The sequence below is a fragment of the Acanthochromis polyacanthus genome, chromosome 7, assembly GCF_021347895.1.
Source record: "Acanthochromis polyacanthus isolate Apoly-LR-REF ecotype Palm Island chromosome 7, KAUST_Apoly_ChrSc, whole genome shotgun sequence".
Lineage (NCBI taxonomy): Eukaryota > Metazoa > Chordata > Actinopteri > Pomacentridae > Acanthochromis > Acanthochromis polyacanthus.
Genome location: NC_067119.1, coordinates 23,322,629 through 23,424,518, shown reverse-complemented (window position 1 = coordinate 23,424,518; position 101,890 = coordinate 23,322,629). Strand labels below are relative to the sequence as shown.

General features: G+C 39.8%; 8 protein-coding genes across 12 annotated transcripts; 5 read left to right on the top strand and 3 right to left on the bottom strand.

Annotated features, from left to right (window-relative positions):
• Positions 1-6,656: 6,656 nt before the first annotated feature.
• On the top strand, positions 6,657-14,196 carry LOC110950213 (arrestin domain-containing protein 3-like). Of its 3 annotated transcripts, XM_022192680.2 has the most exons (6): positions 6,657-7,167; positions 8,212-8,269; positions 8,418-8,565; positions 11,322-11,418; positions 12,024-12,280; positions 12,496-14,196. In XM_022192680.2, exons 1-6 carry the CDS (start codon positions 6,912-6,914, stop codon positions 13,108-13,110), a joined length of 1,431 nt encoding a protein of 476 aa, XP_022048372.1. In that variant the 5' UTR covers positions 6,657-6,911; the 3' UTR covers positions 13,111-14,196. The 3 variants fall into 3 exon arrangements, with proteins under 3 accessions (XP_022048372.1, XP_051806378.1, XP_051806379.1); XM_051950418.1 differs by lacking the exon at positions 6,657-7,167 and having other exon boundaries at positions 7,175-8,269; XM_051950419.1 differs by lacking the exons at positions 6,657-7,167; positions 8,212-8,269 and having other exon boundaries at positions 8,422-8,537.
• Positions 14,197-16,547: 2,351 nt separating this feature from the next.
• Positions 16,548-22,163, top strand: LOC110950219 (arrestin domain-containing protein 3-like). Of its 2 annotated transcripts, XM_022192692.2 has the most exons (6): positions 16,548-16,881; positions 19,380-19,437; positions 19,531-19,678; positions 19,950-20,046; positions 20,287-20,543; positions 20,862-22,163. In XM_022192692.2, exons 1-6 carry the CDS (start codon positions 16,626-16,628, stop codon positions 21,336-21,338), a joined length of 1,293 nt encoding a protein of 430 aa, XP_022048384.2. In that variant the 5' UTR covers positions 16,548-16,625; the 3' UTR covers positions 21,339-22,163. The 2 variants fall into 2 exon arrangements, with proteins under 2 accessions (XP_022048384.2, XP_051806381.1); XM_051950421.1 differs by having other exon boundaries at positions 16,758-19,437.
• A 649-nt stretch (positions 22,164-22,812) lies between these two features.
• On the top strand, positions 22,813-27,635 carry si:dkey-245n4.2 (uncharacterized). 2 transcript variants are annotated; one of them, XM_022192445.2, is made up of 6 exons: positions 22,813-22,967; positions 23,723-24,111; positions 24,264-24,420; positions 25,294-25,398; positions 25,766-25,856; positions 26,252-27,635. In XM_022192445.2, exons 1-6 carry the CDS (start codon positions 22,916-22,918, stop codon positions 26,448-26,450), a joined length of 993 nt encoding a protein of 330 aa, XP_022048137.1. In that variant the 5' UTR covers positions 22,813-22,915; the 3' UTR covers positions 26,451-27,635. The 2 variants fall into 2 exon arrangements, with proteins under 2 accessions (XP_022048137.1, XP_022048146.1); XM_022192454.2 differs by having other exon boundaries at positions 22,815-22,967; positions 24,267-24,420.
• Positions 27,636-33,741: 6,106 nt separating this feature from the next.
• Positions 33,742-39,816, bottom strand: LOC110950069 (aquaporin-3-like). The gene is made up of 6 exons (XM_022192466.2): positions 39,625-39,816; positions 36,077-36,203; positions 35,696-35,833; positions 35,445-35,560; positions 35,123-35,340; positions 33,742-34,997 (listed from the first exon to the last, which is right to left on the bottom strand). The coding sequence occupies exons 1-6, from the start codon at positions 39,730-39,732 to the stop codon at positions 34,793-34,795; spliced, it is 912 nt and encodes a 303-aa protein (XP_022048158.1). The 5' UTR covers positions 39,733-39,816; the 3' UTR covers positions 33,742-34,792.
• A 13,683-nt stretch (positions 39,817-53,499) lies between these two features.
• nol6 (nucleolar protein 6 (RNA-associated)) lies at positions 53,500-76,244 on the bottom strand. The gene is given in 39 exon segments (XM_051950428.1): positions 53,500-53,894; positions 54,052-54,153; positions 54,899-55,099; positions 55,243-55,332; positions 60,410-60,534; positions 60,701-60,798; positions 60,901-61,053; positions 61,266-61,429; positions 62,482-62,636; positions 62,925-63,042; positions 63,268-63,408; positions 65,260-65,335; positions 68,108-68,228; positions 68,231-68,255; positions 70,616-70,641; positions 70,644-70,688; positions 70,691-70,736; positions 71,210-71,313; positions 71,316-71,386; positions 71,698-71,737; positions 71,740-71,799; positions 71,896-71,926; positions 71,928-71,998; positions 72,100-72,163; positions 72,278-72,367; positions 72,369-72,412; positions 72,501-72,596; positions 72,599-72,664; positions 72,825-72,875; positions 72,878-72,967; positions 73,066-73,225; positions 73,388-73,413; positions 73,416-73,442; positions 73,445-73,480; positions 73,483-73,527; positions 73,530-73,563; positions 73,689-73,802; positions 74,873-75,085; positions 76,097-76,244. Coding segments are annotated over 39 exon segments (3,408 nt in total). The 5' UTR covers positions 76,136-76,244; the 3' UTR covers positions 53,500-53,744.
• LOC110950237 (E3 SUMO-protein ligase ZBED1-like) lies at positions 65,298-68,114 on the top strand. The gene is made up of 2 exons (XM_022192708.2): positions 65,298-67,050; positions 67,135-68,114. The coding sequence occupies exons 1-2, from the start codon at positions 65,548-65,550 to the stop codon at positions 67,702-67,704; spliced, it is 2,073 nt and encodes a 690-aa protein (XP_022048400.2). The 5' UTR covers positions 65,298-65,547; the 3' UTR covers positions 67,705-68,114.
• A 1,122-nt stretch (positions 76,245-77,366) lies between the features above and the next one.
• On the bottom strand, positions 77,367-79,770 carry LOC110950589 (uncharacterized protein C2orf81; the record flags this gene model as incomplete). The annotated part of the gene is given in 4 exon segments (XM_022193265.2): positions 77,367-79,102; positions 79,212-79,418; positions 79,593-79,625; positions 79,627-79,770. Coding segments are annotated over 4 exon segments (780 nt in total), but the record flags the coding sequence as incomplete, so codon positions are not given.
• A 5,634-nt stretch (positions 79,771-85,404) lies between these two features.
• Positions 85,405-87,444, top strand: wdr54 (WD repeat domain 54). Its single transcript, XM_051950427.1, has 5 exons — positions 85,405-85,545; positions 85,878-85,978; positions 86,267-86,429; positions 86,681-86,755; positions 86,889-87,444. Exons 1-5 carry the CDS (start codon positions 85,519-85,521, stop codon positions 87,018-87,020), a joined length of 498 nt encoding a protein of 165 aa, XP_051806387.1. The 5' UTR covers positions 85,405-85,518; the 3' UTR covers positions 87,021-87,444.
• Positions 87,445-101,890: the final 14,446 nt, after the last annotated feature.

Below are 101,890 nucleotides of genomic sequence, written 5' to 3'. Positions count from 1 at the left end.
ATAAAAGCTTAAACGCAGATATTACATCAGCTTCAGTATATAACTCTGCATGACAAGCAGCACCAAAGAAACAAAAAGGAAGAAACAAGTTTAGCAGCAGACAGCCACCAAGAACTAACCTGTGCCAGTTCTATGTCGAAATCTGCATGTCTTTATCCTCTTAGGTCACACTTCTTTTTCAACCTTTTTCCTTTTTTTGTTGGTTCCTTGGCTTTCCCACATTGTTCTGATTGTCTTGTTACTCTGAGTTCATGTCCCACTCCACCCTTCAGTGCACTCACAACATTGGCAGGGTAACGGTCTCCATAGCACATTCTGTTGACACCATGGAGTTGATCAACATTAGCTTATTATCATCTAAAAAGGAGTAAACTTTCAAAGTAACAAAGTATATAATACAGGCACTAGCACACACAATATTGTGGTGGCAATTTGATTATTACTGAAAGGCATACCAACCAGAAATTAGGCAATACGTGCAACATCTTACATCCATTTAACTGGGACCTTGCAATCTGCGAGTTCAACTTCACAAATAGCCGCTGTCTGACCAACATCCACATTAACTTTGTGTATTGCATTGTAATAGCTATCCATCAACAGCACAATTAAAAATTGACTTTATGCTTTTTGTCTGGGTTGAGTAGACTTATTTTTGTTACATTTTCCTCTAGATATATTAAAAAACCAAAAAATGTAATATAGACTTGGAACATGCCATAAATAGGCTTGTCCAAGAAAAACTAGACCTCGCTCGTAATGCAAACAAAAGCAGACAGTAGTAGGAACGAGAAGGGGCAAAAAGCTGCAGTTATGTTAAGTTTTCAACTCCTACTCATGTTAAAATACACACAAAAAATAAATACATTTGATGGGCTTTCATTCAAAGCACACCATCATATCAGTTTGCCACTGTATATATTTTAGCTGCCATGACTTGATTGCTGGTCCTTCCCTTTAGAAATGTAAAACATGAATGAGTGGGGAAAAAAGAAAAAGAAAAATGGAGAGAAGAAAGTTGAACATCAGGACAGTTACATACTCCTGATCTGTCCGATATTTAAACTGGCAGTGTTTAGTAACATATGTCTTTCTTTTTTTTTTAAACTCCACGTCCCCCTTGTTCACCAACATACAATGTCACTTCATGACATTTAATACTGATACTATAAACACAATCAAAAACAGACTGTATTAAGCATACAGACTGTCAGGTGTGTCTACTTAATTTAACCACTTTCCCAGCTTGAACACACATTACACTAAATATACACTCTCTTATGACCTGGACATACCGTACTTTTAAACAGCATAGCTTTTCACACAAAGATCAGTACATTCAAATGTACTCATCAGATGCAGGACAGTTCCTGAAGAGGACATTCATCTGCAACAATTTTATCCACAGAGTTCAACTTTAATGAATTTTTACTTGTAAACTTACCACAAGTCGTCTTCCCAGTGCTCAACATTGAGAGGATGGAGCTAGTGCAGCCTCAGTTGCACGATTTACTTATGTTTGACATCCCACGTTGCAGTAAAAGGAGTTCTACAAAGCAGCAAGCAGCCCTGGCTCCAGCACAAAATGGCGTAACTGCAGACAACTAAAAGTGATTAAACACCAAAGAAACATAACTTAATGTCCACCAATGAAAATAGCAAAGACATGTCTTTGAAAAACTTTCTTGGAACTGAATGGTTAATGGGAGCCAAAGACGTGTTTGCAGTTCACAGCATTCAGGTTATTATAGGTAATATATGACTGGTTTCAAATGTTTACATGCGTTTTGTAAGTCTGGGATCATTGTTCGGGCTATATTTGGAAACTGGGCTGTAATTAATATGATTTCAAGATGGCTTAAACATAAAATAACGGCAATGAAAAATAGTTTATTGCATTGAACAAATTATGTTGGAAGACTGCTATAAAAGCTTTGCAGTAAGATGTAATTAGAGCTTACTTTTCAGCAAAAGATTGCTTTATGAATCAGAGACACGGGTACCCTAAAAGTCTAGTACCCATTCAATTCACAGCAAAAGGAAGACCAGAGTCATCTACGCATTTCTGTACATCTGAGTTACTCAGTTCTTTACCATATTAAAAACAAGCCATTGTTGCTGTTCAAAATGCTGAAAACATAACATTTTTGTACTCATAAACTTATCATCATGGCATTTCCATCATGCAAATGATCTTCAGAACTAAGGTGTCAATGGCAAAGTGCTGTCAACAAGTAGAACAGGGACGACAGCCACTGGAGTCAAGAGAAATGCATAGTTCTTTGCGGGGGAGCATTTTCTGACAGATACAGCGATGTCTTGAATAGAGCTTCACAGTAAGTTCTTCATTTTACTGATCCATAAATTTGCACATTATTATTTAATATGACTGCAGTGTTGCTAGTTACTGTGCAACATTCTAGCATAATTTATGTAGTTATTCAGAGTCATGTTTGCAATAGATCTGACACTTAACAGCTCTAGCTATAACATTTTAACCAAACATTTTCACTTTGGACTTGTCAAATGCCTTTTGTGATTGCTGTAAAACACTCAAATTTAATGCAAATGTTGTTGCAAAAAGATCAGGTTTGACCTGTTGACAGAGGACAGTTTCACATCACCATTATAACAAGATGATTCAGTTTCCTAGATCTCCATTTCTAGCAGCATATCAAAACATAGCATCAATTTCATGAGCTACAAACCGAACGCCTTACTACACTTCAAATATGGGTATATTTTAGACACATTTGCACAAGCGCTTCCATACTAGGGTTTGCTGAAGTTGGCATAGGCGTGGGGTCAGGGGTCAGTGAGTAAGCTGGTGGCAATGGACGCTACAGTTGAGACAGCTAGGCTAACTTTGGTTTGGAGTCTTTGTTACAACTTTGCTGCAAGAAGTGTTAGTGCTGTCTGCAGCTGTGCATGGTGCGTCCTTCAATATCTCCAGCTATTTAAAATAACCATAAAGTGATAGACAAGTGGCAGACACGAGTAGATTTAAATTGTCCGGCCTTTGTTAGAGGCAATCAAGCGCAGCTGTGCAGAGTGGCATTAGGAGGCAAACCTGTGCATTAACAAATCCTGTAATTACTCACAATTTAACAGACATACATTTTATATACATTTTAGCAACTGAGCTAAGCTAACGAGCATGCTAGCTAACATCAGCACGCTCATTAGGGAGCTTTGTTTCATGACCCTCACCCAGATATAGCCACACACCTACAATTTGTTTTTAAATTCTTAAGAAAGCACTAGATGTAAAGCATTCAGAAGTAGCTACATGTTGAGGATCAGCTCCATGTCACCCCAACACTGTCCACTGTAAACACAAACTTCACAAACCTAAACTTTTTTTGCTAACCACACTCACTCACACAACCGTATATAGGTTGGCATGTTGTGGTTGCGTAATTGCAAACAAACAACTCAAATTATATCATTCCTGAAAACAAAACAGTTAATTAGTTTGACTTTACAAAAGTCTGGACGTAACCTGATGAGGAAACACAAATCACCTGCGTAGCCCCACCGGTGCGCGCCGAAAAAAGTCATGACTGTTACGCGCATAGCGACCGGAACCCAAGCAACCCAATCAGAGAGCAGCACCAGGTGACCTGCTTGCCAAAAGAAGAATTACTTTATGCCTTTTAAAAGATGTTATTATTATTGTCTTTTAATTTTAATTGTTTTTGTTGTTGTTGTTGTTGTTGGAGAAGAAATGTTTAACGTGCAAATTTCCTTAATTATGTTAATAATACTGAAGAATTTTCCAAAAAAAAATCTGTTATTGTTATTATTTTTAATACAGCTGTTTGTTAGCTGTTATTTCCCAAAATAGTGAGCAGATTAATGAAATGTTGTTCATTATTCGAGAAATTACAAATCATGTTTTTTTTAAAAAAGATTTTACCAAAATAAGCAGTGACACATGTTGACACTAAATGAGGACAGTTTTCTTGTCGCTCTACCATACAATTACAAAAAGAATATTTGTCTTTATGTCTATGTCTGTATTATAAATATATTTACAAATAATAGAATTTAAAGGCTAATATCTAGGTGAAATATTAAATAGACATTTAAACAGTTATTTGTGGGGCTGAGAATGTGAGAGTGATTGTTTGTCTGTATATGTAGCCCTGTGACAGACTGGTGACCTGTCCAGGCTGTCCCCTGCCTTCGCCCGAGTCAGCTGGGATAGGCTCCAGCACCCCACGACCCTAGTGAGGATAAAGCGGTCTATCGAGAATGGATGGATGGATGTTTGTAGTGGAGAGTAAATACATAATTTCATAACATTATGGGCTCAATCTCAATAGTATTGTTTTTGAAGTAACTGTTTCTGATTCTGTTTCTGACATATTTAAGCTGCAACCTCTTCAGCATGTAAATGTCAACTGACAATGCATTTACTGCAGTTCTTTATGAGACAGGAAAGTTTCTCTATAAAATCTCCATATGAATACGTAAAGAAATAGAATAGAATAGAATAGAATAGAATAGAATAGAATAGAATAGAATAGAATAGAGGGCTGCACATTGGAGTAGTGGTTAGCACTTTCGCCTTGCAGCAAGAAGATCCCAGTTTGAATTCCGATCTCTTGCTTTGGTCAGGACTGACAGTTGGGATAATGTGTAAATCAGGAGGAAAGAAATTTTAACATTTTGTCTTTTCTCTATAATTTTTTTAAAAATGAGTTTTGATATTGTGTGTGAGGTGACTTTTATTAAATTTTCACATAAATGTGCAAACTGAAGCACTCTACGACAGCACAGCTAATATCTTGATTCAGATATGAGGTGTTTTGTGTGCTTTCAGGAGTGTTTTAAAGACTAGCTTATGACTTTTTAAATGATTTTTGTTTTCTGCTATATTTTGGAAGTCCGTGGTTCACATGATTCTTTCTTCAGTGAGTGAAGTGAACACTAAAATTGTTCTCTCAGTCTTCGATCGGTGCCTGGAACATACAGAAACAAAGACAGACCTGTTGCAATCAGTTTTGCAACCTTCAAACATCCACATCATGATTTTACTGTGACTGACCTCCAGGGGGCTCTCAAATCCATTTGACACAGTTTTTGTTGTTTTACTTTATTAACAAATGAATATCACCAGGAGTCTGTTTAAATTGAACATTAAAACCTGCAGGTGATTCAGGATAAATCAGTGTTTCCTCCCTCTGTACTGGATTAACATCAATCCAAAGTGCTTAGTAATGTAGTATAGTTACAAAACAAACAACGTTTGGTGGAAAAACTCAAATCAATTAATGAAAAAACATAATATAAAAGATAAGTGTGATATATGATACACACATCAGGAGGGAAAATGTAATTAAATTAAACATAACTTTAAAAAATATTAGGTTATTATCACAGCAACTTAAACCATCTAGCAATGTTGTACACAAGACTTTTAAAAAAAGATTAGATGAAATCTTTCTGTTTGTTGTTGTTGTTTTTTTAATCTACAGAGAGAACTATGAAAAAGGAACTAAAGGTATCTAACCTTATGATGTTCTTGCCCAAAAGACAGCAACTTTATCAACTTTTCAACTTCATTGTTAGTTGACTCTTATTTCAAAAGCTAGACCACACTTTCTGTAAAGTAGGCCAAGACCTTTCGAGTCTTCCAGATTACGGTACTGAGAAAATCTTAATCCAATTGCTGTTTCAATGAGCATAGGCATAAAATAAATTAAAAAAGGACTCAACCTCGTATTTGGGGAAGGAATATAAAGGGAGACACATTCTAAATTAATCTATTAGGCAATAAAAAAATTCAAGTAAGAATTTCCTGTACTTTGTTGGGGACAAAAACATTTGTAACTGTAGTTTAAGCACTCCAGCTAATGTTAGGAAGCATCTTTCAAACATGAAAAAAGTTGGGACATTGGCTTTGAGTAAAAGTAAGAATGTTTCCCACAGCACTTCTGAAACACCTTAGTCACTGGAGTCCTTTAAAAAAATATTTTTGTTCCTTGTTTAGATATGGGTGTCTGTGTGGGGAAACAGCTGTGCTTAAAAGCAAATTTCCATGCGTCAGAGCCATACAGTATATGATCAAAGGCTTATTTACATAAACAGGAAATTTAGCTGATCTTAAAGAAAACTGCACGCAAATAAGAACCTCAAACTACCGCACTGATCAAACACAAATTTGTGAATAAATAACCAATGTAAATTATAATGAACTGAACAATATTTCAGCCCATCCTCCCTCTGTGTATTCCTCTTATACTTCCAAACTAAATTGAATAAGAGTGAGACAGTGGCTGCACAGCTTGTTTACTGATTAACATATAAAGATAAAGCTGAACACATCAGTCTGGATAAACCTTCCAGAAAGAGCCTTTGCTTACATTTAGGCAATATCCTCAACTGAAAGAACATCAGAATCAAGACTACAGTCTTTGTTTTACACATATTTCTTATTAAAAGTAAGACGAAGTGTGAGTCTAAGTACTTATTTCACATTTAAATTAAGTTGTATTTAAACAACACCAATTAATGACAAGTGATTTCAATGCACTTTGCATAGTGAGGGGAAAACTTCACAAAACTATACAGGAAACCCAACTAATCCAAACTTTTCTTTGGATTCCCTTCGTGCAAGCAATTGGCAACAGGTTTAATAATAACTTCACTACAGGCAGCCTGCTTAAAGCTCTTTTTGAAGGAAGGAGGACCCGTTCCTCCCTGCAGCCCCCCATGTCTCCTCTCCACAGAGGAGGGCAGTAGAGGTCTTCAAGTGGACTTTCTCAGGGCGTGTCCTACACAGCAAGCGGTCCTGCATGTGCCACCGTCAACACGCCAAGAAGGATCTGTGGAGGAACAACAAATAGCGGAAACGGACGAGTGAATCAGTTGTTGTTTTTTCTAATTACAGTTTCTGAGCTACAATGCCTTCAATCAGAGCCTTCACGATCACTTACGACGCGTTGAATGAGTACGGGACGTTTTCCGAGGGTGACACGATAACTGGAAGTGTAACACTGGCCTTACTGAAGGAAACCAAAGTAGAAAGCTTGTTTGTCAAAGCCAAAGGAGACGCAGACGTACGCTGGACGCAAAAAAGCGGCGATCGCACCCATACGTACTCTGCGCACAGGAGATACTTCAAACTAAAGCAGTTTCTAATTCCAGAGGGCCCCAAGGGTAGGCAGTAGACTTCCAGTTAGTTACGCATGCTTGGATCGTTTCAGTCCTGCATGGTGTAGGCTTTCTTTTTCACCTCTGCATTGTCTGTTTTTGCTGTTTTCTCTTCTTTTTATGAGTCGTTGCTCGTAGAAGTACCATTACCACAATTTAAAAACAAGCCAAACCCCACATTCAGTAAAAAGTAATAAGTTGTATGTTTTAAGGTGTTGTAGCGTCATCACTGAGAAATTACCCAAACATCAATAAAGTTATTTTGATGATCTGACTGGATTTAATTTTGAACACTTTTAAGCATATAATTTAACATGTCACATTAATATAGAATATACACAACTGAAATGTAGTGCATTAGAAGCATTGCTTAGTAATACTTAAAGTATATATATCTCAAAAATGTGCTGCATTGTACTTGAATTAAAGCACTTTGTTACTTTATTTTGCAGCCTAATAGTAGCAAGTAAGTGTCAGTATTATTTAGAAACTCATTTGTCCCTGCTGCCACTTTGTGGTTTTATTAATTTAACTCTTATTTTATTTCATTTTATCGTCACGTTTCTTTTGTCTTAAATTCATAATGATTTTGTTCTTTTTTAATCGATTTTATTTTATTATTATCATATTTTTGGTCTGTTGTGTGGTTTTAAAGTGACAAATTTTCAAGACAAATTGCCCCTCAAGGATAATAGAATAGAATGGTTTTATTGTCATCTTACATGGCATGACAAAAATACAACTAGCTTCCGCTGGACGGTGCACGACAACAAGCAATGAGAAATAAAATATCAACATTAAATAATAAATCAAATGTACCTGAAAAATAAAAGAATATTAAAAATGACAGCAACTGCAGAGGAGGCCAGATATATACAATATGAGAGGTAAATGAGATGAAATAAGAACCAGTAAATAGAATAAATATGTCAGCAAATTGCACATATAGGAAATTGCACGAAAGCAGCGAAAAGTGACATTGTGCATTCAGGTAGAACAAAGGCTACTTTGAACATTGAACCTATTAACACCAAAATCCTTTCTTTTCAGACACTGTTCTACCACAAGGCAACCATGTATATAGATTCAGCCTTAACATACCTCCAGGGTAAGTGCAGTCAGACCCTTGACAAAGCATTTATGTCCACACCTTCATGATTTCCCAACATACAGGAACTTCCTCCTACATGTGCTGGAAACTGGTGTGAAATCAATTCCCATTGCAAAGCATTCATTGCACTGTTTCACAATTACAGAAGCATGCCATCATCCTTCAAGGGCCATCATGGAAAGATCGTCTACATGCTGGTAGCGAAACTGTCCAGGAGCTGGAAGATTGACAATACAGCAGAAAAGGAGCTCAACTTTGTGTCCAAGTGTGTTCCAAATCTTCATTCTCTGAGGGTGTGTAAAACATTTAGCCATGTGTGTACACATTTCTGATGTGTCACTTGATATCCACTTAGTCTACAGTTTTGCATGTGGAGATGAAACTTTGTAATATGATGTGACACTGGAGGCCAACACTCCTTGTAGTGGATGCAACTTTTTTCATGGTCGACTGTTTGACCATAACATAAGAGAAAGACTCAATCAAAACACTTTCTATTTCTATCTGTCCCCACAGATAGAGGTGAATGGAGGTGACAGACTTTCCTCACAGCAGCCATTTTAATATTTTGTAACAGGAAAGCTCTGTTGTGTAATTACACTAATGATGAGTGGATTCCATTAAGAGCTGACATCTCCTGGGTCCAGCTATTAGGATTTCTGGTCTTGCTAACCGGAATACATAAAGATCAACCAGACACCATTATGGGTGTGGCTTCATGTGAGCTTTTCCTGTTATGACAATTCAAAACGTTTACAAAGAAAAAGGCCTAGTAGAATCTGGAATTCAACTTCTTTTGTTCAATTAAAAGAAATCCATTAAATATTTGACAGCAATAGGCCTTATTGTTAACAGTTTTTATAGATATTATGTATTCTGTGGAAAGTAGAAACTGTCTTTTTGTCCAGTATTAACTCTTTGTTAGCTCTGTTTCTGGGATGTCTTAACTTTTGAGGGAAATACCTGTCACTGTCTTTACCAGAGTCATCCAGAACAGTACATCTTTATACCGGACCGCTAAACAAAAATGAAACTCACTACAAGGGTCCAAAAAGTACGGAAGAGTATTAGGGCCACCCATGAGAAAAAAAAATGAGAGGGGGTAGAATTTTTTTTTCAGCATGAATTTTGAGAAAAAAGTCGAAATGTCGAGAATAAAGTCAAAATATAATGTCGAGAATAAAGTTGAAATATAATGTCGAGAATAAAGTTGAAATGTCGAGAATAAAGTTGAAATGTCGAGAATAAAGTGGAAATATAATGTCGAGAATAAAGTTGAAATAGGATGTTGAGAATAAAGTGGAAATATAATGTTGAGAATAAAGTTGAAATAGGATGTCGAGAATAAAGTCGAAATGTCGAGAAAAAAATCAACATACAATGTCGAGAATAAAGTCGAAATATAATGTCGAGAATAAAGTTGAATTAGGATGTCGAGAATAAAGTTGAATTAGGATGTCGAGAATAAAGTCAACCTTTTGGAGGTCTGCAGCCAACTGCTCTCGCCTTTTGAGACTAACAACCAGCGCACTGCTTCTACAAAATGCCGTTCAGTCAGTTAGATGAACTAGTGAAATTATACTTCAGACTCGGCTTTAGTAATAAAGAAATACTTTCTCTTTTAGCCCACAGACATACTGTTGTGATAAGTGTTAGAACTTTGAAGAAATTGATGTGATGAAGTAATTGGCTATCACTTTGGGGTCATTGTTTGTTCTGTATGCCTCCATCCATACGACATAGCGACTAAAACCGTCAATACAGCCATTAATGGCAATTCCATATGGCTTCAATTTATCATAGGAGTCCATGTTCCACAGCACATTGGGGCCTTTGTTGCAATAATGCCTGTGTCTCTCATAGCTCAGCGCATTGAGCTGTCGCTTGTGGCGCGGGTGGCGTGGGTTTGAAACCCAGTTGTAACATTTTGTGAATTTCTCTTTGGAGATTAATAAAGTATCTATCTATCTATCTATCTATCTATCAAACGGCGCGCCCGCCTGAGCTCCACACCTTCAGGATCAAAGAACTTGATTAGCTGTCTTATTGTATCTTGTGATACAACATATCCCCTCTGAACTGCGCACAGATGCAGCCATCGGTAGCCTTGCATTTGTCCATTACCCGCTATTTCAGCGTGCACGAATGAGGCCACCTCTTCCAACCGTGTGTGGTTTATCCTTCGGAACAGTCGCAGTTTTCGGAAAAGTCTCTTCAAAGTTCTAACACTTATCACCACAGTATGTCTGTGGGCTAAAAGAGAAAGTATTTCTTTATTACTAAAGCCGAGTCTGAAGTATAATTTCACTAGTTCATCTAACTGACTGAACGGCATTTTGTAGAAGCAGTGCGCTGGTTGTTAGTCTCAAAAGGCGAGAGCAGTTGGCTGCAGACCTCCAAAAGGTTGACTTTATTCTCGACATCCTAATTCAACTTTATTCTCGACATTATATTTTGACTTTATTCTCGACATTTTGACTTTATTCTCGACATCCTATTTCAACTTTATTCTCGACATTATATTTTGACTTTATTCTCGACATTTTGACTTTATTCTCGACATCCTATTTCAACTTTATTCTCAACATTATATTTCCACTTTATTCTCAACATCCTATTTCAACTTTATTCTCGACATTATATTTCCACTTTATTCTCGACATTTCAACTTTATTCTCGACATTTCAACTTTATTCTCGACATTATATTTCAACTTTATTCTCGACATTATATTTTGACTTTATTCTCGACATTTTGACTTTTTTCTCAAAATTCATGCTGAAAAAAAAAATTCTACCCCCTCTCATTTTTTTTTCTCACGGGTGGCCCTAATACTCTTCCGTAAAAAAGTCAAAGGGAACTGTAGATGCAAATGATAGCTCTGTGTATGCCAATGACATGACTATATGCAAACCGTCTTACATTGTAACACTGTTTTCACATTGTTTTCTGTAAAATATAAATTATAGCCACTTCAAACCACGCACAGTATTGTTTCAATAATTGATGAGGATCAAAGTAACCGTTTTCCATGTTTATTGCGTTGTAGTTGCAACAAGTTGGTTCAACAAAGAAAGAGATGGGGATTTTCTCCAGAGGACAGGTACACATGGATGCCACTGTTGACAAGACAGCTTATGCTGCAGGTAGTAAAATTCCTCTTCAAATGTGGTAGGTTCAACTAGTAGAAGGAAAACTTCAGCTAAAGCCAGATGTTATGTCTGTCTGTCTGTCTGTCTATCTATCTATTGTATGAGCTTTTACATCTGTTTTTCATGACAGGCATTTTGATATGTCAGCACAGGTATATCAGACATGATTGAACCATATTAATTAAACAGATGTATTTTAATTAGATTTTTCCTTTTCAGTGCCCTAGTTTTGTGCCATGCTAACATACTGGGACAGTCAGTTCCACTCCACTATTAATGTTACCATTTACACCTGTACTCTTGTCAGCTTAAAAGACCTGTCATAAAATGTTCTGTTGTCAGTGACAGTTTTAACAAAGCACAGAAAATGAGTGGGTATGGTGTTAGTAAGTCTTTAAAAGAAAAAGATCATATTTAAACATCATAATCACAGTGGTTTTTCTACACATGGTTCAGATATTACTTTTAAATAATATAATATAGAGTAAAAAAGAGTATAGCATTTCATATAATGTTAATATGTTGTGTCTTTATTCAGTGCATATTCCACTTGAATATACATAAATGTAATCATTTATAATCTGTTGTTTTCCTCACAGGTGAGACAATGGTGATCACTGCAAAAATCAATAACTCTACATCCAGTGACATGATACCCAAAATTAGTCTAGTCCGGGACGTTGTGTACCGGGCCAGTAGCAGCAACAAATATGAGAGCCAAACTGTCCACAAAGTAGTCGAAAACTGTGTTAGGTCTCAGACACAGAGGGAGATCCGGTGTGGAATAAAGATTCCTTGTGATTACCTGCTGACAATCCAGAATTGTGAGATTATCACAGTGGATTACCATTTAAAGGTATGCAACATTGCAACAGCATAACATATTGTACTGGTAGCGTAAAATGTCGTGAGCTGAGTACGTTGAAAGAACAATTTTTTAAAACTGATTTTGTAAAAATTCATAAACAAGACATGGTTTTTCAAAATTTGTTGCAACTATCCAAATGTTCTCTTGTTGCTGTTCTATTTTAAAAGTAAATCATTATATACTAATGATGTATTTTCTCTCAGGTGTATCTGGACATAAGCTTTGCTTTCGATCCAAAGATCAAGTTCCCGGTGGTTATCTTACCTCCCGACATGGTTTCTGGCTTTCAGAGTGGTGTAGCCATGGGCCCCTCTCCAGGTGGCGCTGCTGGGGGCCCAAGCCACAGCAACTTCCCTCCCCCTCAGATGTCTATGGGCCCCTACCCTGCATCGCCACATTCAGGCGGTTATAGATACTCAGCAGTCCAAAGTTATTCAGCACCACCACCTGCGTACCCGGCTAACCCACCAATGTACACTGGTCCACCACGTGCCTACCCAAGTCAGCCGGCACACATGTCGGGGGGCTATAATAACCCAGTGCCACAGCAGCCTTCTCCATACGGGTCTCCATTTTCATCCTCCTCCTCATCTTTGGTGCTTCATCCTCCACCCGCTGTCCCAAGATTTCACTCCCCTCCATCTGCCCCAGAGATCCAGCCATTTCCTCCCTCTATATCCCCCTCAGCTCCAACATACAACCCGCTGCCTTCTGCACCAATGATGCATACAGATTTCCTCTCTCAATCAGATGAAGGTCCTCCAGCATATGCCTTACTTTTCCCATCTTCCACAACTGAAACGTCTGATGGAAAATAATTAACTGAACACATCAGTCAGTTACTAGAGAACTACACCACTAATAGTTAAAAATGTTCGCCAAATCATCACCTATATTGTGTCTTTAACAAGTGTGAATTTTATGTGATGAAGTGTGTGTAATATTTACTAGTGGCACTTAGCTAGGTACAGGATATACAATAATTAGTTTTTTGCACTGTATGCAATTTGGTTTTCTGGTCAGTTCAGGTCACCAGTTGGCTTTGTCCAGCTGTTAATGGAATACTGCAACCTCAGTCATCAAGATACACTCCAGGGTTCTCGCCAGCGCATTTCAGCATAACGGGCCGTTACGCTGTCAGTTTAAAAGATTACACTGTGATTAGGGCCGCTACGCTGCCTTTCAAGTTGTGGTATTGTGTTTTGAGCACATTTGCTTGCATAATATTTCCATATTTATGTGAGAAAACTTCTTTATTGGGGCAGTTGGCGCTGTGAAAGAGAGTTATTTTGACAGATAACGCCATGTGCGTTTGTTTTTATCGACTGGGTGCCTATCTAGGTTCTCTATGGAGCAAAAGCTTTTTGGAGCTTTTTAATGAAGGCTATTGCGCATGCGCATAGTGTCGGGCCGTCCAGACCTGCCGTTACGCTTTTAAAAAATCCTGGTGAGAACCCTGCACTCTGCTTTATATGCCTTGTTCAAAGTGTCATTATTCTTGGTATTGGTTTACGTACTTACTCATACTACCTCAGTGTTCTGTTATTGGCTGCCTTAAAAAAACTGGAAACATTCTGTGGACATCCATCCATCCATTATCTATACACCACTTTATCTTCTGTAGAGTCACAGGGTGGCTGGAGCCTATCCCTGCTGACTTAAGGCAATGGCATTCTGTAAACATGCAAAAGAATAAATCTTTTCATTATTTTTTTTAACTAAAGTGTATTACTAAAAGGTCAAACACACACACACACACACACACACATATATATATTTCCCTATACTTGCCAGTCTGTCGAGTTTAGTGAAAGACAATTGTCAGTTTTGTTACATTTTGCACCTGAATTATTAATATATTTTGAAACTGCTCTTGTAGATTTTAATAAAAGCTTCTTTGTCAATCTTTCAGTCTGAGTGTCTCAATAATGCATTTGGAGGCTGCACTCTCAGGACCATGAACACACCGATAGGACTGCACAATTTAAAACTTTACTCAAGGAATGTAACACCCAAAGTACTGCTTTGTGTCCACATACCTTTAATTTTAAAGGTTTATTTCATCCAAATAGTGATTTTTGAACTAACATAAGGTTTGAAAGGTTTATTCCACTCAAAATACTGCTTATTACAATAATAATAATATCTTAGTTGGTAAGACTTGCATTTGGAAAAATTGTGTAATTAGCATACTTAAGTCATTATCAGGTAAGATAATGATGAATCACATGCCATGGACTTTGTGGTCTCTAGATCACAAACAGCTCTACTCTGTAGACAGACTGGGTTAGGGCTTTAAACATATTAGCTAAAATGTGACCCTTCACTGCTTTATGACGAGTAAAAACAGAGTTTGGCAGGTTAACAACAGCTTTGTTGCGCACATGAAGACATCAGAAATGTATATCTTCTTCTTCTTCTTCTTCTTCTTCTTTTCCTTTCGGCTTTTCCCTTCAGGGGTCGCCACAGCGAATCAATTGCCTCCACCTAACCCTGTCTTCTGCATCCTCTTCTCTCACACCAACTACCTTCATGTCCTCTTTAACCACATCCAAAAAACTCCTCTTTGGTTTTTCTCTAGGCCTCCCGCCGGGCAGTGGGAAACTCAGCATCCTTCTACCAATATATTCACTCTCTCTCCTCTGGACATGTCCGAACCATCTCAGTCTGGCCTCTCTGACTTTATCTCCAAAGCCTCTAACATGTGCTGTCCCTCTGATGTACTCATTCCTGATCCTATCCATCCTGGTCACTCCCAAAGAGAACCTCAGCATCTTCAGTTCTGCTACCTCCAGCTCTGCCTCCTGTCTTTTCCTCAGGGACACTGTCTCCAGACCAAACAATATGGCTGGTCTCACCACAGTTTTGTAAACCTTTCTTTTCATTTTAGCTGAAACTCTTCTATCACACATCACACCTGACACTTTTCTCCAGCCATTCCAGCCTGCCTGTACACGCTTCTTCACCTCTTTTCCACACTCTCCATTGCTCTGGACTGTTGACGCTAAGTACTTAAAGGGGAACTTCGTTTTTTTTCAACCTGGGGTCTGTTTCCATATGTAATTTCATACATGTGAGTGATGGAGAAATGAATTTTCGACATAGCTCCAGTATTTAGCCAGGCAGGCAGCTTAGCAGCTCAGCTAGCAGCTCAGCTAGCGAAAAGTATGGGACAACTTGCCCCTCCCCCCAGTCAAAGTCCGCCCTAACGTGCTTTTTTCCCCACACTGACCGGCTCGGATAGTCTCAACGAGTGTCCCACAACATACTAGAGATGAGAAGTGAACGAAAATCTCCACATTACTTGGCGATCGCTATTTGTTGTGGTCTGTATCCAAATCTCAGGACGCTAGAAAGCAAATCTCGTTCCGAAATCGCGCTATAGCTCGCGAAATCACGCCAGAGCTCGCGCCTTGGCGCCTTGGCGCGAGCTCTGGCGTGATTTCGCGAGCTATAGCGCGATTTCGGAACGAGATTTGCTTTCTAGCATCCTGAGATTTGCATACAGACCACAACAAAGAGCGATCGCCATGTAATGTGGGGGTTTTCGTTCACTTCTCATCTCTAGTATGTTGTGGGACACTCGTTGAGACTATCCGAGCCGGTCAGTGTGGGGAAAAAAGCACGTTAGGGCGGACTTTGATGTGGGGGGGCAAGTTGCCCCATACTTTTCGCTAGCTGAGCTGCAAGCTGAGCTGCTAAGCTGCCTGCCTGGCTAAATACTGGAGCTATGTCGAAAATTCATTTCTCCATCACTCACATGTATGAAATGACATATGAAAACAGACCCCAGGTTGAAAAAAAACGAAGTTCCCCTTTAAAATCCTCCACCTTCTTGATCTCTTCTCTCTGTAACCTCACTCTTCCACTTGGGTCCCTCTCATTCACACACAGATACTCCGTCTTACTGCAGCTAACCTTCATTCCTCTCCTTTCCAGGTCAAACCTCCATGTATATAATGTTAGACAAATAAAACGATTCACAATCCCTACTAATTTTATAACAGCATTTATTGCCATGATGGACTTTGACTCCTTGAAGTGCGGTTCTGAAATTGCAGCCTCCCAATCTGCAGACACAACCACCTCTGAGTCTGAACATTTGTTTAAAGTACTTAATTTTTGGTAAATAGCTCTTGATAAACAATCAGATTCGTGTGGTCTTTTCATTTTATATGACCCTTTAAACCCAACCGTATTAACAGTGTAACTCTGAACAGCCACATTTGTGACGTCATCATTCAGGCGGAGCCGGATGTAATCGGAAGGGTTCGGGGATTGTTGACAGAACTATCGAGGAAATTGAAACGACCTGTTTGTCCACGGATTCAAAATGTCTCCGATAAAAGATTTGAATCTTACTTACCAAGCGCTCAACGAACAGGGCACTTTCTCTGCAGGAGACACGATCTCTGGCACCGTTAGTTTCATCTTGATAAAAGACACCAAAGTCAAGAGTGTTGCTGTCAAAGCCAAAGGGGACGCTCACGTACATTGGACAGAGGGTACTGGAGATGACAAGAAGACGTACACTGCACACAGGAGGTACTTCAAAGAAAAAAAATACTGCGTCCCAGAAAAGGATTCAGGTATGCTGAATAAATGTTCGGTCCTTAAATACGTCCTACTCGTGGCACTTAAGAAAAGTTTGTTGTGTTCAGAAATTGTGTACGTCACTTTCAGAAGCTAACAAGACATCTCCGTAGACACGTTAGCTGAGCTATATTGTGCCCAAACTGCTTTTAATGTTGCTTACTTAGCGACTTTCCACATCGCTGACGGCTTCTATCGTCAAAACAATCTCCTTTTGTGTTGTAAAGTGTTGTCATGCACATTATTTGTAAGGTGTTGTTTCTAAAATCTAGCTGTTGGCTACGAATGTAATTAAGTAGCAGTAAACACATCTATCAACCGACTTACAGGAGCGTCGTGCACATTGAACTTAAAGGGAACACGCCTCTACTTTTTTTATTTTCAAGTTAGCTGAGTAAAGAGAAACGCTATATTCTCTATTGACGTCCAGTGTTTGAATTAACATCAATAGGAACATTTACAAAACCCCCCTCTCTTAAGGTTTTTGGTGCTTTCCAATTAAGGATAGCTTTCATTGCCAAACATGTTTTCACAGACAGTGTTTGCTACTGTGCTGCAGTATAGAAAGTCAAGTATAAAAAGGCAACTATTGCAAGTCAATAGACAGTAAGTGTTTCTGAACAAATAAACAAACTACAGACTGGAACATCCATGTAGAGAAACTGAGAGAAAGTTGGAGGAAGCTAAAACATGTCTCAGTTCACACCCTGTAAACACAGATAAATTAGTAAATTCCTGAGACCTTCAGGATTTCCATATTTAAAAATAATCTACAATCAGTGGTTGAACCAGTGTTTACTGGTAGTCATTGGCTATAGTTTGTAAAAAAAATAAAAAAATAAAAACCATTGAAATTAATCATACTAAACAGAAGGTAGCTTTTACATGCAGGAACTTAGGGTAGACACGAGGTCATGCAGACATTTACAGGAACTGCCACATAATGAGCCATTTCAGCCTTTGCGTTTCCATTGTGGGGAAGGATCCATTAGCAGAGTGAAATAGAGCAAAAGTGAAACAATGGAGGGTTTATCATGTCAGCCCATGCAGTGAATTCTACATTGAAGATGGCAATGAAGACTGCTACTTGATAGGGACATGAAGAGGGCAAAAATGACACTTGTTGCCCAATCACAGTTGAGACCCACACAATATTTTTCACAGCCGCTCAAAAGTATCTACCATGGAATTAGTGCTTTTTTTCTCCCCCTGAAATGGCTGTAAATAGGTTCTGAAAGGGAGATTCTTCAAGTCGAAGCACACGCAAATGTTCCTGCAGTGGAAAACAGCATACAGATGGACAAAGGGCAAAGTGGAGAGTTAAATACTGCAATAAAAGTAAACTTTATTATGTTGAGAATAAGAACTAACTTGTCTTCAATCATAGTATTCCCCCAGAGAAGAAAGCCCTTTTCATCAACATTTCTTGTTCAAAATTGCTATTAAATTCAGTAGTGACCTGACATGACAATCAGGGAACTCAAATGTAAACATGAATCCAAACAGAGGCACTTTAAATCAAGGATATGAGTGGAGTAAAAGCAGGTGGATGCTAGGCCGAAACCACAATTAACAAATGGAGCAGCCTGAAGTAGTTGCATTATTCTGAGATGAAGTACAAGCAAAAGCAAACCAGACGAGTCAAAAGCTGAAATGCAGAGTTCAGAATTAAATAATTTTAGCAGTTGCTAAATACGCAAGGATTAAATAGCTATAGACAAAAGTCTACAGACAGAGCAGCAACCCAGACTAGTGCTGAAAGCAAACAAACTGCAGGAGTATTGCTTAACAGGTAGCCGTTATGGCCTGAGTGGTCACAACTGGTTAAGAGATAGGAGTTGGATCTGGAGCTGAGCTAGGCTGAGAAGGAGGTTGCAGTGATAGTTTTGTCTAGAGTTACAGGAGGAAGTCGGGGCAGATCAGGTAACCAGCGGCAGAGCAAACAAGAGTCAACAGAGAGTCAGCAGCATACAGGCAAATCTGAGTCTACATTTTGGGGTGGAAATCTGAACTGGGTCTATAGATTGATATATAGGTATTTTATTGATCCCAAGGGAAATTTACATTTGTAGCAGAAGGAGATGAATAGCGTCAGGTGACCAAGTCTTCCTTGCCGCTGTATCCACTCTTGTATTTAGCCCTTATCAACCACAGCCACACCTAGAGGGAAAAAGAGAACGTAAGAGAACAAGTGGGTGTGGTTTAAGGTCGAAATCATAGGGAATGACATTGAAAAGTAAATTATTGATAGTGTTGATAGCATGTGTATGCCTTTGTTGTGTGACATGAAGCTGCTGTGAGTTGCAAGTAAACTTGTATGATGAATTTAAATGTTTCATGGTAAAAATATGGAGCTGTGTCACTGTGCCCCTTTGAAGTTTATTTGCCAGTGTGAGCTTCCCATAATATAAAATACTTTATTCTAGCTCTGTGAAAACCCTGACATTTGTAAAGTTGATAAAGAAGGTGTTAACCATTGTCACTTCTTGAGCAGGCACTGTACTTTCCAAAGGGCCCCATCAGTTCCAATTCAGCTTTAGAATCCCACAAGAGTAAGTGGAAGTTTTTTGCTTTTAACATTTGTAGTGTCATTGTTCGCTTTCACAAATAAGTGCAATCCTGTTCTGGTCTGTTCTGTCTTACAGGGACATTCCGTCATCATTTATGGGGTCTAGTGGAAGAATTGTTTACCTGCTTGAAGCAAGCGTATCAAGGAGCTGGCGATTTCCTTCTTCCATACAAAAAGAGCTCAGATTTGTTTCAAAGTCCTTTCCACACATCGGTCAAGCCCTGGTAAGTAGGACAGTAAAGGTAGCAATAGTAACTTGTGTGAAAACTATTTAATTTTTTTGTATGTGTCCTTCAAAGTCATCAAGAACATTCTAAAATTACAGTGGCCCATACTTAAATATACCAGAGAGTAAATGTTGAAAAGTGTATGGTGTTCACTTGGACAAGGACTACTTTGTTTAATAGCAACATGACAGTATTTTCTCCCAGACTTAGAATTTGAGCCATATGAGGCATTAAGAGGATTTTTCACATTATGATTTTCTTTTTACAGTGTCCACAGTCTGGTTCAGTGAGTAAAGAAGTGGGGACTTTCTCCAAAGGACAGGTCAATCTGTCTGCCACTGTTAACAAAAAGGCTTGCTATCCAGGTAAAGTGACTGCAACTCACAGCTAAATACTAATGAAGTTAAAAAATTGCAGTGTATTGTCAGGTAACATCAGATGTTTACAGCTTTTACCTAAATTCATTACAACGGCTGATGGAGGATGTTCCAGCATTACTTATATATGCAGCGTAATTAAAAATTTATACTGTTATTCATAATATGTGATGACATCGTTTTGGACAAATTAGTGCTTACACAGATGTTATGAATTGTTTTCAATAGGTGACACTTTATCTGCTTTTGCCAACATCTCCAACAACTCTTCCAAAGACGTGGCGTCCAAATTCAATTTACTGCAGAAAACAGTGTACCGCGCTGGTGGCAACACTAATGTTGTTGAGAAAAGTCTTTTCAAATCAGTCGGGGACATTATCCGTCCAAACACAGAGGCAACAGCCTCTTGCCAAGTGAAGATTCCTGATGATACGATCTACACTGTCCATAACTGTGAAATCATCTCTGTTGAATATTACCTGAAGGTATGTAGCAATGTAATTGTGATGTTACATGAACTCAGAAATGAAAACATTACCCTTGTTAGCAAACACTGGCAATTAAATAATACACGCAGGCAGTTGTTGTCCCAGCTAAAAAACTTGAACAATCAATACAAATTATACAAAACAACATAACAGCACAGCAGCTTATGAAATTACAGCATGAGTTGCAGCATAAACATTTTCAGTTTAACAGCACATACTATGCATGTTTGTATGTCAGCTCAGTTAGCTGAATTAATAGGTGTATATATTGTTGAGTGTAGACCAATTTCATTTCTCATTTTCTCTCTTTCCCAGGCATATGTGGATATCAGTTTTTCCTTTGACCCAGAAGTGGTATTTCCACTGGTTCTTGTTCCTTCGAGTGTTCTTGCATTTTACGCTGCTGAGCCTATGGGGCCGTACCAACCTGCCGCTGTCGGAGGACAAAGTCACAGCGATTTCCCTCCTCCTGCCTTCCCTATGGGACCAAATCCTGTACCCATAGCCGCAGGTGCTTGTCAGTACCCACCACATCCCACTCAGCAAGTGAACATGGCAAGTGGCTATAATAACCAGTGGCCACAACAAACCACTCCGTATGGTTTTCCACCTGCTGCTTTCCCACCGGCAGCTTACCCGCAGTCTTCAGTGCAGCCTGCAGTTCCTACAGCTCCTACAGCTCCTACAGCTCCACCTCAGTTTCCACAGGGAGAAAACCCTCCACCCTATATGGCCCTTTTCCCTCCTGCTCATGATTTTCTTGGCAGGAGTGGGCCAGATCAAAAAAGTTGAGCTCCTGACATAACTTAACACATAAGATAATGATAAAATGCTGAAAGAGGATGAAGACATTTGCACTATTTATAATTCAGCCTATCAAGTTATTACTGTTTTCAATTGTGCTTGAAATAATCTCTGCATGTCTGTCATGTTGAATGATGTACAGATTATACAACTACCTATAACTCTGTGTATTCTTGAGCTGTGAATTGTCAACATATTATAAAGGAATCTTTCTTTTGCAAATTTTTATAAATAGGTCTGAATTAATGTTATTGATAAGACTAACTTATGGTATATGCATTGGTTCTGCAGTTTTTACTAAGTCCAGAGTGTCTTTTGTACTCTGTAAATTACCATTACTACTTTTTCATTTGATTTTTTTTATATATAGAATGGATTTTATTCACTTTTATAATGGTAAAGATGTAAGATATTTGAAAATATCCTTTATTCTATTTGACCTTAAGATTTTTTTTAAAGATTTTTTATTTGGATGTTGAGATTTATAGTTGTCATTATGTTTTTGTAATTTTGTATCTTGATAAGGCTATTTTGACTGTTGATGTACAGGCATTAAGTAAGTTTAAGTTGATCATCAGACTAACTGATCCAAGTAGTCCTCTGACTGGATGGTTGAGATGCCTCTCGTATGTGTGGGGAGGAAATGTTGACTTGTTGCCCATATACCTTATGATGACGATATAACAGACCAAAGAAATATTTCAGCAGTAAGTTTGTGGGAATTCTTGTCATTATTTTTAAATGTATATGTTTATCGGTGCTGTGTATGTGTCTCTCATTAAGGGCAATTACAAAATAAAACGTGAACACTCATTTCTACTTGATTGCTTGCTTTTAATTCAGATCTTCAAGCATGGCAATACACAACAAATTGTTTTTTTCACCCTTCATTTTTAACTGCAAGTGTAAAGGGGACCAAAGGGGAAAGCAACAGATAGAATTCTGAGTGGTAAACTAACCTCAAATATTTCACAGACAACATTTTGTAAGAGATGTAGGCTAAAGGTCAACTTAGGTATGTTTTTGTTGTTAACTTTTTTTTTTTAATCACATTCTTGGTGGTGCATAACTACAGAGAAAAGCATCATGTGACCATGCATGCCCCAGCAGTTGTCCCATTCCTCACAGTAACAGAGGCAATCCTATTCAACTGGCTGTACACTATTTTCTCCTTATAACAGATTTATGCTCTTTAAAACTAATTAGTAGTCCATGGAGTTGTGGAACAGTGGTTGTAAACACCTTTTCTAGCCTGCTATAGTAGTAAACAAGGAGTGCGTGTGAGTTGTGTACAGTAGAAAACTACTCAAAGTAGTCTTTAGGTCATTTGTACAACTTTGCTGCCTGGACAGTCACATAGATTTTGCAAAAACACAGTTACAACACCATGCATTCCCCCTTTAAGAGCTTTTGGACGGAATACATGGACCCTATTCATCCATCAATGTGACGGATGCTCAGACGGAGGCTGCACGAAGTTTTGTTCCTCCCACTTGCTGCTGTTGCTAAATAGATAGAAAGCACACTGACACCAAGAAACCAAACTAACTGAGCCTGCCATCGCCATGGACAGACCTCTGTTGTGTGTTTGTTTGCTCGTCTTCGTCATTTTCAAAGGTAAAAACTGTAACCCCTTGCTAATCTGCTAATTCGGCAAGCAAACACGTAGTTTTAATTCGGTTAGCTGTTTAACATCGCGACAGCTAAAACTATGGACGCGGCGAGCAGCAACGGCCATAAACGTTATTAATTTGTCAAAGTGTACATAATGTTTGGATGCTTCATGACTTAAAGACTTTTTTTCCGCTCACAGTTTGTGAAAGTTCAACAATATTCAGAGGCATTTCCTCCACATCGCTCCAAGTAGCTAAATAACAAACTTCACCTGTGCAGTCCAACCTATGTCTCGTGAATGCTTCTGTAGCTAGCTGTTAGCTACTTAAAACAGCGTAAGCAAGTAAAAAGTTGAACAAAGATGCTTGCCATTTATTGACCTAGTTGTATACCGACTATAGAACTGACTTTACAAAATTTTGAAGTCCAATTAGGTGGGATAATTGTTCTCAGGTGCTCCAATGCAATACAACTAGCATATTAACAATACTGAGAACACACCAGTGTATTAACTTAGTGTTTTTATATCTAAATGTCGCGATATTATGTTAGAAAAGAAAACTCAGTCTCTTGAGTTACACGAATTTGTTCTAAATATGAGTCAAAAATTACCTTTATTTAAAACCAAAAATAATCTTTATTCATAAAGCACTTCAAAATCTGTATACAAGTGCTTACAGTCTACATAGCTCCATTTGACAACAATTGCTTGGCTGAGTGTTTTGTTAATAAATGCATGTTTTCTGTTTGCTTCACAGAGGGGTCTGGATTACACATTCGGAACAAGCTGCTGGGTAAATGTCTGCAGGTGCACGAGTCAGCTTTTGGAGGGAGGGTGTCACTGGAGGAATGCAGCCCACATTCGTCTTTGCAGGAATGGCGCTGGCTGCAGGAGAGCCAGTCTCTCAGAAGCCACCACACTGGGGAGTGTCTGACTGCACCGAGAGAGGAGTATGAAGGCGTCCACTTGCAGCCCTGTGTCTTCAGCGCTGGCGTGGGAGTGGCAGCAGTGGAAATGGACAGAGAGGCAAGCAGCCAGGCATGGGCTTGCTCCAAGAAAGGCCACCTCACCTTGATGGGGAAGGGGCTGCACCTCAGTGCTACACACAAATCCATTTTGGTTTTCCTTTCAAGGGAACACAAGCAGGTAACAATGTTTCAGTGCCTTACTCATGGTATTTTAACTGTATCTAAAACTGCAAAGGAAATGTACATTGTAGACCAATTTTACCTAATAAGTGGAAGCATAAAAAACCTTGTGCTAGATTAATGTTCTTTTGGCTCCCTCTTTTTTACAAGCAGGGCAGCAGGTGGCGGACACTCAATAACCAGACATTGTGCAGTGGTAGAGACAGCAAACATAACCCACAACAACATCCCCACCATCTGGAAGAGTCTTTGGAACCACGGATTTTTCCAAGTGATCTGTCTGATTACCACAGACAAGCTGAAACATGTAAGCACATAAAAATATCTCACATAGAGTAGTTTACTCAGTGTTGTCTTCTAATAAAATTAGCCTACCTTTTCCTAAAAGTCCAGCCTGTGTTTTTTTTTAAATAATGTAATCCCCCTTAGTTACAAATTTCATACTTGATATTATTTGTAACCATTTCTCAGCTCATATAATATGAGTTTTAGACTGATTTATGGTATGTGGTCTTGCCAGAGAACTGGGACTAGCTTTAGATGAAATCTGTCAAAAGCACTTTGAATCACCTCGTTTTTGAAATGTGCTATATAAATAAATTTGCCTTTGCCTTACATAAAAGGGGATCGTTGTCAAAAATCTGTTTTCACTGCACAGTTAAGTAAACATGAACATGGTTAAAATGATGGTAAATTAATGCATCAGAAAGGCTGCCATTTAGGCATTGGCATTGAAATTACATGTGTGCCAGCTGTAGTTTGAGCAAAAATACACAAAGCCATCCATATGTCTACATAATGTATTCTGCTGTGGCCTGCAGATTAGATCATAGCATGCCTGCTTTTAGCCCGAGTATCTAATTGAGTTAAGTGCACTTTTGATCAATATTTTCCTGATCTCGGAAAACTGCCAGCCACTCCATGAAACATGCTGATTCATGTTGTGTCTTTACATGAGGCTCTGCTGCATGAACTGATGTCCCTAAATTTCCTTCAGAATTTATAAAGTATAACTTGAATTTTACCTTATGTTATTTCTCACTCAGTACTGAAGACATGCGAGCACAACTGCTGCTTTTATTTCCCCATAAATATTTGCACAGGCTTAGAGGTCAAAGCCGTAATGTTAAATTTTGCTCCTGTGTTTGAATGACCTGTTTCTTTTTTTGTTCACTTTCAGTTGTAGGTGTGATGGCCACTAATGTCACGGAACCATATTCCATGATAAATACGACTCATTCATCCCATATAGATCCCACTATGATTTTCTTCAGTATGGACTATGGTGAGTTTGGCAAACTGTAATCAGTAACATTTTGACTATATGTAGAATTGTATTCATTGAAATGTTTGATTTCACATTGTTGCATGTGGAGTGACATAAAAGCTTTGATAGTTGTCCCAATTCAGTACAAATGTAGTTGCATTTCCACCACTAGATGGAGATAGTTGCATGTGAAATGGAGCAAAAAAGGTGCCATGTTTGTGAGCTATGTTCAATAGGCTTTTGTTTACAGGCTCAGAGTGTTGACAAAGCCTAATACAATGTGTGAACAAGATTAATAGTTTAGAAAGAGGTAAATATGAGCTGAAATGTGAGTTGTGTAAAATGCATGATATACTTCTTGGTCTGTATATGTACATATATATAGGGATGGGCTGGAAGATAACCATGCTGGTGCTAAGCTCGCTTGCTCTGGTCTTGGGTGCTGTGATTCTTATCCTCAATGTTTACTCTAATAGGTGAGTCCATAAACACACACACACAATGCACATTATTTATATAGATTTACTGTTGAAAACATAAGTGTCATCAGTTAGCCCGCTTATGAACTAATAATTTAACTGGTAAAATTGCCAAGTTTTTCAAGTGTTTGGATTGAAGAAGTATGCAATTTTACCACATGTTGCATTGGACATTCAACCACATTTATGAGATTTCAGAGTCATGAGGTTGTTGAAACACAAGACTGAAACAAAATTAGAAGACAGACAATGACTGTGGCTACAAGCTTATATCAGAAAACCTTGGGGAAGAATATAGAAGAAAGCTGTGATCAGAAATCTCAAAGAACTGTGGTACAAAGTAAAATATTGTATCCCCCACCAATTTTTTTCTCTTCTTTTCTGCTATGCAGAAGGAAGAAGGTGGTATGCGTTTTGAAGTCGTACACTCCAAGGCCAGAGATGAGTGTTCCTGGGTCACCAGTGCCCAGTGAAAAGGCCCCGCTGACCGAGCATGCCATGCAACTCCCACACTCCTCCCCAACTTTACAGCGAGGAGAAATCCTGATTGAGTGGAAGGATGGCACCGTTACTCCACTGTATGAAGCCTAAAGGTTGTACTGCAGATCATAATGGGTTTAAAAGTGGTTATGGTTGTGAAAGTGCACTGGTTTCTTCAAGAGAATGTATGTTTTCTTCTGAATGTGTGTCAAGGGAAGTTTATTGTGAAGAGAAAAACAGATGTCAAAATAAGTTTTTCTGATGTTGGGAACGGCGATTTGTTGATTTGGTACTCTAGTTTTGTGAAAGCTCATGGATCAGCATCAGTCTGCTTCTTCTCAGAGGAAGATAAGTGAATATAGAGCTGAAGAGTAGACAAAGTTGAGTATGAATGGGTCTATAGGTTTTCTAAGATGCTGAATCTGGACTTCTGATGTTGGATGAAAGGACTATAAAATTAATGCTTCAGCATTCAGCCGTAGTTTGTAGACTTGCTAGAAGTACCATTCAATCGCTCAACAAAGCAACCATAGCTTAAGCCTGTAGTTAGACAAACGCCTAATAAAACTAATATTTGTTTGCCAAGGTCTGGACTGTTATTAATATGATGATTCAAGAGGTTTTTTTTAATGTAGGCCCAGTTTGATATTGAACAGTGTTGTGTTCAGTCAGGAGTCTCTTTACATATTTTTGCTTAATTTTAAAGAATTTAAAGGTTTACAGATCATTTTTGACAGTGTCTGTTGTCAATTTTTTTTTCCATAACAGCATCTCAAAACATGGCTTGGCTCCTGAGACTCACACCATATGACAATAGGTTTATTGGATGTTTTAGCAAAATATAACTACATTAGCATTGCAGCTTTGTTTCGTTGCAAGAAACACAACTGGTAGGAGATGCTTGGTTAAAGTTCAGTATCATTTAGCTTTTGGTCTGTGTCATAATATAGTCGTAAGGATGTTTCAGATGAAAATCTTAACTTAGTTTACGTACAAAGTAATCATAGTTGGTATTTGGTAAGTTTGTAACTGTCAATTTTTCTGTTCATTTTACTTTGACACTGATACTGTGTAACTTTTAATTAACCAGTAAATGGTGTTCTGAGAGTGCTTTCACTACTACAACTAAATTATATTACTGAAACATCCAGAACCAGCTTAGAAATTGTTTTGTCAACTGTCAGTGACTTTTTACATTTATATGTGGAATACTGGTGAGATCACTATTTTGTGGTGTTAGTTTTCTAACTTATTTTTGTAACTGTGAACTTGCTAATAAATGACATGCATACTTGACTTGCATATATTTTATTTAGGAATACGAAGAAGAGTGACATGGTGTATTATGTAAAGCTTCAGTTTCTCAATATTTGTGTTACATTAACATATTCCCCGTGGTTTAATGTTGTCCTCAATGAGGAGAAAATGATTATTGACTTAACTATCATTTATCGTAATTGCATCAGAACGTCTGTGGGGATACAGTTATTGCAGATATGGTAAGTAGATGATGATTATGGTGTAGGTTACAGAAAACATGGTTTTTCCCTGTGGCACGGAAACTTCTCAGCAGGAGGAGTCTGTTTACAAGAGAAAACCAAAGGCTGTTTTTGGGGAGAGGCCTGGGTGTTGCTGGGCAGGTTAATTTGATCTCTCCCTCTTTTTACCAATAATGAGCAAAGCCTTGTTTTGACAGTATACAGACAGAAGACTCCAGAGCTTTACATTTAGAACTTTTGCTCTGTCAAAGTGCATTGAAAATCAATTATTCTCTTCTATGTAGCTCTAATAAACTGTTTAGTTGTTTTGCCTGAAAAAAGTAACGCCAATGCCTGAGCTCACAGCCCGTTTCTCCTGCTGGTAGCGTTTACACTAATGAGAGGGCAGAACGTTTACTGAACAGCGCACCGCAACCTGAAAATGGCATGGTGTCCCACACCCTTTCAGACCACATCCACATGCTGGATTAAAAAATGCATTTTATTTCCTGTGTTTATTGTTTCAGCAAAGGAAGCTTCTTTAATAATTGTGTTTGATTGGCCTTCAATCTAAGTTATGCTTCACTTACTTTTTTATTTACTGTTTCTAGTAGAGCTGCCACACAGAACAATGCAGTCCGTGTTGTGAAGTGACACACCTCTACTCCAGCACATTGGATCTTGAATATAACAATAGTATAATTTAGGATTTTTTACATACATATGGGATGAATCATAACCCTATAGAGCATCCATTCATTACGGATCATGTCCACAACTTAAAAAGCCTGTACGTGACTTTGACCAGAATGTCATTGTGTCATGTCAAGTCCAGGTTGCTGTATAAATACAGGCTACACTGTATGTGCACCAACGTGTCTCTTTGCTGGTGAGACAGAGGGTGGGAGTGACATCTGTATGAATAAGGGGTGTGTGAGTGAACTGACTCAGCACTTTTAGTACCTGGCAGATCACATATTCAGTTTCACAGTCTCTCGTCAATAGACTCCTCAGATCAGTCCATTTGCCAACCACTGAATTTATATTGTTGATGTTTCTACTTGTTCTTGCCTTTATGGGGTTTTTTTTTCACATCGTTAGAATAGAACACAGCTCTATTGCACTTTGGTTGGAAAAAAAAAACACCTCCATTAAATAAAATTGGCACATAAAAATGTAAGTCATCAATCTGAAAACTTGTGCGATCAGTTTCCCCCGATTGCTTCACTTCATATCCATGGTGTACGAAGGCAAAATTATGAAATTTGTCTTACTATGCAAATACTCAAGGACATGGCTGTACCTGCTGTGTTTTTTGTTTGGAGAATTTGTCATACCTGAGAGACGTGTGCAATCACTGGTGTATTGTTGGGAAAACAATAGTTTCTTAGACTGAAGACCACAAACTAACCACATGCACATCCACCTCATCCTTTGTCACGAATATGTCATTTGAGAGAGAGATGAAGAAGAACTTATGAGGCTACTTTGACCTTCGTATGATCTTGCAGAGAGGTAGATTTTATAAACAGTCATCAGTCAGCACGAAACAGCAAGAAATCTCACTCGACTGTGAAGTGGTCTCAGTAGTCTTTTAGTATTTGAAGCTTGGATGAAAAGGAGGAGAAGCAACAGCTGTTAGCTGTTAGCAGCCATGGCAGAAGCAACAGAAGCATTCCTAGTAATACACAATGGCCACCCCTCACTACATTTCAAGACAGAAACATGCTAACATTTTGTATGTGTTTGTCATGTTCATGACAGTCATTGACATTCGCAGCAAAAATGGCTTCACTGTGGATGTGCAACTAAATTCTTTTGCAGATTCTTACTTTTCTTCTGTTGTAAAACACAAACTATATCAACTTTGTGTGCTCGCAAAGACTTGGTTGTTTAAAGTTGCAGACAAATACTGATCATTTGCACATTAGCAGTGAAGTTCAACAGACTTAACACAGAAGTCATGTTTTTCGGATTTCTTTTTCTTGGTAAAAATTTGATGTGAGCGGGGACAAGTTTGCTTTTTTCCTTTTTCATTTTTTTGGCAGTTTGGATTGCAATAATTCAAGCATTTTAGAGGCCCAATTAAACCTAAAAGCAGTCGAAGAATGCATTCCTCCTTGCCGCATATAAAAGAATGAAATGCGGTCACATTTTTTAGGATTGCTTGGGGTTGAAATGCCTCTCCAGTCTTATTTTGGCTACCCATACAAAATGTTTTCAACAATGGTGTAAATTATGGGTGTAATATTGAGATTTGGCTCATCCAAGTGGATACACTAACTACAGATAAAAGTTAATTTTGGGACATGTTAGGTGTGCTTTACTTGGAAAAAAAAAAAAAAGACAGCATTGCACAAATGTTGATAAGACCATTGATAGAATCCTTGTTACTTGTGCTTGTGTGTGTTGTGTTAACTTACGAGGATCTGAGTTGTGCATTCTCCATGTGATGCACAGCATGGATCCATTTGTTGTGCCTGTTGTGTATGTGCAGCAGTCGGTGCAAATGGCTCCACAACTCAGCAACATGTTCAGAAGATGTTTACATATTGAACATGTGTTTTACAGTGATGTGTGTGTCAAGGTTTGTGTGTATAGTTTTGCTGTTTGTGTTCCATTTACTGCACCGCAGGTTGTAGCTTTCTCATGTAAATTTGACTGTTAGAGCTGCTGTGTGAACATTAATAAGAATTATTGTAACTGGATGGCAATCCTCAAATTCCTCCAAAGTATTGAAGTTGTTGAAGTTGCTGTCTCTTATTTGGATTCACCGGAGCTTTAAAGTAAATACTATGTGATCACACATGGCCTGCACATGGCACCAGCTCTTCCCTTAAGTGTTTCATACTATATGTACAACAACAACACAGGTCATTAGCCTCCCAGTCTGTCCATATAGTTGTATGAGAAGCATTTTATTGCTCTGTAAAACATGGGGTGAAAGTTGTTTGAACTTACCGGGGCAATTCACCTCTTTGTCTTTCTTTCTTTCTTTCTTTCTTTCTTTCTTTCTTTCTTTCTTTCTTTCTTTCTTTCTTTCTTTCTTTCTTTCTTTCTTCTAACTCTATAATATTAAATAAAGAATGCTGGTGTTTATCCGCATATCCATCAGCTTGTTTTTCCTGTAAAGGTGTGTTATACAACACTGAAATGTGGCCAAGTGCAAATGCTTCGATGAGACTGGCATGAGGAGCCTGGCCTAGGGGATATAATGGAGATTTTACAGGTATACTGAGTACCAACTCCTGTAAAAACGAATATACTTGGTATGTGAGATGCTATATTGAAGGTATTATATCGTTTTAGCATGGAAGCTTTCCGTGTTGGGAAGAAGGGGTGCTTCTTTTTTTTCTTTTTTTTTTTACATCAATCCTTCATGGGATCTAGACATGGCCCCTGCTACAAGATGTAATGTTAGAAGCTTATGTGCCTTACCTCTGGGATTAATCTAAACTTTCACATCTTTGTTTTCCTCATAAAGTGGAGGGCCTGCTGAAACAAGCAGAATTTTTTCGTGTGTGTTGTTTCACGACTTGAGCCACCTGGTCGGCTTGTCTTTGCATCTTTTCAGCCACACAGCAAACGATGTCAACAAAGATTTAACGCAAAATTTGATCCCTACAGCAGACATAATGTGCATGTGTGTCTGCCTATGATTCACACCGACCAAAATACCACTAATTTATGAAGATAAAAGGGGAAAATTTGCTGAAACAATAGCATTAGATCAGATTTATGTATTAGAGTTCCAGTCAAGCCTCGGGCAGTAAGCCGTACCCAGCAAGACGGCTCATGATAGAAAACACGTCTACAGCCATAACGTTGGTGAGTGCTGTTTGAATCAGCTCTTTAAAAGACCGTACTGGTGGGTTTACTTTGTTTAGTCAATTAACTGCACATTGTCTATATCTTACATTACTGCCAACAATCGTCAAGAGCATATCTAGATTGTTTTACAAGAATGTCCTTCATTCGAGGAAGCCATTACAAAGTGTTTTTTGTTGCACTGCAGTCACCTTGCATAAACCTTTACATTATTGCCTGTGTTCATTAGCTTAGCTGAGCATAAAGGCTTAAAGCAGGAAATAAACCTGAGTTCAAAAAAACACCTTCCAGTTTATACTGTTTTTGGTCTCCACCCTCTCCTGAGGGATATTTGAGGCTCTTGAGCTGCTAAGTGTTACACGATGTTCACCCACTAGTTTAAATCTTTGGCTGTCTGCCATTTTCGTGTTCAGCAGGTAGAGAACACTCAGTTTCGAGAGCGTTCCAATAAAAGCAGCTGCTTACCATGGGTGAAAATTTAGGGATACACAGTATTTTTGATCATATCCGATATGCCTGTTTTCCTATCTCGTTTAGACCGGCTGCTGATGTTGATGCCAGTGTACTCATTTTGTTTTTTCACAATTAATTGCAAATAACATAAAGTCTCTCTTCTAGCAGAGTTAACTTATTATTAAGCCTTCTCTTATTGTGAGGGCCCACAATGCTTCGCAAATGTACAAATTTACTAGATAAAACAGGGAAATTTCTTCAGTTTACATATAAACATATTTACTGTTATGTAAGTTTTTCAGACAAAACTGTAAACTTTTAGCCTTACAGGTATTGTCTCCCTGCCAGTACATATATGATACGAATATTTCATTTCAGAGCCTTTATGAGCTGATGTTGATTTTGATGCGAATGTCAGCCTATTAAAAACTGACACTGATGGGGAATCGTACAGCCGAGTGACATTTCTCTGATTATTTATTGTTTATGGTATCGCAAAAGTTGCCATATTGACTCAGTGTAATATGCTAAGTTGTTTCCTTTAAAAGAAAGCACTCTTGACTGGTATATTTTGACTGCGTGGCCATGTGTGTGAGATTCCAAACATGGAGGGTGACCTGTTACAACCTGTTAGAAATGATTATGTAAAACCACTGATTCATACTGACTGGCCAGAACAGAAACTCTTGAAGAATCAATTTGCCCTTTGTTTGATTATCCTGAAATTCGTGAGTCAAAAGTCTAACATGAGTAGGCATATACTGCATTGGATACAGACCAACCACGTGTAAACGTCTCCATATTCTATTGATAAATGGCACATAGGCAAGAATGAGTGTTTGGCCTGGACAGCCTGGGCTGGTTCGGTATGATTTATGTGCTGAAGGACAGTGGCCCAGTTCTGCTCTGTGGATACTGAAGTATGCTTGGAAATAAAGTGTAGTCTGGAAATAGCAGCCTAAAATACTGCTGCTCACTCCATAATGATGGAGAAAGTCTCCTTTTGGGAGCATAAAATCATTATTAAAGAGCACAGCTGAATGAATGGAGAGATCACTGTGTGTACTCGTTTCTTTCTTAGCTCTTAACTTTTGAACTTTGGATGCTGATACAATCCTAATGTTTGAGAATCCCAAAACAGACACAAAAGATTACTGATTTTTTTTTTCTTTTTTTTAGCTGCTATTCCAAGTACTTTAACCTGACCTGATCTGGGATTTATATCATACAAATGTTACATTATGTGGTCTTGTATTTCTCACATTTTCCCAACCTAATGGGAGTCTTAGTTTGCTTTTGTTTCATTTCTGCTAATTGTCTTGTAAAAGCACAAGCTTCTATTTAACAATGTTGTGCCCCCATTTTTTTTTAATATGAATGATTTTGTAAATTAAATTTGATCAAAATATTTATTCAGCCTGCCGAGACCAGAACCAGCACCGCCTGCTTGACCTGACCCAGTTCTGTCCCACCACAAGCAGTGAGCTGTTCCTCTGGAAACAAGGGTCATGTACAGTGTGACTCACTAGCATGTCCAGTTGTCCCCCCCCCAATGTAATATGATTACAGTCTCCCCCCGAAATGAGAAGTATTTGTGACAAACAAGGAAAAAAAACAGTGACAAGAGAGTAACATGAGCCACATTCATGCAACAATAAAAAACAGAACTTTATTGTATCGGTACAAAAGCATTTCCTCTCAACCTACATACAAAATACAAACACTCACAGTCCAGTCTCACACCCAACTGTGGATACACATCAGACAACACATCAGCAGGTATAGATGAACGTAGGATTAATAGTTAATATGTTTCTGTACGCAGAAGCAAACAGCTGTGGTTTAACATAAATTTCAAGCATTAGATTAGAAGGATATAATAGCTTCTGATTTAACTCATACAAAGGGTAAATGGTCAATTTGGAATTATTGGTTCAAACATTTTTCCAGAAGTAGCGGCTGTCTATAAAAAGACAGCAGCTTTAATACAGCTGGTCTAAGACAGCAGTGGTGAAGTGAAGAATGCTGTGGGAAGGTTATAGTCTAACCACTGTCTGTCAGACAGTTGATGTAGTCTACACAAAATGATGTCACTTGCTGCGAAAAAGTGAAATACACAGTAATCCTGTTAGATAGATATGTACTGACAGATATTTGAACATTTAAGTTAATGTTTGAAATTTGAATTTCCCAACTTCTTGACAATTTCCCTGAATTAAGATATTAACATTGAAAAGATCTGGACTGAGAAAATGCACAGTAATGTGTTGGCAAACACCCACATCTGTCTAAATACAGCTACTGTTTATAAAGTGTGCCAAACTTTATATATATTTTTAAAAAAAACAAAGGTACATAAAACTACACTGGTATGAAGTATACAATACTGTTAAATCTAGAGTGCTATAGACACTAAGATCCAAATGTTCATCTCTTAAAAGAATTAATGTAATTCTGTGTTTCTGAAGTTGTGTTTCTACTCACACACAATCATTCCTCTACAGTATAATACAATCACATGATAATATAAAGGAAGTGGCCTGATTTCACAAACACACAACTATCTTGGGAGATATGCCAACAGCCGTGACAATGCTTTAAAAAACATAGCTGTGGCAGGAAGGGAAAAAGGCCGGTGTGACAATATTTACAAGTGCATGTTTCAGAGTGACTAGCTGCATATCTCTGACAGGCTCAGTGCATTTCTTTGCTGGCCTCTTTTGAGTCATTGTTGGAGTGGACATTGGTCAGTCGGACGTTCTCCTGCTCTGTGCCCTCTTTCTGGTCGCGTACTTCTCCCTCCACATGGAAACCAACCATCAATTGGTAGACCATCACGCCAATGATGGTACCGAGGAACGGGGCAAAAATAGGCACGAGGAACCAGCCATTTCTAACCCTGAGGAGTGACAAAAAAGAAAGAATGTGGATCAGTAAATAGAGGGCTGGGTGCGAGAATGCTGTGAGAGACATTCACATTGAAATAAATGATGGGGGAAAAATGCTTGAAATCTGCGCACTTACGTAAAAACGTCAACACCCCATCCAGCCATGGCAGTGAAAATACGTGGTCCGAGGTCTCTGGCAGGATTGACAGCATAGCCAGAATTAAATCCCATAGACAGCCCAATGACCAGAACCACAAACCCCACAGTGAAAGCCTCCAGTCCCTGGGGGATGGGGTTGTTGTATGGATCCACAATAGCCAGAATACAAACTATCAGGGCTGCTGTGCCAATAATCTGCAATGGAGAGAGGTACATGTATGATGAAATCAGGATTTGTATGCTTGTAAAATGTAAATTTGGTGTATGATACAGTAGCTGTTCTCACGTCAATAAAGTACCTGATCAAAGAAGCCATTGACAATAGTGAGATGCTTTCCAGGGTAGGTAGCAAAGATGCCAGCTGTTGCCTTAGGACCAGTCACGTTGAAATTCCCAGGATGGTCCCACAGGGCATCTGAGGAGATACAACAAGATATATCATGCTTAGTTTGGACCCGTGTGCTTAGATTTTATTGAAGCTAAAACATAAATCTGTTTGTCTATAGTTATGGCAAGATCATTCTGGCTCGTTCCTGGAGTTCTGCCTTACCGTAGTACATGCCAAAAATGATGGCAGCACCGAAAAAAGCGCCAATGGTCTGAAAGAGGAAGTACATGGGGAACTTCCTCCAGCGCTCTCTTCCAAGCAGACAAAGGGCAAAGGTCACTGCAGGGTTCAGATGGCCACCTTCAAGTGCACATGTTGACAGTATGTTAGTATGTGTAATAGACAATGAACATACAGTGTCACAGCTTTTCCTAAATACAATAAAATATACCTTAAATACAGATTTAAACTATATATTCTTTTATGTAAAGTACAAAACAGATTAAAGTGTTGTGCTATGAATCAAACATGAGAAATCTAACATTCCAAAAGTACTGCTTCATATTAAAAATAAAATAAGTTCCAGCAGATGAGTTTGATTACCTGATACCTGGCCACACACCAGGATCCCTAAGGTGGCTGCAAAGCCAAAGGCAAAGTTGACAGTGAGGAACATGCCATGGGAACCGCCGCTCAGTACCAGCTGGGCCACAGCACCACAGCCAAACATCTGCAGAGAGAAATGAAAAGCAAGTTTAGACTAGGTCCCAGTTACTTATTGTGCACACGAAAGCTCTTCAGTTGTCTGTGTTTTAAAGACGGCAAGTAGTGACACATTTATGTGCCATTTTAAGATGCATTTTTGTTCATATGGTCCCCGTTAAATTTAACTTGATGTTTTCTGGCAATGTTGCTCTATAAAAGTTTGCATTCCGCAAACTAACTGTAGTCAGTATCTCGGTGTTGTAAAAGAAAAATAGAACATACATACAGTAGATTCAGTGCTTCATGAGCCAATCAAGGTCAAGCTAAGGGGTGAACTAAGGCAATGTGATCATTATCAGTGAAACTAGTGAAACAAAAACCCACTGAATGAGCTGTACTCAGTATTAAATGAGCTCTATTGTGTTCCTAATGGCACACAAGATACCGTATGTACAGAAAGGTCACTATGTTGACCTTGACAGGAGAGGGAACTGTCACTGCTGTTTCCTGACTGATTTATCTAGGAAGGGGGAACAACAGTGAAACTTCAGTTTCTAGACAGAAAATGAGAAAATAGGGGCTATTGACTAATTCTGTCACAAAGTGAGGAGCTTGCAGAATGTGTTCTCTTTTGCAACAGTACTGCCTAGCAGGTGTTCGGCATACATTGTGATTATGTGCTCTTGCATATCCTTATGTGCTCTTTATATGTGCTCAGGAAAAGAAGAATGTGTGGTCCATGCTTAGGCTGCTGCTCTAAGCCCCCTGATGAGGATGCTTTTCATTCAGACCACACAACTCAGATGTTGAGGTTAGCTGGAGGGAACCACACTCAGAAGGACTGGCGCCTGAGGGGCGGTCATCAGCACTGGGCTTGGTCTAAATTCTTTTCCACCCATGATGAGACTGGCCATTACTGGAAAAATTGTGCTCAAATCAGCCCCAGTGTTTGAACTGTGCTTAGCTGTTCTGTTTGTGGAATGTGGAGCCTCCTCAATGTTTCGCCATGATAAAAATAAGAAAATAAAAATTCAAAAACTCAGGACTTTCTGCATAGTTCTTCTTAATGTCAGAGTCATTGAATTACACGTAATGGGCCATTAGCTTACAAGTGCCAACTTCCTTACTTATGTTACATTCCATCAGAAAGGTCTCATTTAAATTGCACTGAAAGTATCACTATAAGCATTCCTCCTGACTCTGAGGTGCTTCAGTGACTGCATGTTAACCGTTGATGGATTCTCACAGCTTGCTATGTCATACTGTTGTCGTTAGCAAACTGCACCCCAGCAGCCAACGTTCAATTGACTGATTCAGCTTGGTCATGCTTCCATGCAGCTAATCCCAACTTTTAGCACAGTCGGGGAGGTTATAAACCCCCTCCAACAGCAGTCAGCCTACTGAAACACACATTTGGAAATTGTCCGGGAGCTGCAGGCAAAAAAAAATAATCTGCTGGCATGGAACCAGTTTCTAAACTCTACCTGTGTGATCTTTTCAAATTTGGGATGAAGAGCACCAGAGGCCCTCCTACAGCTACCCTCTGGATCAAAGTAGGGAACCCTGGGCTGAAGCGGAAAATGCAGTCCACCTTTAGAGGGGTTAACAAACCAGTTACAGTGGGATGGCCAGAGATGTTATCTGCCCATAGCTGACCTCCAAGGTCATGTTTTCAAAGCTAGGTTGAGACTCAGTGCTGAGACAGCTAAACACACTATACTGAAATCAGGAATTTAATGTGGAATAGTTTTTATATGTTTTCTGCGAGAACTGAATGAAGAAACATAATTTGAAATGATTCTTGCATGGATCTATTGATAATCTGCCAAGAATGTAACAGTCATTACATACAGACACACACCCGCATGCACCTTCACACACCCTTAATAATACCCATCCCTTCAAATATGGTCCACTGATTTGTATTATTTAATAAACTTTGGCACAAGTGAAAAATGTATATGTCAAAAAAAGTTAAGAAGTAAACACTTTTTTCTGGAAAGAGAACATGGTAAACAAAACAGAGTAAGTGTGAGACTTCCGTCATCTCGGAAGTAAAATTATGTCAGATATGTGCACTATGTGACACCTATTGTTCTGTACCTAAGCTCACCAGCGCTGCCATCAACATGTGTCATCTATTAAATAACTACGCCACACCTTTAAGTCAGTAGTAACAATGCTAAATACTCTAACAATTAGCAAGTATTTTTAAGCCTAACCATGTACATGGAATTTTCCATCTCAAGTCTGTGCTTATACAATTTGCTTTTTTCTATATTACATGTAAGCTACATGAACTGTAAAGTTTCTTTGTTAGAGAGAAATGTGATTGATCTTAAATTATTTTTGCTCTGAAGTAGATTATATCAGAATATGCTTTTCATTTCAGTTAAAGGTAGCATGCTTTATGAGATCACATTTTATAAATCAATGAGTGGATATTAAATAAAGTGATTCATAAAGCGAGTCACTGTTGCACAGCTACAAAGTGGATATTAAATCATTAGAAGAGTCTTTAAGTTGCCCACTAAGCTGGCTGTTGTACTTGTATTTGAAGTATTAACTGGAAAACCCATTTTTTCCTGAGTGCCAATTAAAAAAAACAAAGAACCTCTAACAGAACAGTATTGTCTGACTGACCGAACTACGAGCCTGCTTTTGGAGGGGTCTGGATACATTTTCCTTGGTGAACAGAAAACAGAAGTGCACATTTTTCCCGATAATAAATGTGACGCTTATTTTGACCTACGACACCTTAATGACAGAGGAGAAGTTGGACAAAACATCAGTTTGTCACTGGACCAAATAAGTCTTTGTTATAGAGTGCTAAAATAAGAAGTTGCTGATGGTTAATAGGGCAAATGTGCAGCTCATTGCCTGATGCTGAGTTATTATGATGCATGTCCTAATACACACTTAGTGCCTTGTCTTGTGATGAAAGGGTATTACGAGGTCTTGGCTCCGGGATCCTGGATGTCAACTCCTTGCAAATATTGTTGTGTGATTGCAAATATGGTTTGGTCCACATCACATGCATTCCTGAACAACCTGTTATCTGACTGTTTGTATTAAGTTCTCCAGGGTAAGTGACACTTCATTTACACACCCAGAGAGCACTGGCATCATCTAGCACACAGGGAATGACTTTTCCTCCTTTGAAGTCTATACATGTCATATAAATTACATGCAGTTTCGATAACAAACATTTATCACTCTTCAAACATGACAATGCAAAGATGATAGAATTCAATGCTGTCATATGGGGAGTAATTGAGTAAACCTTCAACACTTGAAATGTGAGGGTACTTAGAGAAAAGAAAACACTCAGAGGGAGCAGAGTTCATCTCTTATCAGCACACAGAACATTTTGAAGTATGAGATGATGCATGTGGTCCATGCACACGCACACGCATCCATGCATGCAAACACACACATGCACTTACCACAAGGATGAGAGTACCAAGACACTCTGCCAGGGCCTGACGAAGCAGCAGGTTACGGATCTGGAAGAACCGGGCCAGTTTGTCCAAATACACCTTCTGTCTACCCATGTTTTCTTCTCAGACGCTGATGAGAGTGAGACGACACACACACACACAGGGTTTTCTGAGTTCCTGTGGAGCTGGGACAACTGGGCACCCTCTTATATAGGCAGCATGGGTTTGGGCTGGGTTGGTGCCAAGCCCGGGTTTGGACCCACCCTCTGCACCACGCCTCCCTGCACGTCAGTGTGTGATTCACAGACTGGTTTTCTCACTGAGCCTTTCTCTCTCACTCTCTCTCGTGCTCACTCTCTCTCTCCCCCCATCTCACACACACACATAGACCTTTAACTTCGCTGTACATGAGCTCCCTCGTTGCCCTCATTTACCACATACCTGCAACTAGATACTTCATTTTCCTCATTACATGCCTTTAGATAACCACAGCTGAGCAAAATACTATCTGTCATAACTTCAGGTTTTTTTATGCATGTGGAAGTTTGAATTTAGTAGTGTGTTTGTCTCTTAGTAGTTCCACAGTAAAGAGCTTACTGATAATGCTTCATCTCTGGCTCCCAGAAGTGAGCTTAGAAAGGCCCACTTTATAATAGGTGTGATAATCGTAGTTTTCTACATTTAGAGATATGCACATACCTTGACTTTTTCATTCTCCTTAGTTCCGATGTTTCATATTTTTGTCCTCGTAAAACCAGCAATACAATGCACACATAACTGTAATGCATACTTGCTGGTACTGGATCATTCCCACCCATTCACTCACATCTTTCTCTTTTCCCTCTCTGTGTCTCACCTCATTTTCTCTGACCTGTTCTTTTGTCCATCATGTGAAACTTCATCACCACGCATTATACCTCCTTTGTCTGCTTTCAATAGAGGTGTGAGAACATTTCCACTTTTAAAAGTCCTCAGTACGGCCTGTATCAGTGGGAATCAGTGTACCGTTGCTTTATCCGTTGTGTTTTTGGGTTATGCCTACTTTCTAGCGATTTTCAACAAGTTTGTGCATTTAGATTACACACTCTATAGAACTTTGCACAATCAAAGCATCACATTTCACTGCTTATATAAAACTAATTTCTGCATCAAAATAAATGTGCCCCTTCTGTGAAAATTTTCCACTTCAGTGCACCGTATGTTAACGAGCGCATGTCCAGAACTATGTTTCAGCAAATTATATGTACGTGACATGTTTCATCACTAAAGGAGCCAAAGGCAGTCTGAGTCATGCCAGTCACAGACGTCAACAATACCTGCGTCAGGAATGTTGCGCAACTCTTTGCAAGGAAGTGTTTTAGTGGTGCCTCCACAGGGAAAGGAGGGACCGAAGATGACAGGTTGTAGAAAAATGAGTGTGCTGTCTCCCATGTGTGTTTGAGGATGTTTTGGGTGAAAGGGCTTTTATGTGATCCAAGTTTGAACAAGTAAGGTGAATCTAAAGTATTTTCCAGAGAAATTGGATGGAGCTGTATGGAAGATGCTTGCATGGGGAAAAGCAAGTTAGTACAGCTACCCAAACTTTCTACAAAAGTACAATTTTGAGTTTAGTTTAGTTTTTTTGTCCTTTATTTGAGTTTTACCATTTTATGTTACTTTATTCTTCCACTATAGTATATTTCAGTGAGAAATATTACTCTTTCTCCTCCACCACCATTTTCTGACAGCTTCTTTTACTTTTAAAATGATTATTTTATACAGTGGACGTTATAGCAAGCTTTCAAAGTCCAATACATTTTGCATATCAAATCGGTGACTGTCAACCTTTTTGACTGTTCTGACAGCTTCCAAAAATCAGCATGTAGCCAGGTCACATTTCAGATGTTTATGAGTTGTTAACAACTCTGCAAAACTTAGTTGATCTTCCCTCCAAATGTCTCACATGGTTTCATTTCAAGAAATGTTCAAATTCATTCTCTCTCTCTCTGTCTCTCTCTCTGTCTCTCTCTCTCTCTCTCACACACACACACACACACACACACAAAACAAAGATTAGACAAAACGGTTTGTGTATCAGAACTTTCTTTTTACTTTTTTCCTCTCCCATCAATCATCTAATGTTTCCTGAGATTTATTAGGTGTCCCTGCAAATACAGTAAAACTGTACACAATCTAGTTGAAACAAGGTCCACCACCTGCAGCTGCAACAGTAACATAATGCTGACACACTGATGCTTCAGTATTCACAATCTAATGATGCCATATAAAGTACAGTTTCAGTCAAATGGACCAAACCAGTACTTCATTACTTTATTACTTTCACTACATTTTGCTGCCAATGCTTACATACTTTTACATGCGTATGATGTTTTTATGCAGGTATTTCACTTGCAATAGATGTTTTATACATTGTTTTATTAATACCTTTACTTAAGTGGAGATCTGAACACTTCTTCCCACACTGGTGGAGCAGATATGATCTCTGGCCCTCCTGGGGGTCCACCCACTTTTATATCATTTAATTTCCCACAGGTATGAATGGGAATGCACAGCATTGTCTGTTGGTGTTTGACCCCCTCTCTATGTTCTTTTCTCATTTTCAACCCACTGAAGACCTGGATAGATTTCAGTGAACAGTTATAGACAATAGGCTTGATTTTTTTGTAACACTTTATGAAAACATCACTTTTTGTACAGGTGCACTCCCATCCTATTATTACAAGGCTTTAACTTATCAGTTTCATTGCACACGAATGATTTTGACAAGGTTGTGCTAATGTTTTTCCTCAACGCTTTCCCCTGATTAATACCATCTTCTACAAAAGAAGATGTATGCTTGTCGCCACGCCCCCCAAACTTATACTTTGTCTGTTTTAATTTATCTCTTTAGACTTCCAGAAGAAATCCCATCTAAAATGCCAGAGGAGCTGCATTTTTTAGCCACATGTTTTAAAACAACTGTTCCTGGAATAGCTTGGCTCAGAAACAGGACAGTAAATAGTAACGTGAAAAAAAAGTGGTACCCACAAGAATTTGTGTTGACTTTCTTGAACAACCAATCCTAGCAATTAAACATTGCAATAGATAATGGGTTTTTTTGTGTACTTTTGTTGATTTTAAGGATCCTGAGGTTTTCAGGAAATGACACTGATCATAGTTTTTCACGTTGGTGATTGATGAGCAGATGTACAATGTGTTTACCAGATGTGTTTGTCTCCAGTAGGAGTGTCAGTTGTTTTCCATCAGGTGCTGGAAGACAGGACAGGTGCAGACAGGTGTAGACAGATTGATTTCCCTCAGACAGCACAGGTTGGCAAACTGCCTCTGGCCAGATGAAGATGATGTTAGCAACAACTACACACTGAATTGTTTCCAGATCTTCAATCATTTCCAGTCGTCTAAGAGACACACCAGTCCTCTGTAAGTCCACTTAATCGCTTGATGTTTAGACTTTTTAATAGCATGATATGCCACAAAAAGTGCATTTGCAAAGTTTTCAAATCCTGAAGATTTCCACATTTTGTATTTTTCATGCTCATCTAATTATGGGTTCAGTTATTTTCTTCTAATCTGTCCAGGGCCGGAGTGGGACTCATTTTCAGCCCCGGACTTTCATGCCTCAGACCGGCCCACTTTAGATCACGACCTATTACTATTAAAATCATGTAATTCTAGCCTTGTCTTGTAATACAGAGATATCCTGGAGGAAAACCTCTTCCAGAGTGCTCAGGACCTCAGACTGGGCCGAAGGTTCACCTTTCAACAGGACAATGACCCTAAGCACACAGCTAAAATAACAAAGGAGTGGCTTCAGAACAACTCTGTGACCGTTCTTGACTGGCCCAGCCAGAGCCCTGACCTAAACCCAATTGAGCATCTCTGGAGACACCTCAAAATGGCTGTCCACCAACGTTCACCATCCAACCTGACAGAACTGGAGAGGATCTGCAAGGAAGAATGGCAGAGGATCCCCAAATCCAGGTGTGAAAAACTTGCTGCGTCATTCCCAAGAAGACTCATGGCTGTACTAGCTGAAAAGGGTGCTTCTACTCAATACTGAGCACAGGGTCTGAATACTTATGACCATGTGATACTTCAATTTTTCTTTTTTAATAAATTTGCAGCTCAGATTTAACTGTCTGCAATTCTGTTTTGATGGATGTTAAATTTTCACTCAAAGCTGCCAGGAGCTGGGTCTTTAAAATAACCGCCGTCTCATTACAGAGTGAAAGTAGCAGTTCCTCCTTAAGGTCAGAGATTGCAGCATCTGAGGGCCTCTTCAAAAGAAGACGGAGTTGATGAAGGTGTTCTGGAGTAGGACTAGAAAGACCACGACCAAGCAGCCTGGAGATCTTAGGCAGTGTCTCCCTCAGGTGGGTGTCAACGGTGTTCACGGTCAGGTCTGTGGTAACCCCGTCAAAAAAACAAAACAGAAAAAAATCTAGAATATAAATCAACATGTAACCAAAGCACTCTGTGTATAACGCCATAGTAGTTCAGAAAATGTAAAAGTATAGTACACTTTTCAAGAATAAAATAGTATGGCCTGAAGTTTATAGTATAGCATGTTGGCAAAAAAACAAAAAACATTATCACATTATCATGTGGTTCAAAAAGTACAAAATGATAGGATGCTGCCTAAAATTGTCATGTATGATATGTGGTTCAAAAAATGTTATAGTGCAGTATATTGTCAAAATACTATGTTATTCAAGAAAACATCAGAGTATAATATGTGGTCTAAAAAATGCCATAGAATAATATTTCATTGCACAAGTAAAAGTATAGTCATTTTTAAAACTGTTCAAATTCTTATATGTTGCTAAAAAACTAAAATTAAAACTAAAACAAAAAAACGTCATAGTAATATGTCAATTAAAAAAGCCTATAGTATAGCAGGTCGCTCTAAAAGCGTCATAGTATATCCTTTGGTCCACAAAACGTTGTTCTGTCCCGGCTGTCTGAAGTAGGTGAGGAGCAACACAAAGACAGTCCAAAAGCTGGTTTCCAGAGGGTTAGACAAGTATTTATTTCAAAGAGTACGTTTACAACAACACAATATGTGAGGGGGTTAAAAGGAAGTAAAATGTTAGTAAAATAAAAATAAATAAATGGAACTAAAAGTGAACTTCACATTGACATTGATGGGCATTCCAACCAGTAACATAAATAAAAGATCATCAATACGGAATAAAAAACTCTTCCTGTTCACCTCTTAAAACCCCAAAACACACCGCAGTAGCACCCTAATCTAAAACTACCAATGGGTTCCCTGTTTTCCTTTCTGAACAATTCAAAGGTCTCTCTCTATCTCCCCACAGATCCACCAACCACTGGAACACATCTCCAAAGTTCTGCTGAAGCTCAGCTTCCCCTCAGAAGAAGTGCCGCCAGATGAAGGAGCCTTTTGAGAGGCAGCTGGCATCGTGATTGGACGGTACTTTGGTCTGATCCAATCCAGCTTCAACCTCAGAGACGGCAGGCGGGACAAATAGTAGTATAGTATAAAATATATAAAGTATATTGTATAGATAACAAGTCAAAGAAAAGACACATACTCCGTAGAATTGTAGTTTTTGTGGGCTGACTGATTGACTGATTATTGGTCTTTTATTTTTTTTTACCAGAAATAAATCCATTTAGTTTGGATCCTTTATCTAGCTGTGGTCGCTCTGTCTTCTGGAGTGATTTGATTGGTTATATGTCACGAATAAAACTCCTTTAACTTAACATCTGGAAACAAAACAAAAACGTATCAACAAAGATTTCTGTTAGAGTTTGTGTTCTTCTAAGTTTAGCTGCAAGATTTTAAATACTTTCATTTACTGCAAATTAATATCTACTCCAAATGTCTCTCTAATAATCATGATCAGCCTTAAAATCCCACAAAACACCCCTCTATACTCGACCACACTTAGTACAGTCCGGTTCCCCCTTCTATAAATCTGCTTGGAATCTTCCACTTCCTGTTTGTCAAAGTGGCCTTCCACCTGGACAGGTTTTGTTGGAGCTCATGCAACAAACATTTTGGCTAACTGCACTTTGGATGGATGACACTGAATTAGAGTCTGTTTTAATGAGACTGAGTTCAGATGTGTAGCTCTGTCATTAAATAGGAAATTATTTCTCGGCATTCACAGAGAAAAGTCTGAAATGTTTGCTAGGTTAGCGTCCCACACGTTCTTTGGCTCAGCTAAAGCTAACTCTCTCCAACTTCTGGATCTCTGGAGTTGCTTGTTGTTAAAATATCTTGCTAGAGGTGCTGAAGCTTAGAAAGTCTGAGATGTTTGTTCAAAATAAGCTCATTCTCAAGTCTTATCTGAACTGTCCTCTTTTGTTTGAACTTTCCCTAAACTTAGGAGTTAATGACAGAGCAGCACATCTAGACTCAGCCTTATTTATGTAGAGATTAATCTTCAGTGTCATTTATTGATGATAAAGTGCAGTTTTTCAAATGTTTGTTGCACATGCTCGCTACCAAACCAGTCCGGGTGGAAGATGATGTAAAGAGAAGCTCCAGAGGATAAATATCACCCATTTATGTTGGAAATGAATGACGTTTAATGAGACATTGTCATGCAAAAGTTGGATTTCCTTTTAATAATGTTCAAATCTTTGTTGAGTGTTTTGTTGATGCTGGTTTCTAAATGTTTTCTGACAGTCTGCCACAAACATTAAAACCTTTTACGGCTCACAGGCTGCAACAATTCACACATTATCAACTATTTTTCTGACTAAACTAAGATAAAAAGTGAAAAACTGCCTGATTCCTGCATCATGAATATAAATAGTTTTGTTTTTATGACAGGGAACTGAATATATTTGGGTTTCACATTTTATAAACCAAAACAAGAAACAAATTACTGGAGAAAACAATCAACAGATTAATGGACAAAGAAAATGTGTTTTCCAACATATATGGCTGAATTACTCCAACATAAGATACATAAAATTTTAATTCAATTTCATTTATATAACGCCTATTACAGGTGAAATTGTCTCAAGATGCTTTATTTTAATATTTTCTTGTCATTTTTTTTTTCAAAATGGCGCCGTGTTAGCGGCAGCTAGTTACAGCAGCTCCTGTTAACTTTAGGTGTTTTTAGATATTTCTCGTAGTTTTTTTCTTCTCTTCCGTTCTTCAAGTGGGTGCACCGCATTTGTACAGTGCAACAATGGATGTACAAATGGCGCTTCCCCTACTTTTTTTACTTCTTATTTCGGAACTTTTAAAGTTCTCATGTAGCGACCCATTCAACCACGGCTCCATTGTTTACACTATGTATGTGAATGAGAGATGGTGTAATGCTGGGCACGTTAGCGTAAAACAGCGGCTCTGCACTAAGGATGTAGAATTGCTGGCGGTCAGTCTGCGTCCGTTCTATCTGCCACGGGAGTTTTCACATGTAATCGCTATTACTGTGTACATCCCTCCCTTGGCTGATGCAGCGGCAGCCTGTGAACTCATCCACAGTGAAGTGTCGCAGCTGCAAACATCTCACCCTCAGTCTCTTATTATCATCTCAGGAGATTTTAATCATGCATCGCTCTCTGCCACTCTCCCCACGTTCACTCAGTACGTGGCCTGCCAGACCAGAGATAGTAAAAACCTGGACCTGCTGTATGCTAACATCAAAGATGCATACAGCTCCTCCCCCCTCCCCCCGCTGGGCCGCTCAGATCACAACCTGGTGAGGCTGCAGTTCATTTACATACCAAGGGTGAAGAAACAACCCCCCACCATAAGGTATGTGAAGAAGTGGTCTGACGAGGCCACTGAGGCGCTGCAGGACTGTTTTGAGACCACAGACTGGGATGTGTTGTGTGGTCCACACGGGGAGGACATCGATGCACTGACAGACACTATAACGGACTACAATAACTTCTGTGCAGAGAACATCGTACCGACCAGGAAAGTACGGCGTTTCTCAAACAGCAAACCCTGGGTAACCCCAGAACTGAAGGCCCTGCTGAAGGAGAAGAGAAGGGTTTTTGGATCTGGGGAGAAAGAGGAGGAGGGTGCAGAAGGAGGTAAAGAAGAAGATCAAAGCGGACAAGGCCAGCTACAGGACCAAGATGGAATCTCACCTGAGGAACAATAACACAAGGGAGGTCTGGAGAGACCTGAGATCCATCTCTGGTTACAGCGGAGGCCATGAGAGGGGAGCTGCAGCAGGAGACCGACAGTGGGCCAATGAGCTGAATCTGTTCTTTAACAGGTTTGACTCTGCTCTCACTCCTCCCCCCTCTCATCAAAGCACTGACCAGCCTGCTTCTTCTTCACACCTCAGCTCTATACCACCAACAGCACCTCTCCTCCTCCCCCCATCCTCCACCACCTCTGGACCCCACGTACAGCCCCATCACCTCTCCTTGTCTCACCCCCCACCACCACCACCATCACCCCCTCTCCTGTCATCCTCCTCCACCCACAGCCTCTCCATAATTGCTGATCACGTGAGATGGGAGCTAAAAAAGATCAAGACCAGGAAAGCCGCAGGTCCTGATGGAATTGGCTCGAGACTCCTCAGAGACTGTGCAGACCAGCTCTGTCAGGTGCTGATGCGCATCTTTAACCTGAGCCTGAGTCTGGAGAGGGTTCCTGTATTGTGGAAGACTTCCTGTCTGGTTCCTGTCTCAAAGACCAGGAACCCCAGGGAGCCAAACCACTTCAGACCTGTGGCCCTCACTTCTCATCTGATGAAGACCATGGAGAGGATCATCCTCAGGAACCTCCGTCCCCAGGTGAGCCCACATCTGGACCCACTGCAATTCGCTTACCAAACAAACATTGGAGTAGATGACGCAGTTGTCTACCTGCTGCACAGATCGCTGACTTACCTGGAGGACACCGGCAGCGCTGTGAGGGTCATGTTCTTTGACTTCTCCAGTGCTTTCAACACAATCCAGCCTTCTCTGCTCAGAGCGAAGCTTGAGGGAGCGGGAGTAGACTGTCACCTGGCTGCTTGGACCATCGACTACCTCACCAACAGACCACAGTACGTGAGGCTTCAGGACTGTGTGTCTGATGTAGTAGTCAGCAGCATGGGGGCCCCACAGACTTTTCGGCCAGTCAGAGAGACACTTTGCCTGCCCAGCCAATCAGAGGTTTTTATTCCATGTGCTTTACCGACTTCCGGGTGTGGAATTTCACGATGGAGAGAGTGTAGACAGTTCTTGTTTTGGATGGCTGGTCTGCTCTAATCTCTATGATGCGCATTTCCCAATGACTCAAATAACTTATCCATTCCTCTTAGTATATTGAAATCATAGCCTACACTCTATTTATTATCTTTTAATGATGAAAAAATAAAATGGGTCCCTACTGTCATTTGGGCACATAAAGTATTGGAAATAATGCTTGCTTGTTCACTCTGTTCCAACAGCTCACCTGTTCCTTCCATACTGACCGCAGTAATCCCCTCATCACTACTGGCTCTGCCTCTGACACTAAATCACATTTTTAAAAGGATCAAAATTCTCAGCACAAATCTCCACTTTTTGCAAAGCCGTCAGGTCAGTTTCATTAACGTAGAGCTGAATCATCTCACATCTCAGGGCACTTCTCATATAGAGCAGGTCTACACCAGACTCTTCATTATATTCATTCTAATAATATTCACTCAATGAACAATCCTACCTCCCACTCTGGACTTGTGGCTCTCGGCTGCTGCTTGGGTCTGGATCTTTCTTCTGATTCTGAGGGGCTGCAGGACAAAGTTTCCCAGTGATGTGGTCCCATCATACTATTATTGAGCCTACGTTTAGTTAGCAGGGTGATCGCCTAGCAACATTACATTTTATTACGAGAAGGAAAAGACACTGTTAGGCAGCGCGATGAATACTATTAACTGGACAACGCGCCATGTATAGCAAAAGCATTTATTTAGACAGAAACGTCACATGCTACATTACCAAACATGTTTGACAATCAAAGCATGATCGTAACAATCCACGTTTTGCCCAGAGAGGAACTGTGGTTTTGTATGAGGAAGTCTGGAGGGTCTAAGAAGTATGTTAGAGTGGTGCAGGGCATTTATGAGGACTTTAAGACAGTGGTGAGGTGTGCTGTAGGTGTGACAGAGGAGTTCAAGGTGGAGGTGGGACTACATCAGGGATCAGCTCTGAGCCCCTTCTTGTTTGCTATGGTGATGGACAGGATGACAGACGAGGTTAGACAGGAGTCTCCATGGACTATGATGTTTGCAGATGACATTGTGATCTGTAGTGAGAGCAGGGAACAGGTGGAGGAGAAGCTAGAGGCATGGAGGTTTGCCCTGGAAAGGAGAGGAATGAAGGTTAGCCGCAGTAAGACGGAGTATCTGTGTGTGAATGAGAGGGACCCAAGGGGAAGAGTGAGGTTACAGGGAGAAGAGATCAAGAAGGTGGAGGATTTTAAGTACTTAGGGTCAACAGTCCAGAGCAATGGAGAGTGTGGAAAAGAGGTAAAAAGTGTGTACAGGCAGGCTGGAACGGCTGGAGAAAAGAGTCAGGTGTGCTGTGTGATAGAAGAGTTTCAGCTAAAATGAAAGGAAAGGTTTACAAAACTGTGGTGATACCAGCCATGTTGTTTGGTCTGGAGACAGTGTCCCTGAGGAAAAGACAGGAGGTAGAGCTGGAGGTAGCAGAACTGAAGATGCTGAGGTTCTCTTTGGGAGTGACCAGGATGGATAGGATCAGGAATGAGTACATCAGAGGGACAGCACATGTTAGAGGCTTTGGACATAAAGTCAGAGAAGTCAGACTGAGATGGTTCGGACATGTCCAGAGGAGAGAGAGTGAATATATTGGTAGAAGGATGCTGAGATTCCCACTGCCAGGCAGGAGGCCTAGAGGAAGACCAAAGAGGAGGTTTATGGATGTGGTTAAAGAGGACATGAAGGTAGTTGGTGTGAGAGAAGAGGATGCAGAAGACAGGGTTAGATGGAGGTAATTGATCCGCTGTGGTGACCCCTGAAGGGAAAAGCCAAAAGAAAAAGAAGAAGAAGAAGAAGATTAGAAAACATACTTGCAATCAGCAGTCTCTGAGATGTCTCTACAACTAGATATGAGTACAGTGTTACCTAACTAAATTCACTAGACACAATTACAAACGATACACACCTGTCTATAGAAGACTTCACAGTTGATGTAGGTCAAAGTGAAACCAAACCATAAGGTCTGTAGAGATGAGACATGTTGTGGTGAGACACAGACCTGGGTAGGGATACAAGGAAATGTCTGCAGCATTGTGCATCTCAGCCTCCATCATTCTCAAAATGAAGAAGTTTGGAACCATCAACTGTCTTCCTATTTGGCTATCCAGATGAACTGAGCAATCAGGGATGAAGGGCCATGGTCACACAGATGACCAAGAACCCACTATGAATGAGATCTAGAGTTTTTTGTGAAGAGGGGAGAACTTTACAGTCGGACAACCACCAGTGCAGCGCTCCACCAAACTGGTTCCTGTGAGTACAGTAGCCAGATGGAAGCCATTCCTCACTAAACAGAACTGCACCTAAAAGATTCTTAGACAATGAGAAGCAGAATCCTTTAGTCTGAGTGAATGTGAATTTCAAATGCCATGTGTGAATTAAATTAGGCCCTAAGAATCACCTATCATGCACAATGGGGGCAGCAGCATGTGGTGGGGATGTTTTTCTGCAACAGAGACTGAAAGACTAGTCAGGACAAAGGGATGTAGTAAAATATGAAGCAACTCTGTGTAAAAACCCTGCCAAAAGTGCTCAAGATCTCAGGCCTGGGTAAAAGTTTATCTTTCAACAAGATCATGACTTAAAGCATGCTGTCAAAACAACACACAAGTAGCTTTAACTCTGTGAAAGTCCCTGAGTGGTCCAGCCAGAGGGTGGATTTGAACCTGTCTCTGGGCAGACCTAAAATATGGCTGTGTACTGACACTACCTATCCATTCTGGTTAAGCTTGAAAGATTGTGCCAAGAACAAGAAGAACGAAATAAAAAAAAGGCTACGAGAATCATTTCTCAGAGGCTCCCATTCCTGTCAAAAATGCTTTAAGCAAGTAGTAAGTGAACGGTGTGAATGGTTTTTCATTTTCAGGCTTGTAATTTGAATAAGTTTGCATAAAAATCCCCAACTTTATTTTTGCATTATCGTCAAGTAGTACAGTGTGTAGATTGGTGAGAAAACATAAACTGAATCGATTTTAAGAAGACTCTGAAGTGTAACAAAATGTGAACAACTTTAAAGTATCTGAAAACTTCCAGAATGTGCTAGATGTTTACCATATGTGTGGCCTGGCAAAAGAGCTTTTCACTCTTAGTTCAAACTGCGTAAAAGAGATCTGCAAACATGTCACCTCATGATATCACTGACTAATGCACCAAACAGCACCACCAGATGTGTCACTCATTCAAAGCAAAATCTTTGGAAATTGTGGAATGAATCACACCTGAAGCATTTGTAGAAGCTCATACATTTGCATTTTTTGTTTTAAACCACTGCAATGTGGTGCAAATCAGAACATCACATAATTTACCAGCATATTATTCAACATCGCAATGTCAAGATTGGGTGATATATTTTTCTATAAATCACACTTCATTCTAATGAGTCCCGTGCGTGTGTGGTGCACAAAGCCTTTCTCACACATTTCCACTTTCTCTATAATTATGCTATGTTGTAATCACAAGAACATGCTTTCTCTGTCAACAGCTGCAGACAGACAAACACTTGGGACACAGCTGAATGTGTCAGTGTGGCAATTAAGAATTTTTATATGCTGTTTTGTTCACGGTGGTGAGTAATCCATCTTCAACGAGCACACTTCATCTTTCTGTGTGTGTCTATGAGGGACTCCGGACTTCTGTGTTCAGAACACAGCAATACCACGGTGACAAGTACTCCATCAGTCGTCAAGAACATTTTATACCTGCTCTAATCACAACCCCTCAGGTGCTTCTCAGATTTTATTTCCCTTTCAGTAACGAGTGAAAGCTGTTCAGCTGAAATCTTAGACGAATCTTACTGCGAGTGAGATGAGAGATTGTCACGCAACAAGTAATCTCAAGCATGATGTACGTTTAAGTGGAAAACGGAAAACTGAAGAGCTCCATCTCCATCTGGACCCCAGATCATGACGTACAGGCCAGCTGTACTTTCATGTACATTGTTATCGAATGCATACAGGGCAGTTAACTACATAAATTCTCTTTTTTTCCTCTCCTATCACTGCAATTCTGCATTTACTCAGGGAAGATATACACAAGAGACCCTCTCGTTGCGTTACTTTCCTACTAATTGTCACTGAGGTTATCAGAATTCTAAGTAACTCATCTTGCCATGAAACTCCTGTTTGCACTTGTGGAACCCACAAGTGCAAACATAAACTAGACATCTTCATACTGTAAATCATGTCTTCCAAAGAAGACATTTAAATTCAAATTCCTTGCAAACTGAGATAATTCCCACAGTTATGTGTAAACATGGTTCTGCTTGACAGTCACCTGCAGTCTTTATTTTGAAAACCTTGTTCAAACTCATATCTCTGCATTACCACTAAAGTCACAGCAACCTCAGTTACCTGTTTGGTAAGCTAGGTTTTAATGTCCAGTAAGCAGTTTACAGACAAATGGGCACACACACTGTTCGTACACAGACACATAACACAGAGCTGCAACTAACTGGGACTTTATTACTAATTATTACTAACCTTATTTTCTTGACCGGTCATCGTGTCAGTATGAGTTTAAACAGCTTATTACAATCTCCTGGAGCTATGATCACCAATTAGTCAACTAATCATTTCAGCTCATCTCTTCATGTGTACATTTTTACCAATCCATAGATATAATTAGAAATAAAAATGTAACACTGTTTCATCCACAGTCACATACAATAATAAAAATCACAATGAAATCCAAACAGTAGATATGCATTTATTAGACTAAGACACAGTCTCATCAAAACAAACAAGTGGCTGGTGTTAAACAGCAATATTACTAACAGACAATACTGTCAACAAGACAAGACAAAATTCATTTTTGTTTTTCTGTTCAAAACTGTTTAAAACTTAGGCATCAAAATGCCTTCACTGGAGAAAATGTGACAGACTACAATTATGGGCACGGTGAAAGTGGTGTGTGTGTCCATCTGTGTTGTGTCTAAAAAGACCATTTTTCAGTCTTGGCTTCCACTGATTTCACCAAACCCTTCCCCATGATCTGGAAGTCCTCGAGTATTGCCTCAACATTGGGAACAGTATTCGCTTCATCTCCAGTCACTTCCACACTCCGAGCAGACACCTGCGATGTCTGATGTGTGATGAAAGAAGAGTAAAGAAGTGAGTGCTGAGTGTTGGAATGTGTATATGAGCAGGATTCAGGTGAAGGACAATATGACTCAAGACTTATCACAAAGCAAGGCTTTTCTTTTACATGAACACTTGCAAATAGAAGACTTTCCCCTCACCTTAAAGGGCACTGGACTGAATGCCTTTGGTTTCCATAAAACTGTGATCACTGTTCCACCATAAGGATCGCAGAAGAAGAGGGCCAGGTCTCCAAACGCCTCCTGGAAATAAACAAAGTTTGATGAGCCAGTAGAAGTAAAGCCAGAAGCAAAGCCTGTTACATAAAAAGACATGAGTGGAAATTTTTCAAAGCAAAATGGCAACTTTCTAAGGACAACATCAAAAAAACCTCACTGGTGAATTAAGTTGATTTTTTCACAAGTTGTTACATTTAAAAACTGTTTGAAAAAGGTTGCACAAGGGATCAGCTGGTCTGACTGCTTAGACTCATCGGTAATCAGTGGATGCAGGTTTGTTCACACAAAACAGACAAGTAAGGGCTGCGTAATGTAGCTTAGGTTCTTTTAACATATTGATGGGATACAGAGAGAAAGTACAGAGAAGAAGAGGCCAAGACCAGGAGAGAAGGAGAAAGACAAAGACCAGAGTCATGTATTTCTGCCAAGATTGGTTAACAGCAAGTCAGGGTCCTGGCTGAGAAGCAGCGTCAAATATATGAGCCACTTGCAGAAGAGTGTAAAAGTGAAGAACATAGAGAGCATAAATTGTGAAGCAGAATAGTTAAAAAAAAAAAAGTTCACACCATTTCTAAGAAAGCTACAAGAATAAAGCTGATGCTTGGGTGTATTGCCTTGTGAAAACTAAGTATAGCCAACATTGTATTTTTCAGCCCAGCTGCAGCTTGTGTTTGCTGCATAGCTTCCCTCACATCGTGTGCCAACAACGTGTTATTAACATCACTCCTTCCATTTCACACAAAGTGAATCTCTGACTGCTAAGACTCACTCTGAGCTCTGCCACGTAGAGGGATACGGGGTTGTAGTCGATGACTGGCAGGGATCCCCCAGACTGAGCTGTGCTGCCAGTGGTGACGCCTCTGCTGAAGGTGACAGACGGAGGATCAACTGCCTGGCTGAGCAGAGGAACCTGCTTTGGGTTCAGCTGGATCACAACATCATAGACTTCTAGAGGAGGACGCATGACCACCTGCACAAACAAAGACCAGCACAGCACAAAAATGGTAAAACAATAAGCCATGATTCATTTGAAAACAGGCCTATGAAAAATAATAGGAGAGGTGAATAAATGAGAGCTTTAAAGCACTGTTTCTTTTTTTTTTTTTTACCAACCTTGACATCCTGTATCTGGCTGCCGTCCATCAGCTGCTGCTCCAGGACCTTGAGACTCTCTGCAGCCACCATCATCACACGCTGCAGCATCTGACCACACATTCAAAAGGCCAATTTAAACATTTTAAAACATTTCCCCAGAAAACACCCAGAAGATAAAGATCATGGTTGTACCTGTAACACTAATAATTGACAGTTAGGGTTTTAATTAATAATTAGGGTTCTATCAGTTTTATGGTTGTTCTTGTGTCTTCTCAGCCTTTGTTTTTATCAGTTATCATTGTATTGTAATTGATCTGTTGCTTGCTCTGTAAAGCACTTTGATTTTGAAAGCGTTAGATAAATAAAGTTATTATTATTAGCACTGGAATAAATCTAATTTCCCAAAAGACACAACATATGACCAGTTGCAGACATGAAAAGTTAACAGCCAAAATAACATTTCACTATCCAGTGCAATATTCAGCAGTTGTTGAAAGAGAATTACAAGAAACCGCCTGATACATATCTCTCAGTCCATCTGTGGAAACACTATTTTCTACACTGTTCTAATCTAAAAGCACCCATTAAAGTTGCGCCATAAATAGACTTTTTAAAATTACACCACATGATCATCGCAGTTGTACAAGTGTGGTGGTGTTCATTTTAGTCTTTTGTATACTTAACACTTTGGTTCAAGGTATTTTAAACTCCTATTTAAAGGTTTTCTTGTTTTCCTTGTTTCAGTGTTTTAGCATGATGATAATTATGCTTTGTCTAGTTTAAAATGTAAAAAAAAAAAAAAAAAGTAAAATAGTTCTTCGCATGGTCTAACATACAAAAATACATTCATGAGCAACATTTCAGTGGCAGACTTTCATTAGACAAAAGTTTATGTACAAAGAGCAATCCTGAATAGGAAGCAGTTGTAACTCCAGGATGTCTGCCCCCTTGTCTCAAATACTCTTTATTTTGAGCACTGCAGTTGGCTTTATTTTTATTAGTCTTAACCAGCTTATAACCCATTCAGCAGGCAAAGGTAGTTTCACTCAAACTAACTCAAAATCTCCAAATGGTTTGGTGAAATGCTCTGTTTAAACAGCCCATTACTATCATAATTGCATTTTGGGGTCTACTAGAATATCTTTACATGCTTTAATGTTAAAAAAAACACACATTATATTTGTCATAATGTACATTGCTGTCAAACATCTTGTCACCCTCTGTGTGACATGCTCTTTTTTTTTTTTAATCTCCTGTCACTGTAAAGACACCATCCCAAAAATCCCAGTCAATCCTGATTGGTGAACTGGCCCAGTAAAAGTGTGGTAATGTTGAAATGTTGGGTACATACTGCAACAATAGATGTACAAGTCCAGACAGAGAGATGAAGCCCTAACAGAAGTAGTTCTAGCAAGAAAACATTTGTCTCCTGTAAGGAATTCATTCATAAACTAGCCAGTAGGCAGCTTTTATGTGTTAAATGTGTTGCATGGTGACGGAAATAAGCAACAGAAAAAAAGCCTCCAAAGCAAGCTGCATGCAGATTGGCTACCTTTGTGTTCAGTGGCTTGACAAAACCTCAAACTCCATAACAGGTAAAACAATGCTATCACCATCAATGTTCACCATCAAAACTGAAGTTTTCTTCATCAGGTTCTGTGCATAAAAAGGTGGAAAATGATGAGTCATCTGACTTTTCCGCCCATAATTGACTGCCAGCTTGCTGCCTGCTTCAGTCAAAAGGAACTGGTTGTTATAAATGAGAATTCTGAATCATGCAAAAATGTATTACAGTGAAAAGTGCTGTTACTGCAAAAGAGAAAAGAAGGGAATGCTGGTCGAAAATTGTTCATGGTGTGAGCTGATAGTATAGAATCACTTTCTAAAAATTTGTTAAAGGTCTTCGATAGAAAACCAGTGTCATATAATGTCTGTAATATCGTCGAGAATTACAATTTTTTGAGCTTTGAGAATTTAAAAAATGTTAAATTTGCATGTTTGATCTATTAAGTGTTACATGGACTTGCCCCACACCCATGTCTGACTCTCTTAAAAGGAGGACTCACAGTGGTCTCAGGACCAGGGCCTCCTCTAGAGGGGACTGTGGGGTCCCACACAGTAAAACAACCTTTAGACAAAATGCTCTTTCTGTGAAGGCCAGTAAGATCTGGAACAATCTTCCACTCTCCATAAGGGAGTGTCCCACATTACCAACCCTCAAAACTCACCTTAAACAGCAGCTGAAAGTGAACCAGTCTTGTGACCATTGACCTTTAACTTCATGTACTTTTTGTCATGTGCTTTAATTGTGATCTATTGTCCTTTTATTGCGACCTATTGGCCTATGTTTTATTGTATTTTTTCTTTGTGTACTTGTTGTAATGTGCTTTCAATGTGATTTATTGTCCTATGTATCACTGTTATGTTTTTTTAGTTTTTGTCTTTTAACCTGCCTAAAGACTGTGGATGTAAATTAGCATTGTTGCTACAATCCGGCATATTTATGTTCATTGTTGTCTAAATGGACGTTCATTAATGAGCACTGTCTCTATCAATTAAAGAAATTTTAGTACTCAGAGCACTCATTGTCTGCACACATAAGAACACTTAAACTTCATTCACACAATTTACTCTACAAGTACATTTAGTTTTGACGCTGTCACTTGTTGAAGGACATGTTGAAATAATTTTAGTTTTTTGCTAAATCAAAGTGAAATTAAATACTGGTGTTGTTGATACTGGCTGAATATTCTGTGATAAATGCCAACAGACCAATACATTTTATAAGTTGTGTTCTACCAGTTGCAAAACCAGCAGTCTGAACCAGACTACCATATTTACTCATATTCTGCATCACCAACACAGTACATGTATGTTGTCATGGCAACATGAAGTATACAGTTTGCCTCATTAAAACTGCATGGCTTTATGCAGCGGCACTTCTAATGTGTGGCTAAACAGGTTTGCAGGTATAACATATTCTCTCAGCTTGGAATATTTATTAATCATGAGGAATATTACCAGGTGAATTAGTGAAAGGGTGGTGCTTCTTACAAACGATTTAAATCCCCAACGCTGAACAGAACCTGTCAAGCAGGTTAGGTGTACAGCATCAGTTACCATGGTGATCAAACCACATTTGGAGAGAATTAACTTTGTGACACTAGAAACTGACTTTTGCTCTCAACTTATCTCGCTAATCCATTAATCTCACTCGATAGTACAGCCCTCTGGACTTCAAACAAGGTGCTTTAGGCAGGTAAAGAGCAGTGTTTTCTGTGGGAGGAAATAACTCCCTTGGCACAGACTTTGGGCTCTGCAAGTTTGCAGATGTTTTACGTGTACAATGAGGCTACATAACACACTAAAAGAAAAGGGAAACACCCAAAGAGTATAATACAGGCTCTTTAAAACTAATTAATAACTCTGAAGTCATGGTGAAGTAGATATTTCTTGATGGAAAAGATTTTGTATAATCAGAAAGAAACCAGAAGGTCCCCTAATGTGCTCCTTCTCAGCAAACTGAACAAAGTCTTACATGTTCTCACAGTGACAGTTTTTCCACATCAAAGGACTGCAAAGATGGTTGGTTTCAACCTCCGGTTTTAGTGTTGTTGATGTTGGGCAGTGTGTTACTCTAAAAAACAATGAGGCATTGCTGTTCCTGCCTCTTTCAGGAAGAATAAACTGTCTTCATCTGTGAACGACATCAGCCAAAACTGTCAATCACGGAGCTGGACAACTCTTGGTTAGATGATACATCACACCTGGGTCAAATTCTTACTCAGTTGAGCCTCATGCTCATGCTTAAGAAATTGCAAATGTGAATGTCTTCGTTTCTTGTTAACTTCTATTTTACAACAACCACAAAACACCATGAACATGAATTTCAACCAAATGGGACCTCTAACTTTTCATTCTGTTAGCTGATTAATTCCATCAAAATCTGCTCCCTAGTGGTCACTTGGTGGAATTGAAACAACTACAAACAACACCAGCATCATTCATTTGCCAATTTGTTTTGAAACTCATTTTCAGTTTCCTCTTGAGAATATAAGCATGAGAATTCAACAACTGACAGATGTGCAATCTCAGCTGCAACGAAAGGTAAAAATGGAAGTGGTACATTGTGATTTAGCAGGGCGAATTAAGGCCAGAATGACGTCTCCAGAAGGACGTCACAAAGCACAAAGTTCCTGCTCTCCACCACGGGTATAAAGGAGGATGCTGGGAGAGACTCTGCGTTAAAGTTGGACTTGCAGGGGGAGTGAGGTAGACAAGTACAGGAAACCTATCTGGGTCAGCTGCACACCATGGGAAACTGGTGCGTGTACCTTTTCTGCTCGCTACTATACGCCACTGGACTCTTTTACAGCTATGGCCAAATCCAAACAGAGGAGCACAAAAGAAAGTATTTAACTTTTTTCACTACAACAGAGGACAGCAATGAAAAGCAACTGGTGAGCTTCTACACCTGACGGTCTCCCAAAACCATCAGCTGTGCTTTCAGACAGTTTTTATGCTGTCGATATAATTATTGATGTGAACTTTCTGCTCGGAGAAAAGTTCTTTATAACGTTGTTTATCACTAATTTCACGTTTGTCAAAATGATATATTTGCTTTTTCAGATCAATGATTTACATGAAGTTTTGGAGAGACTACAGAACAATCAATTTCCAGCTCTAAGAAAAAAGCATGGATTTCTGCCTGTGGTATGTAACAAAAAAAACTCCAAAAAACTAAGTCCTTCTGGAATAGTCTCAGCTTCTAAAAATGAACTTGTCAATTTCTTTTTACCACAATATGTTTATTTATTTATGATGAGTAAATCTTTAATCAACATATTACTTTAATATGATTTATTATCTTTTCAGTGTGATCCAGGAGACCAGTGTGCACTAAGAAAGGGTTCCAGGATTGGGAAACTGTGTGACTGTTCTCTGCCAAGAACATGCAACTCTTTTCTACACCGCTGTTTATGATTCTGTTTACACGTCTAATGGAAAAAATCTGAAATATCTTTAAACTTCTACTGTATTTTATATCTAACTTGTCAAGTAATGCTTTTTGTTTTTTCATGTTTTCTGACCAAATGCAATATTTAATTGTTTGTAAATCCAGTACTGAGTGCTAATCTATTAAAAATGTTGCGTGTGTACGTCCTGCATTTGTGTGTTTACTGACCTGTACATTAGGTGCTCGCTTGGTCCACATCGATAGTGTTTTGTCTTTAGGCGTAGCTATAAACATGACGGGCAGAGACTCCCTGGAGGCCATGAAGCCGTTCTTGATCTCTGTGTAGTCAGCAGCTACACGTGAGAGATGTGAACAACAATTAAGCTTGGCGTCGAAACAGCAGCGAATATGGGCAGGATGTTAAAGTATGTCGGGTGTGTAAATAAAAGGAGGTCAGGAGGGATTTGTTTGTATCATTCTGCGGAAAAAAGGGGTGTGTGTGTGTGTCAGAGTACTTGCCTGTGAGCTGGTTGTTGAGGTTGACTACCAGCGGGTTGTTCCTCCAGTCAAAGGAAGAGAGCAGATGAAGGAAACGCAGGAAGCCCACCTGAGGAGAACTGAGGAAGAAAGAGAAACTCATTCACATGACCTACTGAACAAACAGAAGTCTTGTTTCCAGAAATGGGAACACATGATTAAAGCGCAGAACCAGTGCTTACCCAGGAGGAGTAAAGGGCGCGGGCTGCAGGAAGAGCGATGCCACCAGGAGGTCTGCTGCGTCCTCTGTAATGTCGTCACTGAAGAGCTGAGCCCCCAGCCAGCGTTTCGCCAGGCGACACACGGCCCCGAAACATGGATGCTGCTGCTGGAGCCTACCAAAAGCAAGATGAAATTGATGAGATGGAGCAATAAAGGACAAGCTAAATAAAGAACAAACAAGACAGAGACAAAAACAAAGTGAAACAGTAAGAGACAAGTTGGGCAGAAGCTGAACAAACTTTAACATATAACCAAAACACAACTGCATGCAAAAGGTTGAAGTAGGACATCCAGAGCCCTGATTCCTCTACTTTCTTTATTGTACCCATGTAATGTGCTGGTGAGTAGAGGCTTGTGAATAGTGGCCATCTCCAGAGCCTGAGCCTCCTCGTTGTCCCTCACAACCAACAGTCCTTCAGGATTCACGCTCTCCCTCAGCACCTGAGGCTCACGATGGTACGCCACTTGGATTCGGAACGCCAAGCCGTCCTGGAAGCAAAGAGAAAAACATACAAAATCTGAATGGCCAAACTGAATTATATGATAAAGGCCTCATAGTAATCTATGATTCCACAGAAATCTTCTCAGGCTTACTTCAGGTTTCTATAGCTGTGGAACCCGCTATAAGTTCAGGTTCAGAAATGTGTCTGTTTTTAAGTCGAGGCTTAAAACCTTTCTTTTTGATAAAGCTTCTAGTTAGGTCTGGCTCTGCTGACCCCTGAAGCAACCCTTTGTTCTGCTGTTATCAGCCTAACCTGCTGGGGACTTCCCATGATGCACTGAGCACTGTACTTCTCTTTTGTTCTTTTTATTATTATTAATATTTTTGTGTCTTCTCTCTCTACTGTCTCTCTTCTTACTCTTTCCTTCATCTTTTTCTTCTCTGCTGTCCTCTAACCCCAACCAGCTGCCCAACCTGAGTCCGGTTATGTCTCATATTTCTTCTTGATCAAAGACAGTTTTTCCTCCCCATTGTTGCCAAGTGCTTGCTCTTGGCAGAATTGTTGGATTTCTCTCTCTGTTACCGTAAACTGCCTTAAAATTACACATTCTGTGAGATGGAGGAGGAGGCAGAGTTGTTGGTAGTCCTCTGCAGTGTCCTTTGCCATGTCCTAAAATAATATTCTTTTTTATTTCCTCCTTTCTCATTTTCTTGTTTTGATACTCCACACTCTTATTATGGGTGACTTATATATTTGTGTTTAACCACACAGTATAAAACAGAGAAGCCTTTGTTTTTTTGTTTTTGTTTGTTTGTTTGTTTTTTGTTTGTTTGTTTGTGGTTATTATTGTTGTTCTCTTTTTTTTCCCCATGTTTGTATGTGGAAATACCTTAAAAACCCAATAAAAAGATAATGATGGAAAAAAAATGACACATTCTACCATGTGAGACCAAATAAATAAAAATGACAATAAAAACAAAAATACTACAAAATACAAACTTGCCTGGAAATAGCTCAAACACGCATTTACACTCCAATTATAAAACGATCTTTGCCAAAGTCAAGTGTGCCAAAAAATGCACAGGTTTCAAAATATACCTTCCAGACATCCAGGTGTGTTGGACAGGGTCTGCATGTGTATTTGTGGTGCTTCCTGAGTAACTCTCCCAGTTGGATGTGGAAGGCAGCTCGGATATGGCGGATTGCAAGGCGGTCGTGAGGCCACTTTCCGCTTCCCTCCATGTGACAGATTACTGCAAAAACAAGGTTACTGATACACTGCTTTAACAAGTTTGTCTCACTTTATGTGCTTAAGTGGCTGTGCTTTTAAACTCAGTAATTATTTAATTTTGCCTGTGTGTTGACTCAAAAGAATAAAAAACAAAGGGAGCACACAAGTAATCACCCAAGAAAAAAGAAATTCATTCATAATACACTACAGCAGCCACTGCACAAATAACTGCATATCAACATGTATTTTTCTTTAGAATAAAGAAGATTAAATAAACTCTTCATCAGCTGCTGTTGGATGAAGCACTAACCGGTAATGGGGGTGATGTAAGCAGGGCAAGGCTTGCCTTCCTTCGGCACCAATGATCTGCAAGTCTTTTCTTTGCCAAAAAAGGAGTAGTCCATCTTCAGTGGCTCAGGGGGAAAGACCTGCAAGGCACAGCTGGACTCTTAGAACAGCCATGAAGCCAAAGTCACAATTACAAAAAAAAAAAATCTAATAAAATCAGCCACCAATAAGTTAACACAAGTTCACTGAACTGGAATTGGATTACAGTAGTGTTTTGAAAATATGCTGAAAAACTTCAATTTCACCGCAAGTACATACTACTACATCAATGAGAGTAGTTCTCTGTAAAGAACAAGAAACTTAACCTGTGTGTATCTCAGTGCAGGATGGGCTCCTTGCACCGCTGTGATGGACAGAGGAAGCCCTTCCAGCCTCCACAGTTTTCTGCTCAGGTCATCATAGGACTGAACCACAACTAAACTCTCCTCCTCCCCAGTACTGGGCACCTGGAGAGCAAAACATGGGTTGAATGAATGCTTTATGTAAAAATCATTGTGGAGTATATTTACTGCTCTAACAGCAACACTGACACCCTCTTGTGGTGGGCTACCATCGTTTTTAACAAGCAACAATTTAAAGTAGGGCTGCACGATTTTGTTTCAGTATCTACATCATCATGAGTGCAAAAGTCACATCAAAGGAAATTTAATGTCAAGTAAGGTATAATAACTCAAACACATCATGCTACATTTTTTATGCTGCTCAATACAAAAAGAAAACTTGCATGGGTCTCATTTTCCACAACTAATCAACAAGAAGTATCATTGATATACCCTAATTTCTCCTAATTTAAGAATTCTTGGATATACATTGTTTTTTTTCAATCATTATATTATTTTCAGGACACTTGCAGGCTCCACATGTGCACAGCAAAATGAGTAAGGAACAGGACAGGAGGGCTTCATAACAATGTAATAATAATCATGGTCACAATATGATCAATTGATGCTGAAAATGCTCCACTCACAGAAAAGATCCCATGTAGATAGGTTTGGGTAAACCTGACATAAGAATGCTTTATTTCCCCTTTTCAAACTAATTTTTGGTCACACACTTCTTTGAGTTGATACAAGAGGCATGTCTGTGCACAGCTGCCAAGCTTGTACCATAGCCTGCATGTCAGAGATTTAGAGAACACTGGTAAACTGTGGGGTCTTTCAAAAAGAAGATGTTCAGCAAGTGGTGTTTTGGGTAACAATTAGATTTTGCCTCTGGGAAATGCACTGGTTACACATTACAAACAACTTCACTATAAATCTTATTTTAATGCTGATTAGTAGCGTAACATGGAAGTGAAATGAGAACTGTTTATTCACACATGAAAGTGCAAAGAAAAATATTTCCTTTCTAAAAATCAATTAATAATTGTGAAAAACAGGCTTATTGTTATGTCAATATTGTTAAAAATACTCCATAATCCTGCAGTCCCTGTCAGCAGTATGAAATATTTCAACATAAGGAAGCATGACGCTGATCAAAAACAGCTACTCTGTTGGCAGTACAATCATTTCTCCAACTGCAGGCTGCATGATTAATTTGTTTGACCATTCAAATTGGCACCACAAAGCTTTGTATGTTAAGTGCAAAGCTGAATGTCATCCAAAGATTATTTTGGCTGACTGTGTAGATTCTCAATCACCCATGCCATGGTAATCTAAGGGGCTTCAGTAAAAAGAAGCAGGCTTTCTCTTTGAGATTTCTTCAAGACATCTCACATCTCACCTGAGAGACTTCTTCAGTTCTAGTTTGGATGTTTTAACCAGTGTTACACAATGTTGAACGGTTCCAACTGGCTTGCACTCAGCGCACTGAAGTTTTTTATTATCTATGCCGATGCTCTTTTCTATAAAGTCCTCCTGAACCATTCTTTAATTGTTTCCAAACAGTTATTCAGGTCATGTAGGAAAAACCATGCATGTTTTAATCACAAAAAACTACATATCAAATGATTTATTGTTGCCTCTTTAGTTGGTTTCCCTCTCAAATTAGTTTGCAACTTGTTTTGTTTTCTCAAAGGATATTTTGGGATGCCACTACTGACAGAACAAATTATGAATAAAACTGTGTTTTACACATGTTAATTCATTTTTTATTATTTAAAAGTCTCCTCCAACAAAATTACAACCGTTTGTCAAAATAGAAAAAAAACTTACAAAAACCAAATACTATACAAAGCGAAACAGAGAAAGTACAGGGGGTCAATATGAGAATATAATTCGACAAAAGTAAACGGTATTCTATTTTTTTAAGCCAATCTTAGAGACGTTATTTTGGATCTGATGTAAATAACGATTTACCTCACTTCCACTTTTGATGACGTCATCCACCATCGCCCCGACATAGCGCACACAGGACTCGGGAATGTCTGCATGCCTGGTGGACAATGAAATAATATATTTTAACGCCTTTATTAAATCCGTTCGTCCAGCTGCATCAGTGCCATTTTCTGTTCGGGCAGATGCCGAAGCAAAACAAACTACAACCTACTTATAATTATCCCCAAAGTCCCGTTTTGTTTCCAATAACGGTCGGCGCTAGCATTTGCTACCCGCTAGCTTGCTAACGTAAAGCAGCTCTGGATCAGCATGAAGCGCGCTGGGAGGAGACGGAGCTCCGTGTGGGACTGTTTCGAACAACATTCGGGCAACTTGGTCCGCTGCATGAAATGTGACGCTACGCTGAAGTACTGCGGAGGAGCCACCAGCTCCATGATAAACCACATGAACAGATACCATCCGTCCAACACGACTCTGGATGAAGACGAGAAGCCGGTGATTTGTAACGTCCAGTGTCTGGAGGAGGAGAGCACTTCTAACTCGGACATCATGCAGGTGGCCATCATGTCACCCAACGTGAACACGACTAGCACGCCTCCTGAGCGGGACTATGGGGAGAGGAAACGCCTGAAGCGGAGCTCTGTCTGGGACATTTTCGTCAGAGTGGACGACGAGGTTCACTGCACGATGTGCGACACCAAACTGAAATACAGGAGCAGCACCACCAGCATGATGTACCACATTAAAAACAAACACCCAGACACCATACCTAATGATGGCGTGTCGCTGGCAACACACGCAGAGGTGACTGAACTTATCTCCAGGATGATAGAAAAGGACATGCTTCCCATCAGCATGGTCAATGGTGATGGTTTTCGAGAGCTACTTGCATTCACTGTGCATAATTATAAAATGCCATCCACTGGTGATGTTACTCGCATTATTGAAGGCCACTTCCATGATAAGGTGGAGGAGCTGGTGGCGCAGCTGGGTAAAGTGGAGAAAGTGGCCCTGACTGCGGATTTCTGGACTGCTCTGCCAGTTCAGAGGTACATTACAGTGTCTTGTTCATTCATAACAGATGACTGGCAGGGGAGGTCCGCTGTGCTGCAGACGCACAGGCTTTCATCAGAGGGCCACACAACCACAGACTGTGTCACCGAGAGGCTTCTCAGCACCGTGCAGGCATGGGGTATTGCTGGGAAGGTGACTGCATGTGTTCATAACAACACACAGAACATCTTGTCAGCCCAAGCGTGTGCCCGTATCACCTGGGACTACGCCACTTGCTTTGCCACTACACTGCAGCTGGCAGTCAGCGATGGTCTAAGTGAGGATCTCGTCCGCATCATCATTGCAGCAGGGAAACTTGTCAGGCACTTCAATAACAACTTGGTGGCAAGTGAAGCTTTGGAGCATAAGCAAGTCCAGATGTGCCTGCCACAGCACAAGCTCATTCAGTCAAGCAAGACCAGATGGGACACTATCTGTGATATGTTTGAACGTCTACTTGAGCAGCGGTGGGCAATTAAAGCTGTTCTCTCGGATCGCACAATCACCAACAGACACCAAGCGCAGACTCTCGAGATTGAAGATGACTGCTGGCAAGTCATAGAGAATTTTACGCCTGTGCTGGCAACGCTGAAATGGGCAACAACAGTCATATCTGCTGAAACAGAGGTCTCCATTTCAAACATCTATCCAATCACCTTCAGCCTCATTCAGACTCACCTTGTGCCGAAAGAAAACGATGTTGAGCAAGTGTCAGAGTTCAAGCTCAAAGTTCAGAAGTCACTTAGAAATCACATGGAGGTAAGCATGAATTAATGCAAGTAAACAATCCACATTGCCATTTTAAAATTCTTCATCAGTGTCATTACATTTCTCTCTCTGCAGGTTGACTCTAATGACTTAGCTTCAAAACCAGCCCTGATTGCTTCTATGCTGGACCCTCGCCACAAACATCTCAGCTTCCTGACGCCAACTGGGAGACTGGCTGCAAAAGTTAAGCTGCATGAACTGGTTTCAAAACTAGATGTGATAACTACTACTGTGGGCACAAAGGATGAGCAGCAGGAGACCCTGATCACACCTGATATCAGCCATTTGGCTGTGCCCTCTCAAGTGAGGAGCGACACCAAAAACACCATGGTTTTGCTCCTTGGAGACAACTACAGTTCCTCCTACGCCACGGACTCAGAGGCTCAGGTCGATTACTACTTAAGAGACATTGCTCCCTCACTGGACATAAACCCTCTTGACTGGTGGAAAGTAAACGGACCAAGATTCCCCAAACTGGCCACTCTGGCGAGACACTACATGTGTGTTCCTGGAGTATCACTGCCGTCTTTATTGTCAGAAGCTGGACAAACGTTTGCCACGATGCGTACAAGACTGAGCCCAGAGCATGTTGACATGATGATCTTTGTAAACAAAATGCATAACTTGCATGAGCTTAGATTATGAGGATGTAAACTGACTTTGTATATCAACAATAGAATCATGTAGCTGTAGGGCAGTGGGGAACAGGTGGGTGCAGGAGGTCAGGGAGATGCAAACACTGTTCACTGTCAATATGTAGTATTTCCTGATGTTGATAGTGCTGTAAACTAAAATGTATTCCATCAACCAAAAGTTTAAACAACTTCCCTGAACAGTTGCTGTAACCTGAGCTGCATTTAAATATGTAACCACACCCAAATGTAGTTCCCAACGATAAAAAACACAATTTACCTCATCAACTGAAGATAGAATACCTGTAATATCAATACAACTAGTAACTGATATCACACTAAATACTGTATTACTGCCAGTGTTGTTGCCATTTCTGTTGTGTCTCTCAGTAAGTGCTGCCAAATAAAATACGTACAGGTGTAGCAGGTGTGTGATGATCTGTTTGGGGACCAGCCGCTTTTGGCACATGCTCTCTCCATCCCACAGCACTGCCTCGGTGATGGCACCATCCTGGAAGCGACGCAGCTCGGAGCGAAGGCCCACAGCTGACGAAATTCAGCTGCCTAACAGAACAAAACCATTGTTTTTAAGCAATGTATCAGTACTTAAGTATTGGACAGAACTCTACCAGACAAAAAAATGTTAAAAATGGGTGGAAATTCTGTACTCTGAATAAACAGGTTCACTCCTGACGTGGCTGATGTAGCCACTTAAAAATAACAGCAAAATGTCCATAAATTATATATTTAAGATTATTGCCATAGTACAGCGCTCTTGAAAAAATTCCCAACCATAATTGTGGTAATATATATGGAGTACACTGAGTAGTCCTTTCTCATGAGAAAATAATTTAGTTTGCCTTATGTAAATATTGACAGGCAAGGTGTAAAATTCATAGTTCTTCACAAATCATTTAAGGCATGAGTTGCCTTAAGTAGAAATGTGATACTAATACAAATCTGCTCTGTACTTGTAACATTTTTTTAGAATATACTCATACAGAGTGGAGTGGAATGACTTTGAATCTTTAACTCCCACAGGTAGTGATGGCTGATTGAGGCTTTGTTGAAGCTTCAACACTTTATCCAATACATGCTTCATTACTCGAGGCTTCACTGACACTCAGTGCTCGAGTAGGACATCTAGTGGTCAATAAAATGAAGTGCAATTGATTCATGTTTCTGATTGGTTCATGGATTGTTTTGGATTTGATTCGCCATGCACGTTCCTGTTTCACTACATTAGATCATTGTATCTGTTCTAGTGGCTACAATAATAATAATATTACCAGCAATAATAATGACAATAACTACTGAAGAGCCTGTTTCTTATTTGCCATGTCTGTCTGTACCCTATATACTCTTCACTGATATTCTGTGTTATGAAACATTTAAACGGTGCTGCTACATTCATGAGATGTGCTCTATAAGTACAGACTGATGCAATTTTCACATGAGGCTGGTGCAAATACAGATTATATTATGAATTTTGGCAAAATATGTCTTGGGTTAATTGGTAAAGAGGGTGTGCTTGTGTAACGGGATATGATTTTTTTTAACAATGTATTAACAGTTTTGTATGCAGGTACATATATGCATTGCAGTATACCTTACAAGACTTACTCAGTTATGCAAATATTTTTAACCATAGTGTGGTACTTGCATATTAAACAGATCCTCATAAAATAAGGAAATGAAGAGAAAAAGATGGGGGAAAAAATGAAATAAACATGTTCTCATACATGCAAATGCATAAATACAGTAGCTTATACAGAACAGCAGGTAATCCTGTCATTCCTCTCATTCTGGCAGTTCCATGAGGTTTACATCACAACTGTTCATTCCACCTCATCACTTTCATCTGTTAAATTCATGGATTTCAAAAAAGCAATAAAGGGTCCCCACGCTTTCTCAAACGAATCCTGTCTCCCTTTTCATACGTGTCACTCTTTCCAGAGGAAAGGTTATTAACATCTGCCTCACCCAGTCTACTAATCTTGGTATGCAAGTTTTTTCCAAAAAATGTTGTAATGTAATTTTTTTGAATGCAGGAGGCTTGAATCTATTATTATACGCTCACTGTTGGTGTACTTATGTCACCTTGGATAAAGTCCCAAAAATAAAGTGAGCAGGGTTCATTGTAATATTTTTAGAATAATATTTTCTATTGTTTGTTAAATCTTCCCCCAGAATTTTTTAACCTTTGGGCAATCCCACATACAATGGTATAAAGTTCCCTTTGCCTCATTACATTTAACACATAATCTGGGATGTTGCTGTTAAATTTATTTAATTTAAATGGTGTAATATATGTTCTCAACAACCATTTGTATTATAGCAATTTAAATCAGTATTGATTCATTGAGTGTGGCTTTGGTGCAAATCAGTTCCAGTCCTCTAATGTTATGTCCATCTTAGATCTTCTTTCCACTCTTCGTTTTTTAACAGTCGTAGTTACCTTGATATCAGGCAGGCAAATGGAATTATGCCATACACAGGACCCTTTTCCTGATTGGCTCCTGCTGCAGATCTATCTATCTATCTATCTATCTATCTATCTATCTATACACTACTAACTGTCAACAGCAACGAACAGCAGCAACAAAACCAACCTACTCTGCGGAAAATCAGTCAAATAAAAGACACTATGGATCTCCTATCCTGGAACACACTCAATCCCGCCAAGTGATTCACAAAACAACCGAACCAATCAGGTGATTCAAAGCAGTTGAGTGCTTCAAACGTCACTGAAGTGATTCAAACGTCACGAGTCACATGACAAATCAAGCGTCGGCACAGTGGCTCGATACCATTGCTTCATGAGCTACCGCGCATGTGTTGAAGCCTCGGGTATCAGAGGACCATCATTACCAACAGGTCAAAGTAAAGCCTGAAATGTTTACTACAGAGACAGGTTCAGTTACCTTAAGGCTGTCTGCTGGTGGGCCTCTTCTAGGACAGAGGCTGCCAGCTCTGGCCTTAACAGCAAACCGAAGAGAGGGGAGGCTGAGCTTTGTACTTTGGGGCTTCACTCTCCACAGACCACTGTGATGAAACAAAAAGGAAGGAAGTTTAGGAGTAGTCCACACGCACATAGGTACTTTATTTAGAACAGGGTTTTTCCTTCTTTGTTGTCAAGAAAAAATATCTCAGTCTACACGAAAACAACTGCTCAATTTGGCAGGATAACGACTGCACATTTATGTGTGCACAAGCTCTACCAGCAAGGTTAATACTGGCACTATTTACCTACGTCCGCCATTTCACAAACTTGCATCAGAATAACAGCACAAAACACACGAACATTTGGAGCCAAAACCTGTTTTAATTGTCTGCATGTCATCACTACAAATAGTTCATCTGCATATCTATAAAGGAGTTTTCAAAAAGCTCTGTCTTCAGTGATCTAAAATTGCTTTTGCATGCTGATTACATCTGGATTTGTCAAAAGGAGCTCATTCTGCCAGTTGAGTAGCCCCGATATGGATGATTATAAACCGTTTGTCAGTCTTTCTCACCTCAGGGTCAGGAGAAAGGGAGTGGGTGAGGAGGCAAATCCGTTGGTCCAGTCCTCGCTGGAGCAGAGACAGAATATAAGGAAGTGCAGTGTGGATGTAATTCCACTGTGGTCCATCAACTCACTGAGGAGATTCAGTTTCTTACAGCTGGACTGAAGCTTCACCAGCTCACATAACCTGAGTGGCAGATAAAAGCACAAGACAGAAGATCGGATATGATGAGGACAGTAAACAGTTCAGCTCTGGAAGGAAATGTACCTTGTGATTTCAGCTTGCTGTAGGGCACTTTTTCCAAGTAATATCTGACATTAAACACTGACAGTCTACGTGTCTAAGAGGAAGGAGTCTATAATGGAAACTATTATTACCCAGATTCTATTAAGGCATTGGCGTGGAAATTACATTTATATGTACCATTAAGCTGCTTATTTAGTGTACAAGATGATGTAAACAGGCTCTGCTGCATTAGATAATAGGCTCAGACATACTGGAATACATGGTCACTTGTCCTGATCATGGGTTTGGGCGCATGAGGAGACTGTGGAATCCGTCCACTGTAGGGTTGTCCCAGAACTGCATCGATACAGAACCTCATGCTGCAGCTGAGAACCAAATTACAAAAGTCAAAACCAGTTGCCTGGAAAACTGCACTCGTTTGAACACACCACTGTTTTTATATGCACGACCTGCATGTTGGGTACAAGCAGTCATGTCAGCCGCACATGTTAAGATGTCCTGAAGGGTCAACAAAACACACCTGGAAAGCACTGTGGAACTCTGCAAGAGTTGCTACAGGAGCAAGAAAAAAAATCAGGGGAAATAATTAATAATTTATTACGTAAACTAAAGTGTGAGTAAACTACATGCACAGTTGACTGTTTTTAGAACACTCACAGCTGTAGAATCAGCATCTCTGGCTAGGCTAATTCCATTCACTGTCAGGTCTGTAGACCGCTATAGGATGGATGAGAGTTGGGTAAGTTGCAAGATGTTCAAAAATAGTGAATGCAAATTACTGCTCAATACCATAAATTTGATTTCATACATTTTGAGAAAACAATTGCTTACTGGACTTTTCTTACCCAGGAAGTTTAAGCTGTTTCGAAGCAGCTGATAGGCCGTCATGGTGTTACTGATTCTGTGAGTAGTCAGCAGGTAGGGCCATTAGCATTGAAGCTAGGAAGCCGCTAAAACAGCCTGTTCCTATAAGACATTGAGAGAGTGCTGCAGATGTGAAGTGAGACAAAAAGTTGAAGATGCAACAAGTTAGAAGTAGCTGCAAACTTCCTACCTGACTGAGTTCTCTTTGACGAAGCCAAGACTTTGAGCAACGCCACCCCATCGGCAAAAGCTGAGCACTGAGAGCTGATAGCAGACAGAAACTGAGGTGAGCCCGGAGGTAGCAATCTCCAGAACAGAGCTGTTTGTAGTGCGGCGTGGGAGGCTCGCTGCTCTCTGTAACAAAACCGACAAATAGCAAAAGAAAGGAGTCTCAATGAAGGTGACATTTCAGTTGAATTTCTGCAGAAATGTTCTGTCTACCTGTCATTAAAGGTGATTCAGTAACTGTGATGGATAACAGCTGAAGAACAAGGTGTATAAATTACAATCTTACCAGAGTGGGATGTCTGAAGTCCAGTGTACCACTCTGTCCGGATGTTATTCTCTGAGGGTGGAAGCGACTGGGCTTGAAGAACCCAGGAGGCGGACAGGCGTGAACACGGACAGTGAAGCTGGAAGAATTTTTATCTGAAGGACAGGACACCAACAGCACACAATGTCTTACAATCATAACCCAAAAATGTAGTACAAATTTTGTACAACATACCTTAAATTAAAGCTAAATACCTGGAGGGTCAGCAGCAGAACGGGTCGAAGTCGGTTCCCATGGAGACAGGAGTAACGCATGGTCCCAATGTCAGAAGAGGATGTGAGATGCTGGGCCAGGCCCTGCCAATAGAGAGCCCTTTTCCTTGGATACCTCTGGTTCACAACATCTTTTGGATGGAGGACATCCTAAATAAAGAAAGATGAGCAGACAGAAGATGTCAGTGTCTCTTCTAGATCCTGTGTAGAACTGTCATATTGCATTCAGGTACATGACAAAAGCCCATTTTTCTTGAGGCTTAGCCCTAGTGTTTTGACATGCATATAAACAAAAAATGTACACGTGATTACAGCTGGGATTGTTACAGCCAGGTCACCATGACATGTGGTTTGGTGCAGGTGCCAGTGGATAGCTCCCGATCAGATCAATGGAAGCCGGAGGTGCATGTGGAATTTTCCCTTTGTTATTTTGGGCAGCAGGAGAAAGGGACCTTAACTGTACCAGACAGCCATGACAGGTCGCTTACCTGAAAACGCAGGGAGATTATTAAACAATGCAGTTAGAGATGTGTGAATTTTTGAAGAGCTGGATGAATGGAACCGAGCCTACAGTCCATCCTGAAGCTTTCCTTGTTGTAAAACTGCTACATACCTCAACCTCTGGTGAATCTGGCACAGTCTGAAGCAACTTAATGACTGTCTGAATGAAGGAATCTATTTGTTGTTTCCTGCGCTCACTCAGGGCGACTTCTTTTAGCAACTCCATCTGTTTTTGGTGAGAGATTGTATTTACAGAAGTGTGTAAAAGTTTATGCGGTTATTGACAGACAGACAGACACACAGACACAGACAGAGCTTAACAAATTATTAGACCACCACCCAGTGTAAGGTGTTTGCCACCGTTGCCCTAAATTAACAATATTCAGATTATCAAAATTGTTTTACATTTCTATAACGGTTAATCTGCAGTATGTGCAAGGTCTTAATCAAAATGATATCTTTAATGATAAAATCTAACTATTGTTGTAATGCATGAATTTTCAAATTACTGTTTTACAAAAAAGCAGAAGAAATAGTAAAACACATTATTAGTTATTGATTAAAATGCCAAATTCCAGTTATTTGCTTGCATTCCTGACAAAGAAGCAGATGTCAGGCACCGCAAGATTTGAAGTACTAGAGACAGAAGGACGACCACCACTGATCTTTAAGCAGAGATGAATGCTTCTAGATCACAATCTGAGGATGTCTCCAGAATGGCCATAACCAGATGACTGAAGGAACAAGGCTTAAAGGGAACAATAGCTGCAAAGAAACCATTATTGAGGTCTGTAAACAGCCAAAAATACCTAAATTTTTTCAGGGAGCACAAATACTTGACTGTAGATGACTAGAAGAAGCTACTCCGGACAGACGAGTCCAAGTTTGAACTCTTCGGTCAGCATCATTGTGTTTGTGGAAAAGCTGGAGAACATTTTGATGCTAGATTTATTGCACCCACAGTGATGCACAATAATCGCAATAGATCGCACAAAGGTTTCATCTTAAGCAAGTCTCTGAGAACAGCTAGAATGTATTTGGAACTCAACAACAAAAAGAGACTGTTGAAAAGTACATAAAAACAATTCCAGCAAGAATGCAAGCTGTTATTGGGGCCAAAGGAGGTCATACAAAATATTAAGATATCTGCTTAATGTATGTGAACAAGGACAATTGAGTTGTTTCAGTATTTTTAAATGACAGGTGATCTAATAACTTTGTCAAGCACTGTACATACACACATACAGTTATCCCCTTGGGGAAACTTAAGTCTAGTGATAGAGTCTGTGGTCTCACCTGCATTTTGAGAAGGCTGCAGTGAAACAGGCTTTCAGCCTCTTTCAGCTGGTTCAGCTCCTCTGCTGTAGGAGGTCTGTACAGATCATTTCGGGACAGCTTCACTGGATGGTAAACCACCTCCTCCTCCTCTCCAGCATCAGGTTTGATCCTTTTGGCTTTAACAGGAGCCTGATTTTCCTCCTCTTTATGAAAGGAGTCTGACAGAATCATCTGTAAAACAACAACAACAGCATTGTTTGACTAACTTTCAGGCAGATATTTTGAATCTACGCTGATGTTTGACATTAAAACCAAACTGAAAGCACTTGTTACTGTTGAACAAGTGTTTAGATTTTCAACTTAGCTGCTAATGAATCAATGCTGATTAAACTATCATCTAAAAGTCACCTACATTTCACTTGATTGAACATTAAAATTATGTTTATTTAACAATACGGCTTCAATAATCATCTAAATGGCAGTCTGCACCTAAGTTGTATCAAGTTACTTCGCAAAAACCCTTTCAAGAAACTTCCTTGAAAGCAAGTCTCATGAGTTTTCATCTGAACATTCTAACAAAATTGACACTGAGAAATACAACATCCCTAGAACACTGTGCCGTATATAAAGTGGTTAAAGTACACTAAGTTATGAACTGGTGACCTATAGTAATTTTGAAACTGTAACACTTCATAACATTAAGAAGTAACAATGTTATGTTTTCAAAACATCCCCTCCGGACAATTATCAGAGACTGTCTGAACAATTCGTGGGTATTGACATGATCCATGGTGTGTTTTTACAACCTACAAGACACATTCATGAGTTAAGTAAGTAGTCGACAACCTGGCTGAGCATTTCCACCTTGTAACCTCATTGTATTAACAATGCACATGCACAGTATTTTAACACCACATTGACGAAATTATGACATTTCAATTATCAAATACACAAACTTCAACTGATTCAATCACATTTTATACAATTAAAGCATTAGAAAGGTAAATTCACTATTGATTTTCATTGGTTCAAGCATATGGGTTTTGTAAAGCGCCTTGAGACAATCTAAACTGTAACTGGCGCTACATAAATAAACTGAATTGAAAAAAATCAGCTTTTACTATCCGGGAATACCAATTTAAAGCAAAACTGAAGGCAAAGCATGCAAGCACCACCCATGTACTAGTGAGTAAAACTGTCCTAGTTAGCAGCTAAAACAACAACAAATGTAGCTAGTTTAACCTCTGCTGGCTCTTCTGCAGCCGCCTGCTTCTTCTTCATGTCTAGACTGCTTTCAATGTCGATAATAACTCCGATATTTTGAAAGTTTTGCTCAACAGTGCTTTCCCTTCATAGCGCTCTCACATGTGCTAAGGGTGAGACAAACATGCTACCAGCAAATATTTCTCCATTGGTTCATAGAGCAGCACAGGTGAAGCTGATTGGCTTACGGCCTCATCGACCGTCCCCTCAGGCTTCGACAAGGTAGGTTGCCATGCAGCAAGTGGCTCCGATTGGTGCTTTACAGATGCTCATTCAAGCGACATGGAAAAAACACGAAACCTGATATTTGAACTACCAACATGCTCGTGAACAGGCCTCTGGTTCATTCAACTGGATAAACTAAAGTGAAAAAGTACATAAGGTATATTTCTAAATGTTTGAGCATTCACCATTATGCAAACCTTAAAAGTCGACTTTACTGTCCTAAATGCCATATTTGGGTATGATGTAAAATGCTTGAGACAAAGCTGAGAACCTTACCATAGACTGTGTAATACATTTTATTATACGGTCTATGAACCTGATCCAGTTATCAAGAAGGACATTTGATTTCGCAAAAGACTTTTCCCGAGTTCGTAGTTGCTACTGAATGCAGGACAATACACCTTTGATTGCAAATGCAAACGCATACCTATCCAGTAAAAACATTCATTGCAATATCAGGTACAAAAAATAAATATATCAAATTTATAATGACAGCATGTAGCTGTTGTGTTGTTCATCTTTTTCAACCACACATGTATCTCCAGATTTCCTGTGGGCAAATATGAGTCAGGTGCCAGTTTATATAAACAGATATTTTCGTTTTTTTAAGCCTATACCCTTTTTTATATAAATGGAATGACAAAAGATTATGGAAATGTTGTCAGTAACAGGCAATGCATTTCAGCACCAGTACAAATGATAGACTTCAAAATGACTTGCGCGCGCCTGAATCAATATCTCTGTTTTACAAAAACAAAAACAAAAAAAAACAACTGACGCAATATAGCAATTATGAAGGTATTAGTCGGTCTACCTACTATGATGGCAACTGTGAATATGACAGGACTGGTTTAATATAACACAAAACAAACAGATATATAGGCCTACATTATTGTATGTGCACACAGTATCACATGTTAAACTTGATCCTGTGACTTAACTGAGTAATTTATTATTACTGAGTGTAATACACATAACTAATCTCATAGCAAGTGTTTATTTATTTACATGAAAATGCAGGCTCACCAAGCAGATATCATACCTGAAACTAAAAACTTTCCTGAGTTAAATCTTCACAGTGTTTAAGATGCTTATATAAGATACTGTTATCTTTATCTTATCCATCCATTATTCATACACAGTTCAATCCTCATTATGGTCACTGGAAGGGTCGCCAATCTATCGTAGGGCTACCATATAGAGACAAACATTCACGCTCAGGGACAATTTAGAGTTACCAATTAACCTGAGCACATTTTTGGACTGTGAGAGAACCCAAAGAACTCAGAGAAAACCCACGCATGCACAGGAGAACATGTAAACATGCAAACTCCATTCAGAAAGGCCAGGAATGTCGGGATGCAAACTGGGGATTTTCTAGCTGCAGGGCAACAGTGATAAAAACCAAGCCATTGTGCAGCCCATCTTATCTGATATTTAATTATATTTTGTGGGACACACTGAATGAACAAACAGCTTGCTTTTGCTCATTGCAATTAGACTAAAGCTTTAGGGTGCAGTGTCTTTGAAGGGCACTTTGTGTACAGACAGCAGTCAGTGAATAGCAAATAAATTAAAAACAAATGATTATTGTTCAAGATTAATATTAACTATGTCTTTATATTTGTATCAAAGAAGCTACAATGCATATATGGAATTCCCAGATATCAGGTCTCATTTTTTAAATTACAAATTATAAATATTTGATGATGCACAATGTATGTCACTGCTGTTTTGCAAATGCAGAGAAACACACGAACACATGGAAGGAGAAAATATTGAGTCTTTGTACATCATCTATAATCACTTTTCACAACCTGACCTGCAACAGACACTATATAACTTTATCTATATTTTTCATGTAATTAACATAAAGATCATCTTCGAAATACCACTATAGACACCACTAAACCTTACAATCAGTTGTCACAGCTCTTGGGCTGAAATAATGGGGTGACCTGAGGGAGTGGACCACTGGTAACCTGATCAACTGAATATAGTGGCACAGCTACACTACTCTGTATTGGCCTCAGATTGATAGAATGGGTTGGATTATTACATTTGAGAGGGTTAAGTTCAACTGACTGGGGATCCAAGAGAGAAACACCCTTGGCTAAGACCATTGTGTCTAGTCTGAGAGGCCCAGACAACTCCATCTGTTCCTTTCTATGTCTAGAGGGAGACAGTTTCTTCAGAAGGACATCATCCTCACTTTGCCCCCTGAAACATTTTAGGCTGATCCTTGGGAGCTGGTTAGTGGCTTCAGTGATGGGAACGTTCTGTCAATCTGCTGCTTGTTGAATCTTGGCTCTAGTCTGGATCGTCCAGTTGATTTGATCAAGTTGGATTTTGTGTCATTGCTATCTACAATGTCATATTGAGGAAAAAGCCAATGTCGAGGCAAGCTGAGCTTATCGAGCCTTTGGTATGTGTTGCCAGCTCTTTTGCTGATGTGGTGATCGAACCAGAATGACTCATATTTTTACCCTGTACCTCCACATCCCATTTTTCTGTTGAGCAGGACAAGGGTGGTTTGGCTTGAAGATGTTTTGGAGGTGAATTAACCTGCTGCTTTTTTCTTTTGATCAGTCTTTGGTGGAGTGCAAGGATAACCACTTTATAATGTTTGTTTGTGACAAGCGTCTGGGGACTTATTTCTTTCTTAGTTTGTCTTGAAGAGCTCTCCATTTGGGGCATAACAGGACATTGCTGGTTGACTCTTGGCTCTGTTTGTAGTGGGACCTGGCCATTGTCAGCCTCCTGTTAGAAAAAAGGTGATATAGATATATTGAAAATTAGAATACAGATAATTTGAAGTTGAATTTGATGAGGAGTTCTTAACTGAAGAGAGGTTACATATCAACAACACCTTTTGTGAGGTGAGATGAGGTCTATGGGTTGCATTTATAACAGGCACACATCCTTCAGCCCAAGCATCTGGAGTTCCTGGCATAGGCTCAGAGTCTTCTGTTTTAGAAGCTTCCTCTGGTCCTTCTCCCTCATCTAGGCACAAGAATTGGCGCTCTAGAATCTGCGTGAGGTAGCTCTTGGCCCAGGATGCGCTGAAAGGTATTAGCTTTACAAAGACAGGCAACATCATAGATTTTATATGTACATACATTATGTCTGTTTGGAATGAAAGAAATATAAATTATTTTATTGGTTTATTATTAGTGACGGTCAATCAGTAATTTAATGTTAACATTGAAATAAAATGTAACATAAAACTTATTTGCATCTTGAGTTTTACCTGTCTTTCAATGTCCACCTTGAAACAGCCTTCCCATGACCTTACTCCAACAGTTCATCTATGATCTCCCCATGATCTCTTCTGTATCCTCTTGGATCAACATTTCTGTCCACTGAGCCTGAGTTAAGCGACCAGGAATAACATAGTCCTCATCCTGGTCCTTGTGCTGAAGGTGGCGTCACTAGGACAGGCGTCCTTTGTCCACGCTTGTCAGTTCGGGACTTAGCAGCAGAGCGGGGCATTTTGGCTCAGAATCTGGTGTAAAATATAAAACCACCATGAAAACCAAAAATGTTTGTGGATGCCAAGGAATGCGATGTAATTATGAAAAAATAAACATCACAATAACAAAAATAAACAAAAGAAACAGACCAAGCCTAACCTAACAACCTAGCAACAGTACAGAGTCTTTACTGGTTAGATAAGACTGGATATTTCCCATTCGTAACTTAACTAAACGTCTAACTCTGAAACATGTGTTTCTTATATTTTTTCTGTATGAATAAATACCTCAAATAATGTCTGCATTAACTTAGAAAGGATAGGCAGTTTATTTGAATATTTCTCCTGAAATTGTTAGTTTTTGTAATTTTCCAGTGATTTTTGAAATTCTCTTGAGATCCTGAGGTACAGTATAGGAGGATGAGTACGTGAAGTTAAAGGAGTTGAATCAGAAATACGAAATGCAACTTAAAATCGTTACACTTTGCTTCATTAAACACTATTTTCATCAAGTGTCAACAAGTTGCATATTAGCATGCCAAGCAGTATTTTTGTCAGTTGGTTCAATTTGCTGGCAGCTACACCTGGAGAATGAACCACAGAACAAGATTAGTTGGTTCATGTTGTTCAATTATTTTTGGATCCATGGATGGATCCATGCTCAACACCTGGTTTCTGGTTCAGAACAGTGAGGAATCACCCTAACAGCAACCTGGGAGAGGCATAAGAGTTACACTCAGGTGACAAATAAAAATGGTAATTGAACAGAAATAATAAGATTTTAACACACCTTTTCTTTTCTTTACATGTAGCTGGCAGCCTGGTGTCTGTTCTGACTTGGTTATTGTTTTCTAATCATTCAGTGTACAACAACACTTTTACATTCCGGTATTAAAGCGAGTCTTTGGACTTTATATAAATATCTTCAAAAAGATCGTGGTAGTTTTAAATAACCTATAGTGTTTTTCGAACACTATCGAAAACACTCATTTACTCTCGGAATAAACACGTTAGCTCTTTGACCAAACTGGAGCATACATATCAGATTTATTTAGGTAGCTAATTCTTACGCAATAAAATGGCTTAATTATACCCCAACACAGTCGGCTGTAGGATATTTTAATAGTCACTGTTTTACTGTCAAAGCTTAAGTCAAGTGCTTAAAACTTCACCTCAGTCTTCTTGTACCCTAGGCTCCGTATGTTCCGTATGTTACACGGTTGCTCAGCAACCAAGCACGCAAAGCTGACGCAGGACGTAGAGGAACGTTGTCTCTATGGCTGCGGAGGACGCATAGGTAATCCTATTGCTAACAAGCCAGAAAAGTGCTCGGTTCAACGTTAACTTTCTATGTAAAAATCAGTCACGACGGCACCAATGGCGACAGAACCACATTTTGTGTAATCCGAAGCAAAGGTATGTGCCAACATGTCACACAGAAACTAACCCACTCCTCTTTATTTGTAGTTATCGCAGTTGGATACTCGCTACATAACTAGCTTGATGCTAATTTAGCGTTGCCATTTGCAGCGAAAATGGAGGACTCATGGATTGGCTATGTTTAATTATAGTGCTAATTCGATTGTGGTAACCTTATTTTCTTTCTGTTAGACTGAAACCAGATTTCACACTGTTTAACAAGCGTCCAAAGAAGACTGCTCGATGTATCACAAAGAAAAGAGCATCCAGATAAGAACAGCGCATCAGCGCTGTACAACAACCTCGGCGTGCTACGCATCGCCCCGAGGCGTCTCACCTACTTCACGGTGGTCCATGCTAATGTGGTCAACATGGTTAGCGCGTCCTGGGACGGACTCAACTACTCTCACCGTCAGCTGCAGTCCAAGGAGCCGAATGTGGCCACCAGCACATCTCTCATAATGCAGGTTAGGCCTCAGTGCAACCTCTGCACTTCTAAACGTGTTCTACGTGTTACACACAATGAGCACAGGTGAGGCAACAGATATCAGTGCGATTATTGATACTTTCAGTGGTTTTAGGCAAGTTCCTTTTCATACTCTTTCTAACGTGCGTGCACAGACTTGCACAATTTTACTTTATCAGATGTTTTCCAGCACACTGAAGCTCAATGAAACTATGACAAGGACAATAAGTGCCAAATCCCTTCAATTAGTGAAACTATATCAGTAGTGTTTGTAACTGTAGCTTCAGTTCTTGTAAAAAGGTAAATAAGTAAAATCTAATTTTGACTGCACATTACGTAGTTTACAAAGTGCTTTACAAAAAGATAAAGAACAAAAGGAGATCCAATAAAAGCAAAACATGTTAAATAAACTGTTTGATATATTATAATCAATCAGTTGGCTTCATCAAATAATTTGCCATACAGTATAAATTAAATTTCATTCAAAGTTAGGTTTTACCTCAAGTTTTGACCCATTAACATCTGCACACGCTTGTCTTATTTGGGTGATACCCCGCTAAGGCAAGAGGGTAAACTGGTGATAGTTATTGGATGTCTCATTTGTATATTGAGGATTGTTGCCCTGCTACATGACCTAATACTGGGAAACTGTGAAGAAGAACAGTCGATCCTTCGCTGTTATCAAATGTCAATGTCCACACCCTCAACACATTTAACACTGAAAGTAACCACACAATCATAGTCACTGATATATTTCCATTCTAGTGATCTGGAATGAAGTGCTACCCAATAATAATAATAACTAAAAAAAAAAAGTCTCACAAACAGCTAAGAAAGTTTATGAAAAGCATCAACTATATCCTCTTGGTTAATTTTTCGAATGGTTTCACTTTTACTCTGGCATTTGTACATGCATTTGTCTGAAATGATAAAAGTAATATTTAATTTTCCATAACAGGCTGCATTTTGTGCTCTGCCCTCTCGTGATCTGCTGGTGGTGACCTCTCAGAAGGGCATCCAGTAAGTTGTTGTTTTCTCTTCTCTGTTGTCACTAGCAGTTGTTACATTTGTAGGAAGCGCCACATTATTATTGGTTGTGTATTATGATGGTGCAAGAATCAGTCTAAATCTGTGTCATGTCACCGAGCAACAAAAATATAGCAGTGTGTGTTTTTGCAGCCTTTTTCCATCATATCAACCCATTGTTTTTAGAGTGTATGATCTGATGGCTCCATCATGGTGTACTGGCATGCACTGGATACTCCAGAAACACCACAGGTAACACACATGTTAACTGTGTTTGCTCCACATAGCAAATACCACCAGAGATGGACCTGTCTCACTTATTAGCCTTAAACTTTAAAAGATCAGAGTACTATAAGATGAAGTATAATGTGTGATGCAATTATTCTATGATATGTTGCTCCTGGAATGTATCAGTGCAGCTGATCCATCTCATCAACACAATATAATTAAAACATCAGTGGGAGGTTCTCATTATAATGAAACAGACCATTTTCACTGCATGTACACCTACATTATTAATCAGTGGCACAGAAACATTGTACACAAGTTTTTCAGATTTATTAGGCTGACTCATAAATACTGTTATCTTTGTTTGCCCACACAGTTATATGTTTGTTTTTAAATGCATACACACGTGGACAAATTGTTGGTACCCTCAGTTAAAGAAGGAAAACCCACATTCTCACTGAAATCACTTGAACTCAAAAGTACATAAATAAAATTTATTGAAATTAATAATCAAATCAGCCATCACTTTTGAATTGTTGATTAACATAATTATTAAAAAAAAAAACAAACTAATGAAATAGGGCTGGACAAAATGATGGTACCCATAACTTAATATTTTGTTGGCACAACCTTTTGAGGCATCACTGCAATTAAACAATTTCTGTATTGTCAATGAGCGTTCTGCAGCTGTCAACAGGTATTTTGGCCCACTCCTCATGAGGCAAACAGCTCAGTTGTCTCAGGTTTGATGGGTGTCTTCTCCAAATGGCATGTTTCAGCTCCTTCCACATATGTTCAATGGGATTCAGATCTGGGCTCATAGAAGGCCACTTTAGAATATCCAACGCTTTTCTCTCAGCCATTCTTGGGTGTTTTTGGCTGTGTGTTTTGGATCGTTGTCCTGTTGGAAGACCCATGACCTGCGACTGAGACCAAGCTTTCTGACACTCGGCAGCACATTTCTCTCCAGAATGCCTTGATAGTCTTCAGATTTCATCGTACCTTGCACACTTTCAAGACACCCTGTGCCAGATGCAGCAAAGCAGCCCAAAACATTACTGAGCCTCCTCCATGTTTCCACCGTAGGGACAGTGTTCTTTTCTTCGTATGCTTGGTTTTTGAGTCTATGAACATAGAGTTGATGTGCCTTACCAAAAGCTCCAGTTTGGTCTCATCTGTCCAAAGGACATTCTCCAGAAGCTTTGTGGCTTGTCAACATGCATTTTTGCAAATTCCAGTCTGGCTTTTTTATGAGTTTTTTTCAGCAGTGGTGTCCTCCTTGGTCGTCTCCCATGAAGTCCACTTTGGCTCAAACAACGACGAATGGTGCGATCTGACACTGATGTACCTTGGCCTTGGAGTTCACCTTTAATTTCTTTGGAGGTTGCTCTGGGCTCTTTGGATACAATTCCAACGATCCGTCTCTTTAATTTGTCATCAATTTCCTCTTGCGGCCACGTCCAGGGAGGTTGGCTACTGTCCCGTGGGTCTTGAACTTCTGAATAATATGAGCCACTGTTGTCACAGGAATTTCAAAGCTGTTTAGAGATGGTCTTATAGCCTTTACCTTTAAGATGTTTGTCTATAATTTTTTTTCGGACGTCCTGGGACAATTCTCTCCTTCGCTTTCTGTTGTCCATGTTCAGTGTGGGACACACCTTTTCACAAACAGCAGGGTGACTACTTGTCTCCCTTTAAATAGGCAGACTGACTGATTATGAGTTTGGAAACACCATGTGATGTCAATTAAATGACACACCTGAGTTAATCATGTCACTCTGGTCAAATAGTTTTCATCTTTTATAGAGGTACATCATTTTTGTCCAGGCCTGTTTCATTAGTTTGTTTTTTTAAATAATTTGTTAATCAACAATTCAAAGTAATGGCTTGTTTTGATTATTTAATTTCAATAAATTTTTATTTATTGTTACTTTTGTGAGTTTCAAGTGATTTCAGTGAGAATTGTGGGTTTTCCTTCTTTAACTGAGGGGTACCAACAATTTTGTCCTCGTGTGTATGTGTGCAATCACACATTTGTGTGTTAAAGAAAATTACTAGTCCAGAGTTTTATATCAAATCTAGCGCATTCACAAAATGTATTTCTGTCCCAGAACAGGCAGTGTTTGCTCGAGGGATATCAGCAGCGTGGGAGAATTATATATGTGTGGGTAAGTACCGAGCAGCATATTTTTCCCTGCATAAATTCCAAAGAGTAAAACTCTATAGTCAACTTATCTCCTTCAAATCCAGACTCAAAACTCATCTGTTCAAGACTATTTATTCTCTCTGACTGCCTCTTTCTTTATGTATGTTATTTTAATCTCTATGTATGTTTTTTTTTTATCTTTTTGTATGGTTTTTATCTGTTCTGTTGTATTTGTTTTTCCTGTAAATCAACTTTGGGTGTCAAGAAAGGCACTTACAAATAAAAATGTTATTATTATTATTATGATCTTTTTCTAGGTGTGTCCATCGGGTGCAATTCTGGTCTTCGATGTTCCCAGTAAAGGAAGTAATATTACCCTGTCTGAAGTCCTGGAGGAGCACAAGGAGTCCATCACCGATATGGCCTCAGAGTGTTCTGGCAGCCAGGTATAGTGTGTGTGTCTGTGTGTGTCTGTGTGTGTCTGTGTGTGTCTGTGTGTGTCTGTGTGTGTGTGTGTGTGTGTGTGTGTGTGTGTGTGTGTGTGTGTGTGTTGTGTGTGTGTGTGTGTGTGTGTGTGTGTGTGTGTGTATGCGCATGCTTGTTTAGCTTATTCACTGTCTGTGTCTATCTGAGCCTTTGTTGATACTGGATAGCTAAAACTTTTCCACGAATAACAGACTATCTAAATAAATGATTACTTTATGTAATGCTTCCAGACACTACAACCATTCTATGAATTACATAAGCCCTCCCACTCTGTGCTGTCTCTGTCCTTCAGGAGTGCATTGCTAATCTGGTCACTGCAGATGATGGGGGCAGCCTGTGTGTGTGGAAGTCCGGGGAGGAATTCCAGCTGCTCAACAAAATCCCTGGTTTTGAGTAGGAAGTTAACTTTGTTACAGTTTTGTGATATTTGGCAAATAATGCAAAGCTGACTTCATAGAGTGACCTAGGATGAAGTTTTATCATCACTAACTCCTCTCCTCCTCTCATTTCTTCTCTATTTCTCTACCTTCATACATGCTTGTACTTATCTACTAATTATTTGATCATATATGCTTGTTTCCACTGTCCTTTAGTTCTTCTTCATTTTATTTCCTACACTAATCTAATATCCATTATCTTTTCTCTTTATTCCCCGATGGCACTGATGCTCGCTCCTTGAAGCATGAGCTGCTCCTCTGTGAAACTGTGGAAAGGTACAGTGGTGGCAGGTTACGGTACAGGCCAGATCCGTCTCTATGAGGCAGTGACGGGAATTCTGCATGCTGAGGTCAACGCTCATGCTCGCTGGATATACTCACTGGACATTGCTCCCTTTTCTGGACTGGTGAGTTGTAAAAACTAAATTCATAAGAAAGATATTTTTTTCATCTTACAGTTTATTATGTTGATATTTATCTTTAGAATTTGTGACTACAGTTAATAAAATATTTCTTTAGTCAGACATGATGATTAATACAAGTAGTAAATATATTTAGATATGAACTCAGTTTAAATGGTTAAATTTTGTTATTTAACAATAAAAATAGAGCTTTTCTCAGACTATTTATAAGTGACTATTCCCTTTATGTGCTTTAGCTTCTGTCTGCTGCTGAAGACTCTCTAGTCAGAGTGTGGCTTCTGACTATGACCCCAGAGACCAACAGCGTGGAGGTAATAGGTCCTAAGAATCCAGAATCAAACCACAATTTCTGTTGGTGTCCCGCAGGGTTTAACTTATATCAAATAATTTTTATCTTACTCTCCCAGATGATGCTGACTGTGTGTTGTTCTCACTTCCTACTAGGTGGCACACTTGCATAATGAATGTGTGACGGATACACAGATCTGTGGCGCCAAGTTCTGCGATGGCGATGGCTATGCCTTTGCGGTGACAGGCTATGATCTGAGTGAGATTATCCGCTACGTACAGTCGTAGGACTTTGCCTTCAGTGAGGCTACGTTTTTGAATGTGAATTTGGCATATTACTTTTGGTATCTTTGGCATATTGAACATAGCCTATTTTTTTTTTTTTTTTTTTGGGGGGGGGGGGGGGGGGGGGGGGGGGGGGGGGGGGGGGGGGGGGGGGGGGGGGGGGGGGGGGGGGGGGGGGGGGGGGGGGGGGGGGGGGGGGGGGGGGGGGGGGGGGGGGGGGGGGGGGGGGGGGGGGGGGGTATTTCATGTTATTTCGTGTCTATATTTCTGTAAGTTAGAGGGAAAATCGCATATGACTAAATTATGCATAAGTGTTTAAATATTATGTGTATATTTCAAATACAAATTTATGTGGAAATAGCTTTTAAAAACACAAGACATAATTATTGTACCACACAACTGCTCCAGTAAACATTTTATAGAGAAAGCTTGCGTTTGGCTTTAATTTTACACTTCATAAATGCGACAGTAGATGGGGCTGTGGGTTAAATGTTTTAGCAAGACGAATAGAGTGTAGCACAACAGATTTCACTAGAGGGCAGGATGGAGCTGCATAAAGGGTTATGGACTAAAACAGTTTTCAAAAACTTGCGTTGGGACTTTGTGCAGACCACAGGACGGAGGCAGGTTGTGTCAGCCAGTACACAGGGACATACCACTGAAGGAAGGCAACTTTCCCCTTCATTATACCAGGAAATGTCCTTAAATGAGCTTCTATGCTCTTCTCTTCCTGCTAAATTCACTTTTTTGCCGTGCAATACATCTAGATTTGAGTATATTAATATTGTAATGACATCTAGGATGTATTTGTTACTCATTATTTCTGATTGCATCTTATTTTTGTAGTTTAGGTGGATTTAGATTTGGTCAAAGGTAGTGTCCTACAGATATGGACCCGTACCCGTAGCCTGTGGGCTACGGATACGGCACTTTCCATTTGCCAGACAGATACGGACCCGTACGCGAGTCTCGCGAGTCAAGAAGCTGCTAACCACTGCAAACTGTTGAAAGGTAAACAAGGTTAAGGTTAGGGTTAGTGTTAGGGTCAGGTTTAGGGTCCGTACCTGTAGTACCGATGCTACGGGTCCGTACCGCTAGCTTCTACCGGGAGTCACATGACCAGATCTCACGTATCTGATTGGCAAATGGCAAGTGCCGTATCCGTAGTCCCAGGCTACGGGTACGGTCCGTACCTCTAGCAACAACCTTGGTCAAAAGAGGGGTTCATTGTAGTAACTGTGGAATTACATAAACCTTTACTGGAAATAAATTCAGCCCTACTCCCTACTTTGTACTGTGCAAGCTGATGCAAGACAAAGCATCACAAAGTACAAATACACATTGTTTTCTCGGATTTGAGACAAGCTGAATTTGCCTTTACTGAAAACAATATTGCCACCTTAGCTGCACTGTTGTTGCACTTGGTCTCACTTATCACAGGTCACATGGGTGTTTTTAGTTCACGTCAGGTGACAGGTATCGTATCCCACCTTATCGTGACAAGATAAGAAGAATCAGGTCAGTGAGGAATTGTGTGCTATTTGTCAGTCTAGGACTCAGTGTGTATTAAATCTCTTAGTTCTAGTCTTTTCTGGTTGCAGTCAACACTGGTCACATAACATCAGCTGACAAGACTGTTTTGAACCCACACACATGGCATGTTATGTAACTTAAATTTGGTAGGTACAACTGACAGTCATGTTAATGACTTGGACAGATCAAATGTAAAGCCTTACAGGGATATGAAGGCATGTAGTCTTTCTGGAATCGATCTTTTTGACAGTATGATGTTGTGTCATGCTTTCCAGCTGTGTGGAAGGGATTGACTAACTACACTTGCAGGAGAGGGACAGTGAAGGACTCAACTGTCAATATGAGTTCCCAAATGGACACAGAGATTACATAATGACTGGAACAGTGCAGAGGGAGGGAAAGGTTGGTCAAAAGTGATACATGAAACAAGCAATGGACCAAGAGAGCAGAGGAGGTACAGGGGTGAACAAAAAAGGGCAGTAAAGAAAGAGCTAAGGGTAGTAAAGAAGAATATGACATCACTTTTCTCAGAAAAACATGGAGACAAACAACAGCAGTCATTTATTGCTTGTTAAACTGAGTCAATAGTGCTGTGTGACTCTCTAGGCCCATAGACAGCCCCAGGGCCGCTCATGCTGTGTACTGCCACAGTACTTGTCAATAGCTGGCTCTTAGGTGTTACACACAGCTGAGCACACAATGTTGGGGGAGATCAGACCTCGACATGAACCGTTCTCTGATATGAATGTGAACTGTGTGTTGTGTAAAGTAATAAAGGCATGAGACCAAACATTCCCCCACTCATATTCCCCAGCAGACACTTGGAATCTTTTATTAATGAGAGTGACAAGACAAAAATAGATTCAGCGAGACCTTCAATGAAAGACCCCAATGTGTCACTTTAATAAAATCACAGATAAAAACACTGACCATAATATGTGTAAGACATATCCGCTCAGAGAAGTCATCCTGTGAAGATGAGGCCGCTGGCTTTCAGGTGTGTCAGAGACTCCTATTCTTATAATACAAGTGATAGCCAACAAGACTAGTTAGTCAAGTGCACGTCACAAACTATCCATGGGTTTCGACCAAACCCGGTTTGTTAAATACCAACCCACAGCACAAGTTCCTCCATCAAAACTAGTTCTGTCCTTGTACAGTATGTTAGCAGGTGTGGTAAATACCTGCCTCGCACGAGCGGTTGTGTGAATACCACAACATATCTTTTAATCCGTTTGTTTGTTTATTTCTCCATTATTCTGGTGGAAAAAGAGCCAATTTATCCCTTGCCCTCCAGCCCTGTGGCAGCTGCCTGTGCCTGTGTTGCTAAGCCTGCAGGGATGGAGCCTCCACCAGGGGGATGAGGAGCCCAAAGCCCCTCCAGCTTGCTGCCACAGACAGACCAGCTCTCTGACAAAAGCCAATCAGGAAACCAGCTCCCGCAGACATGTTGTATAATAGATATTCCATTTTATACACACTGAAATGGAAAGGAGGGGAGTACTACACACTGACAGCTCTGAATAACTGCCACCGCTGACTGACAGACATGCAGATAGACAAGTGTGGCATTAAGGCAGGCAACATGGAGACAAACCAGAACTAGGTCAAATAGCATTCGCAAAGGATCAACCAAAAACCTTTGCAAGTCTGTTTTTGTATTGTGTATTCTGTTCAGATACAGTAATGAGCAAATTTTTTAGCCATTTTAATGTGTAGATTCTTACCAGTCAGAAAATACCATCAGGGAGGAATCTGATCGGTCCTAAATTCATTCTGCTACATGAAAACAAGCCCAGATATTCAGCCATATCTTCAGTAAAAAGAACAAGGAGTCATACAGCAGATGGTGTGGCCCCCACAGAGTTCTGATCGAGTCAGTCTGGGGATTACACGAAGAGACAGAAGCACCTGACACAGCCTAAATCCACAGAAGAACTGTGGCAAGTTGTCCAAGATGCTTTAACAACCTGCCTGCTGAGTACCTTATCTACCTAAATTACACACTAGTGCACCTATTAGAATTGATACAGTTTTTAACACTTTTAATTATTTTTCAGTTTGCTGCACTTTGTGTGTGGTCAATTTCTAAAAGTTGTTCTGAAATAGCTGTTACATGCAGTACTGATTACTACATGTTTCATTTACATACCAATGTAGCAGTAGGTATTGAATTGCAAGTGTTTTTGGGCACTGACTAAAATATCTCTGTGCCACTGAAAAGCTGCCACTGTGTTGAGAAAACAACCAAAGCTGGCACTGAATGCCTGGTGAGGTTCTCATTGTTGCTCACTTGTTCTGTATGAGATATACCAATGAACCACAACATTAAATCCACACTTCTAGCATTGTTTTTGTCCCTCCTTATGCTGCCAAAACAGTTCTGACCTGTCAGGGCATTGATATGGGACCTCTGAGGGTGGCTCTGACTTTGACAGCGGGTCCTTTGGGTCCTGTTGATTGTGAAATGGAGCCTCTGTTGACAAGCTACGGATACTCGATCTGATCGGGATCTGGGATATTGTGAGGCTGGGTCAAAGCCTTGGACTTCTCTCAAGCTGCACTGAAGCAGTTTTTTCAAGTGTGGTGGGCTCATTGTTTCTGCTTGCCATGGGGTGGTGCTTGGTTTGGAACGATCTTTAGGTGGTTGGTACATGCCAAAATAACATCCACATGAATGTCATGACCCAGTATTTACAAGAAGAACATTTCATTGTAAGAAAAGATCAACCTGTGGGTGTAATGTTTTGACTGATTGGTGTATTTTCCCATTTAAACCTCCAATAACTGATTGGAGCCTCTTGGAAGCAGTGCAAATGAGTTGTGAGCTGTGAACACAATACTGACACATTATCACTTCTGAAATTGCTATGACAAGCTTGTTAGCAAACTGTTGCTCATTACAAATTGCAAATTACAAACAGTTATGGAGAAACATTAGAATTTATTTGAGGTCATGTTTCTGTCCAGCTGGGAAATATAAGAGCAGTATCCACCTTAATTTGGGCAACAGTACAATCAGTTGTGATAGATTTTTGCTGAAGTAAGCTGGCCTGCTGTGGACCAGAAATGACACTTTGAGGGTAGTGAACTGAACAGTGAAGGGCCAAAATGATTAACAATGAGCCAAAACTCACTCCAAAACTCTATAAGCTGAAGGACACTCTTAATTCTGGTGATAATTGGCCACTTTAAGCAAATGTTTCACTACTTTTATGTATTTTTAATTAATGCAGAAATTTGGTTTATGGTTTTGTTAAATGGTGCTTTTTAAAAAACAAACAAACAAACATGTCTTTCAAAATAAGATAAGAACAGAAGTATTGTTCAGTAGTGGTAGTAAGACTCACATACATGTGTTAGGGTTAAACTCTAAATGATTTCCAGGTTTTTTACATGATGAATGTATTCATTTTTAATCTCATCTGCTAAAATAGTCACTACTGAAAACAAGTGTAAAACTTGTAAAACAAATGAACTACAAATGCTGAAATGAGATTTGTTGCAATCATCTTATAATATATGGAGCAGCCGTTGATGGTTAAATTATTTATATAAAATGCACTTTATATTTTATGTGATTGACATGATCAGATGGTATGCTGAAGAAAGAAAGTTGAAGAAAGAAAGGGTGTGTAAAAATCTGATTGATCTTGATGATGACGATTTTAATTGGAATGTGGAGTGACTGGAGTGACGTGATGATGTGGTTTGCTCACCCAGTTTGCAAACAATGACAAAAATGGACCAAAGGCAATGCAGCAACGATACAATTGGGAGGATGGAGGTGTAGTAGATTAGATTTGTGGTACTGCTACAAACTAAATCATAGTTAAGCCAAGCCAGCCCTCCTACATCCATACCCACAGCTGCTGTGCATCACCAGACTGTACCATGGAAGGACACAGCTACACATGTCAAGACAATCCACCCACGTGTGGGCCTCAGGTTTGGGGAAATGTCTAAAATACAGTAACAACTGAATGCCGTATCCCAGATGTTCTCTGGAAACCATGACCAGCCAAGGGTCTGTGGAAAACAGAATGATAAGGGCACATTTACAGTACATATGGTTAGGCTAATGAATGAAAGGCTGTTGAAAGATTTACCATTTCATTCCTTTTTTATTTAGGTTTCCACACGTTTTGGTAGGTTAAACCTCTTCTTTTGATGACTGACATACTTTTAACATGATGCACACACATTATTAGTAACTTTGTTCTGATCTTTACAAGTTGAGTAGAGATTTGCTGCCTATTGTTCTATGAATTAAAATTAATGTAATAGTTTGTAAACAGGCGAAACGTCTTGTTGGAATCCTATTTATAAAATGGTTTGTTATTTGCTCACATTCCCAGTCACTGGTAAGACACAGTGGGTTACATATTAAGCTTAATAATAGCTCTTAAATTACAGTGACACACAAAAATGAATGACACCACTCCTCAGCATTGACCCAACCATGCCACCACTTGCAAGTGTGCTGGATGGATCTTACACAGTGCCCCAAACAGGCTTTAACAAGGTGTCAGCCCTCAGAAGGGGAGAGCGCTTGTGGAATCCACGTCACACCATTAAACATACAGAAACACGTCACCCAAGAAAACCTAAATGTAGCACAATTTGAATAAAACCCAATCTTTGGTTGTTCGGTCAATATCTCCATCAGTTAGGGAGCAGAGAAGTGGAGGTTGTGAACTGTAATTATTTTAGCCATTAACCTGATATGTAAAGCGTAGAGAAAATAAAGAGAGGAAGGTCAGGAGAGGCCTAAGTTTCAAATGTAAGTCAAAATCCTCAGAAAAAAAAGCTGTAGAAAGAACAGCATACTATGTAAAAGCACAGCTCTTTGAAAGCAATGCTCAGGGTAGCACACTCTGCTGCTATGGGAGGCAGGCAGAAATGCATTCCTGCTATGAGGTAAGGCAAGGTTAAGTGGGGCAGCTTTGAATCATCCTCGATTCCAGTTTTGATAGTTTCATCTGACATTCTACCATTTATTGGAAAATGGGAGGAGAACACAGGGTTAAACAGACAGACCATCTAAGTGTAGTCTATTATACAACCACGATTAGTAGGTCTGTCCTGATCTTTCTCACTCACACACACACAACTTGCATATCCCTGCTAATGTCATTTTGAGGTCATGGGGAGTCAATGGGACTTAAATGCATTAGATTAGAGTAAAATAAACATGATCAGACTCCGCCATCTGCACTGGGATGGCAAGGTTGCCTAGCACTGGACATTGTTTGGCTTCCCTGACGTTGCTGTGCTCATGCTAAAGTGTGTGTTAATGCTGATGTGTGAATATGGCCATATGGGCAGATTGCACTATTCAAGAGGGATGGATTCATTCACCAGATGTCTTCCAGATAAAGTCAGTCTTGTCTCAGATTTGAATCAGTGTGTGTGTACTGTTAATGTAGTCTTTAAATTAAGTTTTGGTTTGGCAAATATTATATTCCAATAACATAATCAGACATAATTAAATTAACCAGGAATAACTTGTTTGTTACATCTCACAAATCAAAGATGATTCTATTATAGAAAATCATATATTTGATTGTGAGATAAAGCTAAACTGCTATTGGGCTAAACTGCACTCTCAATTTTAGATATTTGCTTTATGCAAATGATTAAAATGTGCTTGTTTTTATTTCCCAACCACTCCTTTTCTCACACATAAACACCCCTCTCATTACCTCCGGTGTGTGGGTGACAGAGTTATTGAGTCTCAAAATAGAGTCACAGCAATAATAACAGCAATCGCCTGGCAACCCTTATCATTTGTACTGTCACTGAGGCTGCTAATAGGGTTAATATGAAAGAGATGAATGGGCGTCTTCAGGGCACAACCTGAATCCAAAACACATAAACATTTCCATCAAGCATCAGGTTATGTGAGTCCTTCGTTTGTCAGCAACTGTGTGTGTGTGTATGTGTACATATGTGTGTTACTCATCTTCATCAAAAAAAATAGTTTAGACATTCGCAAAGTGGAGACCTGGCACTCTTTTGGGAACAAAATCCAAGTATCCATACTGTAAATCATTAAATCTTAGGTTAGGGTAATGGTGAGGAAATCAACGCAAGTCAATGTAATACCCTCCGAAGTGACAGAAACATGACTTTGTGTGTAAGTGAGTGTCAGAAGTGGTGAGTTTTGGAGAGACATTTTGCCTATCTTGGTATTTCCCTATTGAGAGAGCTCATTCCAGACCATCATGCAGATGTTTTACATAGTGCAGCAATTAAAAACAAGTACAAAACAAATAATCACTTAAATAAAATTAGAGGTTCAGCAGCCAATTAATGATAGAGTGTATTTATCATTTCAAATAATCTGTGGTGAGGGAAAAGTTGTTAATTGTGGTTATCGAGCAGTTTTGATGGTTAATATAAATGTAGGAAAGAGATCAAATCGGTTCTACCTCATGGCAGACTATTTCCTACAGTGGGATCTGATGTGTTTGAACAGAGGGTCTTCAGTTTAGCTCTGGCGTGCACTTGTCTTGTGTTAGCATGTGTAAAATTAATCAAGGCAGCGTTTGTGTTGACAAGTCGAGCAAAGATCCATCTATCAAATTACAGTACAAGGATGATAAAATTTGAGCAAAACAAGAAGTTTATGCTTAAAATGGCAAGTTTATTGTTTAGACGAAGTGTAACTGTTTTAATCATGGTCAAGAATGTTCTTGTTGAAGTGCATACTTTTCATTTATGACTGTTTGAATAACCTTTCTGTGTCAGAATTATGACAACTCTGCATGCTGCAAAGGTTGAGGAAGTGGGACACTGAAATTTATACATTAAAGTCCACCTATTTTGCACAGTCTATTATCTTTAACATTTCCTAAGCTTTGCTTTTTCTTTCTTTCTTGTTTTTTTTTTAAATTTCTTTTGTCATGTAGTCATCTCCTCTAGATATGTACTTAATTTCTATTGAATCCAATGGAGTAGTAACCTACTGACCTTCTTTACCCCTGCCCCCCACTCCAGCTGTTGTGTCAGTCAGCATTCATGTCTCTGCACCACAAATATACACACATGAACCCACCTATAGACATCCATGTGCTCGTAACCTTATACAGATGATGACCCAAACAAGCCGAGTCACAGTGGTTTAAATTTTAACTGACTGGTTCTGACTTAATTATTATCAGTTCTCTTTTTCTCGCTGAGCTCACTGGACGTGAACTTCCACGTGTGTGACAATAAATGACTCCCCGTGTAAGTGAGTGTCAGAGTATCGTGTATCAGCACGTACACAATGTGTATGAGAGAGCAAGGTTGAGAGAGATAAACTCTGACAACCCTATTGTTTCTACATTATGCAACAACTCTTAGAAAGAACAGGACACATGGCGGAATGCGAGGATAATTACTGCTGTTTTGCTACAAACAAAGCAAACTGTAAAAGCAGGGACAAGAGTCATGCATATTCTCAGAAGAATAAAAACTTCAAAAAAACACAGCTGAGCAGAAGATGCAGCCTCAGGAACTCTTGTCTTTAGTTCTGCTCATTAACTTAGTTTTAGTCTTAGTACATTATTAACTCAGTACCTGTCCCTAAGACCGATCTCTCTTCCTTCCTGTCAGCCAGGACGCAGTAAATGACATGTAATTAAACATAAAGTGGTAAATGGAGTGAAAATACAAACACTGCCATCTGCACATTTGTCCTAAGAGAACTCTTCTCAGGTCCTTGGTGAAAAATGCAGTGACCCGCACACCTTTCCACTAAGCCAGTCACTCCTGCATCGCATGCCTGTGAGGATGGATGGAAAGGAAAACAGAGAGAAGTTTGGCAATGGGAGAGAGTCACAAATATGACAGTCCCCAGGCACATGGAAGACCTGAAGAAGCTTCGACTTTGGCTGTTGACTCACCGGTAAGGAAACCATTACAGACTCACTCACACATTCCTGCAATATCCAAACAGAAATCTGGAGGCCCAGACCGTATATAAATACACATGCAATCAGTTCATGGTGGTATTCCTGTCATTTTTAATTAGAGCACTGACAGCAACAATCACGAATACTTAAAAACTAATGAATATAAAGCCCTATGAATAGAATCTCAAACCTCCAGCTCCCCTGTTGAGCATCATAAGTCATGTAAACAAGGGACACAGGGGGGGAAATCGAAAGAAAGAAAGAAAGAAAAGAAAGAAAGAAAGAAAGAAAGAAAGAACAGGAGACAGATAGGGGAAGAAAGACAGGAAGAGGTACAAAGAGAAGAGTTCAGAGTTTGTCTGAAAATCGCAGCCAATGGATGTCAGGGCAGAGGTAGCTGTGCTCGTCCCTGTTTCCATGGCGACCTGAATGTGCTGTCGGTGCAGTGACGCCAATCAGGAGCATTGCGCGGCAGCCATGCTGACATGAGCCACACGTGCCAATGCCCAGCTGACAGCACTGAGCATACGCCCGTGTCTATTCATAGCACCTAAGTGACGCGCTGGAGGGACACAGGCAGCTTGGGGTGTGGGCCAAGGAGGCCAGGTGCCCAAAACTGAACGAGTACAGACCCATGACTAGATGGGACCCCTAGATGGAGGTGGATTAAGTCATGGTGGGGGCTGTGCCACCGTTTCTCTGATCTTTGTCCACAGTGATGAAGTGACACCTGGGCCCTCAGTCATCACGAAGAATTATACAAATCCTTGCTTTTTCAAACAAAGTGTGCATGGATAACATGCAATGAATCAATGCAATGAACATAGGGCAATGAATCTACACCAACCTGACAGGGTCACGTAAGGTCAAGCAGCATTTGTTTGATCTGGCTGCTCAGATGCAACAAAGTAGCATATCAAAACACGCCATGCAAATCCTCACCATAAAAGAACACGGCATAAAAAACACAAGAAGATGAAGTAGGGGGGAAAAAACAGCTCAAAAGAGGCTAAAAGCTACTACAGTTGATATGAGAGATATTGAAGAGTTTTGGAGAAGAGTTTTTTTCCCCCAAACTGCCAGTTCCTTGAGGATCAGATTAGGGAACTGTAGCTGAGTAAATGTGGGACTCTGGTGGCATAAGACCACTGTCTTGCTCAGCAAAATCCTGGGGTGAACAATGCATACAATATGTCTGTCTTCCACATTTTTTTTTGTCTTTCATCCACTAAATAAGATTGTTTTTGTGAAATTAAATTACATTTAGTGAAAATAAGAACACCAAATATATGCAGCAGAAGTTAAAATACATTTTAATATGTCTTCTAACATCAGAGCATCAGAGCATTAGAACAGACCATCACTGTGCAAATAAAAGGAGAACATTTGAAAATTGCTCTGACAGGATAATAAACATAATCCTATAATCACTCCAAATTTAACAGTAAGTCTTTGCGGAAATCCCCCGGAATTAAATTTTTCATGACTACAAATCAATAACCGTGTCGCAAAGTCAGGTTGTAATAACCTCTCTGTGCATGGCTGCGCTTAATGCCAATTTACCGTCTCAACACACCGTCCAGAATGCGGTGCAGTTGGCAAGAGGGCTGGAAACACCAAGTCAGTGCCTCTTTTGTGAGCGATTGTTCAAGCTCAATTGATACTTCTGTAACGCGGCTTTGTTTGAGAGATCAGGCAGAAGAAAAGCAGAGGCTCCGAGGCAAAGAGAGGACCATTGTGGTCAGTCAGTGCTCAAAGTTAGATGTCATTGTAGTCAATCGATGGCTGGTGTCAAAGGCCATTGTGGCTCCTGACATGCTACAGTGGAAGTACAGAGTTGCTGAGTAAAATTGATTTGCACGGGACAAAGATCATCTTTTCTTTAGGTGTGTAGTGAGCAGTGTAATTGTTTGCTTATGAATGGATGTGCATTTTTAAGTGCTGGGGGTGCAACACATCGGTCAGCTGTGTTTGTTTGTGGAAATTTAGCTGATGCAGGCCTTTCACACCCCTGGGATCAGCAGTTTGCCCCCTCAGGAAAAGAGACCAACAGAGTGAGAGGTGAACCATGTGGCTCCCCTATTATGTCCCTATTGTGCCCATGTGGACGCATCTATAGTGCTATAACAGCATCCACTAGCAATGGAAAAGTGCTGTACAAGACACTTTGAGGTAAAGGTTTAGTGCACCTGCGTATGCCATGAAGAAGAGGAGAAAACAAATGTATAGCAAAAGCACAGAAGAGGACAAATTTAATACACACCAAGTCATATAACCTGCAGCGAATGATCCTGTGTGTCAGCAGAAGTCAGGCGACGCTGAGTGTAGGATTGAACTGAGAAATATATTTTAGAATTCACAGTAGTGGTTCATCCCAACAGTATCCATGTCATAACTACAGCATGGTGTTCTACCACACATCCGCACTATGTGTTTGCACCTGTGTGTATGTGTGATGAGTCTCCTGCCTGCTGGCCACAGCCTGAGGACGGTTGCCTAGGACTTGCGTGCACGCTGAAGTCGGAGCAAGCCTGGGCAGGTCTCTCCATTCCCTTCACAGAACAATGGCTGCTTCAGATGCCTGGCTGAGCAGGAGTTTTAGGGAATCCGTGAGAGAAAGCGCCCCCTCTTACAGCCCCTCAATTGTCTGACATTTATGCTTGTGCCAAGCTTTAAATCTGCACACAGAGAACAGCATTTTTTAAATGAATTGCTGATGAAAGCTGGTGCTGACATGCTTATTTTACTGATAGCTCAAATAAACAAGTCAACACTGAAGACTTAATTAAAATGATGCTTTTTTCCACTTGTCGTGTCATTTTGTGCATTAGCTTCCTGGACCATTTTGTTCGTAATGGATGGTTTAATACTATTTCATTCATTTTCTACAATTGAGCTGAACAAAATCTTAAAGAGTTGTTTTAAAGAGCCAAAGACTGAAGACGTTTCTCAATACAAAGGGACCCAGAGGAGGAATTGCTTGGCCTATTCAGCTTCATGTCTTCATGCTTCTTTAGAGAAAATGAACTGAACTTGAATGACGATGGTTCAGGTGTATTAACTAGCTGGCAAAATTGCTGGAATTACTGCCAACAGCAATGAGACCAGCTGTATCTGGTCCCATGACTGTTGGTGTGGTGCCTTTGCTCCAGAGGAGAGTCTGTGGTTTTATCTCTGGGGTATCACTGACAGAAGACTTTGTACCCTTGAACGTTGTTCAAAATGATTAATCTTCCATGAATAAATAGTCTGCTATAAATAACAACACACTGAACCCAGCCCTGACAACTAAACCATCTAAACAACACAGGCATGGCAGACATATGGACAGTGATTGACTAGTGATTAATAGTTTCTACTTAGACATTATTCTCACTAATACTCAACAATGGTTGCTGTCCACCTCCCAGAGGGTGGCTGTCAACCATACTACACAATAGTGTTTTAGTGGACTTGCTCATCCACCCAAATTGTTTCCAAATGAACTGGGTGGTAAGGATAAAAACTAAGGTGTAAACGTGCTTTCAGCTAAATGCACACTGTGAATTGCACAATGCAACCTTGCACAAACAGACTTAGGGTTAGGGTGGACACCTTAAAGTCAGCAGTGTGACCAACTGAGAAAGGACTAACTGGAATTAAGCTATAGGAGGTGATTAGCAGCAGGTCAACTAAAGTGCACTTGAGCAATATTAAAAATGTTCATGTTCAAACTATTTGAAGCTAGAAATATAGTTATTTGTATTTTTTGAACATAAAATGTTCAATTTTATCTTTCTACCATGTAATTATTTAAAACAAAAGACTGTTATGCTTTTATATTTTGAGAGAACCATTCATGATGGAAACATGCTGTGTCTTCAGTACAGATTACAGGTACAGTGGTGAGTTCATTCAATTTATAGTACCTAAAACAAGCATGTACACCTTATATATGTGACATGTATTTTTTGGCCCCTTAATACCAAAAACTGATTTCTACAAAGGAATGTAAATTAATAATAATAAAAAAAAGAAACGTAAAATGAGTGATTGCATAAGTATTCAACTTCTTCAACACACTATTTAGCAGATGCGCCTTTGGTCGCAATTCCAACATTGAGCCTGTGTGAGTAGGTCTCAATCAGCCTTGCACATCTGGACACCGTAATTTTGCCCCATTATGCTTTGCAAAACTGTCAGGTTCCATGGGGATGTCTATGTAGCTTTGGCAATATGCTTTGAGTCATTGTTTTGATAGAAAGCAAATCTTCTCTCAGTCCCTTGCAGACTGTCTCAGGTTGTCCTCCAAGATTTGTCTACATTTACTTCTAGTCATTTTACCCACACCTTCACAAGTCGTTCAGGCCCAGCTGCTGAGAAACATCCCCACATCATGATGCTGTGACCACCACGTTTTATGGTGGGAATGATGCATTTGTGATTATGTGCAGTGTTTGGTGTCTGCCACAAATAGCACCTAATGGTCAAAAAGCTTTATTTTGGTCTCATCAGACCAAAGAACCTTCTTCCAGATGATTTCAGAGTCTCCCATATGTCTTGTGACACACTCTTGGCAAGATTTAATATAAGCTTTGTTCAGTAGCTTTCTGTTTGCCACTCTCCCATAGAATTTTGGTGGAGAACACAAGCAGCAGCTGTTGTACTCACAGTCTTTCCCATCTCAGCCACTGAAGATTGTAACTGTTTCAGAGGAGTCACAGGTGTCTTGGTGAGCTCTCAAACTAGTTTTTTTTCTTGTAGGCTCACTCAGAGGACAGCCTGCTCTGAGCTCTGCTCTGAACAAACTTGGGTATAACATTTCACAGTTTCCTGATATCCAAAAACTAAGTTTAGTTTGACATATAAACACTAAAAGTATTCACACCTGAAATAATTTAATTGGGTTTTGAGTTTGATTTGATACTTAGACAGGTTTGCCCAGTCGTGCAATTCACCTATTGTGAGCCCAAGCTACTGGCTATCCTGTAAGTCTACAGATAGAGTGGAAAGCCTTGGTGATTAACTGTGTGGGACCACTTACCAATAACATATGTGTACCATACACTCTAAGAATGGATGACCAAAAACATAACAACCTTCATTTTTCAACATTTAATGAAAAGCCTACATTTCAGTGTCTTTCAGTGTAAACACTTACAGTGTTCTGCCTTTTCTCTTAAAGGGATGAAGCCTTTTATATTGTTGTTTATTAAAAGGGTTGTTCAATTCAATTTTCTCCAGTAACAAGTACAGGTTAACCAAATTATCCAATTGTGCAGTAAAACCCAGTAATCCTGGCTCCACAAGGACCCAAGCCTCCCACTTACAGTGCCTTGTGAAAGTATTCGGCCCCCTTGAACTTTTCAGCCTTTCGCCACATTTCAGGCTTCAAACATAAAGATATAAAGTTTTAATTTTTTGTCAAGAATCAACAACAAGTGGGACACAATCGTGAAG

Bases quoted from the DNA above. Each gene is read 5' to 3' on its own strand.
- wdr54 (XM_051950427.1), top strand. From the start codon at position 85,519: ATGGCCTCAGAGTGTTCTGGCAGCCAG. The intron at 85,546-85,877 runs GTATAGTGTGTG...TCTGTCCTTCAG, and splicing joins CAGAGTGTTCTGGCAGCCAG to GAGTGCATTGCTAATCTGGT. The intron at 86,756-86,888 runs GTAATAGGTCCT...ACTTCCTACTAG, and splicing joins CAGAGACCAACAGCGTGGAG to GTGGCACACTTGCATAATGA.
- LOC110950219 (XM_022192692.2), top strand. From the start codon at position 16,626: ATGTCTCCGATAAAAGATTTGAATCTTACTTACCAAGCGCTCAACGAA. The intron at 19,679-19,949 runs GTAAGTAGGACA...TTCTTTTTACAG, and splicing joins CACACATCGGTCAAGCCCTG to TGTCCACAGTCTGGTTCAGT. The intron at 20,544-20,861 runs GTATGTAGCAAT...TCTCTTTCCCAG, and splicing joins CTGTTGAATATTACCTGAAG to GCATATGTGGATATCAGTTT.
- si:dkey-245n4.2 (XM_022192445.2), top strand. From the start codon at position 22,916: ATGGACAGACCTCTGTTGTGTGTTTGTTTGCTCGTCTTCGTCATTTTC. The intron at 24,112-24,263 runs GTAACAATGTTT...CTTTTTTACAAG, and splicing joins TTTCAAGGGAACACAAGCAG to CAGGGCAGCAGGTGGCGGAC. The intron at 25,399-25,765 runs GTGAGTTTGGCA...ACATATATATAG, and splicing joins TTTCTTCAGTATGGACTATG to GGATGGGCTGGAAGATAACC.
- LOC110950213 (XM_022192680.2), top strand. From the start codon at position 6,912: ATGCCTTCAATCAGAGCCTTCACGATCACTTACGACGCGTTGAATGAG. The intron at 7,168-8,211 runs GTAGGCAGTAGA...CTTTCTTTTCAG, and splicing joins AATTCCAGAGGGCCCCAAGG to ACACTGTTCTACCACAAGGC. The intron at 11,419-12,023 runs GTAGTAAAATTC...TTTTCCTCACAG, and splicing joins CAAGACAGCTTATGCTGCAG to GTGAGACAATGGTGATCACT.
- LOC110950237 (XM_022192708.2), top strand. From the start codon at position 65,548: ATGAAGCGCGCTGGGAGGAGACGGAGCTCCGTGTGGGACTGTTTCGAA. The intron at 67,051-67,134 runs GTAAGCATGAAT...CTCTCTCTGCAG, and splicing joins CACTTAGAAATCACATGGAG to GTTGACTCTAATGACTTAGC.
- LOC110950069 (XM_022192466.2), bottom strand. From the start codon at position 39,732: ATGGGTAGACAGAAGGTGTATTTGGACAAACTGGCCCGGTTCTTCCAG. The intron at 35,341-35,444 runs GTACTTTATTGA...TCTCCATTGCAG, and splicing joins TCAATGGCTTCTTTGATCAG to ATTATTGGCACAGCAGCCCT. The intron at 34,998-35,122 runs GTAAGTGCGCAG...GTCACTCCTCAG, and splicing joins TGGGGTGTTGACGTTTTTAC to GGTTAGAAATGGCTGGTTCC.